Source organism: Aplidium turbinatum, chromosome 7, assembly GCF_918807975.1.
Source record: "Aplidium turbinatum chromosome 7, kaAplTurb1.1, whole genome shotgun sequence".
Lineage (NCBI taxonomy): Eukaryota > Metazoa > Chordata > Ascidiacea > Aplousobranchia > Polyclinidae > Aplidium > Aplidium turbinatum.
In genome coordinates, this window is record NC_137478.1 from 20,948,624 (window position 1) to 21,087,701 (window position 139,078).

A 139,078-nucleotide genomic window follows, 5' to 3' on the forward strand; every position below is an offset into this window, starting at 1 on the left:
CTAAATCATAGTTTAACGGACAACAGCACATACAGTATTTCGGAAAATTCTGGTAGGCCTACTGTATGTCACATACAGCAGTATGTCTACAACAACTACACCACCATCTCCTGGTAGCGACGGTCATTGAAATGAAAAAGTTGCAAACACATAGAAAATTGCACCTTTTTTCTTGGTTTTGAGGGGCACGTGACCAAAGTGCCTCTCTAGATCCTCTACTGATCAATACATAATAATACTCTACCAATTGAACCTCTTTTAATATCAACAAATGAATTTAATTGGAAAGTAATCTGACCTGCACGTGCCATTTTTGTTCAGGAGGAAGTGTGTTAAGTTGCAAGATTCCCTTAATTTCGTTTATGGACACCGCAGTCGGCAAGTCTTGCTTGTTTGCAATTACAACCAAAGGAATCTATAAGGCAGACCTCATGTCAATTTATCTCGACAAATCAATGATTGAAAACAAATTCTGTAAATTTATAGAATAAAGATTGAAGTATTTTGTTATTCCCAATTAAAAACGAAATTGAAGTTTTTATGCAATTTATTCTCTAATAAAGTTTATCAATAGATCTGCAAATCGTTGTCATTCAGCGCTCAGGCTCAAGGTTTTGTGGTGTATGTTATCATTAACTTAAACAAATAGTTGATTGTTCTATTTGTAATAGCCAATACAAGTTACACACCACATTATTGTTTACAGTGTGTGATGAATTACCCGATTGTTGTGAATAACAGAATTATGTAAGACATGAAATCAGCAGCTAACTTGTCATATCCTCTTAACGCAGCGGGTATGGAGGGTATAGAGTGGGGTAAAATGTTTACTCTTGGTGTACTATTGCCCTTATTTAAAAAAAAAAAACGTACTAAACAAGTTAAACCATACCACCCACGCTTTGCCAACATTTTCATGTTATATGACATACATTTGGTGCATTAGACGCAATACAATGAAAGCCTTCCTGATTTTCTATTGAGGAATATTCCACAGGGGCCACCGAAAAATATATTACGAAGACTCTCATGCAAAGTATTGCGTTTAAAACATCTCCACAAATTCTGCTTATCTCATACAAAGATACGATGTAATTGTTGATATCCTTTTTATGTCTTATTTGGACAGATTGCTAACCCAGACAGCCGCTTTATTTGGTCCAGAACTGGTGAGGATCTGGTCAGATCCGTACCCGATCTAGTAAAGATCTGGACTAAATAAAGTGGCTGTCTGGGAATATACCTAGATAATCCAATACAGGGGTCACCAAACTTTTTTCTTTGAGGGCCGGATTGCTGCAAGATTAACAGCTGCGGGCCGGATGCAAATTGCAAAAAGATATACAACTATTTAAAATCTCCATCGACTTGAATGGAGCACAATAAATACCAAAGTCAGCGATAGAATAGCAAAGTTGTGATGAAAATCGAAAAGTTGCTGGAAAAGTTATCCCCTGCTGTGATACACTACAGAGCATCCTGCTCTTGAAAAAACATTACATCTTTCCAAATTTGGCCTAGGCTGTCCCCATTTGTGGTGGCCTAATGATAAACAGCAACGTCAGTCCTTTACAAAAAGTTTGGCAACTTTTTTCCTTCAGTTGTAGTGCAGCTGCTGTTATTTCCGCAGCACGTGGCGGGCCGGATGAAATCAGTTCGCAGACCGGTTCCGGCCGGCGGGCCGTACTTTGGTGACCCCTAATCTAATGCAATGCCTGTTGTGGCAATTCTATTGCATTTGATATAGGCAGGGCCGTTGAGAGGATAATTTGTCACGGTATGAATTTCTCTCTCCTATTGATTTGCTAACATAGAGTAAGATCATACCAACAATACAACTTAAAATCACTAACAACATGTAGTCTACCTTTTTCATTCCTTCTTCGCTGAGAATGGAGTTCAGTTCATTAGCAGCTTCTGCAAATCTCGCTTCATCGGCGCTATCAACAACATATATCAACCCTGAACAACAACAGTTACGTATGCAACATCATGTTTGTGCAAAGAAAACCTTTTTTGCCATGATCCTTTTTCAACCACATTTCAAAAACTTGTTCTTGAAAACTTCAATTAATACATGAAAGTGATTGTTGAACAAACATGAAGTACACATTTAATGGAAATAAAGTATAAAAATTCGAGTCAACATAAAAAATCTTATTAAGAATTGATGTTTTTTAAATATTTATCCTAGTTTGGTAGCAGTTAAAACTTTTTTCTTTGACTAGGCCTATTAGGCCTAGCTCCGTCAATCTTGAAGAATAAACTCGTAAATTAGATTTTCCCAGTAGGCAAAATCTTTCTTTTTGTAAAAAGGACATATTTTATTAGCGGAGTTACCTTCTGTAGTTGTATAATAATGTTTCCACAACTGTCTGATTTTGTCTTGGCCACCAATATCCCAAATTGTTAGTGTGAGTCCCTTGCAGGGGGTAACTGTTTCTACGTTAAAGCCGATTGTGGGAAGGGTACGGAGATAATTGCTCAACTTCAGTCGTTGCAAAATTGTGGTTTTTCCTGAAAGGTGAAAGCGTTTTTTTTTTTAACTCTGTGTAATTTTAGGTAGTCTAATATCAGTTGGGTGAAATGACTTGTGCTGAAAATGTTTGGTAAATGCTGGAAAGAGCAGTCTCTAATTAGTCTGAGCCCCAATTGAGCGCCAGAAACTTAGATGGTGGTGAAATGAGGGCATTTTGTGGTGAAAAAGTTGGTTAATTGGTTTGGAATCTTTATTCTCGGACTGACAAAGCCTTGATAGGTTATTCCTGGTAATTTCGCATACTTGTAGAGCAGGGGTTCTTAAACTTTTTTTTAACGTGGACCCCTTAAAAACAATTTTGGTTTGTGTGGACCCCCTTTGTGGCCTAGTCCGAGAAACTTTTTTTGATCAGCATGAATTGGACATAACGCAATAAAATTAAAATGAATTGGTAACAAAATTTATCTTATGTTTTATTAAATTTAAGAAATAGCGAGTGCAGATTGTTTTTCAATATCTTTGATCAAATTTTATTGATGTGAAGAATGCTGCTGTTTGTCTTCAACAAGAACATGAATTGTGGCTTCGAGTTTGATAGGGCTGATAGGATAGTTGAAAGCTGGTATAGGCCTACAAGTCCCGCCCTGGTAACTCATGACAAAGACAGGACTCGACCAAATAAAAAGGGTGAAACTACTTTACCTTTGCTTTACTGTTCACACACTTCAATCTACATGTTTTGGTCAATTTCTCTTTGTCATCTACCAAGGGGGGAGGAGGACTTGTAATTTGTATACCAGCTCCGATAGTTGTTTGAACTTAATCTTTTTCATTTTGAAACATTTATTCCATTTTTGAAATTACAGCCTACACTAAGATTTCCATTGGGCCTTCATGGACCCCTAAAACTAGTCCGCGTACCCCTTGGGGGTCCATGGACCCCAGTTTAAGAACCCCTGTTGTAGAGGCTCATGACACAGGGCCAGTTAGCGAGATTGGAAGAGTGAAGTTTTTCTAATTGTTGAAGTGTTGTTGCCAGAGAATTATTCCATTCACTAGGTGCCACTGAATGGAGAGCAGTCCTGAAAATGCGTTGCTCTAGCGCACACCCCGAGAGTCGAACTTGCGCCAGGTGATCCTGAGCCGGGCGCGTAACCACTGAGCTAACGGGGCGAACAATAGGGCGGACAATAACGTGGTGGACAAAGTAATATTTAAGGAGGAGGGCCTAGTCATCAGATCTGGCGTCTGCCCAAGCTTAAATTAGAAAGCATTCCTCTGTCATCCTTAAACCTTAAGCTTTTGTCGACAGTTGTCCAAAGCATGCACAATTGCACATGTCATATGCCTACAAAACTGAACCATCCTAAAAGTATAGCCTAACCTAAACATTATCTACCTGCTGCGTCTAGACCAAGCATGCACACTCTGATGGGTTCTCCTTTATTGGTGGAAAATTTTGCAAATATTCCTCCCATGATTGAATAAATGACTTTTGATGTTTTAGCTTAATGGAGTTGAAAATCCAAGAATTATTCAAAATATTTCCGACAGAAATTTATAACAAAGCATTAGATGTAGTCAAGGGCGGGGCAAGTAGTAAACACTTCAGCCTAAGTCGGCTTTCGTTTTGATGTGTGCAGGGCCGTCAAAGAAAAACTTCCACCACTGTATAAACGCAATTGGATGCCTATATCTTATAAAGTTATTTCTATATAGAAAAGCAAATGCTGTTTTGAACATTTACAAAACAATGATAAATTTAACAAATCTGCAAACATTAGAAAGGACTCTCCAACATTAGAAAGGACTCTTTTTCAAACCCAGTTCCTCTTAAACTCCCAGACATTTGACCTTCGAGGTTGTTTTTTGAATCCTATAAGTTTCTTTGTGATTACTCATTCTTTTTGATTTTTCAAAAGATATTTTAATTGACTTTTCTAATCATAGATAAACGTGTCTAAATTATCTCCACAATAACGTTTCTGATTCTTGAAATTGTTTTCTATTTAGTATTTGAATAGCCGATTTCATATAGCATGCCCAATATTCCTTGCAAAATCAGACCCACAAAACGATTTAAACTAGGCTACTGTAGGCCTACGTGTATCAAGTATTTAATATCTTATTCATCAATTTGGTTACACTTAGACAAGCATTTAGTGATTAACAATGTTCTGTTCTGTTTACTTTTGAAGTGCAGATTTTTTTGCTATACTACGTTACAGTATATGTTAGCTATTCATTCCTGCATGGTAAAACTAACACTATTTCGGATACGATTTCCTGTGGTTACCATTGTACTACTATTAAACATCAACTGACGTAAGTTAAATGACTATATGAGTACGTGACTTGAATTAAAACCTACTTTTTAGTATTTGTGCTTTGCTTGCTTTTGAAATTTTTTACAAAACGTTGACCCAAAACATACAACTGCGAAAAAATGTATTAAATTAACTAATTTGCTTTGTTAAAATTAAATTTCACTAAATACGTAGGTTAGTAGATACAATATAGGCTACGATTAGTCTTTTGTACCACTCCAATAATACATAGCTAGACGGAGAAACTTCATGAGATTTAAGAATTGCATCAGAACTATTTGGGTTGCAGAATATCGTACAAAAGATAGCGTAATGATTTATATGGATTAAGCATTGAAAGAAGGCCCACTGGCCATTAATTACAAAGGCCGTAGGCTTCGTAGGCCATTTACTTGAAGTAGCCTTTGCACATAAATGGTTCATATTTTGCCAATCGTTTCGGCTTTGCCATCCAACCCGATAACGTTTTAAGGTAGACATATGGAAATTAACAACTATTTTCTCACTTTAGACTTGTGGTGCTTCACCTTTCTGTAATGTACAATCAGAAGCAACTAAAACACCGGATTACTTGAGAAAAACTAATATGGATGGTTTCGAATCTTCCTGGTCCTTTTCTAAATGCCTGCTGTCAAAAGTTGCCAGTCAAACACGACCGAATATTTTTCGAGTACTTTGTAGAAATTAAACATTTTTTAAACCAGAAAAAGTAACACCAGCTTAGGCCTACACTGTTGAAAAAAGCTAACAAAAGAAATTCACAGCATGGTTTGTTTGCATTCTGAAGCTTGTTTAGATCTGCTTAGGACACGTTTGTATCTGGTTTGTTTATAGTATGGTAGTTTGTGTGACGTATCTTTGTCTTTCCATTGATTACTCAATTCGTGAAAACAACAGGTAGGCTACCGGAACATACACCACAATACGTAAATTTGTGGCATTTAGTCTACCCAATATTAATTATGACACACACTGATGCCGCGATGAATAGCCTAATACTTTTTTTTCTTACTGTTAAATAAAGGATCAAGTGAGAATTATAGTTGTGTTATCTTTAAAATACACCAATAGTATAAGTAGTAACGTAGCCTACTAGCCTGTCATAATCACAGTGTGACCTCTTCATTAAACCGCTTAGTCTACCATTTATTCTTTAGCGACATTCATGAGTCAAAATTTATGACTTCATTGAGATTGGTAAACTGCCAGGAGCACTAGCGTACGCAGGGGGGGGGGCATTGGGCCATGCCCCCTCCCCTTAAAAATGTTGTGTGACGTCACGATATTGAGAATGATGCTTTCAGTCTAAAAAAAACGTGCCTAATTTTAAACAAAACTGCATTAAAAGAGCGAGTTTTGCCAATACCAAACATTAAAACATCTCAGCCAGGAATTAGCAACAAGAAAACGTAGAGACTTAGCTAACTTTCCGAAAAATGGCGAAGAAAACATGATCTTATCCTTTTGCTATGCCACCGGACAGCACCATTTCACAAGAAAATTCATATCCACATTTTTGTTGAAAATGCTCTCAGAATGCACCAAATGCAAAGTAATTTTTCAAAATTTTCTGAGGGAGGCTCCCCAGAGCCCCGCCGCTGGGTGTCGTCTTAGGCGAAAACGCCGTCGGGCTTCGCCCGTCGGTTGTCAAAACCCACCCTTTCAAAATTCCTGGCTACGCTACCGCCAATGCCCCCCCCCCCCCTTGAGAAAATCCTGCGTACGCCACTGGCCAGGAGTTTCAGAAAATGTCTTTTGCAATAATAGTCTCATGCAATACTAATTAACACGTGACGGTGATAGCCCACTATTAACGCATCAAAGAATGACAAACTAAACTTTCAATTAAACTATTTCTGACTTTTTTTTATCTTATATGGCTGCCTAATGACATCTATTTTAATGAGAGACTTTATTTTATGTTTCAACATAAAGTTACAGTAGCGCACCCAGAAAAAAAATTAGGGGGACTAATTCAGAAATGTCGGTCGAGTGATTTGCGACAACAGGCCAATGCCAGTGGACTTTTTGAAAGGGGCTGAGATTTTGAAAGGAAGGGAATTTTGTATTTTGAAAGGGGGGGATGAACGGCCGGCAGGCAAAGTCAGATGGCGTGTTCGCCTAAATCGAAACCCAGTGGCAGGGGTCTGGGGGACCTCCCCATAAATTTTTGAAAAATTGCATTGAATTTGGTGCATTCTGAGTAATTTTCAACAAAAGTGTGGGTATGAATATTCCTGTAAAATGGTGCTGTCCGGTGGCATAGCAAAATAATGTTTCTATGTTTTTATTTTGCTAATTCCTGGCTGAGATATTTGACTGAAAGCATCATTCTCAATATCGTGACGTCACAAGCGTGCCAATGGGAGGGGGGTTGAAACTCCCAACCTCTCCCCCTCTCTTGGCTACGCCACTGGCCATTGCCCATTCCTTTGATTAATATCTACAGGCACTCACAGTCATGTTACTAACACGGTAACACCATCAGCATCCTCATCCCTACGTCCACTCTTGCAATCGTCTATAGATCTCGACTTTTTTGTCATGTATGACAAAATAGAATTAGATTTTTTTTTGCCAACACAAATAAGTGCGAAAACTACAACCAGCAAACAAAACACTAAATTTGTAAACAGTAAATTTGATGTGGACGTTTTTCCTACTTACAAAACATTCAAAATTAGTTCGTATTTTCAACTAAAGTCCCAAGCGCCTTCGTCTCTCTGCTCAAATGTTGTAGCCTACACAGTTTTACACGTCGGGTGTGATTCTGCATTGACGTACGGTACATCGGTATGTCTACCAGACCAGTAGCGCACCCAGAAAAAAATTTAGGGGGGGGCTAATTCAGAAATGTTGGCCGAGTGATTTGCGATAATAATGAGGGTGACAATAGGCCAATAGGCTACCCAGTACCCATCCCTTTGATTATTTAAAGGCACTCACGGCCCACAACCCACCAGCTGCCGATTCATCAGGATTTGTTTTCTCAATCAGTTTACAAGTTGGCCTATAGTGAACTCCATGCTACTAGCACCTTCAGCATCCTCATTCCTACGTCTACTCTCGCAATCTTTTGTAGATGTCGACCTTTTTCTCATATAGGGGAGAGTGGGGTTAGTTGGAAGGCGGGGTTAGTTGAAAAATGATCACTTTTTTAACTCTCCATAACTTTTTTAAATATTTACTGCAAACATGTGAAGTAGTTTGTAAAAACACACAATCCATGTTAGTTTCGATTTGTTGAGTCAAGGTATGTTGGTTTGGTTGACAATTTTGTGTTTTCTTACTTTCGAAGTAAATTTTTTAGCGTACATGTATTTAAAAACATCTCATGCGTCGATATCGTTAAAGATAGGAAGAAGTTTTTTGGTGTGTGTCAGCTGTAGGTGTTCTACAACACTAAGAAATAAACAAATTTTAGTTTATTGCACCATGCTTGAATATTTTAGGAAAATAGTTTGTCATATGCTAATGGGGCTAGTTGGAAAATAGTGGGTGGGGTTAGTTGGAAAATGTTTTGATAGCAGTATGACTATGTAGTAGCCTATGTTACGAGTATATCGTCGTGGTACGATAATAAGTAGTATAAGTTCCAATGTACCTGTTTTAAGCAGACATACATTGTAAAATTTTAATTTGAATAACTTGGAAAGTGCTATATATGCAGCATCACAAGTTTTAACAATGCGTTTATTAAAAATGTTTTTTCGATGATTATAGATGTAGAATTCATTGCAGTTTGATTTTAAAGCAAGTAAACATATTTGCTTACAACCCCATGTAAATGTTTGTTGGTTGAAAAAAGAGTATCCAGTTCATTAGTGGGCATTAAACTGACGTTTTTCAACTAACCCCAGGCATGAGGTTAGTTGAAAAATCAATTGTATGTTTGTTTATTTTAAATTTTCATTAAAAGCTGAATTGATTCAATACTTATTTTTGGTTGTATGATAGAGGACATCATAGATGATAATTTAAGCCGCTTCAAGTTGTCAGGTTATGCACCAATTGTTTTAAATTTCACTTAAAAAAAAAACTTTCCGACTAGCCCCACTCTCCCCTATGACAAAATAGAAGTAGCTTTCTGTTTGCCAACACAAATAAGTGCGAAAACAACAACTAGCACAAAATCAGTTTGAAACAAAACACTAATTTTGTAAACAGTACGGTAAATTTGATGTGGACGTTTTGCCTACTTACAAACCATTCAAAATTGGTTCGCATTTTGAACTAAAGTCCCAGACGCCTTCGTCTCTCTGCTCAAATTTCGTATACCGGTACAGTTTTACATGTCCGTGTGATGCAGCATTGACCTACGGTAGCCTACATCGGTAGCCTATATGTCCACCAGACATTTGACCACGAGAGCATCTGAACTTTAAAAGTAGGCCTATCATCAAAGACCATATCATGGATGTTCTTTTTGCACAGATCGAAAATTCTCTGCTGACTCATTCAAAATTTTACGCGAGGGAAAATCCCAATTTGACACTAAAATTCACGAAGCAGAGTTAATCAAACGCTACAATCCAAATTTAAACAAACAATTAACTTATTTACTGGAGGCGAGTCTATTCTCCTCAACATTTACTTGATGTAGGCCTAGGTATCACGTTCCCTGTGGTGCAATTTTTTTATAGTTATTCATGTAGTTGCCTTTTCCTAATGTAACTTTCCCTTTAAGAAGTTGAAGTTTATTGCATTTTTATAAATATTTTCAGGTTATTTTCTGATGAGGGCTTAAGTTAAGCTGAAAAAGTTCGACTGTTAAAACTATTTGTAAATATGTAAAATATATTGTTCTAATGTTCAGCCTTGTTGTATTGTTGTGTCTTATTCATATCTAACCTGTAAGCAAAAGGTATTAATGGGAAACATACAAAAACTTCATTTTTGGTGGAGGGTTTGGGGGGGGCTTGAGCCCCCTTAGCCCCATGCTGGGTGCGCTACAGTACCAGACATTGACCACGAGAGTCCGACGAGAGTACGGGAGCATCTGAACTTTAGGGAGTTAAAGGGATACTAAAGGAAAAACCTGACTTGGCGATTTTCCATGTTCTTTGTGTTTAACATGCTACCATAAAACGATTTTCAATAAAATTTTGCCCCATTGCGGTCTAATCAGCATTCCGCGCGTGCTTTTGTTAGGGACGGTACATTACGGGACGCGCAACTCCGTTGTTCCTTCAACATTAGAAGGGTCAACTGCCAATTTGACATTTTTTTACGCTTTACTGCTGGCTTGCTTTCAACTAAAAACCTTAAATTACTTTAAAACCAACTTCACTCTTCTTATATAACCCATAAAAAGTAAAATATTTTGTAAATTACAAAAAAACGTAACCCTTCTAGTGTTGCGGATAAGCCAAAAGCGGATGAAGTTTCGCATCCCTATGATCTACAATCCCTAGCTTTTGTCAGAGCTGTTAAACGGGAATTTGCGTGAGCAGCGAAGCGTGCGACTGTACAGCCTACGTCATAAAAGACAAGCAATCAGCTAATATTTCTTACTGCGGGCGATTTAACTGCATGTATTCTCTTATTAACCAGAGTTTCTATGATTACAATCGGTAGTTTTTATACTTGGAGAATGAAATAATATTTTGTCTAGTTCAAATACTGCATTCAAAGAAATGGCATAGGCCTACACATGATTTTACATAACCAACCAACTCTACATAGGCTACTGTGTAAATTCACGCTCGTCTGATTACATAGGCTACATTTCTTGAACCAACAAAATGAGCGATCTTATGTATATTTAACAGGACATTGAATTGCTTTTCATAGTTTAGTGCATTTTTCACTCGGTGTAGACTTGCATATTACTAAGGCCATTTTAATTTAAGCTAAAAAAATTCTTTTTTACTTTATTTTTACTGAACGGAATTGATAACTTGGAAACAAATAAGGCAATATAGCAAGTCAAGTCAATTTATTTTGTTTCAACAGCACCATGTATTAACAAACAAGCAGAGTAAATGTTTGGTGGCCGTGCTTGACTATATTTACTGATGCATATACCGCAATATTAGATCCTTTCACGCACGTCTTAAACCATTAAGGTTTTGCCACCTTTTCCTTTTGTTAGTTCTGTTACTGTATTTCTTTTTCTCAATATCATTTCTTTTGCATTCTGACAAAGAAAAATAAATTGAATTGAATTGAATTAATCATGCATGTCCAATTGTCCATCTAGCATGTCTTTCATCTGTGCTGTATCTATCTCACAGTAGCACAAAGCTTGATGTTGTTCAACCATTGCCACACAGTGACAACATGAACACCTGTTGATATAAAATTGGTAATAATTAGGGTGATTACTTTTTTACTTGTCAAAAAAAGTCAAAAATTCATCAAAATTGTAGCGTTAGATCAAAAATTGTCAAAATTGTTCACAAAGTCAAAATTGTTTACAAACTGCATTGTCGTGGTGTCGTAGAGGTTGCACTGTCAGTAAATTTTTCATTTTACACCTTGTAGCCTACTTTGGCGCAGAGGGATGGTGTAACGGATAAGAATTGGACCCACCGAATAGTAGCAGACCCTCTACATGTACAAGTATGCGAAACAACCAGGAATAACCTATCAAGGCTTTGTTAGTCCGAGGATAAAGATTCAAAACCAACCAAACCTGGTTCGACTCCCGGCTTAAGCTGGTTGTTGAAAACACCGCTCACCTCTACCCAGGGTGTAATAAATTGGGTAGGCATAATTGCTGACAGGAAAGGCGGCTGAGAGAAAGGAACTGGCCACCCTACTTTCTTAGTGCCAAAGGCTTAGTACAATGAGTAGCCTACCTATCTTCTCATACCCAACACTTGAATCAAGTATGGGATCACATTCGCCTTTTTAGCCTACTTTATACTGGTGTAAATGGCTCATTGTGTACTTATTGTGAATCATAAGCCATTAGGTGAAATAATTAGGTTAATATGGTGCTTAACACACCTCAAAATGTGTAAAATTTTTGATAGGTTGTTTTGCGGCAGCTGTGTTGTATGCAGCATTTAGTACAAGGATGCGTAATTTAACTACTTGAGTTCTTCATACGTTAAAATTTGTCAAAACAAATTTTAATGTCAAAAGTTTCAATTTTTAGGCCAAAAAATAATTTCCCTAGTAATAATTCAATGCATAGGCTACCGGGTTCAAGGCCTTACAAACCCATAGGGAAATGCAATGCAAAGCTGAGCACTTATCCCGCTACGGTCGGTGATTCAATTATTTTATGTTAAGTAGAGCTAAACAAATGCAGTATATGATGTCAAATATCTAAATTTGCTTACCAATCAGTGTTTCGCACTCGATCCTCCTGCTGAGAAACGTCAGTCACATCAGCAAGGTAAAGCCGTGACCCGACAGTTTATCGAAAGACAATTTATCGAACGACAGTTCATCGAACGACAGTTTATCGAAAGACAGTTTATCGAACGACAATTCATCGAAACGACAGTTTATCGAAACGACAGTTCATCGAAACGACAGTTCATCGAACGACAGTTTATCGAAACGACAGTTCATCGAACGACAATTCATCGAAGGGGCTAGGGGCTAGGAGTTAGGGGCTAGAGGTTAAGAGTTAAGGTTAGAATTAGGGGTTAGTGGTTGGGAGTTGGAGTTTAAGGGTAGGGGTTAAGGGTAGGGTTAAGGATTGGGGGTTAAGGGGTAGGGTTAAGGTTAGGGGTTAGTGGTTAGGAGTTAGTGGAACAGTTAGGGGTTAAGGGTTAGGGGTAGGGTTACGGTTAGGGGTTAGTGGTTGGGGGTTAGGTTTTCGATTAACTGTTGTTCCAGGCCCCTAGCCAGCAGGGAGCCAGGGAGGCCTCGCCCCCCTTAAAAACAAATCCAACATTCAAGAGCAACAGCTACATTTATAATGATTTTGCCCATTTAAATTTTTTCGGCCCCCCTTAAAAAAAGTTGGCCCCCCTTGCTCTGCGGTCTGGCTACGGCACTGTCGTTCGATAAATTGTCGTTCGATAAACTGTCGTTTCGATAAACTGTCGTTTCGATAAACTGTCGTTTCGATAAACTGTCGTTCGATGAATTGTCGTTCGATAAACTGTCGTTTCGATAAACTGTCGTTCGATAAACTGTCGTTCGATGAACTGTCGTTCGATAAACTGTCGTAGTACCAGGTAAAGCAGCCGTGGCCGAGTGGTTAGCGCGTTGGGCTCGCAGTCGAGAGCCTGCATGTTCGACTCCAGCCACCCGCACTTGCTGTTGTTTCTCTGGGCAAGAAACTTAACGATAATTGCCTCTACCTAGTGATCGATTTCGAGTAATGGGTAGTACCAAATTTAAGTCATAAGTAAAGTAGACAACCGGAAACAGACATTGCCGTCGGCTGCAGCGTGGGTCAGGTGTATGTCGGAAGGCATACACCGATGCATAGCGCTCAAGTCCGCTTTCCCGCAATGCAGGATAAAGATAAACAAACAAACAAACAAAAAAAATCTCTGCCTCTGTGTACTCAGGCTCAAAACGATAGGGTTCAGGTTCTAGCATACTTTCTTCTTCATCATCACTTACTTTTTCAACCACCGTACTATCTTCCTCTTCGTATTGGAAACCAAGAGTCAGAAATTCTCCAATATGACACAAAAAATTTATAGTAACCTACAGCACCTAAAAATTGACAAAGCTATATAAACCACGCATACAATAATGATGTTATAATTAAAGTAACTTGCGTTCTTCTGGTGGTTATAGGCTACCATACTAGGTTGTGTTCTTCTGGTAACCTAGTAGCCTACAGTCACCAGAAGAACGCAAGTTACTTTAATTATCAAATGCCTGGTGAACCATTTCACTCTGTTTTTAACAATGTTATAAGCCTCAAGTGAATTCAATTCATTCAATTTTATTTTTTGCTGCTGGCGCAAACATGTACAGAATGACAAAGTAAACATACAAATTTGACACCAAGCAATTTAAGCAATTTTGTAAAGTTGGTTTTTGTCGCCGAAAAGTGCTTCAAACTGTGGTTTAGATTTTTGATTAAAAAATGTTTTTAATTCATCACGAAGATCAAAAACACGTTTCCAAACTTTGCCTCTGGACAACCATCTCACACTAGTGTGAATAACAGAACATTACTGGATGTATCCAATTCACTGCAAACTTTTGAAAATAGGCGGCTGTTTAAAGCACTAGCTTTTACAAAATTCACGACACTTACAACGCTTTTCATTGTATCTTGGAATTCTTGTGGCAAAGTTTCTAAACTAATGAAATTCTAAACTTTTCAGAAGGCCTCAGGTGACCCCAGGCAAATTGTCAGGCGACCCCAGTTGGGGTCGCAACCCACAGGTTGGGAACCGCTGCACTAGGTTAATGGCCTTGTTGTAAATTAGGCCCTGGGGTACCGTACAGGTTATCAAAACCTAATACTGTAATTCTAAATAAATACAATAAACCATAAAATCAACATTACTTCATTAACTTGGCGTCTTCCATAAGCTGGTCGCCAGGAAGAAGTCAAATGAGATCTTTCAGCTGTTGCACTAGTTTCTGGTGGAGAAGGAAAGATTGATGGACATGCACCGGGTTTCAAGTCAAGTCTTTTGGCATGTCTCATTTAGAATTGAAGAAAATTTTTGAAGTCTGCTTCTTGAAAGTGCAGACTACAAATTCTGTGGTGTGGTTTTGGTCCACTCCAATGACAAGTTGTGGTGTTGACAAATTTATTCCATTTCCTTTTTTGCGTACTGTCTTTGGGAAACCCAAACATACTAACTTTATGCAATGCTGTCGTGTCGCAGTTAAGCACAACACAAAAGTCAGGCATAGTATTTGCTATGATGCAATATTGTTTCTACAATAGTCAAACTATGATGCAATATTGATTTTATGGACATTTAATTTTTAGCAATGCTACTACATTTATACTACCGTACGGTACCTCACCTTTCTCGTAACATTGCTACTATTACTCAACGAGATATCCTAGAAACTTAAAAAACGTATAAAACTATCCTGCAAAACTTCTTTAAACGCAACGCGTCCGAACTTCTGATGTTTTGATATTGCTGGAACTGGAGCTCTCGTTTTTTGTGACGTTTTCTCGAGCAGTGTTTCCACTTTTTGGTCATTTTGAAAAAAATAAAAAATAAATGAAACATTGGACTTTGAGCCTTGCCAGCGCCATTGAAAACCTTTTTTTTTTTTAGGTAATTTTTTTAAAAATGCATTCTTGAGTGTTCAGTTTACGCATTTTAATGCTTAGCCTAATTCCCGTTTGAAAATTTCCTTTAGTAGGCCTTTAAAGAAAAGTGCCATCAAAGACCATATCATGGAGTGATCTTTTTGTACAGGTCAAAAATTCTCGGCTAACTCATTTAAAATTTACAAAGGCAAATCCCAATTTGATACCAAAATTCAGGAAGCAGTGTTAATCAAACGCTACAACCCAAATTTAAACAAACAATTATTTGCTGAAGGTGCGTCTATTCTCCTCAACATTTACTTGATGTATGACGTTTCCTGTCGTGCACATTTGTTTGTAGTTATTTATGTAGGCTAGTTGCCTTTTCCTAATGTAATTATACCTTTAAGAAGTTGAAACTCATTGCATTTTTATAAATATATTTTCAGGTTCCTAATGAGGGTATAAGTTCAGTCGAAAACGTTGGACTGTTAAAACTATTTGTAAATATGTAATATGTTATAATGTTCATCCCTGTTGTATTGTTGTGTCTTATTCATATCTAACCTGTGAGCAAAAGGTATAAACGGGGAACATACAAAAAATTAATTTTGGTGGAGGGTTTGGGGGAGCTTGATTCCCTTTAGCCCCATGCTGGGTGCGCTACAGTAAAGCTACCACGCTATTACCAACAGAAGCGGATCCGGGGAGCACTTGGTCACATGCCCGCCCAAAACAGCAATAAAAAAACAAATTTTATCAGATTTTGCAAAAAAAATTCTGTCGTTTCGTTCGCTCTCAAACACACCGCAAACGTTTGTTTCCAATGATCATCGGGTTTAAGCGGTCCGGATCATGTGCCTTTCAAAAACTGAAATAAAAGCAAAGAATTGCAAGCTGTTCTTTGCACCTACTTTGTGTCACTGTCGTTTGTCATTTTTGCACAGGCTAATCCAGGGGTCCGCAAATAGTGGGTCGCGACCCAAATTTGGGTCGCGAGACCATTCACAGTGGGTCGCAAAACGGTTTAAAACTACCATAAATATAACTTGTATGGCAAAAATAAATACAATCATATAGTTTTTGATGTGCTGAGTTTCGTACAATTTGGTAGGCTACAAGAAAATTTATACTTTCGATTGTAGTACAGTAGTTAAGCCCACGGTTATTTATATAGCCTGGAAGACAGCTTGAGCCAGGGCATGAAAACTCTCTCAGCTTATCTCCAGAACTGGCGACTGAAACTTAGCGAAAACAAAACTTTGGCGGCAGCTTTCCACCTATACAATCAGGAAGCTGATCGTGAGCTACATGTTCAGAACAATGGAAAACCTCTGACCTTCTGCCTTGAACCACAATATCGTGTGATGACACTAGACAGATCGTACATATACCGGAATACCGCCACCATTTGGTGTCACTGCGCAAGAAAATGACATCCCACGCTGCACTACTCAAGCGCCTGGCAGGCCACAGCTGGGGGGGCGAGGGCTGACACTTTGCGTATAGCAGCCTTAGCCCTTGTCTACTCTTCAGCAGAGTAGCCTACTGTGCACCTGTTTTTGGTGCTGCAGTGCACACTGCCATAACATCGGCACTGCCATAAACAGCGCCCTGCGCACAGTTACCGGATGCCTGCGTCCCACACCATTGGATAATTTTGCCATTCTCGCTGGCATCCAAAGCTTCGTCGCGAAGAAGCCACTCTGTTTCTTGGCCGACGGGCACTAAAGCCTAACCATCTTCTCCACCACAAGATCTCTGCTTCCCCAAACCAGCACCCCAGTCGACTGAAGTCAAGACAACCATTCGTGCCAGCCGCTCAACTTATGATCAACGCAGCAGATGAACTTCATCTCTGCGGCTACTTGGGCGGACTATAAATGGAATTCTGAAAGGAAGTCAAGTACCACCGGACTTCATTCGTTCATCCCAGACGCCGACACATGCCCCATCGGCCTGACACTACAAAGACAAGCATGGGTGAGCCTCAACCGTCTTCGTACGGGCGTCGGGCTTTTCCGGTCAACCATGCGCCATTGGGGAATTGGCCTCTTCCTCCTCCTGTAAATGTGGTGCCGAGGAACAGACTGCAGACCCAGGGCCGTAGCCAGACCGCAGAGCTAGGGGGGGCCAACTTTTTGTTAGGGGGGGCCAAAAAAATTTAAATGATTTTGGCATTTTAACCTCTTAAATACCGGTATCCACAAAAATTGCAATATATCAGATTAGTGTTAAGCCCAACACTGGTCTCTTATTTTATCCGCTAGTTAAATCACGGCAACCATATTACAATGACCAACATAACACAGCAATTGTTGACTTGTTGTATAAATAGCGTTAGGCTACTTGTTATGAGCAGTAGCGTAGCCAGGAATTTTGAAAGGGGGTGGGGTTGACGGCGAGTTTCGCTTATCGCGACACCCAGCGGCGGAGGGTCTGGGGGGCCTCCCCCAGAAAATTTTGAAAAATTACTTTGAATTTGGTGCATTCTGAGAGTATTTTCAACAAAAATGTGGGTATGAATATTCCTGTAAAATGGTGCTGTCAGGTGGCATAGCAAAATGATAAGATTATGTTTTCTTCGGCATTTTTCGGAAATAAAGCTACAAGTCTCTATGTTTTCTTGTTGCTAATTCCAGGCTAAGATATTTGAATGTTTGGTAATGGCAAAACTCGCTCTTTGCAGTTTCGTTTAAAGTTAGGCAAACTTTGTTTTAGAGACATAAAGAGACCCCCCCTTTGGCTACGCCACTGGTTATGAGCAAAAACTTTAACTGGCTCGAAGAAGCTAGTGCCGAGGATTTTGATAGATATGATTACATTCCGCCTATACACCCGTGAGCTAGTCTATTGCAGTCGCGGATGTTTGGATGCAAACCGTCTCACAAACAAGTCTAAATCGATAGATTTCGATACAGAATGTTCAAAGGCCATAAGCACCAAGTTTGCCTGTTTTGGTTGTAACATGCTCCGTCTAGTGGGAGCGTCAACCCTTGTTAACACTGAGAATCCACACTCACAAACGGCAGTGCTAGATCCAAATGTAGCAATATCTGCTGCAAGGTTGAACACTTTACAGATTAGAAAACTAGAAACAAAATTTATTTACACTGATTGAAGAGAAAAAATAAACACTGCTTAAAAGATTACGGTTTATATTTTGTATGCGTTGTCTTCAAAAACCACTTGCTTTACCACTGCACATTTTGCGATTTATCTCTGCACAAATTTGGTTTATCAGTGCACAAATTGGTTATCACTGACCCTTAGAATATGGTACCGAGAATAGCGACAGCTGATATCAAATAGCCTAATTTGTAACGGTTTGCTGGAAAACCTGCTGGAAAACCATTCCCTCTTTGTTGTAGGCCTGCTGGAAAACCATTCCCTCTTTGTTAGGTTATCATTCTTTCTCAAAACATTTTTATTTTGCACAGTTTCTGACAATTTTTCTACCAACCTAACACGTGTTGGCCTTGGTTGAATTGAACATGTTGAGGTTGCCAAAGGAGGGGGTGGGGGGGGGCGAAATTGTTTAATCATCTTAGCTGTTAACTAAACTTAGCAATTGTAGTTAATTGGGCCTAGGTTGGAGCTCTGCAACGGGAAAGATGGGCAAAATCATTACAATTGTAGCTGTTGCTCGAGAATGTTGGAATTTTGCCAGGGGGGCGAAATTTTTTTCAGGGGGGGCGAGGCCCCCCTGGCCCCCGGCTGGCTACGGGCCTGTGCAGACCACATCATCAATAACTGTACCATCTTCAAACCACCTAACGGAGTGGAAGGTCTGCCTGTCATGGATGATGAAACTAAATACTGGCTGCTCTCTAGTAACCTTCCAGTGTAGTCCGGGAACATCTTGAGTCTGGGCTGGTAAAAGGATAGAGTAAACCCTCGGCCCCAGAGGCTTGCACGACGACGAAGCGCACGGTTAATAGGTCCACCCGCTTATTAAGCCCAATTTGGTCCATTCCGGAATTACTGAAAGTATATAGGAGTGGTAGAAAATTGTTTTCCGCAGCCAAAATCGTCCGGTCCCGATGTGGCCTTAATAAGTGGGGACGACCGTATTGGAATTGATATTAATTTGCAAAGTGTTTTGCGCAAAATTATATGCTTCCGAAACGTTTGGGTCGCGAAGACTTCGAACGATTGCTTTTTGGGTCGCACCAAAAAGTATTTGCGGACCCCTGGGCTAATCTTTGCCTCCAGGGAGTGCTCATCAAAGTGTAGCTTCCTTCCTTACTTAGTTACTATTGTGAAGGGGGCATAGGTTACAAACTCCCTTGCTTTTACAACTTTTCTTAAACAGATTAGCTAGCAACAATGGTTGATTGTAGCCTAATATTGAAAGAAGGTTTTTTTGATGTGGATGCTTAGTTAAAAGTTTAAATGAATTCAGTTTTACACTGAGGAAAGTAGGCCAAGTTCAGAAAGACATATGATGCGACGCACGATACAAATTAGTGCGGTAACATTTTATATAAGTGTAAGAGATGGTTTTAGCTGTGGTTTAAAATGTTATTTGGCTGTCTAATGACATTCTGTATGTCTAACAGATATTTTAACTTTATTGACTATCTGACTTCATTAACTATTTTCACACAATTATTACTCGAATTATAATTTTTAGTTATCAGAAGTAGGCCTACTGTTCGTATAATATTGGGTGCTGGTATAGCATCGGCCGCCTTGGTTAGTGACGTCATGAAAAAGTGTGACATCATGCAAAAAAACGCAACTACTTTTATGAAGGGTGCAAAAACACGGAATAGAAGTAAAAGCGGAATGGTTATTGATTTTTAAATATTTGTAGTGAAATAGTGCCTCCAGCTTAGATCGTTGGAAAGCACGATGCTTCATCTACCCGAATGAATTAATTTCCAAGGCGATTCGATCATTGTTCATCATAAGCCGCCACCCGTTTGCTGTGATCGGTGAATAGTGCCTCCACCAAATATGCTGTAGCTTTCTCATTTCTGCTCGGATTTTAACAATAATTTTACTATCGTTGTTTGTTTGTTTGTTTTTTCATATATTTACCCTGCATTGCGGGAAAGCGGACTTGAGCGCTATGCATCGGTGTACGCCTTCCGACGCACACCTGACCCACGCTGCAGCCGACGACAATGTCTGTTTCCGGTTGTCTACTCTACTTATTACTGAAATTTGGTACTACCCATTACTCGAAATCGATCACTGGGTAGAGGCAATTATCGTAAAGTTTCTTGCCCAGAGAAACAACAGCAAGTGCGGGTGGCTGGAGTCGAACATGCAGGCTCTCGACTGCGAGCCCAACGCGCTAACCACTCGGTCATTGCTGCCGACATTGCTGCCAAGCATGATGCCTCATCTACCCGAATTGATTAATTGCCAGTCTAAAGTAGGCATTATATTTATGTAGCACTAACTTAAACTTTAATATTTTGTACCAATTCTTAGCAATTTAATTTTTAAAATAACCAACACAAATTAAAAGAGTATATCTTGGTTTATTTACCTAACAACTTTCACGTTTATATGTTATGAATATTGTCAGTGACGTGCGGTGAGGTTCCTAGATGGTAAGGCACTAATTTTTTCAAGTCACTTTTATAATAAAATTTTTTAACAACAGCAAAAACGGTATCATACTAATCAAAAAAATTAGCAGCATGCTGTCATATTCATTAAAAATAAAATCCACGCGCCTATCCTTTTGGAGTAAAACATATGTGACTTTGTTGTAGAGACCCTTCTTTAATCCAAACATTATATCTGGATATTGAAAACAAGAGACAGGGAAAGCAGAAAAGGCGATTTTTTTTAAAGCATAGCGACACACTCATACAGCCACTTCTTTTTTGAGTACCAATCCCTTTGAAAGTTGGGGGTGATTTTTTTTTGTTCAGTCGTCTGATGCAAACCTTATGTATTTGGAATAGGTCTTTCTTTATTTATGACTTCAACTTTGAATTGAACGTTTAGTTTTTAAAAATTTCTCAGATTTGATACTAAATCTTTCTCCACTTTGGTTAAATTTTATAAGAAACAATCCTTTACACTGCAAAAAGTCACATACCACGTACTATGCCGGCATTCCAGCTTGACAAAAAAGGTTTCATAGCTGTGACGTCATATTTGAGGCATGCCTCAAATCATAGCTAAATCCAGGGATATCTATAACTACGGGATTGGAAACTCTATCCAGTGCTATACATCAGTAGGGTCATCACATTATTACGATTACAGAAAGATTAACAAAATAAAATACCCACTAAAAGATATACAAAGTTCGATTTTACAATAATAATACAAATTTACACTCACATTAAAACGTAATTGATGTATAAAAGTACATTAACGCTGCTAGAAAAAAAAAACGATGAATCCATAAAATGGATGAATGCAACGAGTCCAAAAACAGCCTACTGTTGTTCTTTAGCATTTTGTGTACTACAAATCGGATCAAAAGTAAATGAGGAGTGTTCAGCAATCAGTGAAATATGCTATTGTATCACGAACTTGTTCACAGACCAATGCAGTACGAAACCAATCCGTTTACGATGTCATCAGAACTAAAACCAATAGCCTACTCATTCTGGAAATTTCTTAAGCAGCAAACAAAATACAACATGACTGCACTAATGGAATACAAACAAATCAAAAAACCAGGCAAACGTAGACCTTACAATTTACAGCAGGGAAATTGATTGTTACACTTTTGGTTGTTTGTTTAGCCTACTACTTGCTGCCCTTTGAGGTCAATTTACGAGATTATTTATCACAGCAGCACACAAAGAAAAGTGACCCTACTGGTGTATAGAATGGTTTTCAGTTCCACAGAGTTTCCAATCCCGTAGTTATAGATATCCCTGGCTAAATCGTTCATGATAATTTCTGGGCGACTTTGCGAAAGAAAAAGGCACGCATAATGCAGTGTACGGTTTGGAAGTTTTCTGATCTGAAGTGAGGCACAGCTTGGCGCTGCCTCTCCTCGCGTATTTCAACGATTTTGACCACGTGAACGCTCGATATGAATATCGCCACAGAAACAGAAAAAAATAAAGCACAGTTTAGGTGTAGAAACGTAAAATTTGAGGGAAATGGGGCACGATTACAGCAATTCACACGAATTAAAGCACCTAAAAACGTGCAATATAAGTACTAATTTTTAACAAATAATATTTATTCTGTGATAACCATTTTTTTTATATAACTTTTGCTTTGCCAGATGTTGGCAGGTGAGGCACTGCCTCACCTGCCTCCTCTGACTGCACGTCCCTGAATATTGTAGGTTCATAACAAAAATTGCATTTAAACGTTACAAGATAGTGAAGCCACAGCTGGTGAAACTAGGCTACAGGACAGTGAAACATTATCACAAATTATTACATTTTAACAGCCGTCCAAATTGTTATGTAAAACTACACAATCAAATTAATGTTTTCTCAGCTGAGCTGGTCTGACTGAGCTCTCGCCAATGCGAGCAAATCATTTTATTGTCTGTTCCCTTTTTCCTATTTAATCGGGATCAGGTTGCATGGAAAATTACAGAATGTTTAGGAAATAATAGATACTAGGTTAAACTGGTTCACTATAATTAAAGAAAAGAAAAACTTATTTTACACAATAATGGATTGCTACATTATTTTGTATATATAAACAGTGGCGTAGCCAAGGGCGGAGTTTTGGGGGTTACAACCCTCCTTTGAAACGCGTGTGACGTCACGATATTGAGAATGATGCTTTCAGTTTCTTTATGCTTAAAAATGATGCTTTCAGTCTAAAAAAAATTGCCTAATTTGAAACAAAACTGCACTAAATTTAAAAGAGCGAGTTTTGCCAATACCAAACATTCAAACATCTCTGCCTGGAATTAGCAACAAGAAAGCATAGAGACTTAGCTAACTTTCCGAAAACTGCCGAAGAAGACATCATCTTATCCTTTTGCTATGCCACCGGACAGCACCATTTTACAGGAATATATTCATACCCACATTTTTGTTGAAAATGCTCTCAGAAAGCACCAAATTCAAAGTAATTTATCAAAATTTTCTGGGGGAAAGCCCCCTAAACTCCCCGCCGCTGGGTCGTCAACCCCCCCTTCAAAATTCCTGGCTATGCTACTGTATATAAATATATTGTATCACAGTTGTTACATGTTGATCAACAGAACACATTTCAATTCAATTCAATTCAATTCAATTTATTTTTCTTTGTCAGAATGCAAAAGAAATGATATTGTGAAAAAGAAATACAGTAACAAAACTAACAAAAGGAAAAGGTGGCAAAATTTTAATGATTTAAGACGTGCATGAATGGATCTAATATGCGGTATGCATCAATAAATATAGTTAAGCACGGCCACCAAACCTGATGGAAACGGACATTAACGTTCGCGCTTTGTTACTTCTACCTCTTTCTAGACCTCTGCTATGCTTGGCATGTATTGTTTTGCGTTCTGATGAACAGAAATACTGAACTGAACGGAAGCCATGAACCATGGATCACTGAATTAGAATTATTCTAATGCTGTGATCCATTCATGAAATTGTTAGCGCTTTCACTTTCACTACAAACCGCTTTGTCCGCTTTCAAATTATGCTTTCCTGTTTTATTTTGTAGTTTCAGAAACAACTAAAAGTTTTTTTTGTAGTTGAAACGGTTAAAAACGCATTGTTAATTTTTGTTTTGAATCAAATCAAGTCTTGGTAGCAAAACAAGCTTCCCATATTTTGAAAGTCTTGTTTCTGATTGATCTCAATTGGATCAATCGTCACCAGCGAGATTATCTCTGCAATAACGGATCAATCCGTCAATGTCAATTGTCAATCCACCATTTGGAAAAAAGCGGCAGCTTAGAAGTCGTGATAAGATTAGGCCCAGTTAAGATTTTACATTTTTCCTGTTGTTTTAATTTTGCATGGTTTCTGGAGACTGAAATTACTTGTGTCTGGTTCTGGTGTGAAATCATGAGGAAACAGGGAAAGTGAAGGGTTTCTTGTAGATTACCCTTGTTTATTCACATACCGTAGATTACATTTAGTTTCTGCGTTGGACTTAAATTTCACCAAATTATTGCTTTTTGCCTGTTTAAAGAAACTTTATTTTTTGGCTGTGTCTATATTTACCCTATATAGTGTAAGAATAGCCTCAATAGTGTTGCCAAATAAGCAATTCTGCCCTAATTTGAGCAAAGTTTAAAGCTGTTGAAAACAAAAACTTAAATTTGGAATTTTTTTTAGTCCTGGGCAAAGATCAAAACCCTAAACTTATTCCTAACTCCAGCCCTTATCTTAACTTTTCCTGACTTTAAAAAATCCTAACTCTGGCAACACTTCATTGTGTAGAAATAGCCACTTCCTTATTTTTTGTGGAAACTTTTATTCACTCTTGTACTAGACAATAGCAATAGGCTAATTACTTTGTTATGTGTATTTGAATTCCAAGTGAATGCCAGATAAGAGGTAACTAGCCTCATCAGTTTATAGACTATAGAGGCACACAGAGCAAGACAATTGACTGATAACAGCAAAGATACATAACAATTTTATTGTGACAGAGAAAATGTTGCAAAATTTTCACTCAGACCTTGTGCATGCACAGAGAAGTGGCTGAAGTGAAATGCTGATGTAGCTTTTACCATTTTTTTAAGGTACCAAGCATGCAGCATGGTTTCTTTTTTGAGGATAACGCCTATATTGGGTGCAAGTATAGAATCCGCCACCCTGGTCAACATGACGTCACAAAACGGACGCAACTATTATTGGGAGGGTGAAAAAAAGGAAGGTGAAAAGCGGCGGAATGGAGGTGATAAAGCGGAATGGATATGGATTTTTTGACAATTTTATTGTGTTTTTACAATAAAAACATTAAACCAACGTCGAGTGTTGAATATTACTACCTAGAATGACATAAAATTTACCAAATTGCATCAATTCAACTAAAAATTTACCCATTAAACTTTAAAAATAAAAATATGAAACGTTTGCAACTAAATGTGTTGTAGCTATCTAATTTCGCATTTTAATTTTTACAATAAAATAACCAATCTAACGCAACTGCAAAGAGTATGTCTTGCTTTATGCACGTGGAAAGTTTCAGGGGCAATCGTTGTTCAAACGTAGCCGCTCGCCGACACTTTTTTCCAATGCGTTGTAAAGGCGAATCGATCCTTATTCAGTATAAGCCACCCCCTGTTTGCTGTGATCGGTAAATAGTGCTTCCACTAAACTTGCGATAGTTTTCTCGTTTCTGCTCGGATTTTAACAATTTTGCCATCGTTGAAAAGCACGATTACATATCTACCCGAATCAATTAAACAGTAGCACAAAGTAAGTACTAGATATATCTTGTGATAACTTAAACTTCAACAACTTGTAACAATTCTCAGCTACTTAATTTTTACAATAAAATTATTAAATCTTTGCAAATTAAAAGAGTATGTCTTGCTTTATGCACCTGGAAAGTTTCAGGTTTATATCTTATCTATAAAACGAGCAATCGCCGTTCAAACGTAGCCGCTCGTCGACACTTTTTTCCAATGCGTTGTAAAGGCGAATCGATCCTTATTCAGTATACGCCACCCCCTGTTTGCTGTGATCGGTAAATAGTGCTTCAAGTAAACTTGCTGTAGTTTTCTTGTTTCTGCTCGGATTTTAACAATTTTGCCATCGTTGGAAAGAACGATTATATATCTACCCGAATCAATTAAACAGTAGCACAAAGTAAGTACTAGATTTATCTTGTGATAACTTAAATTTCACCAACTTGTACCGACTCTCAGCAATTTAACTTTAATAATAAAATCATTAATTTTTTACAAATTGAAAGAGTATGTCTTGCTTTATTCACATGAAAAGTTTCAGGTTTATATCTTATCTACCAAACGAGCAATCGTCGTTCAAACTTAACCGCCCAGCGAAGCTTTTTTTCAATGCGTTGTAAAGGCGAATCGATCCTTATTCAGTAGCCTATACGCTACCCCCTGTTTGCTGTGATCGGTAAATAGTGCTTCCACTAAACTTGCGATAGTTTTCTCGTTTCTGCTCGGATTTTAACAATTTTGCCATCCTTGGAAAGCACGATTACATATCTACCCGAATCAATTAAACAGTAGCACAAAGTAAGTACTAGATATATCTTGTGATAACTTAAACTTCACCAATTTGTAACAATTCTCAGCTGCTTAATTTTCACAATAAAATTATTAAATCTTTGCAAACTAAAAGAGTATGTCTTGCTTTATGCACGTGGAAAGTTTCAGGTTTATATCTTATCTACAAAACTGGCAATCGTTGTTCAAACGTAGCCGCTCGCCGACACTTTTTTCCAATGCGTTGTAAAGGCGAATCGATCCTTATTCAGTATAAGCCACCCCCTGTTTGCTGTGATCGGTAAATAGTGCTTCCACTAAACTTGCGATAGTTTTCTCGTTTCTGCTCGGATTTTAACAATTTTGCCATCCTTGGAAAGCACGATTACATATCTACCCGAATCAATTAAACAGTAGCACAAAGTAAGTACTAGATATATCTTGTGATAACTTAAACTTCACCAACTTGTAACAATTCTCAGCTACTTAATTTTCACAATAAAATTATTAAACCTTTGCAAACTAAAAGAATATGTCTTGCTTTATGCACCTGGAAAGTTTCAGGTTTATATCTTATCTATAAAACGGGAAATCGTCGTTCAAACGTAGCCGCTCAGCGACACTTTTTCCAATGCATTGTGAAGGCGAATCGATCCTTATTCAGTATACGCCACCCCCTGTTTGCAGTGATCGGTAAATAGTGCTTCAAGTAAACTTGCTGTAGTTTTCTTGTTTCTGCTCGGATTTTAACAATTTTGCCATCGTTGGAAAGAACGATTATATATCTACCCGAATCAATTAAACAGTAGCACAAAGTAAGTACTAGATTTATCTTGTGATAACTTAAATTTTACCAACTTGTACCGACTCTCAGCAATTTAACTTTGGGAACGTTCAAATATTACGTAACGCTTTTTTTCGGAATTTTTGACCCCCCCCTCCCCCATGTAACGCCAACGTAACACTTTTTTCAATCCCCCCCTCCCCCATGTAACGCTTTTTCACTACGAATTCAGCACAAAAAACTACCATTCCGTACTCGAAAGCGTTACGTAACGTTTTGCTTGAACCCCCTCCCCCCCGATGTGACGCTAACGTAACGCTTTGCATTAACCCCCCCTCCCCCTCGAAGGCGTTACGTAATATTTGAACGTTCCCTTTAATAATAAAATCATTAATTTTTTACAAATTGAAAGAGTATGTCTTGCTTTATTCACAAGAAAAGTTTCAGGTTTATATCTCATCTACCAAACGAGCAATCGTCGTTCAAACTTAACCGCCCAGCGAAGCTTTTTTTCAATGCATTGTAAAGGCGAATCGATCCTTATTCAGTATACGCCACCCCCTGTTTGCAGTGATCGGTAAATAGTGCTTCCAATAAACTTGCTGTAGTTTTCTCGTTTCTGCTCGCATTTTAACACTTTTGCCATGGTTGTAAAGCACGATCATACATCTACACGAATCAATTGGCTACAAATCCAAAACAAGTACCATCTTTTTCTTGTGATAACTTAAACTTTACCAATTGTACAGATTCTCAGCAATTTACTTTATACAATAAAATTATTAAACGTTCGCAAATTAAAAGAGTATGTCTTGCTTTATGCACATGAAAAGTTTCAAGTTTATATCTTATCTACAAAACTGGCAATCGTCGTTCAAACGTAGCCGCTCGTCGACACTTTTTTCCAATGCGTTGTAAAGGCGAATCGATCCTTATTCAGTATACGCCACCCCCTGTTTGCTGTGATCGGTAAATAGTGCTTCAAGTAAACTTGCTGTAGTTTTCTTGTTTCTGCTCGGATTTTAACAATTTTGCCATCGTTGGAAAGAACGATTATATATCTACCCGAATCAATTAAACAGTAGCACAAAGTAAGTACTAGATTTATCTTGTGATAACTTAAATTTCACCAACTTGTACCGACTCTCAGCAATTTAACTTTAATAATAAAATCATTAATTTTTTACAAATTGAAAGAGTATGTCTTGCTTTATTTACATGAAAAGTTTCAGGTTTATATCTCATCTACCAAACGAGCAATCGTTGTTCAAACTTAACCGCCTAGCGAAGTTTTTTTCAATGCATTGCAAAGGCGAATCGATCCTTATTCAGTAAACGCCACCCCCTGTTTGCAGTGATGTCACACGCGTGCTAAACGGGGGTTGCAACCCCCAACCCCCCCTTGGCTGCAGAACTGGTAGGAAGGCTATGAGCTACCCTCCAAACCTTCCCAATTCAAAGGGTTTAAATTGTGTTGCGTGTTCTTTGAACTGGACGAATGACAAAAACGGCTAGCATCTTGCTCTTTTCCTAGATGTGAGATGTATCAGTGTTGTCCATATACCAACAACGATTGCTCGCTTTATGGATAAGACATGAACCTGAACTTTTCAGTTGCATAAAGCAAGACCTACACTTTCAATTTGCTAAGGTTTAATGATTATATTGCAAAAATTAATTGCTGAGAATCGGTACAAATTGGTGAAGTTTAAGTTATCACAAGAAAAAGATGGTACTTGTTTTGGATTTGTAGCCAATTGATTCGTGTACATGTATGATCCTCCTTTCCAACGATGGCAAAATTGTTAAAATCCGAGCAGAAACGAGAAAACTACCGCAAGTTTAATGTATGCACTATTTACCGATCACTGCAAACAGGGGGTGGCGTATACTGAATAAGGATCGATTCGCCTTTGCAATGCATTGAAAAAAACTTCGCTAGGCGGTTAAGTTTGAACAACGTTTGCTCGTTTGGTAGATAAGATATAAACCTGAAACTTTTCAGGTGCATAAGGCAAGACATACTCTTTCCATTTACAAAACATTAATGATTTTATTGTAAAAATTAAATTGCTGAGAATCGGTGCAACTTGGTGAAGTTTAAGTTATCACAAGATAAAGTTAGTACTTACTTTGTGCTTGCATTTAATTGATTCGGGTAGATATTTAATCGTGCTTTCCAACGATGGCAAAATTGTTAAAATCCGAGCAGAAACGAGAAAACTATCGCAAGTTTAGTGGAAGCACTATTTACCGATCACAGCAAAGAGGGGGTGGCTTATACTGAATAAGGATCGATTCGCCTTTACAACGCATTGGAAAAAAGTGTCGGCGAGCGGCTACGTTTGAACAACGATTGCCAGTTTTGTAGATAAGATATAAACCTGAAACTTTCCACGTGCATAAAGCAAGACATATTCTTTTAGTTTGCAAAGATTTAATAATTGTATTGTGAAAATTAAGTAGCTGAGAATTGTTACAAATTGGTGAAGTTTAAGTTATCACAAGATATATCTAGTACTTACTTTGTGCTACTGTTTAATTGATTCGGGTAGATATGTAATCGTGCTTTCCAACGATGGCAAAATTGTTAAAATCCGAGCAGAAACGAGAAAACTATCGCAAGTTTAGTGGAAGCACTATTTACCGATCACAGCAAACAGGGGGTAGCGTATACTGAATAAGGATCGATTCGCCTTTACAATGCATTGAAAAAAAGCTTCGCTGGGCGGTTAAGTTTGAACGACGATTGCTCGTTTGGTAGATGAGATATAAACCTGAACCTTTTCATGTGAATAAAGCAAGACATACTCTTTCAATTTGTAAAAAATTAATGATTTTATTACGGTATTAAAGTTAAATTGCTGAGAGTCGGTACAAGTTGGTGAAATTTAAGTTATCACAAGATAAATCTAGTACTTACTTTGTGCTACTGTTTAATTGATTCGGGTAGATATATAATCGTTCTTTCCAACGATGGCAAAATTGTTAAAATCCGAGCAGAAACAAGAAAACTACAGCAAGTTTACTTGAAGCACTATTTACCGATCACAGCAAACAGGGGGTGGCGTATAGCCTACTGAATAAGGATCGATTCGCCTTTACAACGCATTGGAAAAAAGTGTCGACGAGCGGCTACGTTTGAACGACGATTGCTCGTTTTATAGATAAGATATAAACCTGAAACTTTCCAGGTGCATAAAGCAAGACATATTCTTTTAATTTGCAAAGATTTAATAATTTTATTGTGAAAATTAAGTAGCTGAGAATTGTTACAAGTTGGTGAAGTTTAATTTATCACAAGATATATCTAGTACTTACTTTGTGCTACTGTTTAATTGATTCGGGTAGATATGTAATCGTGCTTTCCAACGATGGCAAAAGTGTTAAAATCCGAGCAGAAACGAGAAAACTATCGCAAGTTTAGTGGAAGCACTATTTACCGATCACAGCAAAGAGGGGGTGGCGTATACTGAATAAGGATCGATTCGCCTTTACAATGCATTGAAAAAAAGCTTCGCTGGGCGGTTAAGTTTGAACGACGATTGCTCGTTTGGTAGATGAGATATAAACCTGAAACTTTTCATGTGAATAAAGCAAGACATACTCTTTCAATTTGTAAAAAATTAATGATTTTATTACGGTATTAAAGTTAAATTGCTGAGAGTCGGTACAAGTTGGTGAAATTTAAGTTATCACAAGATAAATCTAGTACTTACTTTGTGCTACTGTTTAATTGATTCGGGTAGATATATAATCGTTCTTTCCAACGATGGCAAAATTGTTAAAATCCGAGCAGAAACAAGAAAACTACAGCAAGTTTACTTGAAGCACTATTTACCGATCACTGCAAACAGGGGGTGGCGTATAGCCTACTGAATAAGGATCGATTCGCCTTTACAACGCATTGGAAAAAAGTGTCGACGAGCGGCTACGTTTGAACGACGATTGCTCGTTTTATAGATAAGATATAAACCTGAAACTTTCCAGGTGCATAAAGCAAGACATATTCTTTTAATTTGCAAAGATTTAATAATTTTATTGTGAAAATTAAGTAGCTGAGAATTGTTACAAGTTGGTGAAGTTTAATTTATCACAAGATATATCTAGTACTTACTTTGTGCTACTGTTTAATTGATTCGGGTAGATATGTAATCGTGCTTTCCAACGATGGCAAAAGTGTTAAAATCCGAGCAGAAACGAGAAAACTATCGCAAGTTTAGTGGAAGCACTATTTACCGATCACAGCAAAGAGGGGGTGGCGTATACTGAATAAGGATCGATTCGCCTTTACAATGCATTGAAAAAAAGCTTCGCTGGGCGGTTAAGTTTGAACGACGATTGCTCGTTTGGTAGATGAGATATAAACCTGAAACTTTTCATGTGAATAAAGCAAGACATACTCTTTCAATTTGTAAAAAATTAATGATTTTATTACGGTATTAAAGTTAAATTGCTGAGAGTCGGTACAAGTTGGTGAAATTTAAGTTATCACAAGATAAATCTAGTACTTACTTTGTGCTACTGTTTAATTGATTCGGGTAGATATATAATCGTTCTTTCCAACGATGGCAAAATTGTTAAAATCCGAGCAGAAACAAGAAAACTACAGCAAGTTTACTTGAAGCACTATTTACCGATCACTGCAAACAGGGGGTGGCGTATAGCCTACTGAATAAGGATCGATTCGCCTTTACAACGCATTGGAAAAAAGTGTCGACGAGCGGCTACGTTTGAACGACGATTGCTCGTTTTATAGATAAGATATAAACCTGAAACTTTCCAGGTGCATAAAGCAAGACATATTCTTTTAATTTGCAAAGATTTAATAATTTTATTGTGAAAATTAAGTAGCTGAGAATTGTTACAAGTTGGTGAAGTTTAAGTTATCACAAGATATATCTAGTACGGTACTTACTTTGTGCTACTGTTTAATTGATTCGGGTAGATATGTAATCGTGCTTTCCAAGGATGGCAAAATTGTTAAAATCCGAGCAGAAACGAGAAAACTATCGCAAGTTTAGTGGAAGCACTATTTACCGATCACAGCAAACAGGGGGTGGCTTATACTGAATAAGGATCGATTCGCCTTTACAACGCATTGGAAAAAAGTGTCGGCGAGCGGCTACGTTTGAACAACGATTGCCCCTGAAACTTTCCACGTGCATAAAGCAAGACATACTCTTTGCAGTTGCGTTAGATTGGTTATTTTATTGTAAAAATTAAAATGCGAAATTAGATAGCTACAACACATTTAGTTGCAAACGTTTCATATTTTTATTTTTAAAGTTTAATGGGTAAATTTTTAGTTGAATTGATGCAATTTGGTAAATTTTATGTCATTCTAGGTAGTAATATTCAACACTCGACGTTGGTTTAATGTTTTTATTGTAAAAACACAATAAAATTGTCAAAAAATCCATATCCATTCCGCTTTATCACCTCCATTCCGCCGCTTTTCACTTTCCTTTTTTTCACCCTCTCAATAATAGTTGCGTCCGTTTTGTGACGTCATGTTGACCAGGGTGGCGGATTCTATACTTGCACCCTATATTGTTGTCCGCTGCTAGGCCGAGTTGAGAGAATGTCTCAAAACGCTTAAAAATATGTTGTTTCTACACTGCTCCAGAGCAAGCAGCTGTGAAGACTACTTAGAAGATACTGAATGGCATGCAAAAATAATAGGAACATCTAAGTCGATTACTAGAGCTCAGTGTATGAATTAGTGGTGCAATACTGATAAGTTGCTCTCAATTTTGACTACACTTGATTGCCGACAGACATTTGTTGATTGGAAAAGTCTCCATGGCTACCATAGAGGTATAATTAGCAATACACGATGCTCGCAGGTTTGAATTGCTTACAAATGTACAATACTCAGCCTTGTGTTTCATGTCAGGTAGATGGCTCCCACATGTTATTTTTGCAATAAAAAAAGCATCTAACAACATTATCTGACAATGACACATTTTTTTATTTATCGACTGGCTTTAAATAACATTTGGCTTTTTTTCCTGATTTGACAGTTTTTTTAGGTGCATTTAGTATTTTTTGAAATTCGGGTCTGGCAACCCTGCTGCTTAAAATAGAATCCTTGCTAAATGCTATAAAGTCATACACATATTTTCTGTAAAACAAAACAAATTGAATAATGAAAATGATTGAATGAATCTGACTAACTTTGAGTTAGTTCAAAATCGCCATTCTTGGAAATATCTAACCCAGCGGTTCTCAACCGGTGGGTCATGACTCACTAGTGGGCCATGGAAAGATTTTGAGGTGGGCCACAGACCTATTTAAAAATTTGCCAGAGTTAGTGAAAAATTTAGTTTCATTTGTGTTACTATAGTTAATTTTACACTTGTGTATTTTGTTTAGTTTTTTTTATTGTAGCAACAATGAATGGTGCTGCTGTAATTTGCTGCAGAATGGTAATTTCCATTCTAATTATTGAAATAATAATTTTGGTGGCGTGATGTAGGTGTAGCTTAATCAATACCATCTGTTGCATAATATACGAACGCTAATTTTCAGCAGTGTGGTTCTTATAGGGAGCCACTTGGCTCCGCTGGGAGAAATTTTTAACTTAAAGGGAGGAATAAAAAGAATAGGAATAAAGGTAGGAATAAAAGAATAATCGTGTTGAAAGAAATTGGGAAGAAATGTAAATTTATCTAAATAATCTATTGAAATGGTTAATTTATTTATGACTGAGCACATAGTGTTAGAATAGATCAACGTCGAGTTTTTACAACACTATGATGTAATAGACCACCTTGTGATTACCATCAAGTCATAGCCTAACTGAAAGCGGTAGCCTACTGAAATTTGCGCAAATCTGTTTTTAGTATTTTTTTGTGAATTATTGTGGGGAGAAATTGACAATAGTTGTGTCTTTCAAAGAAGGAATACGGCATTATTGTTGAAAACCACTGTAACTGCAAGTTGGTCAATAACGTTCTCTTTGATGCACGGTATATAAATAATGTATATATATATATATATTTTGTTCTATTTGAATAAGACCTTCTGATGATCCGTTAGGTGAAACAATTTGTAAAGGCTTCAGATAGTAATAACTATATTTGATTTAATTTGCTCTGCTTTGCTTTTTTGCTTAGCATTGAGCACTTTTTTGTAGTATTGATAGTTTTCATTGTTTTTTTATATATATATATATATATATATAGGTTATGTCTTCAGTCACTTTGTCAAGTTATACAATTGTTTACTTTTTCTATATTTAGATTCACTTGTATGATATAAACATGGCACCAACTACTGTTAAATTTATTGGGTCAGCAGTAAAAAGTGATCCTGGTCAAATACCTGTAGCAGTAATTGGTGAAAATTCAAATTTAAAGAGAATTCAATGGGCCGACATTTCTCATCGCTTGGCACCTCAGGTGACTGAATCAATATGGAAACGTGCTGTGCAAGCTCTCAATCCGACACCTACTGATACATGTGCTCTGTGGATGAATGGTGGAAGTGTTGGTACTTTTTCTAACAAAATAAGTCGTCATAACATGCCATCAGCAGCATATCACATTTCTAAACTGCTTAGAAACAGCTGCTTGCAGGGCAAAGGAGACGAAGTGATCTTGATGGTTTGCAAAGAGTCTGAAGTATTTGCATGTGGATGTGAAATTGCAAGGTCCTTTTCACTCTTCTCAATGCGAATGATTGATGGAAATAAAAAACCACCACGTACTGTTACTGTGGAATTTGCTATTGTTGGAGAGACAACTTGTGATATGCAAGAAGTAGCAGCTTGTATTCAGGAAGCTGCTGATTCCATTCAAATGGCTGCTCGTATTGTTGATGCCCCATGCAACATCATGAATACAACAGCATTTGTTAAAGAAGCAACCAATGTAGCTACAGAGTTGGGGATTAAACCGTATATTGTAAGTGGTGAAGCTCTAAATGAAAAAGGATTTGGAGGCATTTATGGAGTGGGAAAGGCATCGGATCATCCTCCTGCTCTTGTTGTTCTGAGTCATTGCCCACCAGATGCAAGCCTCACGATTGCTTGGTGTGGAAAAGGAATAGTTTACGATACTGGTGGCTTGAGCATTAAAGGAAAGACCACAATGCCTGGAATGAAAAGAGATTGTGGTGGCGCTGCTGCCATTCTGTCAGCCTTTCGTGCTGCTGTTAAAAGAGGATTTAAACAAAACCTTCATTGTGTTCTTTGTCTTGCCGAAAACAGTGTTGGACCATTGGCAACTCGGCCAGATGATATTCACGTCTTGTATTCAGGAAGATCTGTTGAAATCAACAACACAGATGCAGAAGGTCGCCTTGTCCTTGGAGATGGTGTGGCTTATGCATCTAAAGATTTGAAAGCTGACATCATTCTTGACATGGCAACCTTGACTGGAGCTCAAGGAATCTCTACAGGAAAGTATCACGCAGCTGTTTTGACCAACAATGAAATGTGGGAAAAAGCAACTGTCCAAGCAGGTAGAATGTCCGGTGACCTTGCATATCCTCTTGTGTATTGCCCTGAGCTACACTTTGCAGAGTTTAATTCTGCCATTGCTGATATGAAGAATTCAGTTGCGGATCGCTCCAATGCTCAGTCATCTTGTGCCGGATTGTTCATTGGAAGTCATCTTCAAGGAGCATTTAGTTTTCCAGGAACTTGGGTGCATGTTGACATGGCTTATCCAGTCCACCGGGGCGAAAGGGCGACTGGTTATGGAGTTGCTTTGCTGTTGGTTCTTTTTGGGCAAGCATCCAGAGACAAGTTACTTCAATTACTCTCTCCTGGTGATGGTTTGTTTGATGTGGATAAAATTGATGGAGTTTTAAGCAGCGAAGAAAACAGTATCGCAAGCAAGCGACCTCGTAATGCTTGAATTTATGTGTACATTGATTGAGAAAAAGAACAATCTTTTAAAGAAAAAGTGCTTGAATTTAAGTTTTAGCAAATTAATTTGCTGTATATGCTTTCATATCTTATCAGAGTTATTATCTGTGCATGTGATTCATGAGAAGCAGTTTATTAATTAGGCTATTCAGTTCAATCAGAAATACCATTAATGAATTTTGAATACTCTTAAATAGATAACAAGGCAATCAAATGTTTAACTACTACGAATTCGGTAGCTTAAATTTGTAATGTTTGGTCGTTTTATTTGTCTACTCCAAGTGTTGTAAACATTGTGTGCAGAGAACTGAAGAAATTGGGTTTAAATTAAATATTTTGTGAAAGCTAATATTGTTATTTAGAAGTTAAAAGAATATTGTGATGTAGTAGTAACATGTAATCATTGATTGCAAAACTATTGCCACAAAATGGTTGGGACGTTAATAACTACTGACCACCCTTGTAAAGAGAAACAATCAAATTTTTTAAACACAAATGTATCAAATATTAGGTTTATGTGTAGCTCTGTTGGATTTTCAAATTTGTCTCCATTTCCTTCACATGTCATACAAGTTTCTTTCCACAATTTTACATCTTGGCAATCGTAATAAAACCTTTGCTATATGAACAAAACTTATATTATCATCATGAAATAGCTAATTCAGTCAAGTATATATTTGTTTTGAAACCAGAATTAAACTAAGTTACTGTTGAAAATTATAAAATCAAAACCTTGTGATAGGAACTAATTTCTTTGCTTTTTTAATTCAGATAAAAATTGTTATATGTTTCTCTGTGCCTTTTTCAAATTTTCAAATACAAATTCAGTGATGCTATCCTAGCAGTCTCGTGCTGCTTGCTTCATAGTTGCAATACTAATTGGACGTACCGTGTGTTCAACATTTACCATAGGACTACATACATTATACATACTATATATTTTAGCCAACTACGACATTATGAAATAACATTTTAGTACCATCTATTGACATGTCTATTTCTCTGAAACAATGTGGCTTATCATGATTTTCATAGTACCCTGCAATAAAAACAAACATTCTGTTTTTCAAACCAGTGAGTCATTTGTGTCCCATGCTGTTAATCCAGATGTTGACAATGCTAAGGATTGTCCGAATATGGTTAATTATTGAATTTTCATAGTTGCAAGAGTGTATTTGCTTTTATAATGTTTACTTTGTTGGTCCATAGGTAAATTGGTTAAATCTTATGTGAATCTAAAATGTAGTTTCAGCCTGTATACATTTTGTGTGTTTACAATGACTTCAAACTGTTTCATGTCTTCTGATACGAAAGAGTGATTGATTCTACCTATTTTTGGACACTGTTTTTTTTTCTGTTTGCATACCAAAATGTTATGTAAAAGCTATACAAACGAATGTAACAAAGTAGTTTGATTTTCACAATGTTTGTACACACTACAGACTAAATGATAAACATGTGAAGTGGTTACTTTACGTGTTAGGCATATAGCCAGATTTCCGTGTATGCATAAATTCTAGTTTTTAAGTAATCACTCCAATTATACGAAGCTAATTTCTTCATTGTTAACCGCTCATGGTTTCATTTTCAGAGCTATTGCTTAGTATGTCTAATTGTCTACATTGTTTTCCAGCTGTAGTTGTGATTATGCTGCTGAGTTAATATCTGATCAAAAGAGTTATTGCAGTTGCAAACTTGCAAAGAATTCAAACATACTGCACTGAATTAGGATTAGTATGTTACATTTCTGTGTTGGTCATGTATGATAGATTGCTTTCTGATTGAGCTAGAAAACTTACTTTAAAAGTTTCTGTTTTACATACATCAATTGTCTACTAACTCCTTTTTATATTGCCATGATATATGAGTTGGTTTTACGGAATGCGTAATTGTTAATGCAAATTGTTTTAAATTTCACGATGGTCTAAATAAAATGGAAGTATGGCTACTAACAAATCACTGGCTCCTTACGTTATGAAAGTACTCCAGTTACAAAAATTGAGGTAAATCATTTTCTTAGAGCTTGAGAAAGCGTGATGTTTAGCTTGAAATAATTTGATCAAATGTGAGTAATTGTGGCGTTGCAGTTGTGGGTGATTTATTTAGATGTTGTTAAGTGTAGAAACTTCATCAAAGAATAAACGACTCTTGAAAGATACAGATTCACTAACTACTACTATTTCAACATTCTAATTGTTTATTCTACTGCCTTTGTCGTCGTTTTTACATTGGTAGTGATTTTGTGCTGTTTACTATGCAATATGCACATTGCATACCTTGAAAGTAAAAAAAGTGGGAGCTCAGTTTACCAAAATTTAGTTGATCGAAGCTTGCAGGCTGCCCATTGTGGTACAGAACAATGTTACTAAACACATAAGTTTCGAAAACTTTTATGTGTGCAACCAAATTGTTTTCATGTACTGTTTTAGGTCTTACAAACTTCATGTTTTAAAATAGATTGAATGCAATATTCAATGTACTAATAAATTGTAAAACGTCTATTCAGTCAAATATAGTTTTCAAGGTTTTTGTACCATCTACAAAATAGAATGAGCGAGTTCATTATCTATGTGGCGTCGTCTCTGATTCGCATTGTTTTGCTGACATATGGAGAATGGCAGGATGCCAACATGGAAGTAAAGTTCACTGATGTTGACTACTTTGTCTTCAGCGATGCAGCAGAGTTTGTTGCAGCAGGAGAGTCCCCATATCGAAGAGCAACTTACCGGTACAGTCCCATTTTAGCATGGATTTTAGTTCCAAATGTTTATTTACACAAAGCCTGGGGAAAGCTTTTATTTATAGCCTTTGATTTTCTGACTGCTTACTTGATAAAGAAAAACTTGAGCCTTCTTGCTTGTGATAAGAAACTGATCAAATTTGCTCTTTGTCTTTGGTTATTCAACCCGATCACAATGACAGTATCATGTCGAGGAAATGCTGAGTCAATACTGTCAGGTTTGGTGCTGGGGATACTTTTTGCTTTATTGAGAAAGAAGATAATGCTCACTGGGATTTTGTTTGCATTTGCGGTACACTTAAAGATTTATCCTGCCATTTACACTTTATGTATTCTTATGTTTCTTGGTGGTAACTGCTTTCAGCGTAAAGGAGAAGTATTGCTGAAAGATCTTCCAGATTTGCTTATGTTAAAGACCCATATGTGGAAGAAACTGTTCTCAATTGAACGAATAAAGTTTGTGACAAGTTCCTTGGTTGGTTTTACTACATTGTTTGCCATTATGTTTCTTTTGTATGGGTATGATTTCGTTCAACACACATATTTGTACCATGTTTCACGTAGAGATGTAAAGCATAATTTTTCGATATATTTCTACATGCTTTACATTGATAATTGTCCATGGCTGAGTGCACTATGCTTTGTAAATCAATTTTTAGTCATTTTTTGGGCATCTTACATTAACTATGAAGACCCTCCGTTTTGTTTTTTTCTGCTCACTTACGCTTTTGTCACTTTCAACAAAGTATGCACATCGCAATATTTCCTATGGTATCTGACCTTATTACCCCTATTAGTCTTCGGATTAGGTCATGTGAATGTAAAAAAGCTCATTTTCCCAGCCGCAATATGGTTCATCGGACAAGGTCTCTGGCTCTATCCAGCCTACTTGCTGGAATTTGTGGGATTAAATGTTTTTTCGTATTTGTGGTTATCTAGTGTAACATTTTTTATATTCAACGCCATACTTATGGAGTGGTTTGTTGGCACTTATCAATTCAAGCCAGTTTATAACCACAACGGATACTTGAATGCAACTTGTAAAAAACGGTTATGAACTCATGCATCAAACTTTGCAAGGATATGGCATAAATTTTACTTTTGATAAAATTTTATATGTATTTTTATTGTGGCCTATTTTAAATGTCTAAAAATGCTCCAACGCAACATAATCTCAGTTTTAACGATATTTTGTAACATGTGACTTCGGCTATATACGTTAGTTATATATATTATTTCTATGACACGGCCTCAATCTGATCCAAAAATATAGAACTCAAATTGTAGAAACCATACACGTGTCAGCAAACGTTTGGAGTCTACTGTTTAATCAGACTGACTAGGTCTTCTAACTACTTTGCATCTAAGTTTCTGGAGAGCCAGTGCTTTTGAAAACACTTTGTTTATGAGTGAATTAGGACCTGTTCGAATGTGGTAAGACGCCGTGTCTAACTTTTCTTCACGCCTGATTTGACGTGGATCACCGATCTATATGTCAGTTCTGACAAATCCCATGATTTCATCATTCCTCCTGTTACTCTTATAGGCTACCTACGCAATTGCTTAGCAGGCATGTGCATTGTGCAACCTTTTGTACTGGCGGGTCAAATACAAAACTTTGAATGATAACGCGGGCCGCATCAATGTATTTAAGAATACTTATCATTTTCTCATAAAAGTAGGCTAATTTATGTCAAGAAACAGATTGACGCAGTCTACGACATAGGCTATGTTTGCGCAGTGCCGGTCTTTGTGGTGTGCAAACCGTGCAATCGCACAGGGCCCGCAATTTACTCAGAAAATTGCAGTAAGTTTGTCATTTCCAATGGAAAAATTCAACAAAGGAATTTGCAACAAGAGAAGCAGAGAAAACTATATACGGTATGTGTTTCGTCGACTTAGAAAAGGCATTTGACAGAGTACCAAGGAAAGTGATGGAGTGGGCAATGAGGAAAAGAGGTATACCAGAGGTATTAGTGAGAGCTGTGATGTCTATGTATGAGGATGCAAGAACAAAAGTGAGAGTTGGATCAAATTATTCAAACGAGTTTTTTGTGAAGGTTGGTGTACACCAAGGATCAGTTTTGTCACCTCTGATATTTGCTATTGTGGTTGACGTTGGAAACTGAAGGAGTGAGGGAGGGCTTATTGAGTGAAATTTTGTATGCAGACAACCTGGTCTTGACAAGTAATAGTATGGAGGGACTGGAGAGAAAGTTTGAGAAATGGAAAGAAGCATTTGAAACCAAGGGTATGAAGGACTGAAGGTGAATCTTGAAAAAACAAAAGTGATGGTGAGTGGAGCAGAAGGAACAGTTGTTGAGAGCAAAGTAGATCCCTGTGGAATATGTGGCAAGAGAGTGATGAGAAATTCAATGCAATGCAAGGAATGTGGAAAGTGGGTACATGCAAGATGTGCTAATGTCAAGAGAGCCGCAACAAGATTGGCGAAGTGTTTTGTTTGTGGGAAATGCAGTAAAGGAAGGAATGAAGTGAAAGGCCATGATGATGAGTTCTGCCATGGCATCGAAACAGTGACAGACTTCTGTTATCTGGGTGATCGGATAGATGGAAGTGGTGGATGTGAAGCAGCGGTGACAACAAGGGCAAGATTGGGCTGGGCAAAGTTCAGGGAATGTGGGGAAATGTTGTATGGCAGAAAATTTTCACTAAGGATGAAAGGAAAAGTATATCGGAGCTGTGTGCGGCCTGCAATGCTATATGGTAGCGAGACATGGGTATTGAGAGAGAGTGAACTGGCAATCCTGAGAAGAACGGAAAGGTCAATGGTGAGAGCAATGTGTGGGGTGAAAACGAGAAGGGAAAAAAGGACTGAAGAATTGTTGGATATGCTAGAGATGAGAGAGACCAAATGGCAAGGGCAAATGGAGTAAGATGGTATGGACATGTGATAAGGAGGGAGGAAGGAAGTTTTCTTAGAAAGGCACTAGATCTAAAGGTGGATGGGAAGAGGAAACGCGGTCGTCCAAGAAGAACGTGGAAACAACAAGTGAAGGATGAATTTAAAAAAATCGGACTGAAAGAGGAAGATGCAAGGGACAGGGTGAAATGGAGAAGAGAGATAAAAACAATTGCTGCGCGGAAACAATCGGCCACCCCACTAGTGGGGAACAAACCGACGATGGATTATGATGATGAAAACATAGAGACTCAACGGGTGCAACCTATTTCGTCCCCTGAACCTTTCGTACCCTGAAAAGATCTAGAAATAAAAAACAACAGAGCCGAAGTCGCTGATCGGAGTTGCCGCAAACATTTCAAAATTTCTCTCGATCTTTTCAGGAGACGAAATAGATCGAAATTTGATTTTGTTACTCCGATTTCGGGGTACGAAATAGGTTGCATCCAGACTCAACATAGAGACATAGCTTTATTTCCGAAAAATGCCAAAGAAAGCATGATCTTATCTTTTTGCTATGCCACCGGACAACACCATTTTACAGTAGGCTATAATATTCATACCCAAATTTTTAATTTTTGTTGAACATGCTCTCAGAATGCCCAAATTCAAAGTAATTTTTCAAAATTTTCTGGAGGAGGCCCCCCAGACCCCTGGGTGTCGCCTTCGGCGATCACGCAGCAGTCAGGCTTCGCTCGCCTACCGTCAAACCACCCCCCTCCCATTTCAAAATACCTAGCTACGCTACTGAATTGGATCATTGTCATTGGGGCCCGCAAAGCATATTCCGCACAGGGCCCGAAATACCCTAAGACCGGCACTGGTGTGCGACAACTGTTGCGAAGAAATGTTTCAAACTGCTAGAAAAAAAACAACAACTCTCGAATAAACAATCCCCAAATCTAAAAAAAAATGCAAGCGTAAGGTTGCAGGAAAACATCATTTCCATGAAAACTATGTCCGAAACTGAATAGAAATTCGACAATATGGCCCCGAGGATGCGAAGGATTATGTTCATGACCTTTGTGATGTTGTGCTTAAGTTGCTCCTTGCATTTTGTAGACAGGTCACAAAACGGTGCCAACAAATGTGTGTATGCCTGTTATGCCTTCCTGTGTATGCCTATTCGTTTGATTAACCCATAATCCAGAGTAAACAACAAGTTCAAATGGCAGAGAAAACTTGCAGTAGGTGGGCCCATTTTAAAAGTAGGTGGGCCCAGAGGCGCAGCAGTCAAAGTCAATCCAGCTTCTGGGGGCGAAGCCAAGCCCCCACAACATTGTTGAATTCCTAATATTTGAAATCGTTTACACCAGAAGTCGGCAACCTACGGCCCGCCAAGAAAATTCATCCGGCCCTCCGCTCCTATACAAATTATAATAATATGTGGCCAGGCCAGTGGTTTATTACAGTATAATCGAATGGAAGAACAAGTACTTTTCATTAATCATTTTAGGAGGCCCACGTCTTTGATTTGCAGCGTTTCTGTTTGTATAAACAAAAAACTCAACATAAAGCGCCATTAGGGAACGTTCAAATATTACGTAACGCTTTTTTTCCGAATTTTTGACCCCCCCCCCCCCCCCCATGTAACGCCAACGTAACGCTTTTTTTAATCCCCCCCTCCCCCATGTAACGCTTTTTCACTACGAATTCAGCACAAAAAACTACCATTCCGTACTCGAAAGCGTTACGTAACGTTTTGCTTGAACCCCCTCCCCCCCGATGTGACGCTAACGTAACGCTTTGCATAAACCCCCCCTCCCCCTCGAAGGCGTTGCGTAATATTTGAACGTTCCCTTATGATACAAAACATATTATTTTTTCCAAGTTAATGGGTCAAACAAGGAACGGCAAAGTTAATCTACTCAAAAATAGCTTTAAAACAGCAAATTTCTCTGTTACAAAGGAAAGGAAAACCAATGAATCAGAATTTTTTTTTTTTTTGCTAGCTAGGCTACAAGGTAGCACAATCAATACCAAAAGACAAGAAATCGTATAGTGATGAAGAATTTGGAAAAAGGTGGAAGATGGATGTTATTGAAAACATATGTCCAGAGAAAAAAAAACTAGTTTTCAGGTATAGGCCTAAGTCTTTCAACAAAAACCGTAACTCGACAAAAAGAAGAAATATCGGACAACGTAGGCCTAACATCTAGCAAAAAGTTATTGTACAGTATATCTACAGTTCTTCGCAATGGCAATGATGAGAGCACACACATGACAGATAAGCCTACAGCTGAACTGGCAGTAGCCTATTTGTGCGTGCAGTAAACAAAGATTTTGATGTTTAAGAAGTTGTTCAGCTGATTCCCGTCAAGGATATTACTAGCCGATAGGCCTATTCTAAAGGCATTAGGCATGGATCACTGCATTAGGCTACGTCAACGCCTTGAAATCATGCCTCTAAATCTATCAAAACTAGTAAGTTATTAATAGGCCACGGCCCGCCAAGATCATGTAAAGTTTGGCTTTGGTCCGCTGTTAGAAAAAGTTTGCCGACCCCTGGTTTACACATTGCGTTTACATAATTGCCTTTCGTACCAACAGGCAAAATTTTCCATTTTTGGGCCGGATTTGGTCAAAAAAATTACAAAATTGTTGAATTGCTCTATAGCGCTTTACAAAATGTGGCGATGTAGCCTACACACAAATAAAAAGGCAACAATACACACACAGTTATAATACCACCTGGGAGTATAATAATATGCAGCATTATACACTATACAGTACGTGCATACAGTGGCGTACGCAAGGGGGGGGGGACCATTGGGCCATGCCCCCCCCCCCCAGGGGCGCCGGAACGATTTTTGACTGGGAGGGCAAGATTACGAAAAAAGGGCACTTTTGTTTACTAAAAGGCCAATTTTTTTTAAAGTTTTAGGTTAAGATATAACGATAATGCTAATCTATCACCTCACTATGTATTGAGTAATGATAGCCTACAAGTGTTTGGTATACAAAGAAGGGCATCATGCTATGTTATAATGATGTAACCTACTGTCAAGCCTTAAAGCAGCCTGCGGCCATGGCCGCTAAGTAGTGCTTGAATGACCGCCGTTGCTACCTCCTCAACTGGCCAAGTTTGGCCGCCGGTCTCTTCTAGCCAAGTATTTAATTTCGCAATAGAATGATTGTGGATTAACTGTCGAAAACATGTAGTATCAAAGAGTGACACAAAATTAGGTCAGCGCGTCATAATCGCCACTGTTGCATTGTGCGGGAATATTTGTTATTGATGGAATATATCCATCTGCGATCACCAGCGCTGTAAGTCTTGTTTGTAATTCAAGACGTTTATTTTAACAAAGTCTTAATCCGAAGTGCTAATTTACGTGGGCTGGCAATATTGTCGTTTTTATGTCGATTCGTTGTTAAAAAGAAGAACTAGGTTAGTTGACATCCGAGGGGAAAATATGTTTTGATCATATTTTGCAAAAATTATGCTTCTTTTAGTAATGTCCTTCACATCATTGAAATACTTATTTTATTACCTTGCCGTCATCGTCAACACAATCATGTCGAACGTTGTTTTTCGTTGCTAAAAAGAATTCTAGGGTGGTGGCGAACCTTTAAAATCAGCCACATTGGAGACACTCCAGTGACATAGCCAGGGAATGTGCCGCCCGGGGTCGGATTCAGATTTTTCCGCCCCTTCAAGAAAAAGCATGTGAAAATGAAATGCGTTTTTTTTATCAGATTATAATCAAAATCAAACATCGTAGTCTGAAAGTGCCGCCCCCAGACGTGCCGCCCGGGGCGGTCCGCCCCCCTCGCCCCGCCCTAGCTAAGCCACTGAGGCACTCGTGCGAGTGTCGTTAGATGGTCCCGCAGTACTGGATTACAATCCCGATAAAGCAATTATTGCGTGGTGCAACGATTCTATTGTAGGACGTCGCCCAGGCCCAGACTTCAACAACGCTAAGTGATCATTTTAGCATTGTTGCAAGTTTAATTCTATTTACTTGTGCCATCGTTGTGTTTATTTTGTATTTTGGCCTCCAAGCACGCAGATTTGGCCGCCGAGAAGGAGCTCCCGGTAGGCCACGATGGCTGCCGAAAAAAAACGAGTTTTAAGGCCTGTACTGTGTTGCAAAATTTTGTGCGGTAAATATTATTTTGAGGCAAAAATGAAAGATTATAATTAGGCTAAAAGCGAATAGCAGAAATTGTTATATTGCAAAATGTGCAGTAGTTTACATGACATTAAAAGGGCACCATTGCCTCCCCTGCCCCTCCATCTGCAGAAAAATAGAGGGCAGGGGGGGCATCCGCCCCCCCTGCCCCCCCCCTTAAAAATGTTTTAGTAGTTAACGACGTAGATTAATGCATTTAATATGTTTTGCATTGCTCTGTCAAAGCAATTACTGTAACAATGTTGTTTTATAGACTAAGCCAATACGAAATACATGGCCCAATCCACCTACCCCACCCCAGGTATGCCAATGTAGCATAGTGTTCTGTAAGCCTATTATAGTGATTAGTGAGAGTGAAATGGATAAAGTCTGAACTAAAACCACACTGGGATATCATGAAGACGTCTGGGATATCAATGGCCAGTGGCATAGCCAAAGGGGGGGGGGTTGGGCCTTGGGGGTTACAACCCCACTTTGACACGCGTGTGACGTCACGATATTGAGAATGATGCTTTCAGTTTCTTTATGCTTGGGAATGATGGTTTTAGTCTAAAAAAACTTGCCTAATTTTAAACAAAACTGCATTAAAAGAGCGAGTTTTGCCAATACCAAACATTCAAATATCTCAGCCAGGAATTAACAACAAGAAAACATAGAGACTTATAGCTTTATTTCCGAAAAATGCCGAAGAAAACATGATCTTATCCTTTTGCTATGCCACCTGACAGCACCATTTTACAGGAATATTCATACCCACATTTTTGTTGAAAATGCTCTCAGAATGCACCAAATTCAAAGTAATTTTTTAAAATTTTCTGGGGGAGGCCCCCCAGACCCCCCGCCACTGGGTGTCATCTTAAGCGAAAACGCCGTCGGGCTTCGCCCGCCGGTCGTCAAAACCCCCCCTTTCAAAATTCCTGGCTACGCTACTCTCAATGCCCCCCCCCCCCCTTGAGAAAATCCTGCGTAGCCTACGCCACTGCGTGCATATGTAATGATATCACTGTTCTAACCATAGAAAGCATAGAGAAGAATTATATTAATTGATAGATTGCACCACCAGTCACACGCAACCACACACACACGTGCTGCACATCAATAATGGACTCAACAGAAAAGTTCGAAGATTGGATTTCATCATTGAGCTTTTAAAGATAATCAAACTGCTGTGTATCAAATGAGTGAAGACCTTTTTTTTTGGAACTCCTTCTCTGATTTGCCGTTTTCGCTACATTTTCAAATAAATTTGGCTTTCAAAAGTGGGTGGGCCAGGCCCACCCAGAAAATAAATTAGGTGGGCCCAGGCCCACGTAGTTCCTCCATTCCTGACCGGTAGCAAAGGTTGTGATGGCACTGTGAATAACTTTCTTGGTTATTTACGCTTGAAAATAACAGTCAAAAGTGTGGCATTTTAAGTTTTATTATTTTAAATTGAGGTTTTTATTAGCCTACAACTTTTGAATTTATAGTCTACAAAGCAACACAATTTGAAAATGACGTCATGTCATGTGTTTTGAAAGAAAAAAAACGTTTTCCAGGCCCCCATAGGCTACCAAGCTTATATACTACAAGAAATACATTCTTAAAGACTTTTCGTGTGATCGTAAGCCATGACAGTTAACCTTTTAGCCAGGGACCTCAGAATACCTTCAGAGATCCCTGCTTTTAGCCAGTATAAATAGCCTACTGTACGGCTCAAGTAACCTACGCCCCGTTAGCTCAGTGGTTACGTGCCCGCCTTAAGATCACGTGGTGCTGGTTCGACTCTCGGGGTGTTGGCTTGAGCAGCGCATTTCAGGACTGCTCTCCAATCAGCGGAACCTAGTGAATGAAATCATTCTCCGGCAACAACACTTCAATAATTGAAAAACTTCACTTTGTCAATCTCGGTAACCGGTCTTGCGTCAAGAGCCTCTACAAGTAAGCGAAACTACCAGGACTAGCCTAACCCAGGGCTTCCCAAACTGGGGGTTGCGACCCCGCAATGGGTCGCGACCCCGCAATGGGTCGCGTAACGAACTTCAGGGGTCGCAGAGAGTGTACCAATTTTACACAGTAGGCAACTGAATATTAACATTTCTGTGCAAGTTATTAACTGTATTGAGAGTCGCGCACTCAGTAGCCTACGCGTATGTTCGCAAATTGATGTGGTAAAACGGAATTCAAAACCCTTTTATTGCAATGTGAAGTAAGATGGCTTTTAAAAGTTGAAGCTAGAAAGATTATTCGTGTTGAAAATTGAAATCGTAATTTTTCTAACAAAAAAAATGCAGACTTTGCACATCATTTTCGCAAGGACATCTGGTTCTTGAAATTATGCCATTTATCAGATTTGCTTAAAAAACTGAACGAATTAACTTAACTTGTCCCTCCACAGAGAAACATCTATGTTTTTAAATTGAAATCTAAAATTAAAGCCTAATTCATCAACACAACATCTGGAAACAAAAAGTTGAAAAATGGTTCATTTGAAATGTTCTTATTTACTGAAAAATTTTGGTTAACAATGACGTGAAATCAAACGTTATTAAGCCTTTGGTTAAGTTTATTAAACGTTTGTCAAATCTGTTGAAACAGTTTCAGAAGTCTTTTTATCCAGAATTGAACAACAGGCTACGGTACCAAATTAGCCTAGCCTATATTGAATTCAAAACCTATTTGCAACTCAAAAACAAAGCAGCTATTTAGCCTACCGAGCACTTCTCTCAGGAAGATCTTACCTACTAATCTATTTTCTGACAAATTTAAAATTTGTGGAAATTTACAAATTTTATGCAAAGCACCTTCACACTTTTTGGCTTAACGTTAAAGCGGAATATCTATCATTACCTGATTCAGCAGTAGGCCTAAACGCACTCATGTTGTTTTTTTTTTTGACGTATTTGTCTTGAAAATTTCCAGCAGAGGAAACTGAGGCAAACGTTGGGCACTCGTTCCGAGGATCGTCTCAGCAACGACGCAATTACAAAGATCAGGTAAAGTCTCTCCCAACCCAGCAAACATTGATCTAAAATCGTGGGAACAACTTGCAAGTGATAGGTCAATCTGGAGGAAGAGAACGAGGGAAGGCACGGAATTTTTTCGAAAAAAAAAAGATACAAAAGCCTCAGAAAAAATAAAAAAAGCTAAAACATCGGCTTTCCCAACTCTCCATACAATGTAACTTTTGCTCATGTTTTTTCCACTATAGACTAGGCCTCCAAAGCCACATCTAACTGGAGAATAAAACCAATGCTCGGACACGAGCTGGAGCCTACGACGACAATTTGTGCGAGTCAGCGTTTTCAACGTTGATGAACAAACACCATCAAAACTAAGCAACGTTGAAACCGCCTTGGAACCAACATGCCACGGCTGAACTTGCTTTGTAGCAAAAAACGGTCACATCCATCACACTCACATCCATCTGAGTAAATGTATTTGGTTCTTTGTTTTGTTTTCAGTAGGCTGCGTGTAAACTGTAAAGTAACAGTCATTGAGTAGCCTACCGTTAGCTTGTTTTAAGTTTTCATTTGAAAACCTTTCCATCAATATCACAAATGTAGGCTATATTTCGCACTGTTTATCATTTTAACCGTGAAGTGTCGCGAAAAATGTTAGGAGATTGAAAGGGGTCAAGAGTAAAAAAGTTTGGGAAGCCCTGGCCTAACCTGTCAAGGCTTTGTCAGTCCGAAGATAAAGATTCAAAACCAAAAAAGAAGTTAAAGATATAAGTTTTAGCAAAAATGCACGATTGAACCCAATAAAGTTGTGTTTTAACTCGCTCCAGTAAGCTATATGTTCCAACTCACCTCATCAATGGGATGATTTGGAATATTTAGGAAGTGAAAAATTTATCAAATTTAATTTCACTTGACTGAAATTTTGCCAAAATATTGGGCTATCATTGGTCTTTAGTTGATTTATATTTGTACCGTTTGAAGCATCTTTGTCTCTGAAATAGCCTAGGCTGTGGCACAATGAGACTAAAATCAGTTCAGTTCAGATTGTTTTTATTTCTGACCATCACAACGAGAAAAAATAATAAGGCAAACCGGGACGTGTTGTCACAGGTTTCGGTTTTTTCGATTTGTGCTTTTGCTATATACAATGCAAGTGATTTAGGTATATCATTCGTACGCTGTCCACTTACACTTCCTTTTGCAACTAGTTAAACTTTTTAACCGCAAAAGGATTTCAAGAAAATCAAATGTTTGTAAAAGAAAAAATTGCAACTGTTCTTTTGCACGTGTGCAGTAACTTAAAACCTGCTAACCAGTGCCGTATCAAGTCCATTTGGGGCCCCCGCCCAAATTCTAGTAAAAAGGGCCTTCTAAAAATTAGCCTATGTTAAATATTTACGGTTTGAAATCCTAAAATGTACTCTTTAGCACTTTGGCGTTATGTTTTCACTATAAAGTTAATAGAAAAATCCGTAAATTGAACAGAATTCAAAGAAAAGCCTTGTGTTGATGGGGGTGAAGTCCACAGTTTTTGAAATTGTTTGGAATGTTGAATGAAATTTATTAATATTCTTGCATTAAATTTGTACGTCGGGGCGTGTTGTCACAGCTGTGACAACTTGCCCCCCGCGTACGCAGTCAGACAAAAGTTTTAATGGCGGCTAGAAAAGGCACGCTATTAACTTCTAAAGTGTGAGCTAAACTCCTAACATAATAAGCTATAAAACTGATTTCATACTTGCGGTCAGACTAGTCTATTCTTACGAAAGCGTCACACAATTTTGAAAAGTTAGTGAAATTTACATCGATGACCAAATTTTTGATAATAATTTAATTTAAGCTAAACTTGCTGTCTTTTCTTGACTTTGCTAACCTCAAAATGAAGTTGACTCTTAACGAAGCACGTGCTACAAATGTAGACTCGAAGCAGTCAGTGTAAGTACAAAAAAAATTGCTGTGACAACACGCCCCTTGTGACAACAGGCCCCGGTTTGCCTTATATGAGTTGACAGACATGACAGAGCTCCAGAATACGGTAGAAGCGACAAAACGCGGACGTTATAGCGTGCATGATACCAAAGCAGGACAATCAGTTTAAAATATGGCACGGTCGCAACACCTTAATCATAAGGTTAATAACTTATATCATAAATGAGACTAAAACGTTGAATTCAGCTGCCTACTAAGGAAACGTTCAAAAATTACGTAACGCCTTCGAAGGGGAGGGGGGGGTTATGCAAAGCGTTACGTTAGCGTCACATCGGGGGGAGGGGGTTCAAGCAAAACGTTACGTAACGCTTTCGAGTACGGAATGGTAGTTTTTTGTGCTGAATTCGTAGTGAAAAAGCGTTACATGGGAGAGGGGAGGATTGAAAAAAGTGTTACGTTGGCGTTACATGGGGGAGGGGGGGGGGTCAAAAATTCGGAAAAAAAGCGTTACATAATATTTGAACGTTCCCTAATACGATGATGTGTAACAATTCAAGGTTAAAAGCATACACCAGAGATGCAGGGGCAAAGGAGGAAATTGCTTCCTCAACAGATTTTAAATAAAAAATTTACAGTTTGTTTCAGCATCATGTAGGCCTAACAAAGTTCGGTTGAAAGTAGCGTAGGCCTACTCTCAAAATGTGCTATTTTAAAGGTAGGCTTATTTATTTTTTAATTTTCTGGAGAGCCTCCCGCTGGGTTGCCTACTTCGCTTTCGTCGACTTGTTGTCGGGCTCACTAACATGCGCAAATAATACTTAGCCTCTTTGCCTCCTCCCACCCCCCAAAATTTTGTGCTGGCTACGCCCGTGGCCTTCACAGTAACCTACTCACATCACAACATGCAAAATTCAAATGACCTATCGTTGTATCACTCGACGCTTTTTACTTTACGTCTATAATTGTCATGCCTCCTATTCCGTTGAGAGGATAATTTAGGCCCGGTAGCAAAGTGATCCTCGGACTCCAAATTAAAACACGTCTTTGTTTTGTTTGTTTGTTTATCTTTATCCTGCATTGCGGGAAAGCGGACTTGAGCGCTATGCATCGGTGTACGCCTTCCGACGTACACCTGACCCACGCTGCAGCCGACTGCAATGTCTGTTTCCGGTTGTCTACTCTACTTATGACTTTAATTTGGTACTACCCATTACTCGAAATCGATCACTGGGTAGAGGCAATTATCGTTAAGTTTCTTGCCCAGAGAAACAACAGCAAGTGCGGGTGGCTGGAGTCGAACATGCAGGCTTTCGACTGTGAGCCCAACGCGCTATCCACTCGCCATTGCTTTTATTTACTATATTTCCAAAAAAAAAAGAACACAGTTCAAGTTCCTGGGCGTCTTGGAAAGTTTACAGGCCCCTAAAATCATCCAGGGTCCTAAACTCAAGGCCACTGGTTCCACTTCCGAAACTGACATCGGATGTAATCTAACAAATAACCTGACGTAAACAATAGGCATAGCAAGTTTGTGAAAGTTTTTAAGGGGCATGCAGACCAGTCGAAACTCTGAAGTATAAATCAAACTATCCTGAAACAAAAGTTGGATAGGATATTAGCAAAAAAATTATTGCCTTGATTTTTTCAGGTGTTCAGTGAAAATGTTAAACAAAACAAATACATGAAGTAGCCTATCATACAATTCAAAACTATTAATTTAGCCATAGTAGTCAATCACGAGGCTATGACGACAAAGTCTACACGACAGCTTTATTCGTTAGTCGGTGCGCTTGAGCAACGCACGTTAAGGACTGCTCTCCATTCAGCGGCATCTAATGGATGGAATATTACCCCGGCAACAAGACTTCAACAATCGGAAACTTCACTCTGTCAATCTCGGTGACCGGGCCTGCGTCAGTGATTCAAAGCCTCTACAAGTATGCGAAACTGCCAGGATTAAGCTCTGCAAGAAACTTTCCCAGTCCGAGGATAAAGATTCAATCAATCAATCAATCATATTCATATTTTAAACTGACTGTCCAGCTTTGGTATCAACATGATACCGTGTCAAGCATGCTATACGTTCTACGTTCCCGTTTTGTCGCTTCTCCCTTTTTTAGACCTCTGCTATGTTTGGCATATATTTCTTTTTGTTGTGAACATCAACAATAAAAACAAACTGAACTCAGTTAAATCACGTTTCGCTCGGTTGATAATCTAATCACTTACTACAAGGTTGTTACCAAGGACTGTGCAAAGCTGCCAAAATTAAAATTATAATACAATTTTATAACCACATTTCAACGCACCATATAAAAATAAGTAATAAACAACCAAACTTGATCATTTAACTCATATAAAATACATTAAAATGCAATAAAATGAACTGACTAGCCAGCCCAAGTTTTCAGCACAAATTATTCCCACAGAAATTTAAAAAAATGCTAAGTCAAAGGAATGCTGTCATGGTTACAGCAGAAAGGCAAACACATCATATACTTGCACCGCACTTATTGGCAAGTTTTTTTTATTTGTGGTCCAGCCTAATCAAATATATTGGAACCAAGTATAAGTTTATGCGCTGCAATTAAAAGCTGCTGCAGTTCAAACGGTAAATCGTTAGCATCAGTATGCAAGCTGTTATTCCGCAACAGCATGAAGCTGGGACATACTCTTTTCAGAGTAAACCCAGAGCTGTTCAAGGTCATTCAAAATACAGATTTCAATATGAGGAGGAGCCTGAAGGACCTATTCCATATGGAAATATCATGTATGACAGAAGAATTATTAGAGGGAATACGTACGCCCAAAATACTTTGCCTGTAAGTTCTCAGCCAGACCCCATAGAAATTCAACGACAACAGGAAATTCGAAGACGTGCTATTGCGAAAAGAAGAGCTAGAGAGCAACTCAGGACTCGTTCTCCTGACCCTGTTGAAGGTAGAAAGCATGTTGATGTACAAACTGAGTTGTACTTGGAAGAACTTAGTGACAGAATTGAAGAAGCAGATGTAGATGCACAAACGGATGCTTTTCTGGACCGCCCTCCTTCTCCTTTGTTTATACCTGCCAAAACAGGAAAAGATGTTGCCACACAAATTTTAGATGGTGAATTGTTTGAGTTTGACATTGAAGTAAAGCCTATTCTTGAAGTGCTAGTTGGGAAGACATTGGAACAATCTCTTCTTGAAGTGTTCGAAGAAGAAGAATTAGCTAATCTTCGTCAACAACAACGTGAATTTGAAGAACTTCGAAATGCTGAACTTGTTGAAATGCAAAGATTAGAAGAGCAAGAAAGAAGACACAAAGAAGAAAAAGAACGTCGAATGAAGCAACAAAGAGAAATAATTGCTAAAGAGAAAGAAACAGCAGAGAAGATTGCTGCACGTGCTTTTGCTCAAAGCTATCTTGCTGATTTGGTGCCATCTGTATTCAACACTTTACGGGATAATGGCTATTTTTATGATCCAGTGGAGAGAGATGTTGAGCAAGGATTTATTCCCTTTATCATGGAAGAAGTGGTCAGGAGGATTGACAAAAGCATACTTGGAAGAACAGTTCTTGATGATATTATTCGAATAGTTGTGAAGTCTCGATTGGATGATTTTATCCAGCCAGCAAAACCTGTTGCAAGCACACATTTAGATTCAATGAATGCTGACCAGCCAAAATAATCTTTGTATGTCTTGCAGGTTTTTGTTGAAGTTATGTTCTCCATACCACTGGTTAGTGCATGTATGCTATATGCAGTGGTACATTTTACAAGTATGCTACCAGACCTTATGAAATGTTGATATGCTTTGAGCACCTTTTTAGAAGATTTCATAGATTAAGATATCACATTGTATATATAAATCAAATATAGTTATTATGATACTATCTGAATCCTTAACAGCCTGTTTCACCTAACGGATCATCAGAAGGTCTTAATATTTCTGTTGTGTGGATACAAAGTTCATCAAACCGAAATTGGCAGCTACTAAATATACTTAATCCCACCAACAACAGAGAAATTTTTTTGTTCATTCATACATTGTATTCTGCGAAAATATATGAAATACTGTTTTGAATTATAACAAGGAGGCCTATATATATATATACGGTATTTAATATGTGATAGTGCTGCCACAAAGCCAATTATTTTTAGTGTCAGTAGCTTAATGCTTGTTAAGTTTCTATCGTCAGTTTTTATTTACTTTTATCATTCAATACTGTGTAATTTTTTTATATTTTTCTTGCAGTACCATACCTCTATCAACATATGTTCAGGGATTGTTTAAAAATTATATATCATTCTAAGGGTACTCACCACGAATTGATGAAAACTGTCATATTGAGTAAAAAAAGAGGGAAATTCAGTGTTTATTGATGTTTCAACAGACTCTTCATCTTACTAGTGTTGTCGAGTTCAAATGTTCTACAAAATGTCATTTGAAAAACTTTTAGAAACCTCATAAGCTTGTGGGTGCAACCCCAACTTATTGTGATCCAAATACTAATTTATATTGATCATTTATTTTCACGATGTACCGTACCAGTTATTTGTCATAACTTTTCTAAAGTATTAACTATTTAGTAGGTTTGGTTGTTACAAGCAAGTGCCAAAACGTGAATGTAAAAGATTAGTTCATAACTTGTTAATTGCAATAAAACTGCTGTTCAATGTCTTGTAGCTTCCTTGAGATCAGTTTGCCAGAAGCATCATATGTTTATCAGGGGTAAGGTAAACCATAAAAATGGTATTATGTGATATTTCACCAGCCCCTCAATGTAAGTACTGTACGGTAGTTATAATAATTTATGAGGTGGTTTATCATTGTTGTCCTCTTCTAGCCCTACTTGTGAAAACTTTGCAAGCAGTAAATAAACATGTACTGTTGTGCAAGATATGTAACTACAGTAGAATTCGCCTATAACGGCACCTCTAGGGGATTGCAAAAACTGGCGTTATAGCCGAATTGACGTTATAGACGAATTACCGCAAACTATTCCAAAACTGTTTTTTGATTAAAGAAAGAGGTGTATAATCCAGTCAGGTTTACTGTGTACCACCAAACTGACAAAAGTCACCCAGAAAATACAGTAAACAAGAAATTGTTTTAAAAAAAAACCTACAGCGAAAAGTAACCTATAGAAAATTTGCACAATACAGCTCGTTACATACAGTTTAGAGAAATTCATTGTTTATTAGCAAAAACTGCGGCTTCTAGTTTATACAGTACTGCACGTACAACTGTTGCTTTGAGTTGTTTAAAGGTCAGCTGTAGAGCTGCTTTTTACATGTGATAGTTTTTCACGCGGGAAAAAAGTTAATTCAGGTAATTAAAGTCCCTGCTGCGAACGACGTAGCAAAATAAAGGGAAGACAATTTGCAAGCAGCAGCGCTAACTGGATTAAAAGACTGACTATTCGTGGTGAAGGTGATGGCTTAAAGTGATGTTATAAACGAACAAAAGACGTCTGGGGACCAATAAAGGGTGCTGTTACATGCGAATTGACGTTATAGGCAATACTGTTGTAGCCGAACTACAATGTATATAATATACGTAAAAGATAGGAATTCTGCCGGGACCGAGCAAAATGTGACGTAATAAGCGAATTGACGTTATAAACGAAGCCGTTGTAGGCGAATTCTACTGTATATACTGTTTGCGTTATATTGCATGATTTCGCTTACCGATTATAACTTTCTGTTAATTGTTTTTATTATTATATATTATATATACAGAATAAAATTAAATATGTTGGATGTATTTGTGTGATTGAATTTAAGTTAACTTCACAACTTGTGAATGCATTATTGACATAAGGTTAATATTTTGCATGAAAAATCTTTTGGTAGGCTAGTTAATGTTTGCTGAGATCCTGACAGTTAACATGTTTAGCAAAAACTTGGAAGAGCAGATTAGAGTTTCCAACTACTTGGCTAACCGTGCAAATTACAAAATTAAATAAACTTAGTTGCAAGTTGTTTGCTTGAAAATGGTGAAGATTCATTGAAGGATGAACTGTTTTTTCAAAATATGCACTATGAAAATCACGGCAGTCAATCCCCTCTCAATTGACAAAGCTACTATTGCAGCCTGGACAGTTTAAAAAAGCAGCATAGACATAAATACCTTTGCCTTATTCAAATGTGTAATAGGCGACACCACACCAGCAAGTAAATTAGCACTTTCACAAAATATATTACAATGATAACCACTCATTTGCTTAACACTACATTATAATTTTAATCAAAGAAGTAGAATATACAGCTGTCTGGGAAACCATGAATATGTTATAATCAGATTGGTTAAAGTAAGGACTACAGTACGGTACATATCAATGAAAGATTTATTCAAAACTAAAATTAAAGCCTCAAAAACACATTGTACTGAATTGTGCCGTGCACATTTAACTACAGTCGAATGTATATAATTCATTCTTTCTAGTTTTAACGAAAATGGTGGGTTTTGCAATAACCATGTAAGATGACAACATGCATACACTATTGTTATAGAATAGATTAATCTTGACATACTTCTTAAAACTTTTTTTTAGTGATGGTGAAATTGCCAAAATGTGTATACAACAGTACACACATTCTATTTGGCAAAATGATAAATAATGTGTAGCTCATAGTAACATTCTGTTAAATTGACAAAATGCATTAAAGCAGTGTCTCCACAAAATATACATCGTTTGAAAACAAGAGATCCCCTCATCATAAGATTGTAACTACAGAAAATATTGCTTTGCATCCCACCACTGACATTTCATGCACCATAATGCTTCTAAAGTTTTCATAAGTTTAATCTTATGAATACTGACTAATAAAACCTTTCTGTTTTTTTAACCAACCAAGCAAACTGTCCACTTGAAGCGGTTGACTGTCTCGTATCTTTAGTATAAGCCTTATTACTCAACGCAACAACCAGTTTACCAACCTCCTTTTTTAATCATAAATCGATTTCGGTATCACAGTCAAGATCATATATATTTCTTATATAATACTGTAGAAGTTGTAGCACTGCAATTCATACTATCTGAACAATTTGTGAAGATACAGGAATAAAAATGCACATATTAAAAAACAACCCACACAAGAAGTGGTAAACGCAATCTATCAGTTTCAGGGAATGTTGCTCATGAAGATGAATCTCAGTTTTGTGGTTTACATTAAAGAACAATTATAATTAAACTAAAATAACAAAAAGAAATGCTAAGTAACTTAAAATATAACAACAATAACCACAATATATCAAGATCGCCGATTCGTACCATTTTCACCATCTCCTTCACTCCTACTCAGTCAATCTAAACTGAAATTAACATTCATCTCAATAATTCTACATGGATCAGAATAGATAAGACACAGTAAACGACAAGGCAAGCTACAAAATAAAATTTCACCTTAAACCTCTATGTCTTCCAAAACACAGTGTCACTAGCTTTTGAACTACGGGACAAAACTATATGGTATCATTCATGAGTCCCACTTTAAAAATACTGTAGAATGAAACACACTAACTTTACAAAGCAATAAATATTTAATTGCACAAAAATTTTGTATGACTGTCATGAATATTGCTTTCACAATATTGGGTACATCGATTCATATTTAAAGAAATATGAAAAAGTGATAACAGAACTGAAAAAAAAAAACAGAAAATAAATATATACAATTACAATAAAGTCTACAATCATGAGTGAGAGTCACATGTTGGCAGGCTAGTTCCAGAAACTTTTTGCTATTATGATGTACAAATCACTCACAGTGAAAACCATACAGTGTGTCAGTTCAGTGACTATACCTGAGAGTTTCTTTAACAATGGCAAGAAAACATAATAATCGCTTGTATGTATAGTAATTGTAGTTATAGAAAACAATTTATGACTATTGTTTATTCAATCTAGGACGATAACAGTATTGCAGAAGGCAGTGATAATTGTTTTAACTGTTTTTCGAAGCAAAATTACATGTCTTGTTAAACAATAGCAAGACCTGGAATTAAATCCACATAGGTTCTGAAGTTATATGTGTCACTGTAACTAAATTTATCTTTCAAGTGCATAAAATAACAAACAGGGAAACTTTAAATATAGAATTAGACGGTTAATCAAACATTTAATTGTGCAATATTTTTTTCATTCTTCCAGTGACTAGGCTACAGGGTAAGCTTCACAAGATAATAAAATTATTAATGAAGGTAAATATCTCCCCAGAAAAATCCACTCTAGTAAATATTCTTGAAAAAAAATCGAATTAATAGACATTTGCTAAAACCTCAATTGCTAAGGTAACAGGGATCAGTTGTCAGTAGATGTAACAGAAAATATATTTCGCACTTGCTAGTGCATCGTCAGTTCTGATATAATAGACATTTGCAAATGAAAACAGCCTAGTTTTTGAAACTTTTGCAGAACATATCTTTAGTTTCTACATTTTGGGATCTTTATTGTATGATTATGATCGCTGGTTTCAGTAATTTTAATAATATTTTTATCTGCAAGTACAAAAGCAGTTTTTAACAATCATTTTGGCTTCAAGCCTATGTGCAGGCCTATAAGTTCCCGGCAGCCATGGCCACCGAGAAATAGTTAAATGGCCTCTGAAACTACCACACAGATAGCCGGTAGGCCATGTTTGATCACCGGCTTCAGCCTTCTAATTTGGCGTCAGCAATTGCCGAAGTGTGAATTGCGTATGCAAAAAAGAGCCCATGCAAACTTTGATTACCTGCGGATTACAAAAACCCAGTCAGCAAATTAGTATGTAGACGTTGAATCGTTTGCTACCTCAGAAGCTCTGGTAGGCCATGCTTGATGGCTGGAAAAAATATAGAAGCTTAGAGGCCTGTACGTGATATCAGGTTGATACGACATCTTGCTACTGAAAGAACCTGCTGTAAAAACATTTGAATCACACCACCAGTCCACCACCTGCATAGCACCAAACACGAAATGATTGATGTACAGAAATGTTGTGTGCTAACACTTTTGAGAAAGTGTTAACAGCTGCCAAAATATGAAACCAAACATCGTATCACGCTAATTAACACTTTGCTGCCTCATCTCATCATTAATTTGACGATCTAATTCGGAAATTATCCTGTCATTTTGTGAATATACTCCTGTGCGCAAGAGTGTGGCTTTTTCTTCTATAAACGGGAAACTCTTTTGTTAACAGAAAAATTGTCAATTGGATTTTCCTCACTAGATTCTATTGCAATTGAGGATATTTTATTGAAGCATTTTCTTTGTTTGATAATATTAATATCCTTTTGGATCTGGTTTAAGATATCCTGATCATCTACAGTGACTGATTTTTCATGGGTAGCAAGACGATGCAGTTTAATGGCTTCTATCTCTTCTTGTTGCTGCTTTAAAACAGCTAATGCTTGATCTTGAGTCCTTATCTTCATCATAGCCAGTTCTTTTAGCGTTCTTCCCCACTGCTGCTTGTAGTGCAACTTAGATTTGTTAGTTGCTTCTATTTTACGCTCTGCTTCAGATATTTCTAATTTTGTGATGTTTAATTCTTCTTGCAGCCGCACTTCAGGTCCAGAACCTCGTTCATTTTTCAAACTATACAACTCTTTAAGCATGCCAGAGCACTTCTGTTCCATTTCTTGGACTTGTTTGACTAGTTTTTTGTTATGTTCCTCAAGTAACACCCTCTTTTGTTTTTCAAGTTGAACTTGGTGAACACAGTCCTCTTTCATTCTCCTTGAAGCTTCTTCAACCTCGTTTAAAATTCGTTCTTTTTCACATATGGTATTCTGCCGAAGTCGACAGACTTCCTCTTCTGCAGCAGAAACTTGCTGTTCATGCTGTTCCAAACCACTGATAGTTTGTGAAAGCTGTTTCTCGAGGGCTTGGTAATCAGAAACTTGCTTTGCAACCACTGCCTCCCTTTCTTTGTCTCTCTTGGAAAATTCTTCTCCTAAATGCTTTAAATGTTGAACTTCCATTTCTTTGAGTTTTTGAGTGAAGTTTTCTTTTTCCTGTGATTGCCATAGTTCTAATTCAATTGCTGTGTTTCGCTGATTGGTGTATTTTACACCTTTCTGCTTTCGAGATATTTTATTGGAAGAATGAGACTCAACTTTGTTTTTTTGAGGTAAACAAATTATTTTCTGGTCATCAGCAGCACCCATGTCTTCAAGTATCGTAACAATACGTAACTGAGCAACTTTTGTTGAACTGGATGAACAAAGAACAGGGATACTGCCATGACATGTTTGACGAAATCCATTTTTTTCTTTCTGGTTTTCAGAGAAATGAAACATAATTTTATTGGCTTCAAGCAATTTGGTGAGAACAAGTTGGGCATTTCCTAAAAACATGTTTTCTGATTCCTGTTGTTTGCAACACACTTCTAATGTGATGGGAAAACGTGTAAATGTCTCAACCAGAGAATGATGGGAACAAACAAACTCAAAAGCCCATTTGGAACTTTCAACTCTTGCTGTTGAAAAACTATGCATTTCGATTGGATTAGTAGAAACTGAAGAAAAATTCCCAAAAAACGGATAACAGTATTGTATGAAAATGCTGGCAGGAAAGGGTAATTCAAATGTACTGACAGCAAGAATATCAAGAATAAACCTGAAATGCTGCATAGAAGAAGTGTTGCTGCAAGTATCTTTGGTGGTAATGATTAACTTTTTTTTATTCAAATTCACTGTTGATACCATTGCTGTATCCCTGGACTCATAAGATGTGCTAGTTTCAATGGATAGACTAGATTTTGTGGATAAACTAGTCCCAGTGGATGATGAAATTTGTTGAACTTTTTCTGCATCATATGCTTTTTCCATTTCAGATTTTGTTGGTTTCACACATTGCTTTTCATTGGTAACAACATTAAGAGTGGTGTTCAGTTGATCTTCAGCAAAAATGCAGTTGCCATTACTATCATGGTTTGGAACGGATTTTGGAGGGGCAGTTTGAGGTGATGTGTGAAGTGAAGTATCAGCATAAGCAGGCTTCTTTCCAATTGACTCTTTTGTAAGTGTCAAACAAACAGTTACACATGATTTAGCTGTTTTTAATTGAATAGCTTTCCTTGGTGTGCTTAGTGTGTATGAACCTTCCAATACAGCAGGCTCTGTATTAATTGTACTCAGGTGTTTCTTGCTGATTAAAGGCAAAACATGAATCGTGGCTACTCCAAGCACTTGTTCTCCACAACAGAGATGAACTTTAAATTCAGGATTTTGCATAAAATAAGCTTTTATTGAATCCAACGTGCTGTGAATTTTTATTGATGCTCGTTCTGGAATTATATCAGGACAAATCAAGTTGTCAAAGGAATCGTTTATTATATTACTCCCAAATAAGGAGTAACAAAAGAAAAATCCTTGAATAATGCTTGGCAGTGGTTCATCACCACTGATCAATTGCTCTAAGTTGAAAGCAGAGCCAAGAGTAACGGTCAGCACAAACAGCTCGCATGATGATTTATTAGGACCTAGTTGGAAATAACCTTCTTCTTCATTTAAAATAACTTCGATTTTGAGTGTTGGCATTTGAACTGCTCGAGGTGGAGCATCACTCGCTTTAAACAAAGCTTGAGTTGGAGTTGCATTATCTTCTAAAATCATTGCAATTTTAATTGCTGGTTTTAAGCGAGAATATTTGCTGCTGAGCAAATTGTACCATTTTGCAGTGTGTATACCTTGTTGAGCTCCTCTTAAGTCCAGCAAAATATATCCAATGTTTTCACGAAGCATTGTGTCAGTATTCACAGCATAGCATTCAAGTTTAAGAGGAGTACGTTGCATTTTATGCTGGTGTAATGATTTACGCTCCATTTCCCAGGCAAGCTCTGTTGTAAAATGTGGTTTTTCAACATGGCCAGTTGGATCAGTAGCTAGAAGTTCACCATCAAATTTGCATTCTATAATTAGCTGGTGTTTGGGTCGTAACGGAAAATTACAACCTTCCAATACAGATATAACAACAAGATATGCATCCTTCTGCATTTCAATGTTTTATAACATTTTCACTTCAATTGCAAAACTCTAAGAAAATCATGCATCTGATTTAATAGGTATAATAATAGTTTTTGTACAATGCAATTTGGCTAATTCATTATCATAATAGATTCAGTAAAACATGATGACTTAGATAAACTTACAGACTACCCTCTGATGTAAACTGATTGATTTTCACTAAAACTTCTCAACAAAACAATTATTTATGTGAAAGAATTAAGGTAGTCATAGTATACATATCATACAGTAGAATTCGCCTATAGTGACTTTGGCTATAGTGACATTTCGCCTATAATGACACCTGTTGCAAAGTCCCGTTTGCAAACCATATGTTTTGCATAGAAATGACTTCGCCTATAGTGACTTCGTGTATAAGAACACTTTGCTTACAGTGACACCACATTTCTGTCCCTTGGGCTCAAAAATTTCCGTATAAGGACACTTTACGGTGTATTTCCAGTTTAAGTTGGAATCATATTTTGTCCTTATCAGCATTCGCCAATTCCCAGCCAGCAAATCCATCTTTTTACATTGATTTAACGTATGCAGAGGTTGAACCATAAAGGATTGATTTACTGACTGGGTTTGAATTAAACTAACATGGGATACGCATGCGCAGATACTGCACAAGTGAAGTTATCAACGACGTCATCATTCGTCTATAGTGACACTTTTTCCGCCGTCCCTTCAGGTGTCACTATAGGCGAATTTTACTGTACTAACAAAATTTGTATCTATATTATACATATATACTTTATATTTCATAATACAAAACTCTATTTCTTGGCACAAAGCTTATATACATGATGAAGAAAAAGTCCTAACTAAGTAACTAAACCAAACGATGGCAGGCTATCTACTATCTATCGTACTGAAACAGCAAATTTTTCTCAAGTTGTCTTTGGCTAAGTCATCAGTTTTTGAAAGTCATAAACCACACTGCTAAGTTTTATGTACAAGTCAATTTCTCGTCATCCTCAGCTAACTTATCATTTTGCATTACTCATTTCGCTTCTACTTGATAGAAAAATTTGAATCAATTAATTTAAATGAATGTTTCAGTCAGTAACTGCAGTCAGTCAGTTAAAAAATTGCAGAAACTTGTCAAATGCAAGATTTACGTTTTTATGCTTGTTTTTCCCGTTTTTACATATGCTTGTGAAACAAGGAAAGCAACATTAAATTCCAAAATACCATTAACACATTCCACACACAATTATCAAGAATTTTCAAAATTTTATGGACTGAACATAGATTTGCTATGACTTGCTATATGGTGTTGTAGGAGAAACTCCCCTGCTTCAACAAACGTCAACTTCTCTAGTTGAGACATAGAATACGACATCCAATTAACTTGGTTTATATTGAAACTCTGCTACAATCAAATTAGATCCAAGGCAAAAGAAACCAAAGAAGACCACCACAAACTTTCATGCAAAAGGTTCGATTACTTGCAGAGCACAGCCTGGAAGTACTGCGACAGTTGGCTGAAAAATCGCCAATTATGGAGACTTTTAATTGATCCTGTTTTGCACCCTACTGTTGTAAAGTAAATTTTTATTAGTATTCTTCTACAATTAGTTTTGTTAAGCAGCTTACTCAGAGAAAAATGCACAGATGATTAACAAAAAGACTGTCACAGAAACAAACAAGCAGTTAAAAGACTTTTGTGTGAGAATGCACTTACTGTGAAGACAATGATAACTCAAAGGAAACTCCTCCCCCTCCCCTACCCCCCAAAAAAATATTCATTGGTGGAACAGCTACAGCTTTGCATGACGTGTCACAAAACAAAAACTGAAATTTTTTCTGACAGTCTATACAAAATGAATGTTTACTCAATTAAACATTACCGGTACTGGTATCACCAAAGAAAAATTATTCAACAATTTTTGATCATGTGAGATCACAATTAAACTACTTGTTGTTACGTTTTTGCAATGTTGCAGAATATTTTTATGACTTTTGTTGTGTTTTTCTCATGGTTAGTACCAGTTCAGCTAATTCATTCCTTTTGACTCTCCTCTAAAGTTTATGTATATCATACTTATGCAAAATCTATTGTAAAGAAAATTAAGTTAGGCCCAGACTTTATTAATTTATTATGTAAACGTTCATACTTCTCTTTCAAAGTGATAATAATGTTCTTATTGAAGGTCAACTGCATTTTTGATGACAACTTTCCGCAGTCAGCAAATTTGACACTGCAATCTGGATACAATTGTTCTTACACAAAATTTCGCTGCCAACGGGAAACATCGATTTTTTTTCGATAATAGGGTAATTCCCTAATTGCGGAAGTTAAAGTGTTGCCAGTTTTGTAGCTTTCCTTTGATACAGCACAAATAAAAACAAAGAATTTTTCAAATAAAATGCTTTGAATCAGTAAAGTTTTAAGTTTTAAGATACGAGCTTATAGTCTTGATGTGACTGGGTTTTGAAAAAAAATTCATTGTGAAAGAAAGGTTGCAATGAGTTTTTAACAGCAATCCTGCGAAAAGTATGAAAATTCTCTGGTAACTTTGCTTGAAACAATTTATTTTTAGCAGTTCCATAGCTTTCCAGCAAAATTAGGCTATTTTTTTTAAGAGTACAGGGAATACTTTAGTACTTTAACTTTTCAGTCCATCTCCAACAAGTCCAGCAGTTGTAAACTGAATCCTGAGCTTGCAACATTTCAACAAGTGGCTGAAGTTGGTAAATGATGAAACTGAGAAAGTTGTTCCCGACAATTTTCACCAAATCAAACGTCATATAAAAACCAGTTATGGTCTACTTAACCTAGCTGGCATCTTACGTCATGGAAATTGCTAGAAAATGTCCAAATATTGCACCATCGGTCGTAAGACCTGATGAAATATTGCATCAGCCGCTTTGAACACGGGTTTGAATTGCGTGACAATGTCTTTCATTATTGCGTCACAGTTACTGTGTACGTGCATTTGAGATATCGCAAATTATTCTAGTCATTCGTAAAATTGTTTGTTGGAAGTCAGTCGCATATTTAACTGTTTGCTTGGTGCTTGCTAGCTGGACAAATTTTCCGTCTTTTATCTAAGTAATCTGTTCTGTAGTGACAAGTTTTAGTGGTGTACGGCGTTGCATCCAATTTCGACAGCTTTGAGGCTATTTTTACGGAAATACAATTTTGAATAGACGTTTCGAAGGAGTGTTTCTTTTTCGGTCATTACATACAAACGAACGGATTCGGGAATCTTATGCTACAATTTTCCCACGAAGAGATTATGGTTTACCGCTGTGACCATAAATAATAAAAGACGTTTTTGTTAGCTGGTAGGCCAAGAAGCACTTGAAGGCATAAATAATAAAAGACGTTTTTGTTAGCTGGTAGGCCAAGAAGCACTTGAAGGCATAAATAATAAAAGACGAGTTCTTGTCAGTTGGTAGGTCAAGAAGAAATTAAAGCAAAATAATAAAAGAAGATCTTGTTGGTTGGTAGTCTACAGAAGCAAAAGAAAATTAAAGACATTTCTTCTCAGTTGGTACTGAAGAACTTCAAGTTAAAAATTAAAGGCGTTTCTTTGTTGGTTCTGAAGAAAAAACAACATTGACATTCATTTGAAGAAAAAAGATTAAAGACAATCGATCTGTGCTTGAAGATTCAAGTGAACGAATCCAAGCAAGCTTTGTGGAACTCTAGGACTTCATATACCCGTACAACTACGGTATTGTGCATTTAAATTCTTTTTGTATTTTTACGGTCTTTGCAGTTAAGTTTTTTATAACTTAATTTTGTGTGTTTGTGTAACTTAATTTTTTAATTGTTAAATTTAGCCCCAACATTTAATATGTCTACACTCGGTGGCGACAAGGACTCGACCGCCGTCGACTCGACTGAATTTAAGCCTGATGATGTTCTTTGCGGTCGGGCAGGCCATTCTGGGGAGGGACCCAATAACGATGAGGCTAAGTCAGTTCGAGAGGCCCGGCATCTTAGAAGGGATATTTTGACTCAAATTGGGGAACTTTCTCTAGCCCTAGGTTCTTTGAGTGATAAGCAGGAACTGTTAATTTTTAGATCTAAGTTCTCTACTTTGGAAGAGGATTTACGGCATTTTCATGCTCTTTTGACTAAAATTTTTAACTCTGCAATCTTGGCAGAACTTCGTGATAGGGTAGACCCCGAATTTAACTCGTTAAAAAATAACCTTGAACAAAAAGTAAGTGAGTTCTCAGATATGTTGGATGCTGACATACATCCTGAGGATAGCGCCTCAAATGTAAGCACTAGGATGTCTACGAGTTCGTCTCGGATAGTGGCACAAATTAATCTACAAGTCAAGTCAATTTATTTTGTTTTAACAGCGCCATATATTAACAAATAATCAGAGTAAAATGTAATTGTCAAAACAATGCATTGTACAACTGTTGGTTAGATTATGGCGCAATCAGGATGGTAGCGAAAGACCATAAGCAGTCATCTAGTCAGCCACCACCCCATCACAGTAAATCTAACTACACATTCATACACACTAGCGTGCAGAGGCAGGCACACTACTTCATTGAATAAAAAGGGTTCGCCACTGAGATTGAAAAACAACTAGGGGAGGGTGGGGTAAGATGAGCAGCTTTTTGCTTAACTCGCTTTTACAAAAGAACGGTTTGTTTTGGAAAATTTTAATAAGGTGAACTTAAAGCACCAATGAATCAGCTACATTTTAGATTTAGTTTTATCACCTTGCGATTTTTATATTTTTTTATATTGATCCTTATTTGCGTGTTGCTCAACTTACCCCGGCATAAACTGTATGGGGTAAATTGAGCAATGACCTGGGGTAAGTTGTGCAATTCGATTAAGTTGAAGCATTTCCCTGTCAGTTTGTTTGTATTATTACGAGGCATTATGCTTTACAACACAACACTGCTTTCTTATCAATACGAACCTAAAAAGACACAAATTCAGCAGTTCAAACATTAAATAAGCTAAGGCTATTTCTTTTGGGGTAAGTTGAGCAACTGCTCCAAGATACGTCAACTAGCATTGCACATTTTACCCCATCCTGATTTTTCTGACAAAATTACAAATATTTAAAAAACTACAAGACTAACCAACCTGAAGGTTTTATTGAATATCCTCACGCTTTATACTTACCAATACAAAAAAACAGATTTGATTTACATAGTGTAACAATAAAGTTATTCAGTTTTTGGCAAAAAAATAAAAATTTCGATTTTTCGACATAAACAATATAATTGCGTGCCATTGTAAAATGCAACTCGCAGTGGACATAACAAATACATTGAATGAAATGGTATTATGTGTGATATATCCAGAATAAAAAAAAATATTTCCGCCGACTCGTTTTTCCAAAAACAGGGGTTGCTCATCTTACCCCATTGCACACTTTACCCCAGTCTCCCCTACTGTTGGTTTGAATCTGCATTCTCAGACTGAGTAAGCCGAGGATGAAGATTCAAACCAACGACCAAGAATTGACCAACCACCAATAATTAGTGATTGTGTGCTATAATAGGCAACAGCACTTGCGAAAGTTTTCCTGAAATAACGAAGAAAAACCAGATACAAGCTGAGGCCGAAGCAAGAGCTGCTGAGGCCATGGCGAGAGCTGAGACCATAAGAGCTGAGGCCGAAGCGAGAGCTGCTGAGGCCGCCGCGAGAGCAGAAGCGAGAGCAGAAGCGAGAGCTGCTGAGTACGCACTCAAAGACGCTCAGTTGAGGGCTGAACAACGTAAAGAGGTAGTTTTAGCTGAATATCGATCAGAGTTGGGCTCCCGGCGTAGTTCTAAGAAGGGCTCTTCTAGCCATTCCAGAAATGAACATCAATCGCAGTTTAATTTACATAACCTTTTCCAGACGCCTGTTCAATCTGTAAGTGGACCAGTGCAATCCACACGTTTTCAAGCTGTTTCAGGAGGTCTCGGGGCCGCGGCTAAGGCTGTAGAGCCAAGGCCTGCGAATTATAGCCGAACTCCTCCCCCAGAGCGTACAGGTCACGGGGCCGCTATCAGAAGTAATGTTTTGCCCCCTTCACAATTTTCTGCGCCGCTAGTTTTTGATCGCCCAGCTACACGTAATTTGGGTGGTTGTGAGAGGCGTATCGCGTCTCCTGATTTTAACGTGTGTGAGGATCGTGATCGGGCTGTGCATGTGACTGAGCCCACTCAGCCCCTTAAGGGATATAGTTTGTCTTCTCCCGCTAAATCGAGTTCTCAACAACAGGATTGCTTTTTTGAATACCAAAATAGTAGGACGTTTTTTGATAAGGCGGCCTTGATTGGTTACGATGGTAATAATATGCCATTTATCTTCTTTAAAAATCGTGTTACGGCCTTAATGGCAGCTTCACCGTTTAAAGGAACTCGTTTGACTTTGTTACAAGCAGCTTGTGTTAGAACAGCTGCGCAAACGATTGCTAATTTGGTTTCCGACACTCCTGGCTTGTCAGAAGAAGACAGGATAGAAATGTCGTTAGCTCGCTTGTCCCAGCGTTTTGGGGTTCGTGGAGGTCTTTTCGCCGAACCGGAAATTAGAAAGTATCGCTATGGTAGCAAATTGACTTCGATTTTTTCCAGTGATTTGAAAAAGTTAAAAGATGAATTGTCGCAGTGTTTGCTTTACGCGCAAGCTTATGGTCAGCGTGATAAATTGGAAGGACGTTTTGTTTTGGATTTGGCTAAGCGACTCCCGTTTGACGCTAAGCAGCGTTATCTTGACTTTTTAGGTGATCAGTATGGTGGTACTGATGAGCCTACTTTTCAGAGTTTGTTTGAATTTGTAGTACGGGAGGAAACGCGCAAGTCGACTGATTTTAGCATTATGCTAATAGGCGATTCTGGTGAGTCGCAGCATTTTAAAAAGTTTGGCAAAGGAAAATTGCCTTCATGTCCGGTTAGGCAGACGTCGGTAAAACCCCATGATAATGTGATTTCAGGGAGTTCGCAGTACTCGACTGCTGTTGGCGCACCGCGCGGTGGTGTGGCCAGACGTAGAGACATACCGGCATGTTTTTATTGTTCGTCACGTGGTCAAGTTGAATATCATTTTTTGTCTAATTGTAAAGAATTTTTGCGCTTGACACCTAAAGATCGGAGAGATGTCATTGTGAAAGCTGGCAAATGCTTGAATTGTTTGCGCCAGCATATGGTTAGGGATTGCGTTCATGCAAACAACTGTCGTCAATGTGGCCCTAACAACGATAGGAAGCACTATTTTCTTCTGCATGATTTTTATGTGACGTCACGTGATTCTCTGGATTCGGTCGGTAAAGATGATGTTGGTGCCAGAGTTCCTGTGCGTAATGTTAAGATTGGAAATGTTAAAGCAGCCTTTAACCGCATTACTGCTGCTCGTGTTTTGAATCCAATGACTGGCAAATCGAAGTTGGTGTATTGTCAGCATGATCCTGGTTCGCAGTTGACTTTTGTTTCGAGTGATTTGGTCTGCGAACTTGACGTTAAACCGTATGACAAAGCGTCGTTTAAAATGGATACCGGTACTCTAGCTGGTCAGAAACCTACTTGTGCTGACCTTGTTAAACTCAACATCCAGTCGTTAGAGACGAATGAACTGTTTTGTGATATAACTTCGGTGGTTAACCCGGCTTGGGCTGATGATGTTAAAACTTTACCCCATAAGCAGGATTTAAGAGGTTTCCGTCATTTTCATGACGTGAATATGTTTCATTTGAATGATTGTAGTACTGTAGATGTGCTGATTGGCAACGACAACGCTTATTTGATGTGTGCTAAAGAAGAGCGTGTTGGTGAAAATCGTAGTGAACCACATGCTTTACTCACTCCTCTCGGTTGGTTGGCTTGTGGTGGTAAGTCACCCTTGGATGAAAGCGTTGCAAATGTGTGCAGAGTGCAGACGTCTTCAGAGTCGGATGTCATCTCTGGCTTTCAGCGTAAAATTGAGTCTCGTGACATGGAAATAGCAGACCTGAATAAAGTCATTCAGGATTTGACCTTGCAAAATGAAACCTGTGAATTGTCTCGCAGTGACATTTTGGCTAGAGAACTTGTTGAACCGAATATTGAGTTGAAAGATGGTCGATTTGAGATACCTGTACCGTTGAAGGAAGATATTGATTTACCTAACAATTTTCTGTTGGCGTCAGATAGAGCTGCTGCTGCTTTAAGGAACAAGGCTTTAAAACAATCTGAATTTCGAGAAGCTTGTGTGAATGATGTAATGTTTTCGCGTCCTGATTTGTTAAACTCTCTGGCAGATCTCTTGGCTAGATTGCGGCTTGGCAGATTTGGTTTCGTGGCCGATATCAAGTACTTTTTTCACATTTTGGACTCTTCAATTCGTAAGCCCAATTTTATTGAACTGCTTACGTACACCAGCAGTGCTGTTCGGATCGTGAACGAACGCCCTTTGGTACCTTTGAGTGACGACCCTAGGGATTTTACTGTCATCACCCCTGCCTCACTTTTGACCCCATACTTAGACCCATACTGTGCTGTTGGGCAACCACATGATCGTGACCAACTAAGAAGGGATTATCGGTTCAATTTGTCACTTTCTCAGCAGTTTTGGAGCAAATGGATCGATTTTTACTTACCAGGGCTTCAGGGCCGGAAAAAATGGTTAAAATGGCCGAGAATTTGGAGCCTGGTCAACTTGTAGTGGTGGGTTCTCTCCAAGACATTGGTAAACGTGGGAAGTATCAACTTGGGAGGGTGCATGAGGTGGTCCCACAAATTAGGAAAGGGAAGCCTGTGGTTCGTAGAGCTAAAGTTGCCGTCTGCAACTATGATGAGAGTACGGGGAAAGTGAAAGTAGACTATGTGTTGAGGGATATTTCGTGCCTCGCCCCCGTAAAGAACACCTAAGTGTTAAGGTTTGAGCCTGGTTTTGTCTGCGGTGGCCGACCCTTGTCTGAGCCCGGAACAGTCGGTTATTATCGCAACCATTGTATATAGCGTCATTTTAGCATGTACCTATGGTACCAATTTCATGTATCGTCGTGTATTATTCCGTATTGTTGTTCATTCTTTGCATGCCCTTTGTATTTACGTATTAACTTAAACGTGAGTGATTCAAACAATTTGTGTATCGTGTGTTTTTATTCATTGGCTCACAATTGTCGTCAATTCTTTTTTAGTTATGCCATGTCAGACTGTCATAACTAGGGGCCGCTATGTTCCCGACAATTTTCACCAAATCAAACGTCATATAAAAACCAGTTATGGTCTACTTAACCTAGCTGGCATCTTACGTCATGGAAATTGCTAGAAAATGTCCAAATATTGCACCATCGGTCGTAAGACCTGATGAAATATTGCATCAGCCGCTTTGAACACGGGTTTGAATTGCGTGACAATGTCTTTCATTATTGCGTCACAGTTACTGTGTACGTGCATTTGAGATATCGCAAATTATTCTAGTCATTCGTAAAATTGTTTGTTGGAAGTCAGTCGCATATTTAACTGTTTGCTTGGTGCTTGCTAGCTGGACAAATTTTCCGTCTTTTATCTAAGTAATCTGTTCTGTAGTGACAAGTTTTAGTGGTGTACGGCGTTGCATCCAATTTCGACAGCTTTGAGGCTATTTTTACGGAAATACAATTTTGAATAGACGTTTCGAAGGAGTGTTTCTTTTTCGGTCATTACATACAGACGAACGGATTCGGGAATCTTATGTTACAATTTTCCCACGAAGAGATTATGGTTTACCGCTGTGACCAAAAGTAACAATTGAGTAACCAAAACTTAACATTGTCACAAGTCTGCAAATTCAGTTTGGCAAGCGATGACCAACAAGTCCGACGTAAGCATGTAAATCTCATTTGCTGATCTGGCAGTAGCTGAAATGTACTTGCAAAGTTGTCCTATGTCCAACTGCAGTAGAATTCGCCTATAGTGAGTAGTAGTGACACCTGAAAGGACCGCGAAAAAAGTGTCACCATAACCGAAGTGTCACTATAGCCGAATTCTACTCAACTGTTGCGTATGCAAACGGGACTTTGCAACAGGTGTCACTACAGGCGAAGTGTCACTATAGCCAAAGTCACTATAGGCGAATTCTACTGTACTCTTTTCAATTGCCATTGGACTGCAAATTTCAAAAATATCTGGCAACTTTGGGCAGAGCCAAAATTACTTTCAGCTTCATCGTTTCTCAGCGCAATTTGGTTAGTTTTGTTTATTGGTCTTAAAATTATTTTTAGCTATTGCAAGTTTGTGCAGAATAATTATGTTGGTTTAGAATCTAGTTTCATAAAATATACACACTGTTTGTCGTTTTTTTGCTAATTTTTCAACAATGACATAATTTTGGGCTTGTAGGCTACCGTAACGTTTGTGGATTGAGTTTGAAAGTTCTAACAGGGATAACTGACTTTGCAATGCTTATCATTCTATATTAAAATTAGCTTGAAAAAAGATAATCATCTTTGTGGACCAACAAAAACGTGCTGGTAGGTCTATATCAACTATTGTAGTTAGTATCTTTTTCGTCCCGGACGTGTCGCTAATGACGAAAAATAAAAGGCAGTGGCTATTTGACCGGCTCTGGTCTTTTAATCTGAAACATTATTTGAGTGGTCATAACGTCACTATATAAGCACTTTTTTCTTTTTCTCTTTCAAAGCAAAAGACGAGAAGAGAAGAAAAAAGTTCCAATATAAGTTCTAAATTCGACAATTTTATTCAACTGGATATGTGGCGCGTACAATACTTCTCGGGCTGGTGTTCCCAAGGGAATGAGTTTGATACTACCCAGAAACGTTTTATTTCAAACTAAATTGCCTGCTAAACAACATTGACACCACTTATTAGACACCTATTTCATTCAGGAGGCAAATCCGGACTATTCAAATCCATTTTGTGTAATACTCAATACTCAAAACGCTATACTCCATAATCAACAGTTCAACACGCCCCCCTCTAGACGTGTGTAAAGCACACTGTCCCGTATGCTAAGTGAAGTCAAGCGAGGAACCTGTACGGTGACCCACGGCTGTCCTAAACGGCATTAGAAATTCTCGCAAACCCGCTCGCATTCCCTGTCTGCGAGGCAATTGGACAAAGGACGCCTCAAGTCGCTTTTCCTAATGGCTAAGAAGAGCAAGAAGTCGAAAAAAAGGAATCAACAATCTTCGTCGTCCTTGGCCGTACAAAGGGACAACGGTAGTAGCGCAAATTGTTGTTCTTGTAATTTCTTGTTTAAGGTAACTTTCAGTGGATACGCCTCCTAGCTCTATCGTCTTTCTCGAGGTTTGCTATATGTATTAAATTACAGTTTATACTGGTCCGCAAAGACGTTAAACTAGCGCGATGAAATTCCACGTCGATATTGTTAACGCAAGTTTCTCCACGTGTTAATTTTATTCGTAGGCCTTTATCCATTGTTCGTTCAACCGTTTCGCCACTGTCCAAATTGTTTGCTCCACGTTGGCAGTGATTGACGTTGTTTTTGCAATGCCATCGCTGTCAACGTGGAACCTTTTTCGCTATAAATACCAGTTCATTTGTAGTGTTGTTCATTCGCAATTCAAAAGTTGTACTGAAGAGAGCTAAATGCTCGAAATCCGGATATACAACAAATTCATGTTGTGTATGAATTGGAATTAAAAGCGAATTGAAGTTCATCTGGTCCTTTGTCTCCATTCATAGAATTTGAGCATACACTGACGACGACGATGACCATCAAGACATTATAATCTACCAGCTGTGAGATCTGCAATGCTGTACGGAAGTGAGACATGGTGCTTACGGGAAAACGAATTGGCGATTTTAAGAAGAACTGAGAGAGCGATGGTGAGAGCAATGTGTGGTGTAAAGCTGATGGACAAAAGGAATACCGAAGAACTTATGAGCTTGCTTGGGTTGAATGAGAGTGTTGATAAGTTGGCAAAAGCAAATGGAGTGAGGTGGTATGGGCATGTTTTGAGAAGGGATGAAGATGATGTTTTGAGAAGAGCGCTGGAGTTGCGAGTGGAGGGTCATAGAAAACAAGGAAGACCAAAGAAAACATGGAAAAAGCAAGTTGAGGAAGAAAGCAGCAAGGTGGGCTTGACAAGAGAGGACGCGCTAGACAGATCGATGTGGAGGCAGGGTGTGAAGACGATTGCGGCACTTGGAGGTGAATCCGGCCACCCTCGGTAACGGGGACATCACCGGATTAAAACTGGACTACTACTACAGCTCATCCATTCCATCACCCACCAGGACAAGAAACAATAACTTAAACTGGATATCAAACCTCAATCGTCTTAGGCTACTGTGTGATGTACAGTCTAACCATAGAAAGAGGTCAACACCTGCTCTCCTGGGCCACATTGAAACGGGCTTTTGCCTGAGGATGGGTTTCTTTTATGTCAGGTTTTCTTCATCCTATTATTATTATTATGACTGCTCATCCACATCAATATTGGAACTGGCAAATTCAATCCACAACACTTTTCATTAGGCTGTCATTCATTACTACATGTGTGCTTCTCTCTGTTTTTGTTTTATTTTTTGCTACCGGTATTTGTTTTTTGGGTTTTGTGGCTGTGCTAACTACTGATATATAGCCTACTACATAATTTTTTATTCAGGCACGTTTTAAACCTTTCAAGGTTTTGCCACCTTTTCCCATTCATTAATGTGCTGGTAGGTTTATATCGATTTTTGTAGTTAGTATCTTTTTTGTCCCGGACGCGTTAATGACAAAAAATAAAATGATTGATTGATGGTGTCAGGCTGTAACGTTTAGTAATGTTTAGGCTTACTGGTATTTGGTGTTCTGGTTTTACACACTGCAACAGACTTATTGAATTATTTTTTTAGGCTGGTTAGTTTAGTTTGAGGCTAATTGTTAAAAAGTTTTACTTAAGGTTTGTTTGCCATTATTGATATATAATAAAATATATAATGTGGCTAATAAAGCATTTAGGTGGTTAATCAATCAGTTGCTTTATATGGCACTTTTTTGCCTGTTTGCAAAAGAATTGAATACTTTTTAGGCGTGTTTAAAATTTCTTTTTCGTTTGAACCTTCTTTGCCACTCCAGGGGTCGAGAGCTTTGCCTTTTACCACCTTTGGGCAGTGGCTACGGCGCAGTCTAGATGTTTGGGCAGGTGTCAAACAGCCATTGAATTGATTCGTCATCCAGTTCATATAGACCATGCACACTATTTGGCGCATGGTAGAAATTGCAGTTACAGATAGTGTGGTCCTCCTTTGCACACTCACAGATCGCAAATGGATTTGTAAAACTTAGTTTTTGTTTAAACATGTTTAAAAGTTTGGCTAACTTGATAATCTTGTTTTTGTCATCAAATTAAAAAGATAGTGCTAGTTACTATAAGCAATATACCAGCACATTTACACATAAACAGAAAAAGGTGACAAAACTTTGAACACTTTAAAGCATCCATAAATATAATTTTATGTAGTAAAAGGTACATCATTCGATTGCTTAAGTGATATAATCAATTTAATTGTTTGAATAACACCACATACTAAATATATATACAGTAAATAAAATTAGAACAATACATTTCATAACAATGAGTTAGATTATGGCACAATCAGAATGGTAGCAGTAGACCATACACAGTCATCTAAGGTACCACCCCAGGTTGCACATGATTTAAGCCCAGAGCTGTAGGAAAGTAAAACATTTTGGGAGGGCGAACAAAATTGCCCAAACTTAGTCTTTAGAAATATATTTTCAAAAACCCAACATCACTCATAAGTTTTAAGGTGGTGTATACTGTAATACACTCATAGGCGCCGGGTTTTGAAAATTGCCGGGGGGGCAAACTTTCTAGCCGACTGATTGCTTACATTCAAAATGCTGATGTTTGTTTGTCAGCATTGATGTTTTTTTGCGTCTATATGCCATTGTATATCGTCAAGCTTTATAATGTAGGCTCAGGCCTCGAAATTCACGGCGGACATCGGACATGTCCGCCGTCACAGCATGTGATGTCCGCGGGAAGTACCATCTAGATCCGTCATATTTGTCCGCCGAGAAATAACACAGGAACTAGCGATACAAATCAACATTGCATAGCACGAACAATTGTTGCGATAATATAATTTCCAGCGCATCTAGAAAATGTGAATACTGTATCCCTTAGCTTCCATTCAAGGAGGAAAACTTTCGATTTTTATATTGCTTCAACAATTGATGACATTGAATCAGAGTAACAAAGGTGAATTCTTCGCTAAGAATCGATAGGAGTACGGGTACTTCTACTACACTAATCACGCGCAATTTAGTTCAAGTTTTACGTCACAATGTCTGGCTTTGATCTCCGAGTAATAATGATACGGCAAGGTTGGTTACTAAATTAGATTATACGAGTAGGCTATTACAGGAAGATGCAACAAAATTTGGTTTTGGTATTACAGTGAGTCTGTATGAAAGAAAAGACCCAAGGAAAATTCACTTTCGCTCACATGACACGCAAAAATAAACTTAAAGAAAAAAGCCTGTGAAACTTTGCACAGCAGAAAATAGTAGCGTTGGTGTAGAAATTTTCTGACTCCTGCCTAGAGCATTGTGACGCAATAAGCCACACGACCTCGTTCGGTGGAAGTTAATCGGTTATGTGACGTATTGACCAGCTACACGGCGCTTTGACTCTTCAAGCGCAAGTCGTTGGCCTGAAGAAAGCCTTTCAGAGTGACTTTACTGAATTTTTAAAAAGCCTTCTAAAACCGTAGTTATTATATAGTTCTGAAATGGCGAAGAATTATCAAGATAAAGTGATTAAGCATGACGATCGACGGCTAAAACTGGTGTGTCAGCTGTGAGACTTAATTTGTCCGCCGAGATAGCTGCTCAGACCGGACACGTTTGTCCGCCGTCAACAAAAACGAATTTCGAGGCCTGTAGGCTACTTCAAATTATATGCTGGTCACTTTGAACTTTAGCTCTTAATACGCGTCTCGCGTAGATACTAAACTGAGCAAACAGCAAACCGCACCTCGTTATTGACACTCCCAAGAAAAAACAAAGCAGAAGAAATCAAGAAAAACGTTTTTCAATCATTGTTAATATGCTTCAACGGCACCATGCTGGCGTTTATCAGCTACCGTACTTCTGTTTCTTTTGTTATCTTAGGAGCAGCGCTATTGTTGCAACAAGTAGATCATTTAATTGAGATCGATCCGCAATGAAGGTCAAACCAACGCAAATCTGAACTTAGAAACATTTGATTTAGGATTTTTTTTAAATAATTTGCGGGGAGGCAGCCACCCCGAGCTAAATTCACGGGGGGGCGGCGCCCCCCCGCCCCCCTGGAGTCGGCGCCTATGAATACACTTACAGTGATTCCCAACATGTTTTAAAGGCGACCCATTTTTAACAAAAATTTAGTTCGGTAAAATTTTGCAACCCAAGCAAATTGTCGTAATATTTTAAAAGTCATGCGAGTTTACGTTGCAAACAAATAGCACTACAAAAGCAGTAGCTTTTTCCGAAAATAATATGTTTATCAAATCCAGGGGATCAAATCACTAATCAGATAGCTCTACTCGCTTGCTGTTATTGAGTTTTTGAAATCGAGACATTATTTTGCTTAGGCATAGCCGCATGTCGGCTTAAACTTCCAGCCAATTTCGCTGTTTAGTTTTCAATGCACACATGGCGCTAAATCCAGTCTCACAAAGCAAAGTTGTTGCAAATGCAATCAGTTTTTAAATCATTAATTTTGAAACTGTGGGATACACTTTGTATGTACATGGAAGCTCAAAAGTGGATGTTTGCAGAATTTTTGGGATATTTGTCTTTGAAGGACACAAAAGAAATACGATTTGTTGCTTCTGTCGTTATGTTCATAGGCATAAGCTGTTCAGCTTCTGCAACATGGATGGGAAGTTGAGGCAACGTGTGGAAAATTTTGTCGTTGTTTGTCCTACATAGTGTTTGTGACATACAGTGCTCGTTGTATATCCCGTAATTTTGGCAGGTTCATTTATGTTTGAGACTGAAATTTTCGTTGGGTTTACATTTAATAGAGGGTTTACATTGAATAATAATAATAACAATAATGAAAACAAAAACTGTTAAAAGTTCTTGCACTACGAACAATCGAACATGCTACAAAGCTTTGTGATGTCTTGCATGACATGAAACGCTTTATGACTTGTGTTTATATTTTCCAGTTTTGTGATCGATCTCTTCATGTTTCAAATTTTTTTATTGGTATTTTTTTGCCCAAGATACAATATGCCTAAAAAACAAGCAACCCAAAAAAATAATCAGGTGACCCAACTTTGGGTTGCAACCCATGCGTTGGGAACCACTGCTCTAATACAGGGTCGAAAACCTTTTCAGGTAAAAGAGCCATGAAAACTACATTTTTGGAAATGTATTTCTGTTAGAACCATATAATGCTTTAACACTTAATAGAACTAACATGTAGTGGCAGCCTGGCAGGTGATGAGTTCTTAAAGGGAGGCAATGTGTTTTCTGAAGATGAGAAAAACAGCGGAAAGATCTGGAGGAGGTCCCACAGAAAATTTTGAAAAAATGCATTTAATTTGGTGCATTCTGAGCGTGTTTTCAACGTTAGATTGTAATGAAAAGTAAAGATAAAACTTCCTGTGACCCAGATGCTGTCATGAAGAGCCATAGGTTTTTGAGCCCTAGTTTAATAACTCCACAATCATCGACTTGGCTGTGAAAAAAAAAAGGCAACAAAACATTTAACTTGTGTAAATAAGGCTAACTTAACTTTAGTCTACATTCATAGACCTGTCTGTGTCCCAATTCATATCGTAAATACATCATCAAATTGAAGCTTTCTTGCATCAAGCTTTCACCTTTGAACAAAACTACTTTTCGTATTGATGCAATATTACAATGAAATGATAATGAATGTTCTTTCATTACCATCGTTACATTATTAACTGGACATTTTTGCCCAAATATTTTTACAAATAATTGCATTCATAGAATATGAACAAAAAACCTAAACAGGTTTTCGATGCTAAAACAGAAACCTTATAATTAGGTTACCAGTGGCCTACCCAGCATGCTTTCAAAACTGTACCAATGAAGAAGTGTGGGCTAGTATCCTAATGAATATCTGAAATAAGCTTACATCTGCTTACCAATTGTATTCTTTTACATTTTATTTCTGCAGATACTGAATCGAAGCTTAACATTCACCCCAAATTGCAATACTACATACAAAAGCTTTCAAAGTTGATGATGCTACATTTTACATTCTAAAAAAATGTTAATGTACTTTCCAAATACCACACTATACAAAGTTTTTAAACTGGTAAATGTTGAAAACTCATGGTAAAAATTGATTTGTTCAAATAACTAGACATTTTGGTTCTAATAATTTTATTCATAACTGCATTAGTAGGATATACAAAAAAAAAACCAAAAAAAACTCATAAAGTTACCAGCACCCAGAAGGTTTTGGGCCCCTACATGCTAGTGAATAAAGTTATCTCTGTTTGCCAGTTGTGCTCTTTTACACTTACCTTTTGCAAAGTTTGAATCAAAACGTATCATTCTACATAATTGCAATACCACGTAATAGTTCCCAAAATCGATGATAATACAATTTACGTTCATAGGAAAATATCAATGTATCTCATGAAATATAACAGTTATGTAAAGTTTGTAAACTAGTGATAAGATTGATTTACCCAAATACCTGGACATTTTTGCCTAAATTGCGGCCTTTTTTTAGCGGTGGAGCGACCGCTCCCCCTGCCCCCATCTACTACGTACGGCTATTAATTAATGTTGCCTTGATTTTACTGTATTTGTTTCCAAATGCATTTCACACAATAAAAACTTTGTTTTAATACATTTAAAATGGATTGATTTGTTTTAAATATCTATACACTGCATGCTCAACCTAAGATCCTAACCAATCTTGTTTGATAATTGTAGGGTAGGTTAATGAGTGATTGCCATTCCTTGTACGGTACTTTACTTTTCCTTGGTTTAAATTGCAATCTTCTGACATGATATTGAATTCTGGCAAACTGTGCTTTTTAGTTATGAGCTTTGCTGTTGGTTTTGTTTGGTTAAAAGAAAAGTTGTTTGTTTTTGGTAAGAGCATGTCATTTAAAATTATTTTTTTATTCACTTTTTTAAAGAAGTGTTGTTGGACGGCTACGTTTAATTTTGTAAACTAATGAAAAAGTATTTTACAGCAAAGTTGTGAAACGCTTGTAATATGTTCTTTTTTGAACTTAATGGTTTCTACGTTAGGCCTACTCTGTTTGTTTTTACTAAAATGACTGGCAAGACTTAGCTTGTGCTTTAGCATATCCTTAATATATATTATTGTTTTTATAATTTATTATAAGATGTTATAGCTGATATTGATACTATAATATGAAGCTATGGTTTGTATATTAAAGTATGTGTAAAAATAGAAATATTGTATATTTGTAGATTTCTTGAGCAGCCAACCACATTATCAACTTGTGCTTGGAGTTTTGTCTTCACGAGATCATTTTCAACAGCGTGGCGTTATTAGAAACACATGGCTGCGTGACTACAAGGAATCTAATATGAACCAAAAGTAATTTACTGTAGCATTTTTTTATTTTGATTGCTGTGTTATGTATTGCAGGTGATAGTAGCAGTCATATGTTTTTTATGTTGCCTAGTCAGTAGTTTATGAACATGAAATACATTTGTGTGGAATGTGAAAAACCTGCTGACAAATTGCACTCCAAATTTCCCGGAAGCTTGAATATACGAATTGAACACTGTTCTAACTGTGGTAAACCAGTTGACCAATACATCGAATACGATGTCACTCTGGTATTATTGGACTTGCTTTTGTTAAGTAAACCGGTGTGGAGACATGTACTTTTCAATGAAGAGATGAAATACCTTCACTGGAAATTGGCCTTTGTTTGTCTATTTTGCGATGGTTACATGAAATGGTTTACCACTGGCTATGCTGGGAAATTACACGATATGATTGGCAAAGAAGATGATATTGTTTTTCAAGCTGCTATTCAAGTTGAACTCTATGTCTTGACTTTTATATCAGGGATTGAACTGTTTACTTACTTATTTATTTTGTTGTTCTTTTACCATGTGTTGATTTTTAAAGAATTGCTTAAGAAAGTTCCACTCGGCAAACTATTGCAAATGAGATCAGAATTTTTCCAACAAAGTTTTTTCAGGCTACCCACTGTGATGAGAAGCTTATTACTGCCCAGTGCAGGAAAATTGTTATTTGTGCCAGCTATAATATGGCTACAGGCAGAAAGTCATAGCTATCTGAATCTTGTGTCTTGTTATGTCATTATATGCAGTGCAATGTCATTTAGTTTGACTAGTAGATGCTCATTTTTACTGGCGTTTGTAGCAGTTGTAAGTTCAACTGCTCTGAGCAGGGTGTTAGTCAAACCCTTAGCTATTTCGATTCAAGATTTAAAATTCTATTAAGGTTTATGTCATAAGTCGACAAACTGAACAGTTTTGATGTAACGCACTCACTATTTAATTTTTTCAGTTCACATTGGTTTTTATTTCAAGTTTTATTTTGCTAGTCAAGTTAGCAGTACTTTGACAATTGATAGAAACGACAGAGGAATTTGGATTTTACAGATTAGAATTTTTGAGACATAATTCTCCCAACTCTCTGAAACTCCAGATTATGTTTCTAAATTCAAAAATTCTATTTACTTTATCTTTTGAAAGTCAAAATCTCAATCTCAAGGAACCAAATTCACGAACCACATGCAAACGTGAATCATATGCTATGCCTGACAGTGTTGGTGTTAAAACAGCGTTTTAAAAATCGTGTTGTGACACTGACGACACCTAATGTTCAATACATTATTTTGAAAGTGATAGATTTTTACATGCTGTGAATATGTTCAATTGTTGATGACAAAAACCTTGTTATGTGCGAACAGCGACCAATCATGCTAACAATTGTGACCACTCTCCACAAAGTTGTTATAAAACTCAAATAATAGTTTTTACTTATTACCTGCTGTATATATATTTTATAGCAAAAGGTTTGACTAGGATTTTGTTCTAACCGTTGATTAATACAAGTATATATTTTTTTCTTTTGGCTGAAATATGGGTCCACGTCTTTTAGGCGCAGACAGTTGGGCGCCGGTCAAATAGGCGCGCACACTGTGGCGTCTGGATATTTAGGTGCGGAGCACTGTGGCACCCGTTCATTTAGGTGCTATTCCTAGTAAAGTCTGCAGATTGTATCAGCTTTGCAGGTAGGGCAATGCTTTTTACACAAAATGTTATATTGGACAGAAAATATGTTGTTCTGTTAATGCGCGTGTGGAGATGAGGTGCGAGACAACGCTCTACTACTCTTGATATTAGCACATCTCCACAGGACATTTGCTATGCATCCTGAACACAGGTTGCAGCCAGATGGAATCTTACTTAATCTGTTATCTTTCGCAATTGCTTCTACTCGGGATGGATTGGTCGTGTGGCGAGCACGTATGAGACAACGCTCTACTACATGAATACATTTCTATAGGGCATATGAACCCTGGCTAGAAGTTGCAAGCACAATGGTGCGACTTTGCTCGTTATTAAACTTAGTCGGGGCTTTGAGGGAAAACTAAGTTGCTCTTCACTCAAGCCTTACCACCCGCTTGAATATAGGCTACGGTATATTTTTACTGATGTTTAGTGTAGTTATTATTTGACTCACTAAAAGTGAGCCCAGTCATGTTCGGAAACTTGAATAATTAATTTATTGATAAAGCTCTCGCCGACGCAAACCTGGACTAACAACAAATAAATGCCGAACACGCGCATTAAAATACAATATATTTTTCTGTTCAATACAACATTTTGTGTGAAAAGCATTGCCGGTTTAAACAGCTTCACTCACGGAAGCAATGACATATTTTTCTGTTCAATACAACATTTTGTGTGAAAAGCATTGCGGTTTAAACAGCTTCACTCACGGAAGCCATGACATATTTTTCTGTTCAATACAACATTTTGTGTGAAAAGCATTGCCCTACCTGCCAAGCTGAAACAATCTGCAGACTTTACTAGGAATAGCACCTAAATGAACGTGCGCCACAGTGCTCCGCACCTAAATAACTAGACGCCACAGTGTGCGCGCCTATTTGACCGGCGCCTAACTGTCTGCGCCTAAAAGACTTGCTCCATGAAATATAAACCAAGTTATATTTACGGAGTTCAACCTACAGTTTTTACACTATTTGTTAAAATTGGAAAGAAAATGAACGTGATATATGGATGTGTATATTGTGTATGTGTAACTAACCTCAAGGTGAAATCAAATCAAAAGGATTTGATTTTGTCCTTTGTAATGGAGCCTGCCTGCATTACGTATTATGTCTTGCTGAATGAACATTATAAACAATGATATGACAAAGTGTTGTATTGTTTTTGTAGGGTGCTGATCAAATTTGTCGTTACTGCTTTAGACTGCAAAGTTCCACCTGAATATCGTGTTGACTCATACACTTGCAAAGATGAGGAAATATGGGGGCCTGAGATGGGTACGTTTGAGAAACAGTTGCGATATTCCTGACTCCGTTCAAACATAAATATTATTATGTTCAAATGTTCTGCCGTTTATTTGTCTCCCCTTATGACGTTTATGGTCTCCAATAGATCTAATACCGCCCATGAAGGTGACGTCACACATTATTTCAAAAACCTTAAGTGGGCGTATTTTTTTAAAGCATCAATTCTCAACCCTGTACTCTCGTTCACTATTTGCCAATTTTCAAAAAGATAACGTTTTTCAAATTATCTATTTTTGAACCAGAATTTGGGTAGGATATTTATCATAGGGTTATGCCTGCTAATTTAATAAACTTAGCAGCTGTGAGTACGCAAGTAAAAAAATCCTGGTTGAGAAGTCTTGTTTACTTGTCCAAAACATTTAGGTAGCTTCTCAATTGATGACGCTTCCCTACTAACTGTATTTTGTTTTATGGAATGGTGATCAGGCATGTTCGCTTGCGTTCAATGTTTTCGTTCGGTCGTTACGACAAGGTGTCGTCTCTTGCAGCAAAAAAAGCAATGACAGCAAAATAGCCTATAATCAGAAAGTGACAACGCATCGTAAGATATATAATATAGATAGCGGAAAGAAAAGGTGTAGCCTAATAACGTAATTGCCTGATGAAAAAAAGCTTAAGTTGAAGACATAAATGAAAAGTCTTATTATTATTACACAAAAGTGATGTGGTCTTCTGCAGTTTATTTGCCAACTTATTAGGATACGCTAGACCAGTGGTTCCCAACCTGGAGTCCGCGGACCCTTTGGGGGTCCGTGATTACCTTGATGAAGTTTGGAGAAAAAAAACGAAAAGCGATCTTTTTACTTTCATTTCTCTCATTAAATTTGCTTACGTTAAAAAAGTTTCTGCATGGCACTTTGGGTCACCTTAATATTCAAATACTGCTGACATTTCTTGAACAATTTATTCATTTTCTTATTTGAGCAATTGTTTAAACTGATATTTGCGGCAGTCATAGCGGCAATGCAATATGACACAGTACAGTAGTTGAGTAGCATAATTATTACAATAGTCACTAGCAGGGGCGCAACTATGGGGCTGTTTAGTCGGCATGACAGCTCCCTTTAAGATTTGCAACTTCAAGAAGAGGGACGACTAACTGGACTGAGAGTTACGAAGCCTACTACTTAACGTGTGTCAGTTCAAGCTACCTTCTATGCATACCAAACTTGTTTCACGCTCAAGTCGCATAAACCGCAATGCAAAATATTAACAGACCGTCATTTATTCACGCAAACTGTGTCAATGGTGGAATAAAAACAAATGTAAATACATTGTACCCAGGGCCGGATTTAGACCATGAGAGGCCCCAGGCTATTCCATTTGTGAGGCCCCTCCCTATTTTTGAGCTCAGAATTTTTCTCTAAACAACATCACATGTCATTGCTTAATGTTAAAAACATAAGTGCATTAAACTCTTCGTTCTTTTCATTTTCCACATTCATGGGTGCAAATTTTTAATTAATAGAATAAAAATTTAGTTAAGGCAGTTTTGCTTTTAATTTTAATTTCTTTAATCAAACAACCGTTACAATAATTGTAAACTTTATATACGAGGACATAAGAAATAGTTACAGCCATCAAATAGAGTAAGACTAGGCTACCTAATTTTTTTTCTAGCTTTTGTCAAAGCAAATTCATGCAAAAGTTCATCAAAATTTATCTGTTTAAGTTTGTCACTCTCAATGCACAGAATGCTCAGTGCGGACAACCTTTCTTGAGACATAGTCGATCTCAGTTTATTTTTGATGCTTTTAAGCCTTGAGAAAGATCTCTCTCCTGTGCAGTTAGTGACCGTTAAGCTTAGAAACAGTCTTAATATTGCTTCCACATTAGGAAAGACAGTGTTAATTTTTTCCTTGCACATAATTTCATAAAGGTTTCCATGTTTTTTTGTTTGTCGCATCCAGGCTTATACCTGGTGGTTGAAGATTTAGATTAAGTGGACGGGAAGGCAAGGAAGCCAATCTTCGTGACCACCTTCAGGCATGCTTGTGTCTTACCGAAGACACAGAGACAAGGAAATAGATTGCTCTTCTGTACCGGTAAGCCCTTGGTTTTGTGTTTGTCTCACGTACAAATGAAAATGTTCGACTCCAGCATGTTCGACTCCAGCCACCCACACTTGCTGTTGTTTCTCTGGGCAAGAAACTTTACGATGATTGCCTCTACCCAGTGATCGATTTCGAGTAATGGGTAGTACCAAATTTCAGTCATAAGTAGAGTAGACAACCGGAAACAGACATTGCCGTCGGCTGCAGCGTGGGTCAGGTGTACGTCGGAAGGCGTATACACCGATGCATAGCGCTCAAGTCCGCTTTCCCGCAATGCAGGATAAAGATAATAAAACAAACAAAAGTAGAAGTTCATCAGTAAGTTTCGGGTCAACATCTTCCGGATACGCTTCCTTTAAAAGTTGTACGCTTCGCACAATTTCTATCTTAGTTGATTTCAGATTAGCAAGAAAGAGGAACATTTCTGCAAATTAGCTCTTCTTAAATTGGCTTCAAGTGCGTCGAACATAGGGATAAAGGAATTTATTTTAAACCTTTCCTTTGAAGAGAGTTCAATTAAAGCGTCAGGTGCATTTCTTTGTCTAATAGTAACAGCTCTGTAGTTAATATTCGGCAAGGTTGCTTTTGCTTGCTGATCAAACTCGTCAAACTCATCTCTAATTTCGCATAGAAAGTCTACAAGTGAACTGTAGCCTACAATTCGGCACAAGTAGCCTACTTAATAACAATTCAGATTTCTGAAGGGCTTTGCTAACCCTGAAAAAACGACCTAGCACTATGGACTAAAATGCAACATAAACATAAATTCCAATTTTTCTATTTTTTGCGAATGACAGTTTGCAGATGCAAACGACGTAACAATGGCTGTTTACAACGTGGTTGAAACCAGTTGTATATAGAATTTTCTACTCTGAAATGCTTGATATATATAATATACTTTAGGTAGGGTTTAAACTTGTCAAGTTTTTAAAAGAACTACAAACTTCGAGGCCCCTGGACGTTGAGGCCCTAGGTTTCAGCCTGCCTAGCCTATTGGTAAATCCGGCCCTGATTTGTACCTCTGTAAGGTTGGGAGTAACGTAACGAATTTACGGGATAACGAGAATGAGGTGGAGAAAGTAAAAGGATTTCTTTTCCTTTCTTTGAATTTGGTTTCTAAAATTTGGTAAATTGGCTAACTCAGGATGCAACCTTATTAACCCACAAAACGAAACTGCAGCTGGCTTTAGGCTAGTCTGATGGCTGGAGTCGAACATGCAGGCTCTCGACTTCACACATTCTTAAACAATTTTATAATTTTGGTATCAAAAAGACGACAATTAAATTGTCTTTACAATCTTGTCAAACTTGACGTGTATCCAGGCCCTAAGCTTGTGTGGACTACTTTTTAAAATGTGGGCCTGGAGAGCAAACAATTTACTTTCGAAAGCGCGGAAAACTTTTTTTGACAGTGAGTAGCAGGCGCAGATAGAGCGAAAAAGGTCGCTTCGCACGTTACAGAATTGGATCATTGCGCTCTCAATTTACACTAGGCTAATAGTCTAACAATCTAACTGTGATATATCCACTTTTACAAATAATTGTTAGTTTTCTCTCTCGTTGCCGACCCCCTTTGATTTTTTCTAGTTGCACCGCTGGTCACTAGTATGTTAATTGAGTTTCAGGTAAAATTTAGGTAGGGGGAACCACTGCGCTAGACTATAATGTCAAATGAAAGGTCTAATTATCGTTGGTCTGCATTCAGGTTGGAATATCAGTCTTACTTGGAAGAAACTATGACATAACCTGTCAATGTAGCTAAGAGAATGTTCGTTAGAGAAAGTGAGCAAATGACCTTAAATTTTCAAAACTTATCTTAAACAAGGTACGCAAGGATGATAAAAAATATAATTTTAAACGTCAAAATGCTGAAAGCGAACGAAACCAGTTCGGTTTGTTGTATTTCTAACCGCCACAGTCATAACAAACACAGCAGAGGTTTGGAAAATGGTAGATTATGGAGGATCATGAGCCATGATTGGCTTATGAGATTTCAATAAAGTGATCGTGAGGTTCCCAAAGGTAAACCTAATACTGGTACTGAAAATGAAATTTAGGGTAGTTGTGGTTGTCGTCGACTTAGGCTACACTATTAACAAAAATATGCTTAACGAAAAAAAAACAACATTTAAGCTGTTGATTCATAGTGTCATCGTTGTAGCCTAAGCGTTGATGCTTGGCTCAACGAAGAAGAGTTTTAAACTACTGCCACGGACCATCTAGGCCTAGGCTACAAGATTTTATTGCTAAATAAAATTTCTAAATTTTCTTCTACTTTTCATTGTCAGTTGAAGGCAATGCGATACAATTCGAACACGTGCAATCATCAGACATTTGCTCGATATCCCCATTTCCCGCATCTTACAAGTTTGTGGCAGTTGATTTCTATATTGCTCACTCCATCATCTTGCACTCACTTGCGATACCTATTGGATATCACAAAAGCGATGGAACAATTATTTTAGAACTTCGGGATTTGGCTCATGAGGTATTGTGGTTTTGATCACATGTTTACAAAAAATTGTTTCGTATAGGCCTACGGTAGTGAAATTGCAAAACAAAAACATTTCATCTGCAAAGAACCAGATGTAAGCCGATTAATAAAACAATGCAATGACGTTTTAATGCAGCCACCAAGCAATTAAATTTTTATGCGGTTATTTGGTCCTTTTACCACCGACACCTACGATAGATTTTAAATCGTGTGGGAGTTCATTAGGCTACTGCCCTATCTACTGATCACCCTACAACCAGGCCGTGTTATCCGAGCCCCGGCTAGAAGAGGGTCACAGCTAGAGATGTAAAAAAACGTTTTTTTTTGTTTTTAAAAAAAACGAGCTTGTTTTTTTGTTTTTTATCGTTTTTTTTGTTTTTTATTCGTTTTTTTTGTTTTTTTTACCTATTTTGACATTAAATGTCACAATATGCAGCAATTAGGGTAAACTCATTGCAATAGCGTCTCTTTCAACAAAGAAACAGTCTCATAACTGGTATAGCTTATTTCAAATCAGACTATATGTCTGGTATAGGCCTATGTTTTCATTGCAATTTTGTAGATCCCAAGTCTCAACACACGAGCCATAAAGATTTCTCATTGTCTCAAATAGTAGTAACAGTGTCCTATGGTTGGCACATCTCAAGCATTGTCTGTAATTTGGTCAATCCAGTTGTTAAATGCAGTACCACACTCATGTACAGTTTCGAAGCCACCTGAGATTTTGGTTAATGGGCATGTTAGGACCAGGTGGTCAGTGTCTTGTTTCTCTACTTAACAAAGGCACTTTTGACCAGCTCTCCACACCTTTTCCAGTACAACGTCAAGAGGTTGTTCCAGTTGATGTGCATTTGGTGCAAACTTGATGAAAATCACACAAGCGGTTCTCGAGTTATAAGTGAAATAACCTTAGCCACTAGGTGGCTTCATAGATAAAAAGCAACAGAAAAATGGCAATATCTCAAGAACCGCTCAACATATTTAGATAATTTATAGCTTTACCCCATGTTTTCTGGGTGGGCTATCTGTTTATGAACATTAAAACAAGTTTTGGCGACTACTTTTTTTAGATAATAATAAATTAACTTCTTGTCGTTACGCACCAATAAAACCATGATGCGTAACTTTAAAAAAAAAAATTTTTTTTAATTGGGTAGAGGAAAGATTGATGAAAAGTTTTGCAAAAGCAGTGTAGTGCTAAGGTCCCAACTTTTAGCCCAAATCACATTTAAATGTAGTGAAAGATGGAAACATTTTGATGTTTTTTATTTTCCATGAAGAGGTTCAATACTCCTTTGTGATGTCATAGTCATGTTTGTTTTCCCTTAATCACACCATTGTGCTATCATAGACATTTTTAAAACAAGTATGGTTGCACTTAATCCATCCAATTTGAACTAGTTTGCAGGACTTTGAGACTTTAGCACTTTTCTGTTTTTGCCAAACTTTTCATCAATCTGTCCTCTACCCAATAAAAAAAAAAAAAATTAAAGTTACGCATCATGGTTTTATTGGTGCGTAACGACAATAGATCAATTCTCACTCCTTTTTACTCCAGCGTAGTTCCCAAATAAAATAAGTTTTCATCTTTGATGTTTGTTTTGTATCTTTATCCTGCATTGCGGGAATATGGGTAAAACTGTATTCTTGTCAGGAAAAGTATTATGAAGCATTTTATTCACTATGTGAACACTGAGCAGTGCTGAAAAACTCCACTTTAAAGGAAAAATTTCTTCATTCATGGTTGGTAGTTACTGCCAATAGTCAACATGGGTGGTGGGCATTTGAAAGGAACATTTACCTAAACCCTTTCTGACAAATGCACTTACTTTTGACAGTTAAAAATATCAGTGATAAGATCTCTTGCATTATGTCACAAATGATCTGCAGGAAGCATCAATGACAAAGTGTCTAAGACCTTACAACACACGAAAAGAATACTTCTGTTTCAAAATTTATAAAGCATATACATCGTTGTTAAGCTATCAGTTAAAAAACATGTTTAAACAAGCTATTGGCAATAGCAATAGCTTGCATTAGTAAATTACCACAAACAAGGTAATGTGTGTTCTGAATACTGCCATCTTGTTTTTGCCAAAATTTCGTCAACCTATTGAGTGTGTGCAAGAATAACCAGTAGCCTACCAGTATACTAACATCGTAGGCTAACTTCCATAAAAGGAAAAAGAAATTAACTCATCTACATTATGTCATGTATCAAATTGCATTAATTCAATGTTTGTCAGGTCTACTGCCACAAACATGCCTGGGAATGAAGAAGAAAGCGAAACAACATAGGACTATGCAAAAAACATATTTTGCTGCTGCCAAGCACAAACACTTAGGAATTCCAGCACACCAATAAACCATTTTTACTAGTTTAATGTTTTTCAAGAGCATAATATTGAAACTAAGCTGCAAATTGTAAAAAATTAGCAACTTTTCCAGAAAAATATGAAAAAAAACAAAAAAACCAAAAAACGCGTGTTTTTTTTGGCCCAAGTTTTTTTTGAAAAAAAACACGTTTTTTTTAAAAAAAAAACGGTTCGTTTTTTTTGCATTTACATCTCTAGTCACAGCCTTTTAAACAAATCTAGAATTGTGATTAACTATCAATTTTTTTATTTTAGAATCAACTGATCGTATCTGCATCATTTCATTTGATGTCACTTAAATCAAGCGATTCTAGTTGTTTCTTGATTAAACCGGTTCCACGATATGTCCTACCAAAAGGCTTTCACGGTACGATTTTTGTCCAATGCTTCAGAAAATCATCTACATTCAATTGCTTGGGTATCGAAGGAGTTATGGACATCATCAAACATCCCGCTGTTCAATTTAGTCCCGTAAGCTGAGGTTATTGCCTCTAGTAATTATCTCATAAGATAATAATCCAAAATTATCTACATGAGTAGCCTAGAGATGCAGTATATAGGCTACTTCCTAGTCTGAAAATCAATTTTATTTTACGTTGGCTCAACATCTGCAGACGTGGTAAAGGAATAGAAAAAAACTGATTTGCTGGTTAGGTTGTTTTAACTCAGATAAGACCTTTCAGGTACTTAGTAAATAACATACTCTTACCATTAAAATTGATTTCATTTACTTAGCTAGATATTCATTTTAATCTTAAATGCACCAGGAGTTGTAGCCTTTCCTCAGAAGAATTATGCAACAATTGTGACAGTAAAAACCTGAATGCCAAGTGTCATTCAATATTTGTGTTAGGTAGTAAAATTGTGTTTGCTGCTTTATAATCTCTTAAAGTGACTTTACAATGTTTTTTCAATAGCAACCAGCTAAAATATTTTTCAGCTGTTACGTTATGGAGAGGAGATTGACAGTATTCCGGCTTTGACTGAACCAAAAGACCTCTCAAAACTCGCTCTTCCTGCTTATATCTTATTCGATATGCACGGTAAGCTGCTTGTAACCTGATATCACGTTTTATCTCTTTCTCCCTGCTTTGCTTTTTCCGCTCAATCATGCACCAGTAGGGAGTGGCCTACCTGACCGTATCATTTACGATTGCACAAATGTAACCTTTCGTACACCAAATGGAGGAAGGCTATCTGCTTGTGTTGGACTATGATGCAAAAACTCACTGCTCTCCATAGCTTCTCAGTATTTGTCCTGAAAAACTACACCATCATAGTGAAATGATGAGTCTTCAGTAGGGTACCAAGGCTCAAATGACGTCTTTCAGGAATGCAAAACAAAATTGAAAGTGTAGCGAATTTGATAATGTCTTCCAACGGCGAAAAACTGAAATCCTTCGTACGCATGTTCTCCATTTTTGACCACACGTAAACTTTGTGATGCTTTCTAAAATCGGGACCCTGTTACAGTACAGACTCCAGTGCATCGGTGTATACAATATATTTTAAGTTAGTATACTGTAATATAATAAAATAAAGTATAAAATATATTATGTAAACATTCTAAAACGAAGCAAACTGAGATTTACTGAGGAATTTACCAAGTCTGTTTTACGTTTAAGACAAAGACTTTTTGGAGCACCACCGTACCAACCGCCCAGTCGCTTTCCGAAACTGGGAAATCCACCTTTCCAACGTTGACCGTGAACTAGCGAAGGAAATAGAAGATCATGGTGACATCATTACCGTCGAAGATCCTTCCTCTTCATCTACCTTGGTGGAGGTGTACCGAAATCTTCCCTTGAAACTCCTCTCATTTTATTCATGGTCTCACCTGCATCTCATTTACGATTTTATAGGCAAAGTTGATGATGACACATACGTCAATGTGTCGAACATACTCCAGGTGAACTTTTGCTGTTATTGCTTGGATAAGACAGTCCAAAAAATGACTTCAAACACAAAACATCTCATAAACAAAATTTCCTTCAATTGGCAATTTTTGATTAATTTTGGCTTTTGTGCTGTATAATGTATATTCGATAAATTGTCGCGCTTTTGTTAATTTTTATTAGATGAAATTGCTTTAGTTTACTCTAGCAAGACGAAAACCAATTATAATTAGACATACGAATTAATGTGAAATTATCGCATCACTCATTTCCAGCCAATAGATTTGTAATAACTTGCAAATCGCATCTGCATCGTCTTTATGCTTGATCATATTAGAGGTTTCATACAATTTCCAGAAGCAGTTGTTGCCATTTATCGAGATTAGTTTTGTTTCAGTATTTGAACAAACCGACTTCCACAAAATACAGTTGGCATGGCAACTTTCGACGTCACATTGACGTAGAACGTTTTGGAAAATGGACAGAGATGACGTATACAAGCTCCAGCTACCCCACTTTTGCATGTGGAACAGGATCGGTGATATCACGTGACGTTTCCGCATGGCTGGCTTTGAACGGGCGGTATCTGCACAGCTATCAAGGCGAAGATGTCTCCATGGGCATATGGTTGTCTGCCATCCAGCCACACCTTGTGCATGTATGATGTAGGGTGGTTTATCATCAATTTCTACCAACAGTAATCTTCTACATAACTTGATGTTCAGTGATGATCAGGGCTGGAAAAAATGCTTGGCTTCCCGGGAATCTGTTTTTTTGTGAAAAAATTTCCCGTGGTTTACAATCACGATAATGACGTCATGATTACACATTTCCACGTTTTCTGGCGAAAAACCTCACGCAAAAATATACCATGGACGCCGGACGGCCATCTGTAGCTTCATAGTTCCAATAAATAATCTTGGCATCGTATTTTATTCGTAAGCAGGCATGACGCACTGTTTGTGCCTGATGTGCCCACTTTGATCGGAATAAATTGGAACAACAATAGGTTTAATAAATTAGATGTCGCATGCTTACAAATTAGATCCACTGACTCACTGACCACCGTGTGAATGTCATGAAACAATACGCCATCACGAGCCGCTTGTTACGTGCTTGACAAGTTGACAATAACAACACTTCATGCTCGAACGGGTAACGGGTTGATAGTTTGTATACTATGTGCAATGTGCATGAATAGCATAACCAATTAGGAAAAATGATATAGGCATATAGCACAAAAAACAGCCAAGCAGATGAACAAATCAATGCACAACAAGTTTCGCTGACTAACATAAGACATAGCGAAAATTAGTATTATAACTTACAAAATAACCAGTCCGCTACACGGAGAATAACGAAACGCCATTAACTTGGCAACAAAATTACAACGCTAAAACAGCTGTTTTTTTAAATCAAAGAAACCGCAAGCAAGTTTCGTCCATGCGAAGTTACTACAAATAATACAATACACTACTGGGACATAAAAGATAGTGACGATTTCTCGTTGTTTAGTCTATCTACCACAGCAGACACTTTGTACATTTTTGAGCGAACGTCACTGGTAATAAAATGCCATGGTTTTCCTTATTGTAGATCAAGAGCCTGTTTCACGATGCTGTTACACTTGCTTATGTGTGGCCCATTCCAGTGAATGAGCAGCTCGTCGCTGATGTCTTTAATATCTTTTTTATTCGTGGATGTTGCGCTTCCAATAACTCGACGTTACTGTCTTCGACTTCTTTACTACTAGCAATAACACCTGTTTTGTTTGTTTTTTTGTTGTTGTCCTTGATTGTTCTTCTCGTCTTGGGAATGTGGTCTTTTCCGAGTGGATGAGGAAAACATTTCCGTTAAACTTATTTGACCATATTCTTTAATAGGAAAACCTCGATGTTGCTGACGGGTATGTTCGCTAAGCCTGTCCCTTCGCATAGACACTCTGCATTCTGCAATAGCCACACCTAATCGGAAGCTTTGATTTAAACGTTGGTGTAGCTGCCATTATTTTATCACCAAGAATTACTGAAAATACACGCTGAACTGACGTGAATATAAGGCTAACTTGAGTTATGCAAATAGTAATGATAACGCCAACACGGGCAGTCGAATAGCTGCTTAGCATCGGCAAGCGTTAATAGACGCGGGCGCGTTTTGCTTGCGTCACCGGGCAAGCGTCTATACACGCAAATTTTTGTTGCTTAACATTGGAACAGCGTTTATGGTCGTATACAACTTGTATATATCGCTTCGGTGAATTCCCTAAAGCTTTTGTTATCTATCAGAAATAGTTTGGCTTCAATAAATCATTGTTATGGTTTTGCTTCCTAAGGAAAAAGCTGGTGTGTTTACAAGCAGGTTTGAGAAATTCAGTTCAAACTGGCTATTCAATGAGACTTTTCACGTTGATTCAAGGCCTGGACACGTTGAATTCATATTACAGCCAAAACGCCAACAAAAAATTTTGCAAAAAAAAAAAACGCCGTTGGCATGGCACCATAACGTAAGCGAAAACGCCGATCCTAAGTGGATAGAAGGGAAAAACTTCCCGCTGAGAAATTAAATTAACACTTTCACTGCGAAGGCTAATCCGCTAAAAGCATCCATTGACTGCTGAATTTTTTCCCGTTGTGCAAGCGCCAGCATATTTTGATGAATGCAAAATAGCAGTAGGCCTACCATTGGTATACTGGAATTTACAATTATGACATCACAATACCAAACTTTATTTCGTAAATAACGTTTCTTGTAAATACGCATTTGGGACGCTCGTATGAAGACGTTAGTAACGTGATTTTTACGGTAAAAACTTCCCGCGAACCGGCAAATTTCCCGGGAATGTCATTCCCGGATTCCCCATTTTTTCCAGGCCTGGTGATGATGTTGAGGAGATTGCATGTAAATTAGTATAAGTATTACAAAATGACAGTAGCTTATAGATAACTGCGTTTTACAGTTGAAGAATAAGTATTTTTAAAATTACCTGTTTTCAAAGTTAACAATCTCATTGTCAATCTAATTTTGTGATTTAATCCTTCAATACAACTCACAAATTGCTAAAAACTATAAAGAATTTCTCCAATGTTGTATCACCGCTTGTTTAATGATTTCTCACCTATAGGCGGATTGCATTTCTAGTTTCTTACATCAGCCATTGTTTTTTGATTGTTTATTGTGTTAACATTTAGGACGATCGGTGGGTCTGTGATGATGGCTGTTCTTCTCGAATGTTCGTTTCTGCACAGCACAACACTAGCTCCATCTTACGGATGTGGAGAAACAATCACCTTTGCAAAAACCCATGTTTGTGTGAGAAGACGTGATGACCCGCTGTAAAGGTGAGAAAGCAAAGTAGTTTGAACCTTCAAAAATATTTCTTAACTTCAGAATATAAGGGTTGTTTGCCAATGAAGTTCAACTTTTTATCTGAGTTAATGAAACGAACGTGAGCAACGCCAAAGGCCATATACCTCTGAGGACTAATTATAGTGCCAGTAGTTTGTTATTATAGAAGCATTTGAAAGATTATCTTATGTTATTCCTCTACAAACAGATGGTGAAACTTGATGTCTGTCAGCAGCCATAGCACACGAAGGTCACACTGATGGAAACGATACCTACGAGGGAAGAATGTTGGTGGCGCAAAGGAAGAACGAACTTTGTCTCGGATATTGACAAAGTATCATAGAAAACGTATAGCCACACAAAGATCTGACCATATTCTGTTGATATTCCGAAACGTTGTTGTGTTATACAGAATTCATTGACAAGATTTTGTGACTGATAGATTACAGTAGTATTTTCTGAACGGATATACCGTGCTATTATTTGGGAGTTGTTCAAACATTGCATGATGTCGTTTCTTTGCTTTTTTCGCTCCACCTTTCTAAACGACGATAAATGGAACATTTTTAATCAGTCTGTATATCGCAGTGTGAAACATAGGCTATAACTTTCATAACAACGAGGTTGCCATATAACATTTGAATAGACTCTCTCATGCAATTATTTTGAGATTAGTCATTAACGTGATAGCAAAGTATCTGCAACAAGGTTGGAAGAAAATTTGTCAACTAATTGAAATCTTTTAAACCATAAACAGACATAACTCAGCAACAACACTACATTTAACATTATAAAAACAAAAAGCGAACGTTTTCTTATAGGCTTGAAAAGGGTTATATGACTAGCCGAAAACGTTCGCTTTTTGTTTTTATAATGTTAAATGTAGTGTTGTTACTGAGTTATGTCTGTTTATGGTTTATACGAGTTACCTCTCTATACCCAAATTGTAATCTCAACGTGGTTCCTCTGTCCGGATTCTGCCAAAATGTCAACGATCAACTTCCAGCAAGCGAATGAGTGTTTTTTACATTGTTACAACATCTGCAAGCGATAGGTCAATGTCAAAAAAACGGAATTACATACTGGAAATAGAACGAGTTGGAAATGTGAAAGAGCTGTACATCTGTGATGTCAAAATAGCAGTGGCGATCGGTGAGGGAAAGCAAGGAAAGCAGTGCTTACCTGAGCGAAAACTATGCAAAATATAATGACTGAATTCTAGGTTTAAATTCTTATTATTTTTATCAAGTCTATTTTAACTTGAAAATTACTGTGTTCGTGACTAGAATTACTCGTAACGCTTGTGAGTAGTCTAAGTCCTCACCAAACCGCATGTCTTGCCTATAAATGCCAATTAACACAAACGCTTTTGTCAGAAACCATCACTGAAGCTCCAGGGAAATCAACTTTCAAAGTTGCTTTCCCAGGTTCAAAAATGTCAAAAAACGCCTTCGTTTTATCCAATCCTCAATCGTTTTGCAAAACGTCACCAGCTGCTTAGCCAATCAGATGTGTTATGGTTATGGTATGGTTAGTTGTGCTTTCCCAGTGACGTCATGCGTATCTCATAGCGGCTGCTTTTGGTTTCAGCATCTCGTTGGTTTCAGACGAAAGGAATACAACCTCTACGCATGAGTGATTTGCGCGCTTGTAACTATAGGCTACTGAGTACGCTGAACATAAAGCTGGTTCTCTTACCAAAAAAAACATAGATTCTACAATAAAACATGCAATTCCAAAGGGTACATTAACCAACCAGTAGGCTACTGAAACAGCACAAGTGTTTTTTAAATTCTTTTGGGTCAATAGACTGACATCACAAGTTCAGAGCAAATTTACTTGTGTTCTTCAAGAATGGACTAGCTTAATTTATATGCTAATTATTTGCTCTTTACTAGTGCACCAGTCCAATGCATGTCTTAAATGCTTACAGATGACATTGACAATAAGTTTTTGTGCTCAGTCTAAAAACGCAGCCAACATTCTAGACTAGTCCCAGTTTGATTGACTGATTAAATCTTTATCCTCGGACTGGGAAAGTCCGAAGATTTTGTTTTGGAAATGCTCTCAGAGCGCACCAAATTGGAAGAGTTTTTCAAAATTTTCTGGGGGAGGCCCCCCAGACCCCCCGCTGGAAGTGTTGCCTTCGGGCTTCGCCCGACGGTTACGCCCTTCGTGCCTACTACCTTGCTGCAGCATATTTCCAAGTTGCTTTCCCAATGGTTTAAGCCACTGAACGTCACTGCAAAATAGAGAAAAATCCCGAAATAGGAGACTTTCTGTTTCGTGTCTTGTGATAGCGAAACCTGTGGACGTGCTCAATTGTTGTTGCCAAACATCGAGAGCTATCACACAAGTAACCAACTGGAATTAGAGATTGAATTCTCCCAGGTGGCAATTCAGTCTTTTTTGCAGATGTTGAATCAAAGTAAAAAAGGACAGATTTCACTTGGATGCCACTTCTCTGCGTGGTTACTTAATGAGCTCGATCAAATTCGAAGATTATGCGCTTTTTTGTTTCTCATGGAATCCTTCACTCGGTACACACAGTTTGTGCCAACGCTTAAGTTTATTCAATAACCACCAGTTTGTAAATCCGTTGGACATTGCGTCACTTCAAGGAAAAACAATGTATATATATAGCAGCTGAACAGCATCGTCTAGCGGCCAAGAAAAAAGCGGCGTAAAATCAAAAGTAAACCGACAGTATCTCAGTGACATAAAAAGAAAGCCGCGTCCTTTCGCGAAATAAAGTTGAGTGAATTGCCATCTACTGAGCCTTGTTTAGTCAATCTAATTAACAGCATCACTTGACAATAGGAAAACGATTAATAATCCCACAATCATGAGCTAACCCCAGACAGCAAAATCCGTAATTTTTACATTGATTTAACGTCTGCGGACGCTGCATGACTGCATGCATGATGTAAAAATGACGGATTTTGCTGTCTGGGAGGCTGGGCAGGAGGCATTTAAAAAGACGATGCAAGCGAAAAAATTTTCGAACAGTAAACGATTTGCGAGCGATTGACGCCTATAAATGTGGAATCTACGTGTGAACTACAAGCATGGCTGAGAGGGTCAAAACAGGGTTGCCCGGATAGTTGATTTCTGCACAAAGATTGTTGGTAGCAAAACACTGCACTAAAAACTGTTGATTAGCAAGAAACAATGAAATTACTCAGTTTAACTTAACCCGGTAGATTTCGATACATGTTAAACATACTAACATATATAAATCTTTTTCACATATGCAGGACAACTTTATGAAAATGTTGCTGAAATGCTATTTCAATGAAATCGCTATAACAGACTCACTGCTATTTCATCAACGCAAGAAGTGATAATTTGGCCATTTGTTGCGTATGTACAAGATGGTGCGGTTTCTAAAGCTATTCAAAAATGATTTCATTATGAGACTTCGTGTTTTAGATGCGAGAGAATCTGGTACAAAGTTTCCACTACATTAAAATGAGACCACACCAGTACGTGGCAGCAACTGCCTTAGTTGGCGATCGTACAGTGGATTGAAGATGAAAAATCTTTTCATTACCAACTCGTCAGGAATTTAAATGTGCAGCAAACTTTTCAAACAAAGACACGAAAATCCTGTAAAAACTATGTCACCCAATCGTTGTGATGGAAAGCAGTGCCAGTGCAGTCGAATTATTAACTATTTCACTGTATTCGCTGGAGGTACATTGATGGGTTGTGTGGGTGGCCAAGTTATAGTAAGGTTCAACCTCTGGAGATTGAACCTTAGTCATTCTTTTTTCCGGGGATGTGCGCAATGGACTGCGTTTCCTGCAAAACGGCCGAGATGAAACCTTTTACAATTTAACATTATCAGTTTTCGAGGATTTGGCTTAGACTTCTTTCGAGAGTTTTCCATGGTTTTGGCTTGCATAACTTTCACACGGGGGTCTCAGGTACAATAATCAGTGCTTATGCGTTAGTTTAACGTGTGATAACATCGTACTCGCTAAACAATAAAAACTCTCGCCAGCATGTTTAGAACAAATTAATGCATCCTTTGAAAACAAAAATTCCAGAAATCACATTTTTGAAACGAGACCTTCAGGCAGTTAGACGTTATGTATAGAAACATTGTAAATATGCTTCAAACACATCATAATCAAAAGGCCACTTCAGACATCCCTTTCTTCATAACCAAATGAAGTATAACAGTAGCTTTACTACCATGATGTAACGTTTAACTGCGTTGAATCACTGTAAAATTCTTTTCCGATAAAAGTGAGCTGTTGAGAAAGCATAAAGAAAATCGATTTTTATTCAAAATGTCATAACCACGTCGTCAGGGATTTTGACGTGGATTTGGGTTATGAGTTGATTTCAAACTTGTATGATGACTAAGGCATTCAACCTTCGCATATTTAAACACTTTATAACAACATATGAACATTCACTGACGCAAAAATAACGACTGAATAACTTAGACACATCTGAAACGTTGATGACGACATCCCAGATAGTAAAATCGGCCATTTTTACATTGATTCAACGTCTGCAGACGGATTTTGCTGTCTGGGATTGAAGTGCAGCCAGTCAGGTGAAATATATACGTTGATTCATAGTATTAGAGCTGAACACCCAAAATAGCAAAATCTGTCCTTTTACATTGATTCTAGTGTACATCTGCAAAATCAATGTAAAAAGATCAACTTTGCTTGCTTGGATTTCGGCGTCGCCATTTGGCTATTACCAAATGCATCTCTATATTAAAGTAACAAACTACCCACTAGCTAAAGACAGTCCAGTGTGATGGAAAAGAGAACGTTGCACTTCAGTCTTCAACCATCAAACGGTTTCGGAAAATCGATTCTTATTACAGCATTTGGCTAAAATGGAGATAACTTATGAATAACACGACGCGCTATGTCCCAGCAAAAAAGCAGAGAAATTGTAACACACATAGACACAACAACAGCAAATCGTAAATACTCGGTAATGTCATTCCAGAACATCAGGCAGAAAATCTTACCGAGTATAGAGATCTCGGTATCAAGAAACGTTGCGTTTATAAAATTTTTCTTTGAAACTACATTATAACGTTTTCGGACGTTAAACTGATGAAAATCTAACAATATAAATTGAAAATCATCTCAAACGGTCACAGCAGTCGACGACAAGGGTTTTCACGTTCGTTTATAATGTGTATTGCCATTATCATTTGTTTATATTGTATGTTGCCATTATCCGGTCAGAAAATCAACCGTTTTTTACATTGATTTAACGTCTGCAGACGTTAAACCAATGTAAAAAACAATTGATTTGCTGTCTGGGTAAGTTAACATGCAAACGCGATCAAACATCAGACTAGGTCATAAAAAGAACACAAAATGTGCGAACAACATAAAAAGTGGTCATTTGTAAAAGAGCATGTTTGTAGTCAAGCAACAATTTCAAATCTAGGACAACAAATTTGTCCTTTTTACATTGATTGAACGTCTGCAGATGTTAAAGCAATGTCAAAAGGGTCGAGTTTGTTAGCTGGGAATAAATGCTTGAGCTTGACAACAGCGTCCAGAGTCGTTGCAATTGCGTTTAAGTGACGTAAATTAATGCTGCTTTTAAAACACAACATTATAACTTTCTTCTCTGAAATCACACCGACTCAGCCAGCAAATCAGTTCTTTTTCGAGTTGATTCAATGTAGACGTTGATTCAACATGAGAAAGGATTGATTTGTTGACGAAGAAAGCAGACTTTGTGCGACAAAGCTAAAACTTTAAGGTTGAAAAACCCATAAATCAGTTGAACCAAATAGTGTAAACGTGCCTTAAAATACTCAGTTATTCTGAAGTCGGCTGCGTTTAAATTCTGTCAAACTCCATACAGCATCACGTTTTGTGGGCAGCGTCACATAAGCGTTGCATTTCTTGTAAAATCCACCTGTGTAGACTAATTCAACGTCCTCACATGTTGAGTACGTGTCAAACAAGATTGATTTTACAAGATAGACAAAAACAATGCTTCCCCTAAGCTGGCATGCACGTATCTTTCATTAAGTGAGTTCAGTGATATTGAGAGCAAAGATTCTCACGAAAGACAACAATGTTGTTACCTTGTCCATGGTGTTGGGGCATCACAGTTGGAAATGCTTCTTTTATCTCTTCTGAGAAGAACTTACTTTTTTGCGGCAGAATTCACGAGCGAGAGACAACAGAATAACGCGAATGAAACGCCAAAACAAAAAAGCTTAATTCCGGATAAGGTCAATCATTTCACAAATGACGCCACGAGAGAAAAAAAATAGAAGAAATTCTGTCAATTGAGATGTTAGCGGACTTTGGAAACAAAAATCCACTGTGTGGCACTTTCGCTGTCGTTTAAAAGGTCTATAAAAAGTAGTTTTGATTGGGAGTGGCTGTGCTTGCTTGCCAGAAGAAAGAAATAATATTTAATCAAAGATAGCGTGGATAGGGCGACCTCTATCGATGAGTTGAACTACGACGCTTTTTCCTTCTTTTGAAACAGCAGCATCTGAAAAGGAAAGCATTGTAATTGGAAACAGTCGTTGTTTTAACGTCAAATTTTCATCAAGTGACGTTAATTCAACAAGCACAACACAAGTTTTAAAGTTGGAGTTACGCTCAATCAATGTGAGCTTCCTATTAAAAACCAATTTAAGAATGTTTCATTCAAGGAGCGATGTCCCTTACAACTTGTTGCATAGGGAGAAAAAGTTGACGATTTTATATCGTTTCGACGTCTATTCAGAAGGATTGCGCAAGATCTCAAACGTTATTTTGAGATCAGCAGTGAAAGATTATAGCCACTGTCTCTCATACTCGTCCTTATTCTGCAATCAATTCAATTGGATGGGTTCCCAAATAATATTACTCAATCACTCCTTTCCTGGTTTATGGTTACCAAGACAGCAAATCAACAATTTTCTGCAGACGTTAAATCAATGTAAAAAACGGTTGATTTGTTGTCTGGGTAAAAGTGCTTGATCAAAAAATCCATGCCAGCTCAAACCTTCAAGTATCTACTCTTCAATACACTGTCAGTGTCACTTGGAAGTGACAGCAGAATCTGTCATACATCTCTCGCTTGTGGCAGAGGCGAAATGTCAGGCTGTATTCAAAGCTAAGTTAATAAAACTCTTGCTCAGACCAAACTTAGTCCATGCGCGTGAGACCAGGACCCTCTACCTACAGGGAACATGAGAGGCTAACCACTTCCGCATTTCTTGGTTTTGAAAACTGTTCAAGATACAACACGAGACCGGCACAGAATTTTTGAGAAAACATGCCCAGCACTCACACCGCACTAAACGAGGCACAAACAAGGTAGGCAGATCGAGCTACGTGGCGCATTGTCATCTCCATAAGCGGAAAATCAGTGAGAGACAAAAAAGAAGAAACGTACGCTGGGAACACTAAGGGAACACTGCAAGGTCCTGCTTGTCTTCAACAAGCACTTCGTCAGACCATTCATTTGATGCCTATCTTGCAACAGAGGCTTTACCTTATGGATCGGCCCTTTGCAGTAATATTCAAAGCCATGCATACCACAAACAGAACAAATAAACCCTGATTTTGATCCGAGGCTAACAACATTATCACTGCTAAGCAAAGTTGTGCAACTGAGTGCATGCCCTATGCTCGGGGATAATAAATTTCTTTGCATTATATGAATAATGAGAGTACACGACATCCTTCCCCAGCCGACCTGCCGCCAGGGCATTTCACTACCGGGTACATCTCAACACTACACGACTTGACGCTGATTCCTTACTAATCCGGCGCTTTCTTATCATAGCCCATGGTTTGTTTGACTCAAACCTTGGACATCTGATGACCTATTTTAGAAAACAGCAACAGAGTAACACTTCTAACTTTAATACCGGTTGATTGCTGATGTTTTTAATATTGTACTATTGATGAAAAACATTTCTTATTGATCAAAAATAATAGCCGCCTCCGAATCTAAACCTTAAAAATGACGAGTAATAAACGTTTATGCGCACGTTTTGCAATCGAGTAAATATGGCATGTCATCAAACGTACGTACAATCGTACATCAACATTGATGTTAGTTGCTCAGGCTAGTTTTGTTGGTCGATATTTTTCCTTATACCTCTTATGTACACAAACATTGCGTGATTTAATTTCCCGTCAACGGTCATTTTCGATTTATGACTAGCACAATGCAAACCGACATTTTTAGGCATACCTCTGGCTAGGCATTCATAACAAGCTATTCTGGTAAAAAAAAGCAGAAAAAAAACGAACATCAGCTGCAACCGCAAGTCTGAAAGCTACCAGGCATGCAAAAACTTTTTTACTGGCGGATGACGTTCGCATTTTTACGTCGAAATAATGTTACCGTGCCAAACATTATCATGCATTTTCTAGATTGGACGTAAAAAAAACACAATAAAAATAATTTGACACATTAGCAAAGCTCGATTTTGTGAGCGATGACCCTTCTTTTGTTTGTAGTTTTTCTATAAAAACTAAGAAATTGTTTGGACGACGAAATTACTGTCTTTCTCTGCAATCCATGCTATGAAATTCTGGAAAAATTGTTTCTTTATTCATGACATCATTCTATGGGCATTTCCTATTTTCCTTCATGAAATGTTATACCCCAGTGTTTTATGCGGTCCACATCAAAGCGAATGTAAGTTGTACGTTCTTTGCGTTATAGGCTACTCAAGCCGGTCAGAACACCTGGAGCCGGATTTTCGACCAACAAAACTAGCCTGAGCAACTAACACCAATGTTGATGTACGTACGATTGATGACATGCCATGTCTACTCGAGAAATAAACGCATAAACGTTTATTACTCGTCATTTTTGAGGTTTAGATTCGGAGGCGGCTTTTTCTTTTAATCAACAAGGAATATTTTTCATCAATAGTATAATACAATATTAAAACATCAGCAATCAACCGCTATTGGAGTTAGAAGTTTTAAGATTACTCAGCCGTGACCAGTTGTCCGGCAGCAGGTCGGCCGGGAAAAGATGTCCTGTTCTAAAATAATGATTATGCCAGAATTGTGCAGTAGGTCATGACCAAAATGCCTATAAGAATAAAGCATTGGTACTTCACGACTGTTTTGGCTACTACGGCTATTTAGCAACTGCACCGATGTGTCTTGCTTGTGACATTGGGATTAGGATTTGAAAACCGGGATCGGGTCAGTCTGCCGCGATATCTTCAAAGCCGAATGTGTTGGCAGAACATGATAACACTGATGATGTCGCCAGGGGTTTGTTTGGAGCCAATGACAGATTTGCAGCAGAAAGCCACGATGAAGCGGAGAAAATGAAATCGCTTAACAAGAGTCAAAAAAGCAATAGATTTTTCGAAAGATTGCGGACTCATCATGATCTACACACGTAAAATCATCAAGCAAAAGATGTGCTTGCTGGAAGCTAATGGAAAATAACCGAGCGAACTTGAGGTACTGTTCAAGTTGTACTGATCATTCAACCAGCCTCAGTTGAGAAAAACGACCTTTCTCCGTTGCGGGGATTCCTGGCTTCCCGATTTTAATAAAATAACAGAACGGGAAATTAAAAACCCTAATTGAGATATGCCAGCAACTAACAGGATAAACTTTGAGGAAGGAGTGCTACTTGCAGTCACAATAACAGCAAAAAAACTGACTAAAGTCACGCAACTTTACACTAAGAAGTTAGAACCACAACCTGCTTTTTGCAAAGAAACATCACACAAAGGCGTAAAGAGTAAGTATCATCAAATACACGTCTGTTGGAAGTGCGTGCAACAGGAATCGAACACGCTGCCGGAAATTGTCCAACCCCTTACTGAAAACCGAACTACGTGTTCTTGGCTTGCAAGACTGGCTTTCAACACTGATGCAGCTGCGCAACCGATTTTTTTCATAACCCGGCCAGTATAATTCATCTTGCGCAAGCTGTCATTTTTGTTGCTGGACGTTAAAACGATGCAAACTGACTTTTCGCTGGCTGAGACAAGCACAGATAATTTGCTAGCAAACAACACGCATGATCTCAAATAATCAAAAATGCAGGCCTTTTACCTTTACAGAAGCCAAAAATCAATGAATAATGTCCTCAAACATAGATTACAAGTCAGATGAAGACGTTCAATGAGTGGCATTACTATAAGTGGTCACGATGCTGCATCTGCATTGCTGTTTTGTTTGGTACCGACATTACGACGACAATGACCTTCGTACAGACGTTAGATCGTTTCCCAGACAGCAAAATATGTCATTTTTACATGCAGACGTTGAATCAATGTGAAAATGAACAATTTTGCTGTCTGGGTTGTGGCCACCAATACCACAATCACAACGATTCATAACAGGTGGTTTTATTATGAGAACTTGGAGTGGCCGGGGAGGTTTGAAAGACTTCCATTTTGTGCATGATATAAAAAAAGTGCCACAGTATAATTCCAATTATGCTAACAGCATGACGAGTTACTTCTAATTTAACAATGACAAAGAGCAACTATACTACATCATTTAAACAAAAATCACAAAAATAACATTCGGCCAAAGAATGAGTGAAGGCAGAAAGATGTTTTTAAAAAATACTGACTTGGTTTCTGTGATGACATCCACGTCCGGATGCTGAGGAGTGATGGGAGCATTTGAATGAACAGGTCCGCTATCATCCACACGGCCATCTCCTTGATGAGGATAATTATCTCCTTTCTAAGATGTAAAAGAGGGATCGGATAATTACGATTCTAGGCAGAAACCAAAACGTAAACGCGATGACTGATCAACACACAAAAAACGAACTTGAAAATAATTGTACTTCATGAAACTTAAGGGACATGTTATATCTTACAAATGTTTGAATAGAAATTGCTCTCGTGCAGAGAACACTGAACGGCTTTGCATTTGCAGGAAAATTCCTTTTTCATATTTTTTAATTTTAAGTAAGCCTTCGCTCAGCAGTGGGCTACTACAAGCTGTAAATGATGATGATGATAACAGTGAAGCCTGAAGATACTCTTGTCTGTCAACCTCTGCGCGGGGGTCTGCTACTATTCGGTGAGTCCGATTCGGTGAGTTCCTAACCTCTAACTCCTAACCCTAAAACGGCAATGATAATTAGGCTACGGTACCCGATAATTTAAAAAAAAATTGAAAAAGTCACCGAATAGGGATCGGACTCACCGAATCGGACTCACCGAATCGGACTCACCGAAACGGGCCATTCTGTCTGCGCGGTAAGGCTTAGCAACTGAGTAAAATCAGGCTGATTACAACGAACAGAGACGCATCATTCAAACTAAAGAAAAAAAAATGGTAAAGTGGCAGAAGTTCAACAGTAATCATCATAAAATCATCTACTTTGTATCAGAAGATAGAAGCAAATAATTTCCAACGGTTGAGATTGAGACAGCGACATATTTAACATGCCTGAAGGCAACGAGCGATTGCTGTTCATCAACGTTTGTTATTACAAAAACAAAGCGCCCATGGCGGTTGCCTAGTACAAAACCGCTCCAAGCCACAATAAACCAACCTTCTGTGGAGCAGCATGATGCTTTGTGACATCCGAGTGGCTTTGTGGAGTTGAGAGCTGAAATGCAATAAGTTTGTATCTCCAGTGAATCAGATGAAAGTCTTCAATCAAAGTCAGCGACGCCATTCAATGTTAAAAGTACTAACCTTGCTAGATGACATTACCCTTTGGGTTAAATGAACTCCGCTTATTTTTTTATACTAATCTTGTTTTAAAACAATGACAAGTTGTTTCATGGTTGAACTCATCTCAATTCATCGAATCATTATTGATGGTGATAAAAAGATTGATTAGTCGCTATTGTAGTTAAACAGATAGAACAGTTTGTTAATGAAAAGAGTTTAGAAATCAAATAAAACGTAAACGAAGCTAAATAAAAACGCCATCTCCAGATCAAATGACGTAGTATCATAGCTCTGAAATTATGCCACAAACGATTCAGTCTGTGTGTGCCTTGTTGTATAGCGCTGTGCCATCGTTGTGTCTATGTCATGGGTCTTACAATGCAGATAGGATTAGTGCTGGTGTACAAAGACGCAGCTGTGTACATTATATCACACCTTAATCGGTGTCAATATCACGTCAATTAAACGTAAACAAACGCTATTTAGCAATAAAATGAGCACACACACGGAACAAAACTTGCTCAAGATAAGAGTAATAACATCCGCTTGTAGAAGCCATAGTTAATTTATTAATTGATTTATTACAATGACAACCATAAAATGTATTACGTTACGTCACAAGTTATTATTTGATGGCCTCAAATACCGACTAAGTAAAAAAAATTTCATTTTACGAAAAACAGTTTGTGGCTGCACGCTTGGTAAAAATGTGATAACATGTGGTGATCCCGCCATATGTGATAACATTTCTTGGGTTCAAACTACTGTAAAAGATAAAATGTAGTCTTAGTAACCGAATTATTTTTTTCATTTGAGCATGGAGGCCTGTTCTTTTACCACCCCAGGTTGTCCATATTTAACCTAACAGTCAACACCATTCTTGAGTACGGCGAAAAGGTTTTTCATTGCTCGAAGCTGCAGTACTTTTTGTCTGGCTCTTTTAAAAGCTTGTCGTTAGAAAAAAAAAGTGCTGCAAGGTTGCAGAAAGTTGCACGAGAAGCAATATTCATTAAACCTCGTCCAGACCTCTCCATAATTCGGACTTAGGCCGCCAAAAAGAATTCGTTTATGCTTTAAAACTCCTTTGTTAGCATGGCATTACTTCACAAAGATCAGCCAAAGTTTCATGTTTTTTCTTCATTCTTGTTCCTTCTATCTATGGTATAAATACCTCACCACATAGAGGTTGACTTCACTCTGATGACAGGCTCCTGAAGAGTTTTCGACTCAAAAAATAATATTGCCTTCACTTCACTATGTAGTTTATGCTAGGCAACTTGGCATTATAGATGCCTTGTTACCATGAATACACAATGATGTGATTATCATGTATTCTACATAAATGTAAAGCATAGCATATACACTATACAGCGTCACATCTGGTTAGCAGCCTCAAAACTTTCTAGAATCAAATCAAGTCATAAATCAGCAGACTGGGTAACAAACCGAAAACAGTTGACAGAAGGTCAACGGAAGCGAAGGGCTGCAGAACAAACAGCTGAGTCCATTGGTAAGCACGACAGATGAAAGGCAACGCCGAAAACATCTGATGTTGTGCAGAAAGTAAGTTCTGCAAGCAATGGCAAAGAATCTTTCAGGTGACAAGCCTGCATGTCGATAAGACACAACAATACAAGTTTGAAAATGGCGCTTACGCCGTGATGACGTCACGTCTATGAAAAAGTGGCGTGATGTTGCGGAAGCATGAGATGACCGCGTTTGGTCATTCCAGTCCTTTTCACATTGATTCAACGTCTGCAGAAGTTGAATCCATGCAAAAAGGACAAAATTTGCTAGCTGGGTAGTGTGATCCACTGCTCATGAAGACACGCAAGTTGTGACCTAGTTATGACACAAGTGGCAAAATTAAGTTTATTAAAGCTAAGAAAATCAACTGAAATCTTGATCGTGATGTCATGATGTTTTCTGAAGATAATTATAGCATGGGAATTTTTTCTAATTTGAAAAGGAACTATGGTAGCCTACTAGTAAACAAGCTAGTTTGAAATTTTGCCTAAATTGGTTTTTGCTAGAGAAATTGTAAGATTTAAAATGAAAGTTAACTATCTCATCATTTCTGACCAATATGAAAAAACGCGTCTCTTGTTATTTAGATTGCCTTCGGATAAAATAGTGCACGTACAGTGAAAGCTAAAATACTTGCACTACAAAGAAAAAATGACGCATTAAGCCATGTGTTACGACAATATAAATAAACTTTCTCCGTTTCTGGTGCAGAATAGAAATGTATTTCTTAAAACACCTATTTTCCCAAAGCAGAAGAAATTGAAAATGTGAAGCAGTTCCTTCGTTTGCTCCTTATCGCAGAGCAATTGATTCAGTTAAACCAACCCAAGGTTTTCAGAAAAGTTGCGACTTTTCGTTTTAACAAGTACACGGTTGAACACGTCAATTAAACAAGAACTTTTGTAATTAAAGACACGTGCCTGAAAAGAATAATGAAAAACAAAATTTGACGGAAGTCGACTTTCGTAAAGCTGAAAATGGTGATCCCACACTCCCATTACGAAATCATTGAGTGAAAACGGGATTGTTGTCATAAAGACTACGTCACTACGACCTTAGCCAGGGTGGGCTATGGGCTAGTCAGTAGCTTTTCCTTAGCCTCGTTTCGATAGCAAATACTCCTACCAACAGCAATTATTACACGCAAGATAGAAACGAGAAGTTTTTCTTACATAGTGTCGAACTACTGTACAGATTGACGGCTGGAAACCAAGAGCACTGCGCAATGTACATTACGCCACCCAGCCACAACAACATGCGACAGAAAAACACTGCAGCCTACTTTTAACTTTCCATCTAGCCAGAATCACCGCCGCTGCTCAAGGGTGATAAAAGGCAGAGCACCTCGACTCTTGGGATAGGTTCAAATAGAAAAAAGGGTTCAAAAAAGAAGAACTTACCATTGGTTTTCCAGACCAGTCGAACACCAAGTCGTGAGGGTAGCCCTTCTTGTCGTATAAATCCGAAAAAAGTTTTCTCAAATAATCGTAGTCGGGTGTTTCAAAGAAGTCCAGGTGACGGACGTATCTTAGGTATGTTGCCATTTCCTCTGCAACACAAAGTCCGTGATAGAACGTTATTCTAACGTTGTTTGAATGTGATTGAAACGCAACAAAAGCACAAAAAAGCTGCCCTATCACACTAATACAACGTCACCAAACGGTTACACAATAACTGGAGAGATATTTTCAAGAGAGATTTGATGGATGTAGCACCGACTGTCACACCATGGCCATGGCTTGAAGGTTTGCCTTCACAACATAAAAATTTCCTACCATGAGTGCAATGGTGTGTTGACTGGGCACCAAACAGTTTCAAGAGGAATTTGTGTGTTTTCCCTTTGTAGTCCCTACTCCCTAGCTAGAGAGACAAACGTACTCACAACTCACCATACCTGGCCAAATGCAACAGACTTACAAGTGTACTACTTGCAAACAGCCTTGTCAGAGTGTGTTCGGTGCCTGGTCGGTATATTCTACTATGTTTATTAAACAAGCAAAAACATACAAGCGACCTGCTGCAAAAAATATTGTGAGCTTTAACCAACAAGCAAAACCCGTCATTTTTACAATCATTAAAGGACAGCAGACGTTGAATCATAGTAAAAAAAGGCTGATTTTCCTTGCTGGGTGCAGTTTCTATATTGGCACATAGTCACATACAGCAGATTATGCAAAACAGTGCCAAAACTTTTGTAGGTTGGTGTTAATTTGAACGATATAAAAGTAATGGATAACATTCTCAGATGAGATCTTTAACCTTCCCAAAGTTTGTCGCAATGGGTTTATTGACAGAATGTAGACAAAGTGCCAGTAGGAATGTTATATAAGAATAATAAAGGTTTGGTCGAGAGTTAACTTTTTTGCACACAAACCTATCAAACTGAGCGACAAAATAGGGCTTAACGTTATTTTTAGTCCCAAAAAGAAAATTAATTAATGTGAAAAGTTAGGAATAATTCCTGGTTGAATAGGCAAACGCATGCTTGCAAATCGTTCGTTTCACAACGCCTTTTCTAAAAAGTTTGTTTGAGTTTTCTGCTTATCTGTCACGTCTCGTGTGGTCTGTTTCTCGCTAAGTGGCCTAACGTTGACTTGTTGTTCTTGTGTCTAGTGTCAAGTTGTGCTATTTCGTTTCGAAATTTGCTTGTAGCTTCAGTTTGTAGCAAAATTTAATCTCTAATTGTCAGTTTTTTTTCCTAGATACGGTTGAATATATTTTCAGTGTGGCGAGAACGTCCAATCACGTAACTAATCAGAAAAAATGTGTAAGTCAGCCTACCCAATGGTGCAAACTGTCTATTGAAGCCTGTGCCACGGTAACATGACTTGTACACAAAAGATTAATCAAACCTACACAAGGTTGCTATGCTGTGATTGAATATAACAAGGGAGGGAGTAGTGGCGTTTTTAATTTTGTTAACCCAGAATCTAGTCTATGTCCCAATGTGCCCTAAGTGTGTAAGGTCAATATTGCGAAAAACAAGAAAGTATTGTTTCGAAATGCAATCATAAGTAAAATCGATAATCTCCTATGTCTCCTAGTGAGGAAATATGGCTTTCATTACCGTTCACCTTATGTTGCATATAAGAAGATGGCTGGATGGTCTACCAGTCACTTCATATCGGATGGGCACCACAAACTGCAGTGCTGTGAAAACGGTTTGTTTTTTAAAAGTACCGGTATTTGAGGTTCTTCTGGTGACGCCAAGCCCCAAGCCATGCTACCTTAAGATATTAAAAATTCAAGAAGTTTAACATTGTTTAACAAGATCTCTGGCGAGAAATGCCGTACTTTTGTTATCCAGCAACATATAAGATTTCTGAATGTTGTGTTTCCACAGATGATGGCAAATGATGATTGATGATAGATGGAAAACAACATTTTTTTGTTTATTGTCCTCTCAGATAGTGTTGTCCAGTGAGGTTAGAACTGTATTGCAGCCGCTTAAAATCGCTTATTAAATGCTGCATGCAGAAAATAACAAGATGGAAAAATTGGACAGTCCATACCTGGGTGGTTTTCACAAAGGACTTCGATGGGAGTGGAACGTTTTGTGTCGCCGATTTTTTGATATCTCTCTTTCAATGTGTCAGCCTGCGATGGAGAATAATCGTCACAATAAACCGCATGCAGTTTTCCTTGCAACGACACCACTCAGCAAGTCAGATCTTTTCTGCGTTGGTTTAACGTCCATAGACATTAAATCAAAGTAAAAATAACTAATTTTCTATCTGGAAAAAACAACTGGATTCCAAAAGCAACCTTGTTACGGTACTTTCCAGCGCAAAAGTTTCGGTAGATATATTTAGCTATAATACACAAGTCAGAATTAATAGGTGAAAACTTTTATTGATACTGTGAACCCAGCCTAGCTATCTACTTAAAGGGAACAATCGGTTAATGTAATTGACTTAACTATCAGATCAACTTTCGATCTCCAAGCCTCAATATTTTCCATAACATGATAAGAGAATCGTGACTTATTTCAAAAATCAAAATCAGCTATTTCTTTACTAAACTTTGAATAAGACCAGCAATGTTTTCGCTTTTTGGTGAGTTTATGAGCAAAATGAATTTAACAAATCATAAGCGTGATGACTGAGACAACGTTTGAGCTCATTGAGATAACGCAACCATGAATATCAATGCACTGCAATTTTGTATCCAACAAGAAACGAAACATTTTCAATAGGGTATCTCTTTACTATAAATTTTAACATACAAAACAACACTGGATTGGTCCAACATGGAAAACTACAAACACGCATGAAGAATGAAGATCACTATATGGTGATGTCATTTGGCGTGATTTAACGACTACAAACGCCGACATGATTCAACTACTACGGTACCTTCAATCCTTGCCAAGGCAAACTTCCACGCAGGAAATACATGAACATGTGACCCAGTGCTTCCAGATCGTCTCTTCGGCTTTGCTCTGATGAAAGACCAATCGTAAAAATTATAGTTCAAGATGAACCATAAACTTGATCACAGCTATAACGGAAAACTTTTATGGCCAATCAAGATTTAACGACAGGTCTGAGTGACGCTTCAAGCAAACATACGTCACACACGATGGCATATGATTTGAGACGTAATTAAGGCGAAACGAGCATGTGACGTAGCAATTTTAAGTCGAGTATCGATGTGAGTGGGTGAAGTATGTCTTCTCAATGCAAGCAAAAACTAAATGCATAAAAAGTGCACAACATTAACGGAGCACGTCTTTAAGGTGCGGACAGTTAGGTGCCTGCCAAATAGGCGCACACACTATGGCGTCAGGATATTTAGGTGATGCGCCCGGTCATTTAGGTGCTATTCCCACTACAGATTATTTCTTTACCTAGGTGCTTATTGGTAATACTGCAGACAGTGGCGTACGCAAGATTTTATCAGGGGGGGGGGGAGCATTCGAAATGCATTTCGAATCGAAACGAAAACGATTTTAAAAAAACACTTATTTGCTAATTGTAGCCACCAAGTTATATGAGATAACGGGGAGAGCGGGGAGAATTTTCGCATATCAAGCATTTCTGATAAATAATTATGGGTGTAATTTAATGCACCAAATAGCACCCACAGAACCGGGCAACACAGTGCGCGCACCTATTTGGCAGGCACCTAACTGTCTGCACCTAAAAAACGTGTACACAACGTCAGTGACTGTAGAATTCTCAGTCAAGCAACTGAGCAGAAGGTTTGTATGTCTTGGGTGGCGAGACTGGCTGTTCTCTGGTAGCCTACCAGTAAAAGCTTGGAAACATTGCTACGCGGGGTTGAATTAAGGCTCCCGAAAATTTAGTAGTGTCTGATTGGCGAAATTTCATTTAATCGTCATCAGTATGTCACCAAAATACCACTTTTTTCATATATCAAGCAATTAAAAATACAAACCAATTTTTTTGCAACATTATTTAAAAAAGTCGGTCCACAATTTATAACTTCTTAAAAACCGTACAGTTCTCTGTACGTAATCAACTAATCATTAAAGAAAACTCATATACAAAATCTAACATGATGCACAGTACAGTGTGAAACATCCACTCCACACATTGTAGAAACATAATAATCAGCATAGCAGATACCTTTTCCCAAGTGAGTATTGATGCTCATGTAGCGAGCGGTTCCGGTAAGGCTCTTGTGCTCACGGTAAGGAATGTGCTTCTTTGTTTCGGGGTCTATGTATTCCTTGGCTAACCCATAGTCAATGATATTAACAGTATTTTGGTTAGGAGTGCCAATTCTGCCGGTTAAGAAATTCTCAGGCTTTACATCGCGATAAATGAGGTGTTTGGAATGAACGTATTCTATTCTTGTTATCTGAAAATTCACAAGAATTCGCATGAAAGAAAGTGAGTAGTGACATTCCATCTTTCATTGCTATTAAAATATCGACAAAAATACTGTTAGTTCAATCCACTGTAAATAACTATTTAGAAGGCAAATATCTGCTTCAAAATCTCACCAACTGAATGGCTATCATAAGAACAGTCTTCAATGAAAAAGTTCTATCACAGAGGTCAAACATGTCTTCTAGGCTTGGCCCTAGCAGCTCCATGACCATGGCATTGTATTTTCCACATGGTCCAAAATAAAACACTTGAGGTATTCCTTCTGCAACACAAAATATATCGTCTGTACCGGTACCTACTTCCTAAGTGTTGAAAAATTAATGTTTTATTACATAGTTTAAGATGTTTTATTGCAAATCAAAACGACTAGTCTAGCGCTAGCTTATCTTTTCAAACTACAATGACATCTTAAAACTAAAAAGTTAAAAAACTCTTCTGCTTCCAATAACAACTCAAGTGGCATTCAAAACATTTTCGCTTTCAAATTTATGATGTTAATTTTCTAACCAGTATTTCCTAATTGCTTGTAGTATCTGTACTCCAAATGTAGCTGTGGAGCTCGGGATTTCATTGGCTCCTGAAAAGTGAAAGCACTCAGGTGAGCATGTCATTGAAAATTAGAAAACAAACCTCAAAAAGATAAAACTTCAACAAAACATCTATCTTTGTGCACAGGTCTGCAACATAGGTGGATTATGAGCAGTGGTTGAGATACAGTGCTAATGATAAATGTATAACATTGTTATAAAGTAAGGTGAGCACTGAGCAGTAGCACTAATGGGTCCAACTTTGCGAGAATTATTCTTTTAACAGCGGTGCTATTCATGCACAAAGATGCGGAATGGCCCGTTTCGGTGAGTCCAATCCCTTAACGAGGGATTTTTTCAATTATTGTGTACCATAGCCTAATTATCATTGCCGTTTTAGGGTTAGGGGTTCGGGGTTAGGGGTTAGGAACTCACCGAATCAGACTCGCCGAATCGGACTCACCGAATAGTAGCAGACCCACAAAGATGAGACGCGGTTTTATAAAATCTGTTCCATCAGGCAGGGAACTTGACTGCATATTAAAAAACTCATTCAATGTAGTCTACATACTACGGTACTACACAACGTTTCTTTCATTAGTCGTATGGACAGTAGAGCTATATTCAAGCCAGGTGTAAGTTAAATGGATAGATTGAAACAAGGTTTTAATATGGTTGAAATAATAATTCTTGTGATAGTTCAGTTAAATTAGCACACGAGACAATATAGAACAACAATGTTGTAAAATCGAAAAACACGCATCAAATAACTCATGTCGCGATTTATACCAAGCGGTAAAAAGCATAGGCTAACCAATAAGTTCAAACCAAAGCTAGACAACATAAAAAGTAAAGATGGTGAAGTTTTGTGGCAGAAAGATGAGGTAAAAAAGAGATGGAAAGAATATTGCGAAGAATTATATACAAAGAAAAAGACCCTATCGATAATGTACAAACAAATCCAATTACACAATGCAAAGATGAAAATGATACAGAGCCACGACCACTGCTGAGTGAAGTAGAAAATGCTTTAAACACTATTAAAAACAAAAAAGTCCCGGATCTGATGATACACCCATCGAATTATTGAAATATATTGGAGAAAATGCAGTAAGAACAATTCATAAACTTTGAATCAGAATATGGGAAACCAACATTTGGCCAGATGATTGGGTAAAGTCAATATTTGTCCCATTATTACCAAAAAAAGGCGATATAACGGAATGCAGCAACTACCGAACAATTGCTTTAATTAGTCATGCCAGCAAGGTAATGTCAACAATAATTAAAAAAAGACTAGAAAACAAAATTGAACACGAATTAGCTCCTGAACAGGCTGGTTATAGACCCCGCAAAGGAACAAAACACGCAATATTCAATATTAAAATGCTGATAGAGAAACGAAGAGAACGCAACCTTTCAACTCATTTATGTTTTCTAGACTATCGAAAGGCTTTTGATTTAGTGAAGCACCAACAATTGTGGACAATTCTGAAAGGTTATGGCTTTCCTACACATCTGATCAATTTAATGCGAAGCCTGTATACTGCTCAAAAAGCAGCAGTAAGAACTGGAAATGACCTCACCGAGTGGTTTTCCATTGGAAAAGGTGTCAGACAGGGATGCATATTGTCACCATATCTTTTTAATCTATATACTGAACACATAATGAGAAAAGTTTTGGAGAATTTTGATGGTTCTGTGAAAATTGGAGGAAAAATGGTAACCAACTTTCGATATGCTGACGACATAGTGTTGGTCGGTGGAAGTGTAACGGAACTGCAAGAACTTTTGAATAGGGTCAAGTCAAGAAGTGAAGAATATGGTTTGCAATTACATCCCACAAAAACAAAAGTGATGGCCATAAGTAAAAAGGATGAAATTTGTCCAAACTTATACATTGGTGGTAATGTTGTTGAAAGTGTAAGTAATCTCTGCTATCTTGGCAGTGTCATAACTGACACTTATGATGATAGCAAGGGAATTAGAAGGCGAATTGTTATGGCAAAAACAGCTGTGACATCACTTACAACGGTGTGGAAACAGAGGTCAATTGGTAAAAACACAAAATTAAGATTGCTGCAAACTCTCGTTTTCCCAATTGCCACATATGGATGTGAAATTTGGACATGCAAAAAACGTGACATTAAAAAGTTAAAAAGTTTTGAAACGTGGTGTCACAGAAGACTATTACGCATCAGCTGGATGGAAAGAAAAACAAATGAATTTGTTTCCCAACAAATAAACGATAAATGGAGTCTGATTAACAACATTAACCTCAGAAAGTTGAGATATTTCGGACACATAGCAAGAAGCAACTCGTTGGAAAATTCAATGTTGACTGGGATGGTGCAAGGCAAACGAACAAAAGGACGACAAAAAATGAAATATTTTGACAATATCAAGCAAATTACAGGAATAAAAAGCATGCCGGAAACACTAATAAAAACAAAAGACAGAACAAAATGGAGGCAGTTCATTAGGGAGATCACAGCTGATCAAACATGATCAATCTGTTGAAGAAGAAGATAACGTATCATCATCCTATTTAACCAAATGCCTAGTGAACAGCCGCATTCAAGTTTTATTTCTAAACATCTCTATTCTACATTTCATCTCCTCAAAACAAACAATGAAAAACTCTTCAAACCACAAGTATAACAATTATATAGAGTAGGCTATCTCTTTAGTATCTTAAATGGTGTAGCACAAAAAGTACAATATTCTTTCTTACCAGCTTTATTGCGACATGTTCATTATTGTATAGATTCTTTCCTAAAAAAAACAAGATTTACAAAAAAATTATTCAAAAGCAAAATACTGTTAACCTGTGTAATTATACTAATTTGACTAACTACTAACTAGATCCATAAACGTATGAGAGAGAGAGAAATAACTTTATTTGCCAATCAGATTCTATATATTATATATAATAGTACGATACGATACACAATGAATAAGCTTACCTCACAATAACAAACAGTTCATGAACATAGAGGAACGCATAAGTACATTCAGTGTTAACAAATTCAATCTGATTAACCAGGAGCAGCAAAAGACCAATTGGTCGTCTAGTCAGCTGCTCCCAACTGGTCATTAATGAAGACACAAATGGATTGAAGAAAGCACTCGAATTGGCTAATGGCATTAAAAAATAAACGGCAATAAGTCAGTGTTTGATATAATTAACTTAAACAGGGCATGACAAAAGTAAATAAAGGCAATAAATATCAATTAAGTGATATTTTAATTTCTTTACAAAAAAGTAACACTTATAGGGCATGCAGATTTTCATTATTGCAATTAAATATATAAATACTTTAAAGCAATGTACATCAAACTCTCTGGTAAGATGTTTTCACAGCACACCTGTAGGAAATTTTAGGATTGGATCAAATATAATGGTTAAAAATTTTGTCTTGTTTGCAAAGTTAAAAAAAAATTTGTTCATAATTACTGATTATATTGATTATATCGGAATGGCCCGTTTCGGTGAGTCCGATTCGGTGAGTCCGATCCCTTAACGGGGAATTTTTTCATTTTTTTTTTTTAAATTATCGGGTACCGTAGCCTAATTATCATTGCCGTTTTAGGGTTAGGGGATAGGGGTTAGGGTTAGAGGTTAGGAACTCACCGAATCGGACTCACCGAATAGTAGCAGACCCGATTATATTGCTTCAATATTGCATGAAAAACAGAGTTTTATCAATTAATTTTTGTTTAAATCAATTCTTTTTTTACGTTTGCATTAAAAAACAAGCAGTGTTCAAACAGTTTTTACATTCTTTGATATTATATATAATATGGAGAATAGAAAATAAAATTCAATCCATTACAGGAAAAGTTAAGTCTGACTAAATGAATCTTTAACACCTGAATAATTTGAATATAACCTTGAATAAAAAATAGAAGAAACAACTGACCTAATCGTAACTCTCCAAAGTTTCCACAACCAATTTTTTTTCCAACACGAAAATTTGGACCAACCATTAACATTCCAGAACTTGGTGTGCTACTGGTGCCTCGACGGCTTGTATCTGAATGACTAGGTCTTCCCAGAGCACGATCTCCGCGATTTGTTCCAGCAGCTCCACGATCTCGTCGATCACCTCCATTTCCTTTGCCTTGCATGTTTGTAGGTTACCAGTATAACTATTTTTTGTGTGTCTCAGCTTGTTAAAGTCCAGCCATAACTTGCCTTAAATAAAAATGTCTTCAATTGTTTCACGCAAACAACATGTGTAAAGTTTAATGTAATAAAATCCTAAAATAAAGAAACAAAAAAATGTTCAGAACAGTAGCAATGAAATGGTATGCACAAATATGTTACAAAAATAATCTAAACTTATAAAACAATAGTAAAATCAACTGTAGTTAACAACTTCATTTAATAAAATAAACTTCACACAAAACTTTCAAATAGGGTACGGTATTTTAGAGCTTCATCGATATCATTGCTTGAAAGCCTTGAACAAAGCATGCCATTCTAATAAAGAGCACTACTCATGTCCAGCTAACATTTTGAAAACAAAGCGTTGACAACACTGAAGATGAAGGCAGTTTAGTTTTTGAAACTGGTGAGCATAAGCATGAATTTAGTATCTATATACATTTTAGGCTCTTTACTTTTTAATTATATTAACCAGGTGTTCAAACCATTTTGCTCCAAAGCATGTCATTTTCATGGTATCTGAGATGCTGGGTTTTTTTCGGTCATTTCTCCGAAATGACTTGAAAAAATTCGGTTATTTTTTATTTATTTCGGTCATTTTTTTCTGATAAATATTTCCTTTCAAGTAGCTGATACAAACCAAAAATTTGCACTTCCTGACTAGCTACAACATTAAGTTTCGCTGAGAAACGTTGTCGTGTTTCTCAGTGAAACATTGAAACTTTGTCCTGTCATTTTGACCGAATTGACTATTGACCGAATTTACTATATACTTTTTCGGACATTTTGCTAAAAACTCGGCCAATGACCAACAAATGACCAAAAAAAAAACCCAGCTGGGATGTGTTATCATTAACACTGTCCACAAAGACTTTATATGCAAGTAGCGGAGGTGTATAAGAACAGGATCCAGACCAGGATTTTTCGGTTTTTTAACGGATCAAGATAAGATTTGAATTTTTTTTTTAACACAAAAACATAAATTTTAGATATGCTATGGCAACATTTGCAAACCTCGAGAAAGTTTTAAACCATCGCATTTGTGGCAACTCTGAGTTTGTGACCATGTCAAAGTTGATGTTGGAAAATCATACTTTTTCTAAACTCTAATCATTAGTTTTGCTTGTAGCATGTTCACTGCAGTAGAATGTGTAGAAAACTTTTAATGTTAGAGAGCTACACGTGTATGAGCTAGACCTAAATTAAGCTAACGAATGATGGCATTACTTTATTGTTATAGTAGGGAGTACCGGTAACACTAAAAAAGGTTATCTTTGGTTAGCAATTTTCTAATGCCAAATGGTCTAACTAAAAGAATAACAAAAAAATTTTTGAAAAATTTTGTCGTTTTAGCAAGCCCCACGGCCCGTTTCCATGGCAATCGGCCCAATTTCGCAAATTCGGTCTAACTCTGACTACAAATGTCGTGAAGAGCTAAAATTAGTGTCAAAACACTCAGAATAGCCAAGTTTATATATCACTTCAAGAGGAACTATGGGTCTAAACCTTTTATTTTTTGAGATAATAGCCAAAATGTGATATTTCCATGGTTTATCACTATTTAATTGCAATTTCTGCCTTGTATAACCAGACAAATAGCAACATATTTTCAATTAACATTTATTTTACTTAACAAAAACATTTTGGCACCAACACTTCAAAAATCAAAAAACAACATAACCAAAAGAATGTTAATCAAGGTAATAAGCATGATTGATATATCCTTGCAATTTGTGATCTATGTCTGATCATCATCCAGCATTTTCTTAACCAAGACGTCTTTCATACGCCCAATTAATCTTTCACAACATATATTGTTGTTGCGGAAAGCCAAGCAATCGGCTTTAATTCCTCTGGTTAGACAAGATAAAGTTGCAAATGAAGCATTCAGAAATGCAGCAAGTGGTCGGTTTGACCACAGTAAAGTCTTGGTGTCAGGGTTACGAGCAGCCAAACGAGTTATACCCATGTCTGCTTCTAAAACTCGAAGTGCAGCTGTTTTTGGATTTAGCCAAGTAGCAGCATGGTCAATGAAACAGTTCTTTGCAGGTGATAATGCTGTTGATGCTTTCATAAAATCCCTGATGTTTAACACCACTTTTGGTCGTTGAATGGTGCTTGGATTGAAATATATTTCAAAAAATGATGGGGCATAGACATCCACTATAAACTGGACAATGTTGTTCAATGAGATTTGTTGCTCAGCATTTAACTCTTGAATGCCAAACAGCTTGATTCTTAAATAGCCATTTGCAAATGTTAGCCATCTAGCATGGCCAATAGTTTCCTGAGCATAGAAAAGATATTTCTTCATGTTGCATTTGCCTGGTGCTTTTTCTGAAACACTTTGAAATGTAGCACATGCAAGAACCAATAGTATTTCAATAATGTGAAGAAAATTACTAAAAGAAACATAATTTTTGCAAAATATGATCAGCCAAATGGCATTTGCATTTTGGGAAACTTGCAGGCATGCAACAAAACGCTTTAGTTTGACCCACTCGATCAATGTTAAATCTGGGTTACGCTTTCGCTTCAAGAGAATGTCATTAAAATGGTTCGAAATGAATTGAATTTCGTAGTTACCAAATGAAGCTAAACTTTCTGGGATATTTGGCCACTTCGCTGGGTCAACTACATTGGCGTTGTTTAGTATATACTGGATGTGATGTAAAAGAAGAAAAGCGACGTTGAATACTATATCGTTATAAGGTCACCATTGAGGGTGTAAAGTCACTAACACACAGCAGAACATTTCTTAACTATGAAGACACGTGTTTTCCCCTGGGATGTCAACTAACCTAGTTCTCCTTTTTAACAATGATTCAATGTCCAACAACATTGAATCGATATAAAAACGACAATATTGCCAGCCGATGTAAATTAGCACTTCGTATTAAAACTTTGCTGAAATAAACGTAGGGAATTACAAAAAGACTTGCAGCACTGGTGATCGCAGCTGGATACATTCGATACAATAGCAATGTTCCTGTGCAATACAACAGTAGTGCAGGCCTTAAAACTCGTGTTTTTTTTCCGGCAGCCATCGTGGCCTACCGATGGCTCCTTCTCGGCGGCCAAATCTGCGTGCTTGGAGGCCAAAATAGAAATAACGATAGCACAACTAAATAGAATTAAACTTGCAACAATGCCAAAATGATCACTTAGCGTTGTTGAAGTCTGGGCGACATCCTGCTATAAAACCGTTGTACCACGCAATAACTGCTTTATCGGGATTGTAATCCGGTATTGCGGCAATCTAACGACACTAAATTGTTTCAACTGCTCGCTGCTCAGTAAATTGTTTCAACTGCATACCACCGCCTTTCATAAAACCTGACCATGTATAGATACCATTATGATGTCACCATTGAGGGTGTGAAGTCACTAACCCATAGCGGGAACATTTCTCAACTATGAAGACACCTCGGATGACAACTAACCTAGTTCTCCTTTTTAACAACGATTCAATGTTCGACGACATTGAATCAACAGAAATACGACAATATTGCCAACCGATGTAAATTAGCACTTTGGATTAACCCTTTGTTAAAATAAACGTCGGGAATTACAAACAAGACTTATAGCTGGTGATCGCAGCTGGACATTTCCATACAATGGCAAATGTTTGCGCACAATACAACAGTGGTGATTATGACGCGCTGACCCAATTCTGCGTCACTCTTTGATACTAGATATTTTCTACAGTTAATCCACGATCATTCTATTGCGAAATTAAATAATTAGCTAGAAGAATCCGGCAACCAAATTGGCCGACCGAGGAGGTAGCACCAGCGGTCATTCAAGCACCACTTGGCGGCCATGGCCGCCGGCTGCTTTAAGGCTTGGTAGTGATTATGACACGCTGACCTAATTCTGCGTCACTCTTTGATACTACATATATTTTTGACAGTTAAGCCACGATCATTCTATTGCAAAATTAAATAATTGGCTGGAAGAAACCGCCGGCCAAACTTGGCCGACTAAGGAAGTAACACCGGTGGCCATTTAAGCACTACTTAGTGGCCATGGCTGCTTTAAGGCTTGATGTGATTTTTGAAATACAGTCAACCCTTCGTTAACGAACTGCGATTTAATGGACTCGAATTGACAGCGACGTGTTGTTCTCAGAGTTAACCTAAAAATAGCCCGAGCAAGTGTGTTAGTGCGAGTGAATCCAGTCAAGTGAATTTGCGAGGGACAGAATTGATGGCAGCTGCAGCCGAACTTGCTGCTCATCTTGGCATCATCGATTTTAAGGGCAGTGATGGGTGGTTTCTGGCTAATTTTGAAATTGTCACGGATTATATTAACCAGGTGTTGCATAGTTAGTGATGCAGATATAGCAAGTGTTGCTCAGGCCTTGAAATTCACGGCGGACATGTCCACCGTCACAGCATGTGATGTCCGCAGGAAGTACCATCTAGATGGGTCATATTTGTCCGCCGAGAAATAACGCAGGAACTAGCGGTACAAATCGTCACTGCATAGCATGAACAATTATTGTGAGAATATAATTTTCCGCGCATCTAGAAAATGTGAATACTGTATCCCTTAACTTCTATTCGAGAAGGAAATCTTTCGATTTTTACGTTGCTTCAACGATTGATGACATAGAATCAGCGTAACAAAGAGCATTGTGGCGAAAGAAGCCACACGACCTTGTTTGGTGCAAGTTGATCAGATATGCAGTGTATTGGTTCTTCAAGTTCACGTCGTTGGTCTGATGAAAGCCTTTCAAAGTGACTTCGCTGCAATTTTAAAAAGCCTTCTAAACCATAGCTATAGTTCTCAAATGGCGAAAAATTATCAAGATGAAGTGATTAAGCATGACGATTGAGGCTAAAACTGGTGTGCCAGCCGTGAGTAGGGATGCACAATACAGAATATCGAATCTTAGAGATTCGAATCTCAATGTATTCGAATCGCATTTGCATTTTCTTTTCGGATATCAGGATTTGAAAATAAATCTGTTAAATGAACAGTGTGCGACGATAAACAAATGTAAAGTTGATATCTTCCGTCTTGCGCGCCGACTTTTTTCGTGGACTGTTTGTTCCAAGCGCCTTTTTTCTTCCTTTATATGGTTCACACAGTTATCAGAACTGCAGACACGCAGTGCGTTCCCGTATGAGTGAATAATTCAGGCCTCAAAATTCACGGCAGATATGTCCGCCGTCACAGCATGTGATGTCCACGGGAAGTACCATCTAGATCGGTCATATTTGTCCGCCGAGAAATAACACAGGAACTAGCGATACAAATCGTCAGTGCATGGCATGAACAATTGTTGCGAGAATATAATTTTTTGCGCATTCTAGCGCGCATCTAGAAAATGTAAATACTGTATCCATTAACTTCTATTGAAAACTTTCGATTTTTACATTGATTCAACGATTGATGACATTGAATCAGCGTAACAAAAAGCATTGTGACGCAAGAAGCCACACAACCTCGTTCGGTGGAAGTTAACCAGGTATGCGGCGTATTTAGCAGCTACACGGCGCTTTGGCTCTTCAGTCTTCAAGCGCATGTCGTTGGTCTGATGAAAGCCTTTCAGAGTGACTTCGCTGAAATTTTAAAACGCTTTCTTAACCGTAGCTATAGTTCTTAAATGGCAAAGAATTATCAAGATGAAGTAATTAAGCATGACAATTGACAATAAAACTGGTGTGTCCGCCGTGAGACTTAATTTGTCCGCCGATATAGCTGCTCAGACCGGACACGTTTGTCCGCCGTCAACAAAAACGAATTTTGAGGCCTGATAATTTGTGTGTGCGGCCACGAATGATTCATTACATGTGCTGTACAGTACTGCGCATTGATTTACACCACGTGCTTGAGATTCGTGAACTGGTGAGCAGTAGACTGTAGAGGATTAAAGGGATACTAAAGGAAAAACCTGACTTGGCGATTGTACACGTTCTTTGTGTTTAAAATACTAACCATAAAACGATTTTCAATAAAATTTTGCCCCATTGCGGTCTGATCAGCATTCCGCGCCTGCTTTTGTCAGAGCTTTCAAAACGGGAATAGGCGTGAGCAACGAAGCGTGCGACTGTACAGTGTACGTCACTATAGACTAGCAATCAGCTGATCGAGCAATAGTTGTTGCTGCGGGTGATTTAACTGTAGGCAGTTATGTATGTACATCAAAACATCAGATTTCAACATCAAAACATCAGATGTGGTAACGTGGCTTTTGTTATTGCTGTCGATAGTGATGTATTCTCGAGCAGTGTTTCCACTTTTTGGTCATTTAAAAAAAATTAAAAATAAATGAAACATTGGACTTTGGGCCTTGCCAGTGCCATTGAAAACAACTTTTTTTCGGTAATTTTTTTTTTTTGAAATGTATTCTTGAATGTTTAGTTTACGCATTTTAATGCTTGATTCCCGTTTGAAATTTTTTGAAAAGTTTGATAAAAATCATAGATTTACAGTACCACACGCATCAATTATTGCTTCGATATTATTTAGAAAAAATTGCCGCGTAATTTCAGAATAGATTCGAAATTCTGGATTCGAAATTAAGTATACTAGAATATTCTAGAATAGCCAGGTATTCTGTATTGTGCATCCCTAGCCGTGAGACTTGGTTTGTCCGCCGAGATAGCTGTTCAGTTCAGACACGTTTGTCCGCCGTCAACAAAAACGAATTTCGAGGCCTGGTTGCTCTCTTTTTGTGAAAAATTAATAAAACTTATTAGCAATGAAGTTCTCACCTTTTCACAAGTTTACAATGCAGACAAAACATGTAGCCTATGTTTTGGGGTTCTATTCCTAACAATACCCAAGTTTGTCAAGGTGGGGAAAACTTCAAGAGAAAGAAACCTAAGAAAGAAGGCTGTGGCTATATTTACACTATATTATGTAATAATAGCCTCAACCTCAATAGTGTTGCCAGATAAGGAATTCTGCCATAATTTGAGAAAAGTTTAAAGTTGTTCAAAACAAAAACTTGAATTCTGGAATTTTTTTTAGTCCTGGGCAAAGATCAAAACCCTAACATTATTCCTAACTCAAACCCTTACCTTAACCCTTCCTAACTTTAATCCTAACTCTGGCAACACCTGATTGTAACCATGGCATTAAGTGTGGAAAAATAGCCACTTTCAAGAAAGAAAGGCTGTCGGTTCTGGTCGAGTTCAATGCTGCCGGTACACACCGACTCAAGCAAGTAGCAGTAAGCAAAAAATACGAGCATTTAAGGAACTAAATATTGAAGGCGACATTCCAGTAGTTTATTACAACTCCAAGGAAGCTTGGTTTACCCCTGCTATATTTATAGATTGTTTTCTTTTTGTATTTTGTGCCTGCGAATCAAAATTATCAAGAAGTATATATTCAACGCTAAAGATTGCCCTTGACAAAATGCAAGAGATTGTAAATGGCAAGCATATATACCTTAAGACAGGGGTCACCAACTGGCGGCCTGCCAGGCTGTTATGTGCGCCCGCGAAAGGTATCAGCATACAAGTACAACTAAAAATATTTTTCTTGAGAAGTTAAACAGCATGAAGGCAAAAAATAAGGGAGCAAGTCTTTTAGGTGCAGACAGTTAGGCGTTGGTCAAATAGGCGCGCACACTGTGGCGTTGGGATATTTAGGTGCGGAGCACTGTGGCGACCGTTCATTTAGGTGCTATTCCTAGTAAAGTCTGCAGATTGTATCAGCTTGGCAGGTAGAGCAATGCTTTTCACACAAAATGTTATATTGAACAAAAAAATATATTGTTTTTTTAATGCGTGTGTTCGGCATTTATTTGTTGTCAGTCCAGGTTTGCGTCGACGAAAGCTTCATCAATAAATTATTCAAGTTTCCGAACATGACTGAGTTCACTTTTAGATATATAAGCCAAATAATAACTACACTAAACATCAGTAAAAAAATGTACCGTAGGCTGTATTCAAGCGGGTGGTAGGCTTGAGTGAAGAGTAACTTAGTTTTCCGTCAAAACCCCGACTAGGTTTGCCAAAGCTGAGCTGATTCAATCTGCACACTTTACTAGGAATAGCACCTCAATGAACGGGCGCCACAGTGCTCGCACCTAAATATCCTGACGCCACAGTGTGCGCGCCTATTTGACCGACGCCTAACTTTATGCGCCTAAAAGACGTGGACCCAAAAATAATTTTCGGGAAGCATATTTTCGCTTTGCATTTGATTCCACCGACCGACCAATCAGATTGTAGTTCTAGGTGGGGGGTCACTTAAAGTTATTCCAATGCAATGTCCAGCCACATTGTCCCAGTGGTTGATTAAAACGTGTACAAAGTGGAATTATTTTGCTTCCGGGCCGCTGAAAAATATTTAGCTTAGTACTGCAAAAATGTTGTTAATCAACAATTCTTGCCGTCATGAAAAGCACCGCAAGTAACAGTTGTCGAATGATAATCAAAGAAAGACGGTTTTATAGACTCTCACAAAAAGGAAGAAAAACCAACTCATTGCTTTTTTTAGAGGAAACGTTGTTTATGAGTTATGATAGATTTTTTCTGTGATTTTCACAAGCGTTCTTCTTGTTTACTGCAACTGTTAATTGCAAGATATCTTTTGTGAAGCGGAGTGACAACACCACTGTTGCTTGGCGATGAATATTCTAATGAAACCGCTCGCCTAGCTATACGTGCGCAAAACAAGTGGCCTCGTTTATTATACATTGTTAAATAAGTTAAAAGTGTTGTTAAAGGAGCTTGGCCTGGCAGTAGCGCTGTTCGACTAATTTTGTTGCTGCGGTATTCTAAGATAAATATTAACAACATGTAACGCTAGATACTGAGTACGAAATGCGTTCTTTTCCAGGATAAGAATCAACCTACCTAAAATTGTATTAGTGCAACCCGCTACAGCTCTCTTTAGTGCCAAAGTGGCCCGCATGCAAAAAAGGTTGGTGACCCCTGCCTTAAGGAATATTAAAAAAACTATAGTATATATTTGCTCTGTATTTGCAACAACTGTTGCCAAGAAAGGCCTGGGACTGGGTGCGGTCTAATTACTTGCACGGTAATGCACAGCACACTGGCATCGGACTATCCTCCTTCTATCCGCGATCTGTGAGCGTGGTAAGAAGGAATAAACCACACCATGTCTGCAACTGCACCATCTATCATGTGCCAAATGGTGTGCGTGGTCAGGGTGAACTGGATGACAAATCAATTCAGTGACTGCCTCTAGACCACGCCACCGCCACTGCTCAAGAGTGGGAAAAGGAAGAGCCCCTCATCCCTTGGGATGAAAGGTTCATACAAAGAAGAAGCAACTTGGCATGACATGGAGGTTTCAGTTCTTGCAAATTCTTGGAACAAACTTCTAAAGGATAAAGATGAAGAGGTTAACTTTTAAGGGTGTAAAGCATAAGATTTTTACAATGTGTGGCAGCATGGTGGCATGGAATGACCATGTTTAATACACAAAAATATATTCATCCAAGTAATACTGTGTCATTGGCGTGTTGGTGACAGATACATATAGCTTGGGTGGACACTGGACAGCAACAGTATTACAGTACATAACTGTGCCAAAAGGGTAGGCTAATTAAAGGCTTATGGTATTTTGGAGCAACAGACTTTTTCCAGCAACTGACTGCTGCTGCTGGTCCGCTTTCATCAGCCAAATTGAGGGTTGATAACACAGTAAAAGACTTATTAAGATTCAAATAAAAGTTATTTTGTTGTTGTTCATAATGTAAGCAGTTGTTTGAACAATAAATTACAATTCAATTTTCTTGTGGTGCTTGTTCATAGAGATGCACAATACAGAATACCTGGCTATTCTAGAATATTCCAGAATACTTAATTTCGAATCCAGAATTTCGAATCTATTCTGAAATTATGCGGCAATTTTTTCCAAATAATATTGAACCAATAATTTAATTGATGCTTGTGTTACTGTAAATCTATGATTTTTATCAAATTTTTCAAAAAATTTTTAAACGGGAATCAAGCATTAAAATGTGTAAACTGAACATTCAAGAATACATTTCAAAAAAAATTACCGAAAATAATTTGTTTTCAATGGCACTGGCAAGGCCCAAAGTCCAATGTTTCATTTATTTCTAATTTTTCCAAAATGACCAAAAACTGGAAACACTGCTCGAGAATACATCACTATCGACAGAAATAACAAAAGCCACGTTACCACATCTGATGTTTTGATGTACATACATAATTGCCTACAGTTAAATCGCCCGCAGCAACAACTATTGCTCGATCAGCTGATTGCTAGTCTAGTCGCACGCTTCGTTGCTCACGCCTATTCCCGTTTTGAAAGCTCTGACAAAAGCAGGCGCGGAATGCTGATCAGACCGCAATGGGGCAAAATTTTATTGAAAATCGTTTTATGGTTAGTATTTTAAACACAAAGAACGTGTACAATCGCCAAGTCAGGTTTTTCCTTTAGTATCCCTTTAATCCTCTACAGTCTACTGCTCACCAGTTCACGAATCTCAAGCGCGTGGTGTGAATCAAATTGCAGTTCTGCCAGCACACGTAATGAATCATTTGTGGCCGCACACACAAATTATCAGGCCTCAAAATTCGTTTTTGTTGACGGCGAACAAACGTGTCCGGTCTGAGCAGCTATATCGGCGGACAAATTAAGTCTCACGGCAGACACACCAGTTTTATTGTCAATCGTCATGCTTAATTACTTCATCTTGATAATTCTTCGCCATTTAAGAACTATAGCTACGATTTAGAAAGCGTTTTAAAATTTTAGCAAAGTCACTCTGAAAGGTTTTCATCAGACCAACGACATGCGCTTGAAGACTGAAGAGCCAAAGCGCCGTATAGCTGCTAAATACGCCGCAAAACTGGTTAACTTCCACCGAACGAGGTCGTGTGGCTTCTTGCGTCACTATGCTCTTTGTTACGCTGATTCAATGTCATCAATCGTTGAAGCAATGTAAAAATCGAAAGTTTTCCTCCTCGAATAGAAGTTAATGGATACAGTATTCACATTTTCTAGATGCGCGGAAAACTATATTCTCGCAACAGTTGTTCATGTTATGCAGTGACGATTTGTATCGCTAGTTCTAGATCGGCCACCCCCACTAGTGGGGAACAAACCGACGATGGATTATGATGATGATGAGTTCAGGACTGCGTTATTTCTCGGCGGACAAATTTGACCGATCTAGACGGTACTTCCCGCGGACATCACATGCTGTGACGGCGGACATGTCCGCTGTGAATTTCGAGGCCTAAATTATTCACTCATACGGGAACGCACTGCGTATGCAGTTCTGATAACTGCATGAACCCTATGAAAGAAGAAAAAAGGCGCTTGGAACAAACAGTCCATGAAGAAAAAAGGCAGCGCGCAAGACGGAAACTTTTAACTTTACATTTGTTTAATTAACAGATTTATTTTCACATTGTTCATTTAACAGATTTATTTTCGAATCCTGATATCCGAAAAGAAAATGCAATTATGCGATTCGAATACATTGAGATTCGAATCTCTAAGATTCGATATTCTGTATTGTGCATCCCTACTTGTTCAGCTCACAGAATGTGCACTTAATGCACTTCAAGGACAGCTCTCCATTCAGTGGCACCTAGCAGAAGGAAATATTCACAAACAACAAAACTTCAACAATTGGAAAGTTTCCTCTATCAAAACTCGGTGACCGACTGACCGGGCCGGCATCAGTGGTTCAAAACCTTTACAAGTATGCGAAACTTCCAGGATTAAGCTCTCAAAAAAGTTTTGAGAGTTTTGAAAAACAAGATTCAATCAATCAATCTTGATTCATCTTGAATAATTAACATCACACCAACCCCACATTTGGCTTTGCAAGTCTGAGTAATGACTAATGAGTATATATATACAGATTGATAAAAACAAACTTATCTTTGATTTGGAAAAACTGTATTTTGCTGTTTATTCAGGTGAAACCTTTCAAACCAGGGTTTAACAATCAACATGCAACTATTTGCTGGCAGAGCTTCCTACCCTTTACCATTTTTGATTGAATTGTCACATGCTGTGCTTATCATATTTTTGTTTTGTTTGTGCCATTATGTTGTGTTGTGCTGCTGAAACTGCGATCAGCGACTTCGGCTTTGTTCTATTTTTTTCTCTTGATCTTTTCAGTTTGTTTTGTTTGCGGAAACACCCTAACCCTTTTAAAATGTTTGCGAAATCTCCGATCAACCCTAACCCTTTTATAATGTTTGCGGAAACTGCGATCAGTGACTTCGGCAAACTCTTAGGATCATTACAGGAAATTTTAAAATGTTTGCGGAAACTGCGGAAAAACGGAAGCTGCGATCAGCGATGTTCTATTTTTTCCTCTCGAGTCTCGATCTTTTCAGTTTGTTTGTTTGCGGATACCAGTGACGTTCGGTGGCTTAAACCGTTGGGAAAGCAACTTGGCAATATGTTACAGCAAGGTAGTAGGCACGAAGGACGTACCGGTAACCGTGTTGCTGAAAGCAACACTTCCAGCGGGGGGATCTGGGGAGCCTCCCCCAGAAATTTTTGAAAAACACTTCCAATTTGGTGCGCTCTGAGAGCATTTCCAAAACAAATCACAAATAAAAATCTGTCAAATTGTGCTTCGCCTATGTCGTGATCATAGGGTGCAACTTAGTTCGTACCTTGAACCATTCGTACCGTCAGTTCGTACCCTGAAAAGATCGAGAGAAAAAATTAAAAGAAGCCGAAGATCGCAGTTTAATAGCACAAAGCCGAAGTCGCTGATCGGAGTTTCCCCAAACAATTTGAAACAAACTCGAGGGTTGGGGTTAGCGAAAACTGCAATCAGCGAGGGTTAAAGCATAGATTACTCTATGGTTAGAATTAGGGTAAGCGGAAACTACGGAAAAATGTTTGCGGAAACTGCGGTCAGCGAGGGTTAGAGCATAAATTGCTCTATGGTTAGAGTTAGGGTAAAGATTAGCGGAAACATGTTTGCGGAAACTGCGATCAGCGAGGGTTAGAGCATAGATTACTCTATGGTTAGAATTAGGGTAAGGGTTAGCAGAAACCGCGGAAAAATGTTTGCTGGAAACTGCGATCAGCGAGGGTTTGGGTTAGAGCATAGATTACTCTATGGTTAGAGTTAGGGTAAGCGGAAACTGCGGAAAAATGTTTGCGGAAACTGCGATCAGCGAGGGTTAGAGCATAGATTACTCTATGGTTAGAATTAGGATAAGGGTTAGCAGAAACTGCGGAAAAATGTTTGCGGAAACTGCGATCAGCGAGGGTTTGGGTTAGAGCATAGATTACTCTATGGTTAGTAGGGTGCGGCTGGTGCCCCATGATTTTCAAAACTGGAATTAATTGACCCTTACTTTTTTTTGGTGGGGAGGTTAGGGGTATAAAACAATCTGTTAAAATTTCAGGAAAAATAAACAATGTTTAGGGGTAGCAGGTCAGCCCCAAACTTTTGAACCCCCTTGCTCGCCCCGATAATCACGATTTTACAGTATCTACAGTTATACTTGGGCTAGAGAGTTGATTTATAGCTCAAAATGACCAGAAACCTCATATTTATATTAGTCTTTCTAACATTATATAGGTCTATATCCTTGAGAAATAAAGATAATGAGAAAAAACTATTTTTCTCTTGTACGACAAGAATTATTTGGCATTAATGGTATATAATATACATAAAATTTATTTAAAAAACTTGTTCTATAACCGTGTAAGTGTGTAACTAATACCTACTTTTAAAATAATTGCTAACTATTGTAATTTGCATATTTAATTTCAACAGAAACAAACATTCAACACATTGCAAGGTAAAGCAGTAAGGTAGTATTGCATTAATTTATAATGCTAGAAACCACGATGCTGATTTCAGATTTTTCTTTCTTTGATTTGGTAGCTGATGTCTGGCATTCTCAACCACTTGCAGGATATCTTGATGACGATCTTCTCTCTCTGCTGCCCCCAAAAAATCATGGCATAGCTTTACCCCTCTCTCGGCAGCATCATTGACCACATGAAGACTTTGTACAGTAGTATTAGCTTTTTTGTACTGCTCATCTTCTGACCATTCTTTAATTGGTCGCGAGAGGAAGGTATGCCCAATCTTTAATGCCTCGAAAAACATCCACAAACCACTTCCAAAAAATTGTATCAAATCCATGGATTCTTCAGTAGGCATTCTGGGAAAACACGGCCTGCCAAAACCTGTTCCACATCGGTTGGAAGCAGTTGTGGATCTTACCGAGAGCAAACAATCAGCCATTTTCAGCTTCTCTTCGGGAGGGACATGTTGACTGAAAAGAGCCAATGGTACCAGTTCTTCTGTGAGATACCAAAGATGGTTTGCAAAGCCTCTGAGGGCAGAAGTAGCAAGCGTTTGGTCAATACGAACATAATGCAATAACGAGTTAATTAAACCAAGAGCATTCTTAGGTGCAGTGGCAGGATCAGTGGTTGTCATCTTCAAGCAATACAACAACTTCGACATCCAACGTGCTTTATGCATGGCACCTGGTTTACGAAATGCAAAGTTCTTGAAACACGAAATGCAAAGTTCTACATCGAAACAGTGACAGACTTCTGTTATCTGGGTGATCGGATAGATGGAAGTGGTGGATGTGAAGCAGCGGTGACAACAAGGGCAAGATTGGGCTGGGCAAAGTTCAGGAAATGTGGGGAAATGTTGTATGGCAGAAAATTTTCACTAAGGATGAAAGGAAAAGTATATCGGAGCTGTGTGCGGCCTGCAATGCTATATGGTAGCAAGACATGGGTATTGAGAGAGAGTGAACTGGCAATCCTGAGAAGAACGGAAAGGTCAATGGTGAGAGCAATGTGTGGGGTGAAAACGAGAAGTGAAAAAAGGACTGAAGAATTGTTGGATATGCTAGAGATGAGAGAGACCATAGACCAACTGGCAAGGGCAAATGGAGTAAGATGGTATGGACATGTGATAAGGAGGGAGGAAGGAAGTTTTCTTAAAAAGGCACTAGATCTAAAGGTGGATGGGAAGAGGAAACGCGGTCGTCCAAGAAGAACGTGGAAACAACAAGTGAAGGATGAGTTTAAAAAAGTCGGACTGAAGGAGGAAGATGCAAGGGACAGGGTGAAATGGAGAAAAGGGATTAAGACAATTGCTGCGCGGAAACAATCGGCCACCCTCACTAGTGGGGAACAAACCGACGATGGATTATGATGATGATTGACTATCTCACTATCACCAAGATAAACCAGCGTCAAATGCACCAATTCTTTATAATCACCACGTACAAACGATTGTGTCAATGCATTGTTACATAGATCAATAATGCTATGCCTTCGATCCTGGAGATGAGTTGGTGTGATTGGAATATCCAAATTATCAACATCTCCATGAGTCAAAGAATCATAGTTTTCTTTGAATCTGGTAAATAATGTATCATGTATTGACTTTGGTAAATAAAATTTGTATACAGTATTATACCGTACCAAACCATTTCCAAAAATTTAGAAAAACGTTTCATAACTGAAAAATCACTACAGACGAAATCGGTTAATCGAATCACCTATTTGCCAGACGTTTTGATATGGAACACATAACTATGTAACAAACACTGCAAATCTGTTCAAACTTTTGCAAATCTATACCTGTCTGTCTCGTATAGGTAATCTTATCATCATCATCTTTCAGCCCTAACACAGTGATCAAGTTTTTTAACACAAAGATACCTGACTCTGTACTTACCTTTTAAATACCATGATATCAGGACTTTTAGAAACTTCTATGTTTAAACTATTCCATGAATGCGTTAGTTCAACTTCGCCTATGGTGTCTGCATGCAAACCAGAGTAACTTTCGATTCAACTTCTTTTCAATAGATACACATGCTGCCGTTTGAGATCCTGACACCACATAATCTATATGCCTAGTTGCTGAACTTGCTAAGAAATAATATTTCTCTTAGATACTGCATTTGTTACTGTATAATACATCTATTTATATTTCTGTTATAACAGGCCTCGAAATTCACGGCGGACACGGCGGTCATGTCCGCCGTCACAGCATGTGATGTCCGCGGGAAGTACCATCTAGATCGGTCATATTTGTCCGCCGAGAATTAACACAGGAACCAGCGATACTAATCGTCATTGTATAGCACGAACAACTGTTGCGAGAGTATAATTTCCTGCGCATCTAAAAAATGTGAATACTGTATCCCTTAGCTTCCATTCAAGCAGGAAAACTTTCGATTTTTACGTTGCTTCAACGATTGACGACATCGAATCAGCGTAACAAAGGTGAATTCTTTGCTAAGAATCGATGGGAGTACTTCTACATTAATCACGCGCAACTTAGTTCAAGTCTTACGTCACAATGTCTGGCTTTGATCGAGTAATATTGATAAGGCAAGGTTGGTTACAAAATTAGATTCTACGAGTAGGCTACTACAGCAAAATTTGTTAAGTTTTGGTATTACCGTGAGAAAGAAAAGGCCAGAGAAAATTCACTTTCGTTAAATGATACGCAAAAATAAACCTAAAGAAAAAAGCCTAGTAAAACTTTGCACATTAGAAAATAGTAGCGTTGGTGTAGAAGTTTTCCGACTCGTGCCCAGAGCATTGTGACGCAAGAAGTCACACAACCTCGTTCGGTGGAAGTTATGGTGCGTATTAACAGTTCTGCTGCTGGAAACGAGTTAGCTCGTGCAATTGTGATGTAATTTAACGTCACATGACGTCACAATGCCGCAAAAATCATAATGTGTTGCCAGTCTGGGGGCCTGACAGGTTGCTTCAATTTTCAACCAAAAAAAACGATTTTTAACCCATTTCCCCGCCAAATTCTTAAAATTAAATAAAAGTCAAAACACCAATCAGTGTGAACAAAGCTTGAAATTCAGCAATAACTTCGAGGTCTAGAGATTCTTAGACTGGGATCATGTTGCCAGGCAACTAGTATATTGATCAATGCACATAGGTCATGTAAAAGAGCTTAGTTTTTATGCAGCAAGGTAATTGAAATATTCTATTATTTTTTAAGGTTTAGACTAATATACCTATTCATTTAGAGCAGGGGTTCTTAACCTTTTTTCTTTCATTACCCACTTCCGCTACTTAATAAACCTATATTCCCCACATACTTTTAAAACTGACTGAAAAATCAAAATGAATCCTAGTAACCTGTGTGACATATCCCAAAGCACAATGGTATTTAACAAAAAGAACAATTTCAATGAGAAGAATAACATTAAAGATTGTCCATTAATGTCAATGCGATTTTTGTTCTTGGTTGTCAGCGACGATCGAGTCAATGTCAGGCTCTATTTTTGAGATTGCACAACGCAAATCTGATTCCAGATGAATTGTAAAACAATGCACTAGGACTCGGTGTTTGTTAAAAAATATTACTTTTGTGACTAACTAATCAGATTTACTTCCTTGGATATTCGAGTAAAACTTAAAACAATTTCCCACTTCCAGACCAGAAAGAATTTCCCACTGCATGGATATTCAGTAATTTCCCACTGGTGGAAAATTTCCCACCGTTTAAGAACCACTGGAGTACACATAGAACAACAAACCCAACTTCAAATTACCCACTTGAAATCCTCAAATTCCCCACTAGTGGGTAATTACCCACAGGTTAAGAACCCCTGATTTAGAGTCACTAGACTAGACTGCTTACTGGTACTAGCTAGAAGTCCTGTACGGTAGGCTATCTAACCCTAGTCTCTAAAAAAATCCAAGCAAGCATTTTCTTATGAATATAGGCCATGACTAATTGACTATGCTATGATGTCAACAAAACTTATGAATGTAATGTAAAGGCAAACCAAGCGTGGTAGCCTATAGGTTTCATCGAAAGGAAATATGTTTGCAATCGCCTAGTTGGTTTCAAAGTTAAACTTCGGTACCGTACAGTAGCCTAGCTATCGGCCAGCAAAAATTGTCATTTTTACATCGTTTCAACGTCGCCAGACGTTGAAATCGTGTAAAAAAGGAACTTTTGCTGACCAGGTATAGGTTGCAACTGAGAAATATTTACAAAAGCCATTCGATTTGTTCAAAGAACCGAATTAGCCTAACAGTTCGTATTTACATTGATTCAATGTTTGAATACGTTGAATCACTCGGCCTATTATTTTTCTTTACATTGATTTCACGTCTGAACAGGTTGATTCAATGCAAAAAAAACTGTTTTGCTGACTGGCGCGCTTGTAAATGCAATGGTCATTTCGACGATCAATTGCAACACCGATTTGCTCCAAAATTTCAAAGTGCGTTTCAACAGTTTGGCAACCCATTTTTTCATTACCATGGCAACAAGAGAAAAAGGAGAACTCCTCTCACTTTTTCAAAACGCTGGCAGCTAAAGTGTTAAGCAGCTACGCAGCGCTTTGACTCTTCAAGCGCACGTCGTTGATCTGATGAAAGCATTTCAGATTGACTTCTTTTAAACCGTAGCTATAGTTATCAAATGGCGAAGAACTATCAAGATAAAGTGATTATACTGATTAAGCATGAGGTTTGACGCTAAAACTGGCGTGTCCGCCGTGAAACTTCATTTGTCCGCCGAGATAGCTGCTCAGACCGGACACGTTTGTCCGCCGTCAACAAAAACGAATTTCGAGGCCTGTATAATATGCATACTGTTTCATATTTTATTGTTACTTACTACTCATAAAATATAGCCTTACAAGAATAATTCGTAATAATCTTATTAATCTGGTCTGCCTTCTGTAATTGTATAGATATTACTGTATTGAGTTAGCCTTTATTGAACTGTATTTTACTGAATTCTGATTATAAATGCCTGACTGAATTTTCTATTCTATATAATACTACCGGTATTAGAAGCCGTTGTGTCAAACACCCTCCCTCCAACACACTCAGTGCAATTCCATTCCTTGAAATGTTCAATGGTAGCTTTTGAAATTGATTGTCCTGACTTTTGTGATTAGAACAAGTTTTTTAAATAAATTTTATGTATATTATATATCATTAATGCCAAATAATTCTTGCCGTACAAGAGAAAAATAGTTTTTTCTCATTATCTTTATTTCTCAAGGATATAGACCTATATAATGTTAGAAAGACTAATATAAATATGAGGTTTCTGGTCATTTTGAGCTGTAAATCAACTCTCTAGCCCAAGTATAACTGTAGATACTGTAAAATCGTGATTATTGGGGCGAGCGAGGGGGTTCAAAAGTTTGGGGCTGACCTGCTACCCCTAAACATTGTTTATTTTTCCTGAAATTTTAACAGATTGTTTTATACCCCTAACCTCCCCACCAAAAAAAAGTAAGGGTGAAACATCCATACAAGGGGCACCAGCCGCACCCTAATGGTTAGGGTTAGCGGAAACTGCGGAAAAATGTTTGCGGAAACTGCGATCAGCGGACTTCAGGTTTGAGCTATTTTTTCTCTCGATCTTTTCAGGGGGAAAAGTTTAA

The 139,078-nt window shown here is 37.9% G+C and overlaps 7 protein-coding genes and 1 pseudogene across 7 annotated transcripts in view; 5 read left to right on the top strand and 3 right to left on the bottom strand.

Moving 5' to 3' along the window:
• LOC145774678 (ADP-ribosylation factor 4-like) overlaps positions 1-4,205 on the bottom strand; it is a 6,158-nt gene extending 1,953 nt beyond the window's left edge. The window contains exons 1-4 of the mRNA XM_082585972.1: positions 3,879-4,205; positions 2,341-2,517; positions 1,868-1,962; positions 299-415 (exon numbers count right to left, since the gene is read on the bottom strand). Of these exons, the coding sequence (XP_082442098.1) occupies positions 299-415; positions 1,868-1,962; positions 2,341-2,517; positions 3,879-3,957 (468 nt within the window). The 5' untranslated portion in view covers positions 3,958-4,205. The remainder of the gene's footprint in view (positions 1-298; positions 416-1,867; positions 1,963-2,340; positions 2,518-3,878) is intronic.
• Positions 4,206-34,078: 29,873 nt separating this feature from the next.
• Positions 34,079-38,265, top strand: LOC145774030 (putative aminopeptidase NPEPL1). The gene has a single exon (XM_082585163.1). The coding sequence runs from the start codon at positions 34,089-34,091 to the stop codon at positions 35,685-35,687; it is 1,599 nt and encodes a 532-aa protein (XP_082441289.1). The 5' UTR covers positions 34,079-34,088; the 3' UTR covers positions 35,688-38,265.
• Positions 38,248-40,049, top strand: LOC145774031 (GPI alpha-1,4-mannosyltransferase I, catalytic subunit-like). Its single transcript, XM_082585164.1, has 2 exons — positions 38,248-38,814; positions 38,854-40,049. Exons 1-2 carry the CDS (start codon positions 38,248-38,250, stop codon positions 39,493-39,495), a joined length of 1,209 nt encoding a protein of 402 aa, XP_082441290.1. The 3' UTR covers positions 39,496-40,049.
• A 12,842-nt stretch (positions 40,050-52,891) lies between these two features.
• LOC145774725 (radial spoke head protein 3 homolog) lies at positions 52,892-56,118 on the top strand. Its single transcript, XM_082586023.1, has one exon. The coding sequence runs from the start codon at positions 52,996-52,998 to the stop codon at positions 54,037-54,039; it is 1,044 nt and encodes a 347-aa protein (XP_082442149.1). The 5' UTR covers positions 52,892-52,995; the 3' UTR covers positions 54,040-56,118.
• Positions 56,119-59,398: 3,280 nt separating this feature from the next.
• Positions 59,399-62,337, bottom strand: LOC145773833 (centrosomal protein of 120 kDa pseudogene; annotated as a pseudogene).
• A 17,257-nt stretch (positions 62,338-79,594) lies between these two features.
• On the top strand, positions 79,595-97,006 carry LOC145774200 (UDP-GalNAc:beta-1,3-N-acetylgalactosaminyltransferase 2-like). Its single transcript, XM_082585376.1, has 10 exons — positions 79,595-80,359; positions 80,708-80,837; positions 83,687-83,793; positions 88,166-88,365; positions 91,002-91,217; positions 91,687-91,789; positions 92,372-92,655; positions 93,039-93,299; positions 95,830-95,979; positions 96,195-97,006. Exons 1-9 carry the CDS (start codon positions 80,272-80,274, stop codon positions 95,962-95,964), a joined length of 1,524 nt encoding a protein of 507 aa, XP_082441502.1. The 5' UTR covers positions 79,595-80,271; the 3' UTR covers positions 95,965-95,979; positions 96,195-97,006.
• LOC145774422 (protein ARV1-like) lies at positions 80,942-83,686 on the top strand. The gene has a single exon (XM_082585672.1). It carries the CDS (start codon positions 80,942-80,944, stop codon positions 81,716-81,718), a length of 777 nt encoding a protein of 258 aa, XP_082441798.1. The 3' UTR covers positions 81,719-83,686.
• Positions 97,007-98,542: 1,536 nt separating the features above from the next.
• On the bottom strand, positions 98,543-119,787 carry LOC145774405 (casein kinase I-like). The gene is made up of 11 exons (XM_082585654.1): positions 119,455-119,787; positions 118,266-118,306; positions 115,512-115,581; positions 115,118-115,266; positions 114,738-114,972; positions 113,502-113,587; positions 112,659-112,743; positions 110,547-110,695; positions 107,495-107,551; positions 106,556-106,671; positions 98,543-102,490 (listed from the first exon to the last, which is right to left on the bottom strand). Exons 1-11 carry the CDS (start codon positions 119,660-119,662, stop codon positions 102,439-102,441), a joined length of 1,248 nt encoding a protein of 415 aa, XP_082441780.1. The 5' UTR covers positions 119,663-119,787; the 3' UTR covers positions 98,543-102,438.
• Between the last annotated feature and the right edge of the window lie 19,291 nt (positions 119,788-139,078).

What these genes read in the sequence shown, in the direction of transcription:
- LOC145774200 (XM_082585376.1), top strand. Translation starts at nt 80,272, where the DNA reads ATGATATTGAATTCTGGCAAACTGTGCTTTTTAGTTATGAGCTTTGCT. An exon ending in GAATCTAATATGAACCAAAA is followed by an intron (nt 80,838 to 83,686) that starts GTAATTTACTGT and finishes TTGTTTTTGTAG; the next exon opens with GGTGCTGATCAAATTTGTCG. An exon ending in CCGCTGTTCAATTTAGTCCC is followed by an intron (nt 91,218 to 91,686) that starts GTAAGCTGAGGT and finishes AATATTTTTCAG; the next exon opens with CTGTTACGTTATGGAGAGGA.
- LOC145774422 (XM_082585672.1), top strand. Translation starts at nt 80,942, where the DNA reads ATGAAATACATTTGTGTGGAATGTGAAAAACCTGCTGACAAATTGCAC.
- LOC145774031 (XM_082585164.1), top strand. Translation starts at nt 38,248, where the DNA reads ATGAGCGAGTTCATTATCTATGTGGCGTCGTCTCTGATTCGCATTGTT. An exon ending in GCTTTCAGCGTAAAGGAGAA is followed by an intron (nt 38,815 to 38,853) that starts GTATTGCTGAAA and finishes CTTATGTTAAAG; the next exon opens with ACCCATATGTGGAAGAAACT.
- LOC145774030 (XM_082585163.1), top strand. Translation starts at nt 34,089, where the DNA reads ATGGCACCAACTACTGTTAAATTTATTGGGTCAGCAGTAAAAAGTGAT.
- LOC145774725 (XM_082586023.1), top strand. Translation starts at nt 52,996, where the DNA reads ATGCAAGCTGTTATTCCGCAACAGCATGAAGCTGGGACATACTCTTTT.
- LOC145774405 (XM_082585654.1), bottom strand. Translation starts at nt 119,662, where the DNA reads ATGCAAGGCAAAGGAAATGGAGGTGATCGACGAGATCGTGGAGCTGCT. An exon ending in TTATGATAGCCATTCAGTTG is followed by an intron (nt 114,973 to 115,117) that starts GTGAGATTTTGA and finishes GTGAATTTTCAG; the next exon opens with ATAACAAGAATAGAATACGT. An exon ending in GATGTCATCACAGAAACCAA is followed by an intron (nt 102,491 to 106,555) that starts GTCAGTATTTTT and finishes TTTCCTTTTCAG; the next exon opens with ATGCTGCTGTTTCAAAAGAA.